This window comes from Saccostrea cucullata, unplaced genomic scaffold (genome assembly GCF_032062105.1).
Source record: "Saccostrea cucullata isolate Sc308-1 unplaced genomic scaffold, CSIRO_AGI_Scuc_v1 ctg156, whole genome shotgun sequence".
Taxonomy (NCBI): domain Eukaryota; kingdom Metazoa; phylum Mollusca; class Bivalvia; order Ostreida; family Ostreidae; genus Saccostrea; species Saccostrea cuccullata.
This window is the reverse complement of record NW_026930700.1, coordinates 82-121977: the sequence shown is the minus strand read 5'-3', so window position 1 is coordinate 121977 and position 121896 is coordinate 82. Positions and strand designations below refer to the sequence as shown.

General features: G+C 34.1%; 3 protein-coding genes across 3 annotated transcripts; 1 reads left to right on the top strand and 2 right to left on the bottom strand.

The window, feature by feature from the left end:
• Positions 1–218: 218 nt before the first annotated feature.
• On the bottom strand, positions 219–7718 carry LOC134229668 (activating signal cointegrator 1 complex subunit 1-like). The gene is made up of 7 exons (XM_062711436.1): positions 7538–7718; positions 2711–2926; positions 2058–2236; positions 1729–1865; positions 1222–1341; positions 651–855; positions 219–508 (listed from the first exon to the last, which is right to left on the bottom strand). Exons 1-7 carry the CDS (start codon positions 7638–7640, stop codon positions 392–394), a joined length of 1077 nt encoding a protein of 358 aa, XP_062567420.1. The 5' UTR covers positions 7641–7718; the 3' UTR covers positions 219–391.
• Positions 7719–10591: 2873 nt separating this feature from the next.
• Positions 10592–101707, bottom strand: LOC134229666 (uncharacterized). The gene is made up of 151 exons (XM_062711432.1): positions 101601–101707; positions 91714–91827; positions 89692–89912; positions 88873–89020; positions 85630–85859; positions 85043–85135; positions 84562–84739; positions 83909–84120; positions 83499–83639; positions 82914–83117; positions 82612–82714; positions 82208–82319; positions 81898–82061; positions 81549–81664; positions 81186–81347; positions 80797–80956; positions 80300–80490; positions 79910–80149; positions 79550–79664; positions 79091–79363; positions 78691–78963; positions 78282–78505; positions 77850–77939; positions 76678–76899; positions 76191–76388; positions 75953–76029; positions 75431–75707; positions 75109–75220; positions 74812–74920; positions 74501–74658; positions 74155–74279; positions 73852–74010; positions 73268–73454; positions 72763–72953; positions 72035–72265; positions 70014–70128; positions 69619–69888; positions 69121–69387; positions 68357–68592; positions 68079–68171; positions 67663–67877; positions 67324–67507; positions 67082–67158; positions 66910–66973; positions 66550–66759; positions 66141–66240; positions 65798–65906; positions 65438–65589; positions 65184–65281; positions 64652–64801; positions 64365–64545; positions 63934–64124; positions 63493–63705; positions 63196–63310; positions 62462–62697; positions 62159–62251; positions 61503–61868; positions 61133–61209; positions 60944–61007; positions 60631–60837; positions 60323–60434; positions 60013–60127; positions 59689–59834; positions 59418–59524; positions 59111–59275; positions 58660–58840; positions 58029–58228; positions 57596–57775; positions 57125–57239; positions 56296–56937; positions 55761–55990; positions 55447–55539; positions 55085–55287; positions 54681–54876; positions 54425–54501; positions 54237–54300; positions 53759–53974; positions 53381–53492; positions 53083–53197; positions 52737–52912; positions 52360–52469; positions 52063–52218; positions 51667–51847; positions 51138–51328; positions 50833–51018; positions 50554–50668; positions 49535–50173; positions 49105–49328; positions 48885–48977; positions 48332–48476; positions 47707–47960; positions 47409–47485; positions 47214–47277; positions 46804–47016; positions 46541–46652; positions 46191–46299; positions 45887–46062; positions 45508–45620; positions 45157–45312; positions 44590–44773; positions 44059–44249; positions 43467–43667; positions 43082–43196; positions 41941–42576; positions 41481–41695; positions 40947–41039; positions 40374–40831; positions 40137–40200; positions 39639–39854; positions 39287–39386; positions 38891–38993; positions 38478–38662; positions 38167–38270; positions 37698–37853; positions 37325–37505; positions 36942–37135; positions 36579–36749; positions 36151–36265; positions 35381–36022; positions 34864–35078; positions 34508–34600; positions 33873–34342; positions 33676–33739; positions 32960–33169; positions 32658–32766; positions 30494–30602; positions 29912–30212; positions 25666–25821; positions 25257–25437; positions 24811–24995; positions 24327–24539; positions 23984–24098; positions 22907–23674; positions 21038–21493; positions 20159–20227; positions 19474–19700; positions 17215–17307; positions 16679–17080; positions 16325–16407; positions 16142–16205; positions 15712–15918; positions 15519–15621; positions 14985–15239; positions 14600–14730; positions 14182–14340; positions 13683–13875; positions 12973–13163; positions 12410–12643; positions 12031–12145; positions 11765–11924; positions 10592–11527 (listed from the first exon to the last, which is right to left on the bottom strand). Exons 1-151 carry the CDS (start codon positions 101689–101691, stop codon positions 11326–11328), a joined length of 27600 nt encoding a protein of 9199 aa, XP_062567416.1. The 5' UTR covers positions 101692–101707; the 3' UTR covers positions 10592–11325.
• Positions 101708–116156: 14449 nt separating this feature from the next.
• On the top strand, positions 116157–118561 carry LOC134229660 (tigger transposable element-derived protein 4-like). The gene is made up of 2 exons (XM_062711425.1): positions 116157–117470; positions 118229–118561. The coding sequence occupies exons 1-2, from the start codon at positions 116778–116780 to the stop codon at positions 118373–118375; spliced, it is 840 nt and encodes a 279-aa protein (XP_062567409.1). The 5' UTR covers positions 116157–116777; the 3' UTR covers positions 118376–118561.
• The last annotated feature ends 3335 nt before the right edge of the window (positions 118562–121896 follow it).

Below are 121896 nucleotides of genomic sequence, written 5' to 3'. Positions count from 1 at the left end.
TGACAAAATATACCAAAGTACACATACAGTATTTAGCACCAATTCACATTATCCGTTAGTTTGAAGATTGAATGGAATTGCACCTCAATCAGATTCTGATGTGAACTCAAGCAACTTTTGAATGGTGTAAAATATTTTAAAATATTATTTGTTATTGTGCCTTTAATAAAATGTTTTTTCAAACTTTGTTTTTATAAATGATCAAAGGAACGTAACACTTCATTTATAATTTATTTATAGCTGAAGAACAAGGTGATTCATACAATAACAAATTGAGTCAACTAGGAAGATGCATGACTAATGGTCATGGTAACAAATCCATGGACAACTTAGGTTATGCTGATGAATCAAAGTCACATGGTTTAAGGTCATACTGTCACATGATTTAAGGTCATGGTAATGATATTGAGCCAGCACATCCGTAATAACCATCCTCTCCTAATCCATGTCGCTGAGACAGGTGTAGGCTGTTAATGGTGCAGTCTCCAAAGTCATAATGTCCAAACTTCTGCAAAGAGAGATTACAGTGACAGAGAAATGAACACTAGATTTCTCCTGTTTATGCTTACTCAATTCTAAATGTTTTTATTTAGTACTTGATGAACACTTTTAATAGACCCATGACCTTAAAATTGAAGGATAATTCTTACTTTCATCACATTTGTGGCATCAAATGATTCCCTTTCCTTATTGCCTCGTTTCCCCTCGGGGGGCCTCTCCCCTGCTATGGAGGTAGGATCTCGCCTCATTAGAGTGTTCATTACTGTGACATGAAGTTTAACACGACTGTATTCCTGCTGCATTAGGCCTGTAGTAGAAAATCTGTCAACCAATCGATCTGCCAAAATCTGGAGCCTGTAAATTTACAGAAAGATAACAAACTGACACTGTACAATTTCCCATTAACAGTATTTACAGTCAAGATTTTATCATAAAAATTTCTATAAATATTTTCTATAGTATTATTTTATGCTTCTAATGATCAGATCTTCTTTACCATTAATATGAAAAGGACTGACAATTACACATTCAAACTGGATACTGCAAGTTGTTTTTACTAGTAAAGGTATAAATATTATCCAAGGGATCTTAAGTGGTAGATTGGAGCAAAAATGGTTTCTAGAGTTTGGCAACTGCTAAAGCAGTTTTAGCCACAGCTAATTAAAAAGTAAAATATTTAAAAGTTGTAAGCCATAAGAACTTTTTGACATAGTCCCTAACCTTTCTGCCTGTTCCCCGGGTTGGATTTTAGCATAGAGGACATCTACAGAGGCAGGGTCATCATTCATATACTCCAACCCCTGTAACCTCACCGTCAGGGGCTCACCCCTCAGGATGGGCCTATAAATAGAAATTACTCTCATTATCTCAAAGTGGTTTTGCCCATTAGGATGGGTGAGCAACAGAAAATGATCAAGTTCTGAACTGAAAAACTGCTAATAGCTCTCAGAGAAAGTAATCTGGGTAAAAACCTATCAGAAGGGAATGGATTTTAAAACATTCAAAACTTTGAGTGTTATGTGGATGAAATGTGACAATAAAGAACAGTCATCATGCTCAAAATTGCATTTAAATACACAAATCAGGAGAAAAGCAAACACCGACCTCTAAAAACATAGGTGGGATCAGGTGCCATGGAGGAGTAAGCATCCCCTGATGACTGCTTACATTCTTTGGTAAACATTTTAAGTTAATCTTCATAATATTGGTATATAAAGCTGTACATACTCCACAAGACTTGATTTACATTCTTCAAGTGTCTCCAGGGCCTGTTCTATTTCCCGTTTATTCAGCAGTGCTAGTGTACCCACTGTTAAATGTAGCTTCTCAGGCTTCTGAAATATTGTTTTGTCTATTCCTCTATCCTAGTAAAGAAATAAAAGAAGTGAAACACTAAATTGTTTAAAATTTTAATGACTCAGTCATCTATACAGTAGCTTCAATGAGTTGTGCACTGAGGTATTTTCTGCCTTAATTTTTTTATTGAGAACCTTGGAGATTTCTAAAGGGACCTGCATTGGCATTCAAGTTATACATATTTAAATATACTTTCTTACACTATCACAGCTCCTCAAAATATCCTCCTGAAACTCTAAGAAACTTTCTCTGATTGGCTGTAAGTTCACTGGGAAGGACAAAAAGTGAGTGAAGGGTTCTTTTCGGCGTACGGAATCAACAATGACATCCAGTCTTGTCTTGGCTGAAATCACGCCCTTTCTCTCTGGTCCAAGGATTACTGAAGAAAATATAGTTACAACTGTAAGCTTAATATTTCAATTTTTAGTGTATGCAAATGAGAAAATTCAGATATTTTGCTTAAACAACTTAATAGAAAATGGCCTAGGGGGATGACCCTTTGATTTGGAAGGCCAAGTGGTAAATATTGTCCATTCAGATTACTGGTATTTATTGCCTTTGCAGGACAGAATATTTATTACCAAGACAATCTGACACACATTATTCCTTTTTCTTCACTGAAAAGCATTTGACAAAAACGTTTTTGTTTGAGAAGTAGGGGGGGAGGGGAGGTACCCACAGTCAAAGTTAGATAAATTTTTCCTCCTAGCTGAGGAAAAATTATTTAGTTTAAATTATTTCAAATGACAGATTATTTATCACCAAAATCTGCAACCCCTCCCCCTTCACAATCAAATAATACTCCTATATCTAGATGATGTGTATTAATAACTCTTCAATCTAATATACTGACTAATATCCCCCTCCACTCCCTCTCTAGGGATCCGGATCTGAGTTTTTGTCTCCGTTTCCAGTCGACGTTTGGTCTCCCCCTTCCTGCCTATGATGTGTTTGAAGAATGCACTGGGTAGGCTAACACTGGTCTGGAAGCCTTTCTCTGTCTCCTCAATGTCTGGCATCATATCACAGGTCTCGTCATTCCAGGTGTTACACTGCACAGTGGACTCCTCTACAATGAGGAATGTATTAGAACATTTTTAAAAAATAGAAAATTGTTAATTTGTTTTATAAATTCATGAAATGAAATAAAGCATGACTCCAAAAAGCTAGAATTTATATGACTGTGTAAGGACAAAATAAGGGTGTGGAGGATTGAAAAAAAGAGAATGTAATAAATAGTAGAATGTCAATCAATGTCATAAATAGTAGAATGTCAATCTGGGGACAATCAGGAAAAAAACATTGCTTTCCCTCTATATTATGTTATCAACTTGATAGGGCAGTATCTAATAAATTAAATTTGTATGCAGATATAGGTTTACAAGTTTTCTTTTATGCCCCATATTATATGGCAACACAAGAGCAGTACAAATATTCTAAAAGTGTTTGAAGGTTTAAATATTTTTAGGTAAAAAGTTACTGTATCAGCAGAATTTTTAGCGAGGATTTAATTTTGGCATTATTAGCGAGGGTGCCAAGAAGCTAAAATTGAATATCACTAAATATTAATTGCGCTTTATTTGTAATAACTTCTTTAGTGAGCTTTTTAAAATCGCTAAAATTACATCTCTCTAAAAAAAAATACCAGTTTCTAAAGTTAAATTGCAAAATTTGCATCTCGCTAAAATTTCCACTTATACGGTATATAGGATATGGTAAGAAAAAGCCTTCAAAGAGGAGAAGCATTTGAAAAAGAATGCAGGTGATTATACATTCTGATTACTTCTTCAACCCACATGGTTTTTAACAATAATCCTGATATTCGACCCAAGTGGTTTTGTTCCCAAGCAATTATATAACAATTTCAACAGTTTGTCTACAGTGTTTTTATGCATAAATTTAATTATTTGTGTAAATTATGATGTTTATCTTATTTTATCGTATGCATTTTAATTTAGATGTACATTATTTACATTGTACAATATTGATATCACGGTCATTATTTACACTGTACAGTATTGATATCATGGTATGTCATTTAAAGAAGTATTTCATGTATTTAATTAATTTTTGTTCAAATATACAATCATTATGAAATCAAATTTATCTACATCTCTTCTCCACTATAGTTAAAAACTATATAGGAAAACCATCTTTTCTATTGATTGCATAAAGGAAACAATTAACAACCTATTTACACATATATCTCTGAAGCCATGCAGCTACCGAATATTGATTTGTTTACATACTGCACAGCATGTACACCTTACTAAGGCCTAGAAAAAAAATATGTTTGTTTCTGCTTTCAGGCTGAAAAAATATAGGGTAGGTAGGAAGGCAAATTTTTTTTTTTTAAATTTTGTTGCTTCTTTAATCAAAACGTGTATAGAAGTAACATTAATTACAAAAGAAATGGTGTTTTCAAGCATTACTGTGACTTAACTTATAATAGAAAGGTGACCCAAACTTCTTTCTGTCTTGAAAAGCTTGCAAAGTTGGAGGCTATAATTCCCTGGTTGACATCATGGGACAAAAGCATTAAAAAAATATTTAGGGTCGGCACTATAAATTAGGGTCCGTCGGGAAAGCGGAAACAAACATATTTTTTTTCTAGGCCTAAGGTACTGACTCTACCTGTTGGGATATAAATATAAGCAGGTCGAAACCACCTGGGTTGTAACAACACAGGTCTATTAAACACAGAATCGGAATGTAACCACCTAACCACCCAATACCTTGAAAAAAAGTTTGTCGAGACAGACTGACAGACCATAGGTGCTTGGTTTCAGGATGGTATTTTTTTTATGTGTCTATTTTAATGTGTCAATACCCTCATTAAAATTAAAAAAAAATTCGCTGAAATTAGCATATTTTAAAAATGTCATATTTACTGTAAAAAAAAACACTCAAATCGAGTTCCTCGATGGCTCGTACCTCGCACATAACCTCATATGTCAAAGGTGTTCTACCATCTTGCTGATTTAGTTGATCTTATTTGAATTTCTTTCAAATGTCATAAATTTGAAATCTGAGTTATTTTGTTGCACTCTCAACATTTAGTTCTTGCTTTCAAAGCCTACTAACATTAGGTTGTAATCAAAACCTATTTACAGTGAAGAATTAGACAGATTAAGAAACCTTTTCGAAGAACTTTATGCAGTGCGAAATATGAAATGAGTGAAAAGGCAGTTTCCGGCAGAGAAATGTATCAATCTGAGGCGTATTTCTTCACCAATTACATTAAATCCAATGTTAAAACGTGACCCAAGGATTGTATTTATTAAAAATTTTAAAGGAATGCCACAAAAAATTGTTTGTACCATCTGTCCTTAAATCAATTTCTACATTTTTCCTACCGGTGTGGTGTGAGATATAGCTTCAAAATGATTGAATAATGCCCTTCAAATGTCTGCCGATTTGAACTTACCGATTAAAACATGCAGTAAACCCAAAACGTCCTCGATACCAAGTACAGAAATCGAAAGCAACAGTAGTGCTGATTTCTAATGATGAAAAATGTAGAGGCATCCCAGAATCACACGAAAAATCTAAAGAAAGCAAGTTTGGCACGGTTTCTGACCTCTCTAGATTTTCCATGTGAAATACACAAAATACGTAGTAAAGATGGATGCCCATGGTTAACAAAAGAACTTCGAAGCCTAGTTAAGAAGAGAGATGAAAGAAAGAAGAAGTCAAACGATCAAAGAGATATACAAAAATACAAGGAACTTAAACAACAAACACAGAAATGATTTTATATCGAAGGCATTGTAAGTCCACCAAAAGACGAAAGTTCACAAAATCAAGGAATGAAGCGATTCTGGACTTTCATAAAGCACAAAAGATCGGATGGCAATACAATACCACCATTGAAATCAGAAGGATTGTTACACTCCAACCCAATAGACAAAGCGGATATCTTAAATAGACAATTCCAAAAAGCCTTCTCACCAAAAACAAATTTTACAGAAGAACAATTTAAATCCAGATGTGAAATGAGAGGGAACCACCCAATAATGTAAATATAACTGTGAACGGAATAGAAAAGTTGTTGTTAAACCTCAACATACATAAAGCCGCAGGACCAGACGGGATAACACCTAGATTACTAAAAGAATTGGCAGCAGACATAGCACCTATACTCTGCGTTATATTTAGTTCATCATATGAAACAGGACAAGTACCAACAATATGGAAAACAGCAACAGTATGTCCAATATATAAAAAAGGGAAAAATTATGAAGCGATCAATTACCAACCTGTCTCCCTAACCTGTATAACATGCAAAATAATGGAACATCTAGTAACAAGCAACATCATGTCACATGCAGACAGACACAATATCCTTAATCCTTTACAACATGGATTCCGTCTCATGCGAGACCCAGCTTGTGGACTTTATTGATGACATCACAAGAAACATCGATGAAGGGAAACAAACGGATTGTTTAATCATGGACTTTAAAAAAGCATTCGATAAAGTGAGCCACAGCTTATTAGTCATGAAATTGATCACTATGGAATTCAGGGTAAAACAAACAAATGGATTGAAAACTTCTTAAACAACAGAAAACAAGCAGTAGTTATAGAGGGAAATCATCATAATATATAGATGTGGAATCAGGAGTACCCCAAGGCTCTGTCATAGGATTTATTCTTGAACATCAATGACATGCCGGACAACATAACATCAACTGTGCGTCTTTTTGCCAACGACACCATCATGTACTTGACTATAGAATCACAGTCAATAGCCAATGAATCATTTTAATTTTTATTTTAAATGTAATGTCTTATATCACAAAGAAGAGGAAACCCATTAAACATCAATATACCCTCCATGGACATATCTTAGAGCAAGTTACATCGGCTAAGTATCATTTTATATTTTTTATGTAAAAAAGCTAACAACACTCTCGGCTTCTTGAAAAGAAATCTAAACATCAGTAACCCTAGCTTAAAGGAAAAGGCATACAAAACGCTAGTCCGACCAACATTAGAATATGCATGCTCAGCCTGGGACCCATATCAACAAAACTACATCAACAAACTGGAGGGAGTTCAAAAAGAGCGGCTATATACGTAAGAAACAACTACAACTACAATAGTGCAACATCAGTGTCCAATATAGTGAAAGACCTAAACTGGGCATACTACAAGACAGTATATACACGACTATGCCTATTCTACAAGATCGTTAACAACAAAGTGAAAATAGACCCTAGTGATAAGCTAATACCAACAGGAAGAGCAAGTTCAACTCATTCAGGCAACAACAATCTCAACAAATATTAAAATTCCTTTACCCGAGGACAATCAGAGATGACGCTCCCCTCCAGTACAGTGTTTTGAATCCTTCAAACTCACCTGGCTGCCTAATTTATTCTGCTCTGTTTTTAAACTCACTACTTGTATAGTTGCACCTTTTTTAACGCGCACACCCTACACAGTGGCAGAATAATCAGCTTATTGATGGCGGCCGCTTTCCGGTAGAAGTAGAAGTAGAAATACGTATACCATCCTGAAATAAAGCGCCTATGTGACAGACGACAGAATTTTTTTCCCCCAATTTCGACCCAGTGGAGTAAATATTTACGAATTTTGGACTTCCTTAATCCAAAACAATAATTCATTAGTCTGAAGTCGGAATAATACAAACTGTGTTGTGTATGATGTTTACCGTATTGTTCCTCTTCCAGAGCATTGATATCTCGGTTCAGTGATGGGTTAACTCTGTAACAGCGGTCTCCTATCGTGATAATTTGTGGCCTTAAAACATCCATGTTCCCTTCAGAATAAAACAGTATATTATTTTTACCGTTCGAACGTCTAGACTGCAGTTGCAAATCGTAAAAATTATTAAATATCGCAGGATGTCTCCTGTGCACGCTAAACAGCGAGTCTCTAGGTAAATCCTATAAAATTCCGGATAGTATTTTTGAAATCGATGAGGCCCAGCAATTTTTGAATAAACTAAATCATAAAAATGAATCATTTTAATTTTTATTTTGATGATTTTATATAAACCCATGCACAAACTTTTCTGTCATTAACGTTACATTTTATATTTTTTTAAAGGTATTGTGATTATTTACCATAAAAACGCCATATGGTTATATATTACATATTAGGTATATCTGAGTATATACCATTTCCCTACTAAATATTAATTAAGTTCTTTGTAACTTCTCTTGAAAACCTTTCCATAATATAAATGACCTTCAGGTGTTTTGGAGAAACTTGTGATGCATGTACTATCTATCTTAAGATATCACAAATTGGACCTAATCCTCATCTTATTTTAGTTGTGTATTATATATTTCTTCCCCGTACACTTAAACTCATTGTCTCCTTTTCTTCAACTTCTTGTATTTTCACACTTGTGACTGTCGTACAAGCTTTGACATTAATGTGATATTGCCAATTAACCTGTTGCTTTGCTTATAATGGTCAGTCTTTTTGCAATTAAGTACGTATCATATTGTTAATTTTATCAAGATTTACACTTACAGCAATTCTAACAATTTTTAAAATGAGGCAAGCTATTGATAAACAGGTTAATGATACAAGGTTATCAATCGATCATAAATCATATTTTAAAAGTACATTGTTTGACACATATAATTGACATTCAATTATATTTCAAAATTTGTCTATGACAGATTATGTACATAAGTTTAGTGTGTTCTCATTCAAAAGTAACTTACATATATGAAAAGAAGGTAAAACTTACAGGTAAAAAATCATAGCACACTCAGAAAGGCTAGTTACATGTAATTCACATGTAAAATGTGTGTCTCTTGCAGTAAACTAAGAATAGTAGATAAAAGCAGTGTGTTTTCTGTTCAATGAAGGCCTGACTGTTCAACCAGAAAATTGCCTAGACTTCATCTCCCTCCAGACTGATCTCATAGTTCAACAAGATTTTTAAGCAATTATGTGAATATTTCATACCATGTTATGATATATTTTTTTTTTTCAAATTGCTAATTTGTATATCAGAAAGAACTAGTAAATTGATCCATATAAATGCTTGCCTTCTACAATTGCAAGTCAGCAGAAAGTATTCTTTGGTCACAGGTTTTAATTGTAAAAGCGAGGGGATATTAAATCTCATTCGTCCGTCCGTCTCTCCGTCAGTCTGTCTAGCTATCCGTCCGTCATAAAAACTTTAACCTTGCCCATAACTTTTGATTTAGTAGAGCTATGACTTTCATATTTCGCACGTGTATTTCCTTGTGACAAGACATATCTTTGGGTACCACCAAATTTGACCTTTTGATCTTGACCTTGGAGTTTGACCTATTTTTACAAAAAATTCCGAACTTTTACTTTGGCCATAACTTTTGAATGATAGATAATAGGACTTGCATATTTCACATATATATTCTTTGTAGCAAGACCTTTCATAGGATACGAACAACTTTGACCTTTTGACCTTGGAGATTTCCTTACTTATGAAAAAACTTTAACCTTGACCATAACTTTCAAACAATAAGAGCTTGGGCTTTCATACTTCGTATATGTAATTTTTGTGAGAAAACCATTCATTGGATACCAAGAACTTTGACCATTTGACCTTGGAGTCTTAACTACTTTTTAAAAACTTTAACCTTGGTCACAACTTTTGAACGGTAGATACTAGGACTTTCATATTTCACAAATGTATTTTTTGTGGCAAGACCTTTCATTGGATACCAAGAACTTTGACCTTGACCTTAAAGATTTCTGTACTTATGAAAAAACTTTAACATTGACCATAACTTTTGAATGGTAAGGGCTAGGGCATTTGTACTTCACATATGTAATCCTTGTAAAAAGACCTTTCACTGGAAACCAAGAACTTTGACCTTGACCTTGGAGTTTGACTTTCTTTTCAAAAACTTCCACCTTGTCCACAACTTTTGAACGGTAGATACTAGGACTTTCATATTTCACATATGTATTCTTTGTAGCAAGAATATTCATTGGATACCAACAAGTTTGACCTTGATCATAACTTTTGAATGGTAAGGCTAGGACTTCTATACTTCACAAATGTAATCCTTGTGAGAAGACCTTTCATTGGATACCAAGGATCTTTAAACCTTTGACCTTGACTTTGGAGTTTGACCTACTTTTAAAAAACTTTTACATTGGCCATAACTTTTGAACAGTTAGGGTTAGGGTTTTCATCCTTCACATATGTATTACTTGTGAAAAGACCTTTCTTAAGAAACCCACAACTCAGACCCTTTCACCTTGGGGCATGACCTATCTTTAAAAATTTATCCTCGACCATAACTTTTGAACAGGTGGTGCTTGGGATTTTGTATTCCATACGAGAAAAACCCTACTTTGGGTAATAATATATTTAATTTGCATTTAAGAAAAGTTTAATCTTCGTAATGTTGCCATGCAGGGTCATCAGTGTTTCACAAACACATCTTGTTCCTTATATTGAGAAGAGATAGGGCTTTCATATTCGACATGTGCAATACCTGTGACCCGAGCATGCTATGATTTCTTACCCCTTGACCTTGACCTTCATGACTGACCTTATTTAAAAAAAAAAATCAACTTCCATGATAATTTCTAAATAAATGACATATGATAGGGTGTTCATATTTGACACAATATGTCATAAAAAATAACATCTCTGCACCCACAAAGACATCAAAAGCAGGGGACCACAATTCTTTGAATTTGCTTGTTTAATCCATGTTTCAAATGTCAATAAAACAAAAACAAAACAAACTGTTTGACATTTTATTGTAATCAGACATATTTCATACATATAACAGGGTAAACATAAAAAACTGGCACATACATTGTGTAGTTATTAAAAAAAATTGAAAATCATCAGGGATTTCAATGCTCTATACGAACTTCCAGTTGTAGATACATAGTCAATGCAAAGAATAAGCTTCATATTGCTATCATTTTAGTAGAACTAGACACAACAATAAACTAAAAGAAATGGACTTGGCACATAGTATCTGATTAATGAAGCACATAAATATGAAACATAAAAAATTGAAATTTATTATGCACTTGAATGCACACAACATATAATAGAAAATGTAGATAAAAGCACCAATTAAAAATTTTTACCCTATATCAAACTTTGGAAATAAATAGAACTCTGACATTTAAAATAACTTGCCTTGCTATCATCAGACAATATATACAATGGTTTATTTAAAAAATTAAAAATTTAATATATACATGTACGTGAAATAGTCAGCATATCTTTGATAATTACAACATATGCATCAGAATTAAAAATATTCACACATACTCAATTCTTTAATTTATGCTTTTATATTTTATCACATTTCAAACCGGTATTTTAAAAAAGAGGCACATTTCTTCACTTTCTCTTTCATATCTTTTAAAAAGTCATTTTAAAAAAACATATTCCAAAACTTCTCTCAAGAAATATCTTGAAGATATGTGCTATAGTTGTGAGACCAATTTTTGTTCTTTTCACTCAAAATAATCGTCCAGTGCCATTCGTGTGTCGTAGAAAGCTACATTACCCCCAGTGTGGGAGTTATACACGGAAGCACCTGTAGGGTCACTATAGGCTGGTCGCCATTCTTTCTTTTCGTAAGCTCCGTTGCTAAATACACTGGGTTCTGGATCATACTGCTTCATAAATCGCTCCTTCTTTTTCTGTGCTCTGTATCTGTTCAATATAAATAAAAATAATATACATGTACCTATAATGATTAGATTTTACTGTTAGTAAACATTTAGATGCATACATGACTAGATGCATACAGTATATATATAAAAGAAATCTCCAGTTACATAGCATTTTATTGCAAAAAATCTGTTATTATCTGCTCATCATATTGCTATTGTTGAGAATTTTAGAGTTAAAATTTTTTGAAAATATACAGATTCCCCCTAAACACCTTACCTAACAATGAACACTACAGCCAGCACAATAGTGATGACCAGGAAGATGGTGGCGGCCAGTGAGGCTACAATGACCACCGTCTGAGAGTTCATGTTGACTGCCGTCTTGTTGGGAGGCACTGCTGCGGTGGTGCTGCTCGGTGATGTTGGACAGCCTGCAGCTGTGTATAAATAGCACAAAAAATTATCTCTCATTTCTTACACAACCATTTCAATATGATGTGGAACTAATGGCTACTTTTGTATTTTACGTTATCAGATCCTTACCCGTAGAGGCAGTCCAAGTGAACTGAGATGTGATGGGAGTACACAGCTGACAGGAGTTGATTGGATTACTGCTTCCTCCTGCATAGCACACGCCACCAATCAGGCAGGATGAGGTCTGAAATGGAAAGGAGTTTAGATCAAGATCTCATCAGAAACATTCATGACCATCAGTATTTCATGAATTCATTCCACGAAGGCAAAAAATTATCACTTTCATTCAATTAAGACACAATGAATATACAGCTTTGCAGAAATAATACTAAAACATGTCAAGAAAAAGATGTTAAGTTTCATCACATTAGGGATCTGATGGTAGCTTTACAAGCAAACTTGAATGGATGAAAAGAAAAAAAAATGTCTGATTTTAATAAACACTCACCAACATGGAGCAGTTTCCATGGGTTCTATCAGCTGCTACATCACAGGTGTAACAGTCTGACTGGTAGAGGATGAACACAGACTCGGCCACACTGCGATGTGTGCCATCATTACTGATCCTGATGGCATAGCTCTTCTTGGCTGGCAGGGTACAGTGAACTGCTGAGATACTCTTAAAGATGGCAGTGTCTGTTATGGTGGTAAGGGATCGACTAGAAATACCTGCTCCATTGATCTACCAAAAACAAGAGCAGTACATTATTTTTTCTATTTGATTTTATCTCTTATGATCATCCTGTGAAAATTGAACTATTAAGATTTTTTTTTTAGCAATTCATGTGCATGTCTTGTCTTCATATTGATAACCATAGCAGTTATGAAAATGCCAGGCAAATACATAAACATGCATAAAAATCAAAGAATTACCTAATTCTTAAATATAGTTAAAACTTCCTTCAAAATATACTTATTCTATTCATTTCAATAGAAAGACACAACTTTTTTGAAAATCAGAAATTTCATTTGAACAATGAAGATCGGGCATACACTGCCAAAAACAATAACCTCAATTTCTGTCATGTGACAAGTGATGGTTGAACTGTTTAGGAAGCGATCGCCCTTGATGACAGCCTGGGTACAGTTGTTATTGAGGGTATCGCAGGCCACATTGGAGTCCTCTAACAGAACGACTGGAGCTAAGCTGACAGAGATTGAACAATCTGCTCCACCATAGCCAGTTTTACACTCACAGACTCCTGGCAAATAGAAAACAACATGAATTCATGCAAAAAATTATGTATTAACAAACACACGTACAATCAGAATGGAAACCATAAACCATGCACTCTTTAAGACAAATGAATCAAGCTTTTTATTGTCCAGTTTACAAGACCAACTTTTTACCCTGTTATTTTAAAGCAGTAATATCCCTTGTGTAAGGATAGCCAAATTTGTCTTATGCCATTATACCGTATAAGTGGAAATTTTAGCGAGACACAAATTTAGCAATTTGTCCTTAAAAATTTGCAATTCATTTTAAGAGATGTTATTTCAGCGATTTTAAAATGCACATTAAAGAAGCTATTACAAATAAAACGCAATTAATTTTTAGCGATATTCAATTTTAGCGATCTCGGCATCCTTGCTAAAAATTCTACTTACATGGTATCTTGTTCATGAATCAACCACAGAATTTATTTTACATCCTGAACATTTAGCTACATTCTAGAGTTTACAAATTGCTTCTCTTCACCCATTATTGTATACATTCTCACCATCTACACAGGTTCCCTGATTTCCTTGACTATTACAGTCCAAAGGACAAATAGCATTAGTAATAGTGGTGGGTAAAGATGGAGCAGCATTGGCATTCTGTGTCCATTGAGTGGTATCCTTCAGAACTTCCTCATAACAATTCTGCTGAATTCCTCCCAAGTGATCCTCCCTCCAAATGGTCAGACCGGTCAGCTAGGAAGATAAACAAATAAGATGTAATTCAAGGATATCCCAATATTATAGGGGGAGACAGATGAAATTTGATGAGCTAGATAGTACTGGCTATTCAACTAAACCTGAGGTACAGGAAATAAAAAAAAAATGTGCAAAGAATTGCTTTCAAAATGTGTCAGAATAGAATGTTTAAACATGCATGGATATTTCATTTAACAATGCAAAGACTTGAATCAATGCATATCTTTCGATTACTAAACTGTATGACCAATGTAAATTTGTAAAATAATATCTTAGTAGCTTATCAGAAAGCTAGTAAGTTACCTTGTAGTCTTGCACACAATTCTCTATGTCCTGGGAATAGTTTCCAGACAAAAGATTCTGACAGTTAATTCCGGCCTTGGAATTGACGAGGTAGTTACCACAACTCTGTCTAGCTTCCTCTTCTGTCATGTTCAGATTGGAAGGCCAGGCAGAAGTAGGCTACAATACAAATATGACAAAGTTCTGAGCTAAGATAATTTATCTATGATAGATTCAAATAAAATCTATTTAAAAAAAAGGACAAGTGAGAAAACACAAAAAATATTAAATCAATTGTAATACAGTGGACCCTCATTTATCCGTGATATGTGAAAACACACCAGTTAAAAATAGCATTTAAAAATCAAAAAATTGTAATATATCATATACCACTGTATATCGTATACAGGAAATGAAATTTAATAAAAAGTTTACTAACAGCTGGAGCATTGTAGTTGAGGTCATAGGTCACTGTGTCATCAACAGCCTGTCTCTTCTTACGCCTGCCAACAGCACTGGGGGTTAATAGGCCAGGATTTGGGGTCAGGAGGTCAGGTTTCAAATCCACACCTGTTTTTCAAATTAAACACAATAAAATTTACACATACAAAACTGAGAAAAGAATTTCAGAGAAATATCATTATCAAACTTAGTGCTTAATGGTCAGAAAACAAAAATTTTATAAAATTTATTTTCATTCTTTTCAATCCCATTTAACTCTAAATTATCAATGCAGAAGACCATAAACACAACAAGCCTTGAAGGACACAAGAATGCATTTTACTATATGCCGCTGTGGTATTTTGACAATACCATCAACCTACCTTTGTTTGTGACTCCACATGTACTGACATCACCAAAGAAATCACATGTTGATCCACTATTGTAGCAGGAGCAGTATACTGGTATCTCCATGGAAACTGTTGACCTATAACCCCTAAACAGTGAGTTGGACTCAGAGGTTCTCCATGTAAGACTGTATGCATCTGGTCGTTCATTGGGGCCAGGAACTTTTGTGATGACCCCATTGGGATCTGAGAGGTCATTGTCTTGATTACCATCATATGTACCACATAAACCTGAAATGCAAAAGACCACTTATACTAAAATCTTTAAATACAGTTAACACATGTAAATAAGCAGGTTATTTAGTTCAAAATTTTGCATTTGATGCTTGAAATAGTATAAAAATATTCAAGTTTGATAGATTCAAATTCATCTTGCCTTTTACAAAGACTTTAGAAACTTTTTGCCTAGTATTTCTAAAACACTAATGTTTTATTTCAAACAAAGTTTCTTTAAACATAACCTTACACAGATAGATGTAGAGTGATAAGTTGGATTTAAAAGATCTTTACCTTCAGTTTTGTTAAAGTCTGCAGCTGATGGGTAGATGAATATGTTAATAAAGGCCTGGTATGAGTCTTTCACTGTCACTTTGGTTCCTGTGGGTAACATGATCTGTCAAAAGAAAGCAAATTTAGTTCACATATCATCCATCAAACTGACTTGCCAAACAATATGTACAACACTCAGACATTTCTCTCTGACCTGGAACTGTTTGCCGTCCTTCTCCTGGAAGATCTCTGTCCTTGGAGTCAGTTCTCCGTTGGTGAAGAGCTCCTCGTTGATTGGATAAGCAGTAGAGGTTTTGTTGACCCACTTACATTTGTCTATCCTGATGACATCATCACCAGAACGCACCATCACTCCACAGTTACATGTTCCACTGGAACAGCGCACCATTGCAGCACGTACCTAATGGAAAGTGTACAGAACATTAAATCAATAAAGCTTAGATTAATATCAAAATGAAATCTTAATATCCATACACAAAACACTTTTTAGACATATGTGGATTTTTTCTAGCATTTTTTAACAATGCACTGCTATATGTACAAAAAAAGTTCTGAAGTGACTTCATTTGAAAAGTAGTTGGAGGAAATTAACCCAAACAATCCTGATTAGATTATGTTCATACCTCTACTTCAGTGTCTTTGTTTCTATAAAGTATGTATTCTCCTGGCTGGAAGTTGTCAAAGTAGCTGCAAAAATTTAAAATAAAACAACAATTAGTTTTACATTACATTGTAATTTCATACAAAATTGAATTTAAAAATATAGTATAATATATCATGTTTAAACTGCATTGATCAATACATACGCTCCATCAAAAGTTCTGATGTGAGGATCATTAATGGACTGACAGTGTCGCAGGTCTAAAGAGTCCATCTCAACAACTTCAACCTGAAGAAAAGCAAAAAATTAATCTCTAACATATTATATCATTGTTTAATAGGGTCATAAAACGTAGGTCTAAGAGTATATATCTAACAACTTCAACCTGAGGAAAAACAAAAAGATTAATCTGGAAAAATCATGTTACTGTTGAAGGGATCAACCAAAGCTACTTAGCAATTGACAATCATTGATATGGAATGACAAATTTCATATAATTTAATAGTGCATCATAATTTTTGTGTCAGAACTGTACTAGGTAAAGTATCTGAACTCTGACCTCTATTTTCTTCAGAAGGACCCCAGCCTTGACCTCTTGACCCACTTTATCTTCCTGTTCAATGTTCAGTGTACTGTTTTTGTTTCCGAATTTCATCCTGTCAATCATTGCCTTGATGTAAATCTGGGCGGACCGTACATTTTCTTTCATCACAGGACCACAGGTAGACTCAGCTGGTGAAGCAGCATTAGTGAGGGAGGACTTGACCACAATATTGGGGATTTCCCCTCCGTCGGGACATCTCTTGGGATTCTGTGATTTTATGACCTCTCCATTGAATCTTATGTCACAGTTAGCCTTGTACTTCATGGAGCAGTAATAATTGGCAGTTGTGGAAAGATCGATTTGTATTGGGTGTGCTGGTGCACCTTCTACAATCTTGATGTATGAGGCCTCATTGATCTGAAAGTAATTAGTAACACCTCTGTGAGATTCAGGCCACTTTCGTCATCATTTAAAAAAATCTTCCTCAATTTATTTTCATTCATTACAGAATTAGAAGCCATTGACCATAATAAGTAATATCATGTACTTACTGTGACTTGGTACTTGAGAATACTACTCCTTGTTACTGAGCTAGTCACCTGTCCACAGGTACTGGGCTTTGACACAACTACTCCACAGCTTACCTGGTAACAAAAAGCAATATCTTTTACTAATTCAAGAAACACCATTTTAATCTTCTAACCACCACAGATTATGAGTGTGTTCATTTGAGAAGTGACCTTCATATTCCAAGATCCAATATAGCAGGGTTTGACATTAAGCTTTTGGAATACTAGACCAATCAGGCTACTCTAGCAAATTTTTACTAGCCGTGACCCTTTAACCACTAGCCCTGACCAAACTTAAGAAAACTTAAGAAAAAATATTTAAAGCAGGAAATAGTGATGATTTATGAATAACCCTTTTAAAGTTTTTATAATCTGTTTGATTGTATTGGTTTATTTTAATAACGAAATTTTCCCGCACATGCCAACATCGAAACTATAGATCATATACATGCTGCTTGTTGTGTTTAGTCCTAACTTATAACTAAACTTAATCAACTTGTAAATATTAATACCATACCATAACAAGAGGCCCAGGGACCACATCGCCCACCTGAGCAAATCAGAATCAGATTAGATCAGAACTGAAAAGTTTACTGAAGGGGGGGGGGGGGTTGAATTTAATACTACTTTAGAATGCCTTCATATTAATACAGCATATGACTTTGCTGTTCTTGATAAAAGGATTTTTTAAAAACATTTTCTTCCTATACTATCACTAATCATTGCTTTGAAGTACTTGAGAAGACAATTTTCCTATAAATTCCTATGTAAAACTTTGATCAGCCATTGTGGCCCCACCCTACCCCCGGGGGGTCATGATTTGTACAAACTTGAATTTACACTACCTGAGCATGCTTCTACATGAGTTTCATCTTTCCTGGCCCAGTGGTTCTTGAGAAGAAGATTTTGAAAGATTTTCCCTATATACATCACAGGACCATTGTAGCCCCGTACCCCCGCCTCAGCAGGTTGAATCTACACTACCTGAGCATGCTTCCATATAAATATGATGAATTACGGCTTTGACATTCTTGAGAAGAAGATTTTTAAAGAATTTTCCTATATATTTCTATGTAAAACTTTGGTCGGCCACATCTCTTACCCCCGGGGGTCATGATTTGTGAAATTTGAATCTGCACTACCTCATGCTTCCATATAAATATGATGTCACAGCTTTGTCATTCTTGTTTTTAAAGAATTTTCCTATATATTTCTATGTAAAACTTTGGCACCCCCGGGGGGTCATGATTTGTACAAACTTGAATCTACACTACCTGAGGATGTTTCTCCATAAGTTTAATCTTTCCTGGCACAGTGGTTCTGGAGAAAAAGATTTTTAAAATATGCCACCAAATTTTCATTTATTCCCAATTATCTCCCCTTGAATGAGGGCATGGCCCTTCATTTGAACAAACTTGAATCCCCTTCACCCAAGGATACTTTGTGGCAAGTTTGGTGAAAGTAATCAAAATGTGAAAACTTTACACACAGACGGACAGACAGCTAGACAGACAGACGGACGCCGGACAAAATGTGATCAGAAAAGCTCACTTGAGCTTTCAGCTCAGGTGAGCTAAAAATTGTTCAGAGAATTTACGTATCATAAAAAATATGTTATATAATTTTTTTGCCATTTACACAGTTTACCAATGTCGTAAAGCATGTGAATCTTTTGACAATGACAATTGTAACTTCTCAGCAATTTCCGTAGCTTATTGTTTCTCTTTAAGAAAATGGCCGAGTAGTTACGAATGCTGACAATGACTGCTGTTAATAATATTTATCACTTCGGTCATGCCGTCTGTTACGTATGTAGTTTTCTTTCTACTATGTGGTTAGAAACATTTTGATTTTTTTTTTTCATTGATAATAAATTTGTTTAAAAGTATATATAAAATTCCTTTATTTTTCTTGACACCACCACTCCACAGCTTACCTGAGTAACAAAAAGCAATTTACTAATTCAAGACACACTATTTTAATCTTCTAACCACCACAGGTTATGAGTGTGTTCATATGAGAAGTGACCTTGTTATTCCAAGATCCCAATATAGCTTGCATGAATTGAACATATTTTTCTTTCCTTTTCAAATTGATCACTCTTCTTTGGTGTTTGTCATTTTTAAAAGAATGATTCAGACAGTCCCTAGTACACTGTATGCATTAATACATTAAACTTAAATTAAAATCACTAAATAAATTCATAATTCTTTTCTAATACTATAAAAAAAATCCTCTCACCCCAAGTGTAAGGGCTTCAGCTGTGTTGGTGATCTCAGTTGACTCCATTCTGTTTACATTAGTTCCTGAAGTGAGGGTCTGTTTTTTGATGATTGTCTCCCCTACATACCACCAGATGGCGTACTGTGTACCACTTCCTGCTGCTGATGTGACTGAGCAATCAAAAGACACCTTCTGATAGTCAGCAGAGACAGAGTAGTCCAGAGTGGGTGCTGTGGAAACAGGACCTATAACAGAAAATTTCACTGTAGATTGCAGCAGAATAGTGATTTTAAAGTAAAATGATAAATCACTGTATACAGGGAAATTTTCGTACCCGTTTCATTTTCACCCTTTTTGTCCTACTCGCATATGGGCAAATTCAAAATGGGGAAAATTCTAAAAAAGTATAATTTCTTAAACTGAACTAAGAATGGGCGAAATTTAAATGGGGCAAAATTTTTTGCAAGTGTGAAAGTGTGAAAATAACATGGGGGGGGGGGGGGGGAATAACCCTGTATACAATATTTTTTCCATGAAAAGTTCCGTAACAGATTTGTTTTACAATAATTCCTTGTAAAAGTTACCAGTAATACATTTTTAATGAATTTGAAGATATGTAAATATAATTTGCAAGGTATCTTGTAGAAGGGAAAATTGATTTTGACAATTAAATGAAAAAGGAGAGCTCAATCAATACACTTACTGATGACACAAGGTGTTGTTGTGCCTGGAGCTTCTGTGGTGGTGGTTATTCCAACAGTTGTAGTTGTTTCTATTTATTGAAATAAAATTAATAAATTGCAAAATTTTACACATTTCTCTCTGGCATGCAAGTTAGCAGACATTTATAGCCATTAGTCATAGAAAAGCAGATGAACAAAAGCCCAAAGCAAGAATCCCACAGAAACAAAACATGCAATTACTATTAAAGTTAAAAACAAAATTTTCAAACAAGTTATTATTTCAATGGAAATCTACCATTATCCACATAAAAACAGTGCTGTGCAGACTAGCATAAAGTTTAGGTAAGGTTGAAGTGGTAAAGATAAGGAAATAGACATAAGTGACTGGAAGGAAAACAGTGCAGTGCTAACTGGAGTGAAAATGTGTGTGGTCTTTTGGCGGTTGGTGATTTAATAGTTCATATGATGTTGTTGGTACTGATGTTGAGTGAGAGGCGTGTTGTGACTGCTAGGACAGGAGGGGGTTACAGACTACACACCTAAAGAGATCCTAGTTGTCGGTTGTTGGGTCGTTGTCACCTTAGCTCCCTCTGTGGTGGATGTTGTTTCTGGTCCAGCTGTTGTCATGTGTGTTGTGCTTGTCTCTTGTTTGGATGTTGTTTGTTGTGATGTTGTTTGTTGTGGTGTTGTTTGCTGTTCTGTTGTAGTTGTAACCTTTTCTGGAGTGCTTGTTGTTTGTATTGGTGTAGATGTATCTTGTTCTGTGGTTGTTTGTTGTTGTGATGTTGTGTATGGTTTTAATGATATAGAAGTCAATGATTCTACTGAAGTTGTCTGTTCTGATGTTACAGCTTGTGTTATTTCAGATGTAACAGTTTCTAATGTGGAAGTGGTTATACCTTGTTCAGTTGTTGATATGATGGTGGTTGTCATTGGTTCCATGCTAGTTGTCAATGGTTCAGTGCTAGTTGTCAATGGTTCAGTGCTAGTTGTCACTGACTCAACTGTGGTTGTAACTGGTTCAGTGCTGGTTGTAACTGGTTCAATACTTGTTGTTTCTGGTTCAGTACTAGTTGTATCTGGTTCAGTACTAGTTGTCATTGGCTCAGTACTAGTTGCAGGCAGTTCAGAGCTAGTGGTTGTCATTTCTAACAAAGTCGTAGTTGTATCAGGTTCTGAAGGTGTCAGTTCTTCTGTTGTGCTTGTTGTTGAAACACTGGACACATCCATGGTTGTTGTCATATCTTCAGTTGTTGTTGGTACTTCAGAAGTTGTCATCTCACTAGTTACAGACTCAGAAGTTGTCTCTCGAGCTGTGGTTGTCTGTTCACTTATTGTCACTTCAGTAGAGGTTTCTGTAAATTATGAGGGACAACATTCTTTGTGTGTATTGTGATAAACCTTGTGTATACATGCACCCATGACTTTAGTAACAAAGAAAGCTACCACAAGAGCCCACAACACTTTTAGCTTACAAGCAGCATGCACATTCTCTAATAAGTACTTTTAGTAGATTCTCTATCACACTCTTATAAAAGTTTGTATAAATCTGACTATACGGTTAGCTGGCATCTAAATTGACTTTCTCAATCCTATTTGCTACGAAAGAATCCTACAACTGATTATTAATACATGCATAACTTTTAAATTAGCTTTTTTTTAAACAAATAATGTAATATAATTCAAAGAATTTCACAACTAAAAAGAAATAATAATTCTTATTCTTAGATGGAAAAAATGACTTTTACATTATTTATATAGATTACTCAATGTAAAGTTATATGCAGTATAGAAAAAATTACATTAAATCTGTGCATTTCAAATTTCATAATGGTTACTCCTAATTTTCTAAAAATAAGTTAGTGTGCAATTTCCTTAAACAAAAAATTGTGAAGAATTTTTTTTTTTTGGTTTAAGTTCAGTGATGAACCACAAAAAATACAAAAATCATGTGATGTCATTTATAGTATGATATTCCAGATATTATACACTTTATATCATTATTTTTTATTGGCATTTACAATGATTATGAACAAAAAAGTGAGTGGTATTTCTTTTTTATGTACAGCATTTATTTTAAAACATTAAAAATTTTGTGGAATCATTCAAGTTAACAAGAGTCATTTTGCAGATTGCTAAAATTCTACAAATTTTTATTTTTAAACAACATGATTCACATAAAGTCAAAATAAATAACCAAAGCATGTTGATGTATCATGATTCCACAATGCAAAATTAAATGCTTGAAAATGTTTAGAATGTGTTTGGCTACATTCACAAGTCCTACATATACTTAATATTTCAAAATCTGCTTTCAAGTGGTAAATTTTAATGATAATTTTACTCTTAAACAGACAAAGATTAAGATTAAATTTCCCCCCCAATTTTTATTCAAATTTATGAAAAATTTTATTTTTATCAAGTTGTTATGTCATTTTTGTAAGCAAATTATTCCACTTCAAACCATAACTTATATATGTTTTTATATTTACTGAATACATATACATTCCTTTGAAAAATCATAAGAGTTAAAGAAATATTTTATATCAGTAAGCAGAGGGTTTATGAACCTTGTTTCATTTTTTCCCCCCAATTTCTATTCAAATTTATGAAATAACATTTATTTAAAGCTTGATTACTCTAACATTAAGGCTGTAAGTTTTTTTCACCCATTAGGTTTGAGATAATGAAGTTTGACTGTATATGTATATAGAGTTGAATAAATAATTACTTGTCATATGACCTGTATGACCTACATGAATAATTACCTGTCTCTGTTGTGGATTCCATTGTTGACATTTCTGTCGTTGACATTTCCGTTGATGATTCATCCGTTGTTGACATTTCCGTTGAAGACATTTCAGTCGTTGACATTTCTGTTGTTGTATCAGCCTCTGTAGTGGTCTCCATGGTAACTTCATCTCGTATCTGTTTGGTAGCTTCTGTCACTGTCCATCCATCAATAACAATGTTAGCGTAAATATTTGTCTTGATAGACAAACCAATGTAGAATTTGGTTGTAACAGACACTGTTACAATCTTGGTGATATAGACTCTCGTAGATGCCACTTCCTTATCATCTAGGTACAAAACAAGACCATTTTGTTCACTCCACGAGAAATCAATCTTGTAGAATACACTGATTTTGATCAAGGTTGTTTCCACAGTCCATTCCTTGGTCTCCGTACTGACGGTCAGGAACAACCTGTTTCTACGGTAATACATGGCCACCCCGAATCCATCTGGCTCATCTCCACCGTTAGAGAAGATGTACATGTTCTCTGTCAAGGTCACAAACTTCAGGTTAAAGGTTACAGACAAGCCAAACTCACAGCGACTAGGATTACTTAGACAACCATTGTCACTTGAGGTCAGATCTATGTACTGTCTGGCACCGTCTAGCTGGAGGGCGTTTTGTCCAGTGGGGCCAGTCACTAGTGAGGGGTTTCCTATCACAGTGTAGTTGGTGGACTGGGTAATGAGAACATTACTTATAATGGTGATGAAGGTGTATGATATTTGTATCACCATGTCACCTAGAAATGAATAAAAATACACTTAATTACAAATTAGACTTATTGATTTGTAAAAACATCTTAGAAAAATGTCGATTGTTATAACTTACATGTAATATACTATAATATATATTATATAGTAATTTACATAATTGATAATTGTTGTAACTCACATGTGGATGTTTAACTAATGTTTAGCTGAAAGTTTATCATTTGGCTGTAAACCTTGTCAGTCCCCAGTGTCCCATATGGTATGTAATAGCAATGTTCTTAAACTGTATTTTATTTGTTATATATTGATTAAGTGTTTGTGTGGCTACTGTAACTTACGTGTGACTGTTGTCCAGCTGGTAGTGGTCCTGTTAGGAGAACAAACCTCCAGTGGATTTCCAGCATTCATAAATCCTCGTCCATAACAGGTTCCTCCAATCAAACATATGTCAGTCTGTCAAATAAAATGTCAATGGTGTTATTATTTTGAAATGAACAGGTATTTCAAATACATTTATTTCAAAATGTTAATAAAGTCCTTCTTTTCTGACACGAAAAAAATTAACCTCAAAATTTTTTTCTAATCATGATAGTTTAACAAGCAAACATTAACACAGCTTTGCCAAAACCATCCTTTTTGTTCCAAGGAATGGAAGAACTTTCCTTTGATTGTACTACTCACCCTTTGAGAACATCCAGACAAGTCACATGTGTAGCAGGAGGAGTCATAACCAATGAAGGTCAACTCCGCTCCGAAGTTACTTCCGTCATTGCTGACACTGACATTGTAGATTCCAGAGTCCGGCATTTTACAACTGACCTGTTCCCGACTAACAAAACTGGCATTGACAGTCACAGAACTGCCATCTACTATAAAGTCAACTCCCTGTCGCTTCTGTAAAAAGAATGTCACAGTTGAAATTATAAAACGGCTCAAAACTGTTCTGTTCTCATGAGATATCTGTTTGACTCTAAGTATCATACCATTGTAGTTCTAGTACATAAACACTAAATTTTGAACTTTGCTCCAACTTCTTAAAAGCAAAAAAGTACAATATTCTTTCTTTTTTTAAATATGACCAGAAATATTCTTCTCTGTAAGAAAATTAAATAGTGTGATGTTAGGACTAGCTTTGGTGACAAGGATTCCTTGGAATCAAACATACCATCTTCTGGACCTTGCAGACAAGGGTATCAACCTGGATGAATCCATCACCATTTATAACAACACTTCTACAGTCCGACTTCAACAGGTCACAGAGGTAGTCTGGGATATCATCAACTGCTGGTGGTGTTGTCAAGACAACAGAGCAATCATCTCCATAGTAACCAGCATTACAGGTACATTCACCTGTTTAATTAATAATGATCAATGTTAATTTATCTAGTACATATAAATACTTTACCACACTTTTAGGAAATTTACATGACTGTGCAAGTATTTTATTTCCAGATTTTACTCCACTATTTTTCAATCCATATGTATATTTATAAACCAGTTCACAGAATTTTTTTTTTACCGAATCTCAGTCACAAAAGATTTTATCTCTTTAATATTACAACAATCACCAACATTAAGAAACTGGACTCTGTCTGGCTCTACAAAACTTACTATCTTTACATGTTCCCTGTTTACTACACTCATTAGGACACAGATTGTCGATGATGGCAGGACTGGGGACAATTTCTCCTGACACATTCACCCAGAGTTCTACATTGACCTCCAGCTGAGTCTGACAGAGCTGTAGTACCGCTGCTAATGCTCCCTCAGCCCAGGTAAAATCATCCATTATCTGTAATTTCAATTATTTTTTAAACATCCTTTATCATGATTTTGATTCAATCTTTGGATATATCTGTTTTTTCCTACTAATTCATTTCCTTCTCATAAAGTCTTAAAAATAAGAAAATAATAATAATAAAAAATAATTTTCATTACTTCTTTTCATCCTAAAACTTGATCAGGGATAAAAATCTACATACATGTCATTATTTTCTACTGAATATCATATGGTTGATACCTGAATGTCGATGACACAGGAGTCAAGGGAGATGGAGAATCCAATGTCTGGGACATTCTTACAGCCCTGGAATCCCACACTGGCCTCCACTGTTGTCTTACATTTCTGGAACGCCTGTCTCTCTGTGATGTTACTGGCTGTTGGCCAGGTGTAATCCTAATAAATTACATTTAACTTATCATGTAAAGCTTTTATCATGTCATTCATGAGTCTTCTACTCTAAATAGCTTTGTTCTATTTTTTAAAATGAAAATGAGTTTGATCGTTTGGTACTTTTCTAGAAGGTTCAAAATCATAATTCCTACATTTAACAAAACATTTATGTTCAATTTTTCTCTTCATTAATCAAGTCTATGCAATTTAACATTATGCAAATGTTCAAGCATTTTCTATGGCACGCCGATTGGTTCAAAATTATTTTCTGCACGACCTTAAACAAAAATTACACGAGTAAGTAAAAACTTACACAAAGTGAGGAAAGTATACAAAAAGTTATTGAAATTTACACAAACTACAGAAAAACTACACAATCAACAAAATATTTACACGATATAGTGAGAAAATTACACAAACATAAAAACGAAAACTGCACGAGTGAGAATACAACATCGACATATTATATACGACGCATCCTCATTGCGCACATTTCATTAATATTCATTAGAGAACAGCTCAGGGTGGCTTGGATGCTTGAAACATAAACCTATAAATTTATCCTAAAGGATGAGTAACGTGTTAGTAATATTTATTTAATCTTTTTAAAAAGGATTCAGTCTTTTAGAATTCCACTAGGCTCTCAAGAATATGTACAATGTGTTTTATGCATGTATAAATTTACACACAATCTTAAGGATAAATAACACAAACTTTTTTCAGAAATCAGCATTATTTTTCATAGATTTACATTTAAATTGACAACCTGAATAATGTTTACAAAGTAGAGCGGGAGGATTTTATAAGATTTTGTCATAAAGTTAAAAAATTGTGAAAAATTTTGTATGGAATTATATAGAAGGCAAAATAAAATCTCAAATCTAAGCACCAAGGAAATCCTACGATTTCTTTATATTTCAGGGATTTATTATTTATATCAATACAAATCAAAATCAGTCAAAAAATATATATCAACCCGCGCATCCATTTTTTGTTTGTGGTAAGTACCCTTAAGTATGGAATATGAACACCCCCGATTAAAAACATTCTACACATGTATAAATAACGTAAAAGGGATGCATATTACCAGATGTGTGTTTCATTGTTAGATTTTTAAATTGTGTCATTCCTCTATCATTGTCTATATAGCAATTTCTTTTGAAAGTGTAAAACATTGATATAGTAAAGGTCTTCATAAAATTAATAAAAACAGCATGTGATGTAATACAGGGCAGTTAACAACAAATCAAACTCTTCTCCTCCACCACCCACTGTGTGTACGTCGGTAATAATTAAGGATGTGGATGCGTGACCTTTTCATATGGAGAGAACCCTCCCTGCTGGTGAAGGAATGAAAGACACCTGTACGCTAATCGATTTATAGTTATTTGACACATCAATAATACCTTTTGATTAAGGATTACTAGCAATTCATACAGAGATTTTGAAGCATAAATTGTTGCGATCATCTGGGTTGTGGAATTTGACAGAAAACTTTTTGGAAATAAACAGTAAAAAAAAAAAATAAGGCAAATAATTGCGCAACTTTAAGTTTTATATTTAAACGATCGAATATAATTATTAATTTTTTTTTATATAATTATGTATGTGACAAAGTAGAACATGTAGTCTTTAATTTTGAACAATGTGTAGTGATTTCATAAATATCCATGTAAATGTAGAAAACTGTATGTAAATTGTAGTCGTTTTAGTTATGTGAATTTAAGCTTAACATATTACCGGTATGTTTTTTATCGAGTTTGCTTTGAATAGGTAAAATGCATATAAAGGAGTTAAAACAATTTAAAATTATGATATACAGACACATACATGTATAATATCGGTATAGCATCACTTTTAATAGTGGGGAGGGGGTTAGAATTTTTTTTTTTTGACAAATTACCTGAAAAGTCTAATTGCATGACAAGCGAAAAAAAAGGCGGGGGGGGGGGGGGGGGGGGAGTGTCCAAACTAGAAAATCCTATTTCGTTGAGGTAGTGAGGCACCTTCAATATTCCACCTTCTTTTCGAAACGCATAAGCATATATTACTTAGATTTAAACTACCAAACAAAAAAGGGGATGAGGCTTTTCAGTAGATATTTACGATAGAAAAAGGTTATGTTTGCAAAAGAAAAGAAAACGAAAAGGGGGAGGGACATGCCCCTCCTGATGCTAATAGCTGAAATATTTTTCTATGAATTTAAGCGTACATGAAGTAGTCGATCGAAATCAGGATTGCAATTCAACCTAAAACTATAACGATAAATATTGTAATTTACCGTCCATATCCTGGAATTTGCGCTCGACCTAACAACATTTAAAAATTGAAGGTTAGGGGGTCAACCAGGATGTAAGGAATATTTACTAGTACTGTTGAAAAGTCTATAATACTCAGAAAAAAGAAGGGAGGAGGGGGGACTTTTACAGGCCCGTTTGCCGATTAATTTCATTTTATGATTATACAGTCATGTTCTTGTTATAATGGCCATAGATTTGGGTTGAAAAGTGTTATTACAAAAAAACTTAAATTTAGTGTTTGGGAAATAATAAATTATTAACATTTTATGAATACGAATTCTAAATGTAAAGAGAATTTGTTTTCTTTGAAAATATTTGCAAAAATTGTGCTCTATTTGGAACATGATTTATTTGCATTTTTCAAGAATGATAAAACAAGATTTATATTCTTTTCATTTATTATCAAACTGCAGTATCCATTCCCATTTTATTTATGACATTGTATGTAGATGTATTTAGTAATTCACAATGTTTTAAAAGTCTTGGTGTGTCATTATGGTCCAACGATTTGAAACTTAAATAAATTTATGGGACTCCAATCGATCCATGAGCCAGGTCCGCCACTGATCATGTGTTTTTCCATAGCCAGGATTATTTGAGTAGAGTTTTGTTATTTCATTTGGACAAATTTAATTAACAAAAAACAAAAGCGCATGTACATAGAGTATATAAGTATATTCTCCGTTTATCTGGTCCTTTTTATTAAAAATGAAAACATTTATCAAGTAATCGCCATTGCGAATGAGGGCAACGCTTACAAGAAATATCTTGTTTTTATTTCGAAGTTTATAACTGGAAATATGAAATATCATGGAAAAAATCAGAACAAAAAGTAGGCTACAGATATCCAACCAAAATTGATATCGGATATTTTATAAGTTTGGATACATATGTAAATAGAAATAAAATATGTTTATGTTTGACATTAAAAATACGTTGTGTACATCTAAGGTAATCCTCACTTTTTAAATTTAAAAATGTACACATTTGTATATATCCAGCCAACTGAATATTTAATTTCCTATTCCGAAATGGGGAAAAAATCTCCTCAAATGATTTTTTAAAATCAAGATCCTTGTCAGCCGTACTGTAGTTCATCGTTAGGTACTTTTAGTTCGGAGTCGAGTGCATCATACTCAATGGTACTTTTTTAAACCCCGCATTGTAGCACAAACGTACCGATTCATTCTTGTTACAATTTTTGTCCGGCATCATATAATACATCCTTGATCTCGGTCAATATAAGAAATTCATAGTATTTTCAAAAAGCTTTTAAATACTCTCGCATAGATCAGATGGAAACACTTCATTCGAAATCGGATTGTAAAAAAGCAACTTCCATTCTCGATAACATTCAGCTTAGCATACATGAAGAGATAAAGAGTACAGAAAACAAAGAACACTATGAATATTCTATGTGCATAGTAATGATATGCGCAGTAAAATTGTTTGTGTAATTTTTAGTTTCCTCTGCTCGTGCAATTTTCGATTTTTGTTTGTGCATATTAAACCCTTTAATCGAGTAAAAAAATTCGGATTCGTGCATTTTTCGTTATGTTTGTGTAAAAATCTTTTAAACTATGTGCAATTTTTACCGATACGTGCATTTTTATTTTACTCGTGTATATTTTTCTTCTAGCTCGTGTATAAAATCGTGATCGTTGTGCAGAAAATAATTTTGAACCAATCGGCGTGCCATAATTTTCCAATAAAATTTCAATAAAGAAAAGAATCTTTAAAAATCGAATAAATGATTGATACATAATATCCAGTAAACAAATCATCAAGTATACCGGTGCAATGTAGGTAACATTGTACTCAAACAAGATAAGAGCTGATCGAGAGAGACACATAGGTGGTGGGGAGACAGCCTGCTGAATCACGAGGTCTGTAATCTCCTCCCCTACTAGTCCCTTCTTCTTTCCCTTTCTCTTCTTGTCGGGCTTGACACAAGAGGATATGTCAAGGTCAGTTCCACAAACTGGGGTGGATCCAAGATTACAGTCACAAAACACAGGGACGGGAGGAATGACCTCGTTTACTGTATCTGTACAGACACCAGAGTATAGAGTCTCAAGTCCCATCTCCTTAATCCTGTAGTGAGAAAAATAGTAAATCAAATTAGATAATAAAACCAGTCCAATTTTTTTCTAGCACATATTAATCTAAGTACTACAGCTTAAATGATTAAGGACAAAGAATTTATGCTATACTGAAGGCAGGGATAAAAAAAACTAGTAAAAAAGATCATATTCAAACTTGCATTTGTCTTTTTTTGTTGAAACAAAATTCTAAGCACAAAGATTTCAACTTATATGAAAATTAACTTTCGACTAATTATAACCTCCAATGTATCTGTATAAGTAATGACTTACCTCCAGCTCTTGGAGAACTCCTTTGGTCTCCTTTCTTTTCCAGAGTACAGTCGGCCATTAGGCATCAGCAGATCATTGCTGGAGTCTCCATCATAGTGACCACATAATCCTGTAATACAGTTAATACAGTACTGTAGCTTTGTTTTCCTCTACTGGCTTATTTTCTTAATATCCTATCTTAATGCATCTTGGTATTATGAGTAAAGTGCATTTTCATTTAGTAATAATCAAATTACTAGGGTAGTTAACTTAACCATCATAACATGATCTTAGCCTCTCATTATTAAACTAATATTCTTCTCCTAAGAAAAGTTCTGCACTGAACTACGGCTACATTATATAAATTTCTTTTCGGTTACATTAATAATGCTTTGGGGTAAAAGTGATGTTCCTGGGGGTCGAACCTGGTGGCTTTGGTGTGCGGGGGAGGCGTATGTGTTGATTTGGTTATGCAGTTAGTACGTATTATGTTGGTAATATCTATTTATCTCACTTATGTGCTTTACTAACTTAGATCTCTTTTGGGGTCTATTTTGCGGCATGCGGTGATTCGGTCTAAGGGTATTTAAACTCGTGTTTTATGTTCTTTTGTCATTCGACAAAAGTTAGCCACGACTTATCAGTTTTCCAATTTTCTTTTACTTTTATTTAATGAAACAGAATTCTTTTGTAGATTGATGCTTAGTTTCTTTGAAGTAGATCTGATTCCTAGTCTGGAGTTGCATAGCACTTTGGTTGAACCAATACTGGGCTTACCTATGTGGAATACAACTGCTAAAATCGCTTTAGAGATTTTTTTTTCTTTATATTCATAAATAAAAAACTGTTTTGTAGTGGTTCATAGCTACATAGCTACATTAGCGGAAAGGTATTTTGATGTAGTGTAAACAGATATTGCTTGTACATATTTATTTTGCACAGCTTTACTTAAAGAAGTCAATTTATTGTACATTATAAGTAACAACATTTTGCGTTAAGTTTGTGAGAATGAGTCCGCCATTCATTTCGTTTACCTCGCATTTGCTGCGGATTTACAGGTTTCCATAGTTTTTTCAACATCAATGTTGGTTTTTTTCTATGGTTTTTCCTGGGCGGCGAGGGAAGCATAATATTGGGTTCATACATTCATTTATGGAGGTCAAAACAAGCACATATATATATGTTCTGTGATATTTGATTAATTATTTTTATTTTTGATACATTGTAGAAGGAAGGCAAAGAGTTGGTACCATCGACGACTGTGTTTGTAAATTTATATGTGTAATAAATGCGGCAAGCAAGCGTTTCTATGTGTGGACGCACCTATGGACGCTTTAATATTTGTACCAATCAGTTTGATTAAATCTGGCTATATGTTCTGTGATATTTGATTAATTATTTTTATTTTTGATACATTGTAGAAGGAAGGCAAAGAGTTGGTACCATCGACGACTGTGTTTGTAAATTTATACGTGTAATAAATGCGGCAAGCAAGAGTTTCTATGTGTGGATGCACCTATGGACGCTTTAATATTTGTACCAATCAGTTTGATTAAATCTGGCTAACATTGTCGCCTCCTCTATAATTGTGTTTGAGTTGTTTTTGTATATGTAAAGAGAATATGATATAATTTATGTTCGTCTGAGCGAAGCGAAAGAGAACATAACTATTGAACATTTAAAATTGCACTGTCTTGTATCTAAAACATTAAGTTGAGGTAGCTGTATTTTTTTGCTTATAAATCTTATTGTTACACCTGACCTCATAATATCTTGTCCTCAGAATCGATTATCATACCTTATTTTACCCGCTGGGTTGAGTCTAGTTATTACCCTCTGGGTTTAGGCTTGTGAGTTGAGTCTACTATCTTACCCTCTGAGTTGAGTCTAGTACCTCTGAATTGAGTCCGTTATCTTACCCTCTGAGTTGAGTCTGTTATCTTACCCTCTGGGTTGAGTCTAGCTATTACCCTCTGGGTAAAGGGTTGTGAGTTGAGTCTGATATCTTACCCTCTGAGTTGAGTCTGTTATCTTACCCCCTGAGTTGAGTCTAATTATTACCCTCTGAGTTAAGACTTGTGAGTTGAGTCTGTTATCTTACCCTGTGAGATAAGTCTAGTATCTTACCCTGTGAGTTGAGTCTGCTATCTTACCACCTGAGTGAGTTAAAGCTATAGAATCTTACCCTCTGAGTTGAGGTAGTCATCAGCTGAAGCCTTGTACCAGAGTTGTAAGAATTCCTTCCTGTTTCTGTTGACCTGCACAATCAGCTCTCCTCCACTGGGGAACACAATCTATAACATCCACATATAAAGTTATACTGGAAGGATGATGTGGCATGAAGCAGATTGACAATTTTTGGTTCCCTTGTGAAAGCATTATTTATCCCCTTTTTTTTGACCATGCTTGTATTGAATTATGCATCCATCATGTACATAATGTAACCTTAACATAAGCAACACCCTATCTTACTTAATATTTATTTACCTTGTATTTTCGTCCATTGTTGAATCTGCTGATGGATGTACCTGGAGTCAACTCTCCATTCAGATAGAGTTTGGGAACCAGGGGCTGTTTCTTGGCTTTCTTTCTGTTGGCACCACATCTATCCAGAACAATGACGTCATCACCGATTCTCGCTGCTACAGCGCAGTTACATGCAGCACGCCTGAGACAGGAACGGTGGAAGGCTCGAATCTGTAAACATTAAGATGCTGATTAATGAATACATGTTATTACTTTGCAAAAACACAATCAACCTGATGATTAAATGCTTAACTTTTTAACATAATCTTTATAAATAAAACCAAAATACAAAAGGAATGGAAGATGTTTAAATAGTTACAGCAAAACTTGTTTAGTACGAACACGGATATTGTGAATTTACAGATATAGCGAAGTCATCTTGGATCCCCAGCTATATAATTTTAATGAATTTCTTATACAGTTATAGCGAATTACGGATATGGCGAAGTAATTTCATAGGTCCCAGCGACTTTGTTACAACCGAGTTTTGCTGTAATACTATTTTTATAAAGTCAAAGAAATAAAAAGTTGTTGAATAGCTCAAAAGCTTTCTTATTTTCTTTTTCAAGTTTTTCATACCATGCATTCCCTAGGCTATGTTTACCATACACCTTTTTAACAAACTGCCACAGAATGTTCATTTTGTCATTCATCAAAAGTAAGTATGGTTAATTTACCTCATATGGGAGTGTTTTGTGTCGGTACAAGATGAATTCTCCTTCTTGGAAGACATCAAATGTCCTATAGAAAAAAAAACAAAAGTGCAAAACAGACAAGAAATGTAAATTTATGGTTCTAATCAAATAAAATTTTTAAAAGCCATCTGATAAATTTTTACATGGGACAAGAACCTTTTCTACATCATAAGACTTACCTTTTATCAAAAGTGGTAATGTGAGGATCTCCAAGCGACCGACACACAGACAACCTGTCTTTATCGACCACCTCAACCCTCACTGTGTAGCTGACCAGCTTAGGGGACATCACTGTTCCAGTAGCAATGGACACATCAAGCTGGACATTCAAATTCTTATTCTTATCCTTCAGTCCCTCTGGCACTCCATAAATATTGACACAGGTCTGCTTCGTCCAGTGTTGGTCAGTGATGGTCACTCCGCAGCCTGGGGTTTTGACCTCGTCGCTCTGTTTGAAGACAGCCTGGGGTATGTAGCGACCAGTGGCACACTTGGTCTGTCTGTGGGATTGGAAGCCATAGGAAACTTGGATGCCACAAGCAGTGGTGTTGTCAGTAGAGTTACAGAAAAGTCGGGGTGGGAACGGAGTCTCCAGCTTCACACACTCTGTATCTCCTCCCTCAAAAACAGTCACCTTACTGGACACCAACTGTAACAGACAATGTTAATGTTTAATATAAAAACTTTGTCCATCATTTTCGTATTAATTTCTTCTCTATGCACATTTATTAGGTCTACAGTCTACAAATGGCATTAGAATAAAATTTTTTTTATTGGTCTCCTTATATTAATTATACTAGAACTTTGAGGTTACCTTGATGGCTGTGCTGATTTTGTCACTGCGTTTCTCAGGACCTCTGGTGTTATCACAGTTGTCACTCAGACAGGCTGATACTCCACAGTACAGCTGTTGTGCAAAACACATTACATGTAATAGTACATATAAACAAACAAAAAAATGTCTCCTCAACAACAAAGAGATTTAAAATTTTGAATGACTTATTTAAATATTTTTTACTGTAAATACATGTACATGATTTACTATCAAGATATCAAATACAGCTTTTTATTTTGAACAAAAAAAGGTTTAATTAAAGACACAGTTATTGCATAAGAGCAGTCAAATCATAATTCACTTATACATATCACAAGAAAAATTAGCCTACGAACCTCGGCTCCAAATGTCAACATTCCCATGTCTTGTTCAGTGAGTGTAGGTCTTGTCTCATTTCCAATGTCTACTGTCTTCAGAAGTCTGTCATCTTCATACCAGGAGACAGAGTAGGAATGGGTGGGGGACAAAGACTCAAATGAACACATGAGGGACACCTCATTATTGTTCACATGACGGGTCAAAGCAGGGGACTTCTCAAAAGAGGGTAACTCTGCAGAAGCAAAAACCATATTAAGTGAATAATAAACATTCGAACTTGTCTGAGTCACTCTTACCAGAAGTTACCTTAATTCTGATTCCAATTATTTGCAAACATTTTGCTTTTATTCTGTATATTTCATGGTACATTGTATTTGATTAGGTTTGAAATTATTCTCTGAAAAATTATACATGTACTATAAATCATAAAAATATATTGGGGGAAAAACACACACACAGATCAACACAGATCCATAAAATGCCCTTTTCTTCGAGTTTGAGATCCTCCTCTAAGAAATTTTAGGTGTCAGTTACCTGTTTTGATTCCAGCTCCAGTGATGATTTCAGTAGAGGCAAACACGATAGTGAAGGAATCAATGGCCATTCCACAGTTCTTATCTTTCTTGGAGGATCCTCCAATTACAAAGTCTTTGATTGCAGAGTATGTACTGGCTGGTCGGCTGACATATCTCTTGCTGGATGCTTTAACTGTCTTGTCAATACTTAGCTGTAATCCACTCTGGAGACTCCAAGACATCTCCACTTGCATGAATGTCTCCACTTTGATGGATGAAGTAGAGATGGTCCACTCGGACTTTTTGTTGCTGGTTCGAGTGTAGAGTTTGTTATTCTCAAACCACATAGCATAGCCATAACTTGAGGCTTCCTCTCCACCATTACTGAACACGTAACATTTTGAGCTGTGTTTTTTCAGCTTTAAGTTGAATCGTATGGTGACCCCCTTTGTACATTTCTCTATATCACCAAAACAAGTTGTTGTCTGATCCCCATAGGTTAGATACTGCTTTCCATCCAAATCGACTGCATTTCCTCCAGCAAAACCAGGAATTAGTTTGGGGATGCCTGTTCCACCAATGGTGATGTTGAAAGTCTTGGTGATCAACAACTGATTAAATATTCCTATAAAGATGTAGTTCTTGATAATGATGTTACGGACTGAAAAAAAAAACAACAACATAAAACCAATGCATTGTGACATGAAGAATATAAAGATTTCCTATAAATAAAGTTTTACAACCTGTGAATACATATTTCTATAAAAATTAATATTATTGAGATCCTACCATTGAGGGTTCCCCACTGTGTTTTCGATGTGTTGATATCACAGATCTTTGTGGCATCGAAAGGATTGACAAATCCATCAGCATAACACTTCCCATTGATCTGACAAATGTCAGTCTGCAAAGCAAAGGGTCAATCAGTCAAGTTATAATCTATAATGGTACTTATCATATTCCATACCAATCTCTATGGCTTATGACCATTAATGGGGTATTTGTTTTGTAACTGGATTTTCTCACATCAAATTTAATTCACAGATGTATGCAGTTGCTTCCATTACAATATACTAGACACCAAGTACTTCTAACAGACTGTCAAATATTTACACTGTATACTACTAAAAATGCAACTTCACCATTTTTCATGTAAATATATGAAAGAGTAAACACATTTTTTAAAGTAAAATATAATGAAAATACAACAAACTTACCCTGAGTGAACAGGAATTATCATCACAGATCTCACACACGGAATCATAAACTACGACACGTACTGACACACTGATCAGAAGTCCGTCATTACTGATAGAGAGATTTCCTCTGTAGGCAGGACATCTCACCTCCTCCTCACTTCGGAATATAGCCGACATGTTTACCATGGACTATAAAATATTAAATTATTATTTACTAGTGAATTATTGCAATATCTTTGCATGTGTAATTTATTCAAATTCATATTTGTGAATGCTAAAATAATTCTATCCTTAAATCTTATGTAATCAATTGCCAGAAGTAACCATATTTTGGATTTACATTTTTTGTTATTGTATAATACACTCTCTTCATTCTCTTACATTGTTTTCAGCTAATGTATAGTGACAGGTGAGTGAAGGTTGATCCAAGAAGCCGAAGCCTTGAATGAAGAAGAAGAGACAGGGTCCTTGACTGAGGTCACAGATGGCATCCACCACGCCTACCACATCTGGGGGATCACTGGTCGACAATGAGCAATCCTCCCCATCAAAACCAGCATTACATACACAGGAACCTGCAAATAAGATATGTAAATTTTCTTTAAAATGTGATTCAGTCTTATTCAATGATGTTACAACATCATTGACATTTAATTTTTCACAGAATAACACCATTTAAACATACCAAACATAGTTTTAAGGTATTTTTAAATAATTATCCATATAAAAAAGAATTCCCAATAACAAGGACAAATTTTCCTCACCATTGACACATGCCCCCTGTTTGTTACAGTCGTCAGGACAGATGGCCTCAATGACAGCAGGAAGTTCTGGTACCCCTCCCCCATCAGTTATCCACAAGGTCACGTCAGTCTCTATGGCAGTCACACACTGTTCTTGTAAGTTTTCTAGAGCTGTTATCAGCCAATCTAAGCTATCCATTATCTAGAGAACAAAACACACATTTATTGCACAAATACAAAACAAAACCGCAAGCTGAAATGGGATGTTATGACAAATTGATGCACTTCCATCTGTTTTCAGTAAAACATATTTTAAACTTGTCAAATTTTTAAAATGACATGCTTTTTAGTACTTGGTGTTAAAGAGCTGTCATATTGTACTAGAATGACTAACCATGATGTCGTCAATGCAGTTTTCTAGGTTTCCTATCTTATCAACATTGGCAATAGCACCACAGGCATCACCAGCTGAGGACTGAGCGATGAACTGGGTACAGTTGTTAACAGCCATCTCTCTTGTGATTCCATTGGGTGTGGGGAAAGTAGCACCCTGTATTAAGAACATATCATTTAACTATCAACATATTCTGAAAGAATGAATCAGTGGATTAATGTTATGATTATAGTTTGACATAGGAATATGTGATTAAGAGAAATTTCAAGTGAGACATTTCCAGATACATGTATTGTTTTTCTAACCTCTCATTTTTTCTGTCCCCAAAATATACAAAATTTTACAGTACAAACTACTAAAAGTATATTTTAAACCTTAACCACTTTCTATTAACATCAGCATAATACAATAATGGATGATAAATGAATGAAAAGATAGCTAAGTTAAAGGAGCTGTTACTACAACTTACAATGAAGACATAGGTGATGTTGAATTCGAATATGATCCTGGTGACTGTGGACTGACAGAAGAACTGTTGTGACTCATCAATCAAGTCCTGTGTAATGTCTACAACTAATCAAACAGATTTTCATTCAGTATTGTCTACAAATCCATCATCAAATAATCATTTTGTATTCTCTCAAACACCTGGTTAATATTAAAATTTACTTTGTAATCTCCATGTATGTTTTTTTTTTTTTTAAATTAAAACTCAATATCTGTACACCATTGTCTGTATCCAGGAGTGTTTCTTTCTATATAATTCATCAAATTCCTTACATTTCTTGCTTTTGCCTTTTTTCTTGCTATTGGCCTTGGAGAAGCTGCCACAATCACTGACCGGGCTGGCCCTACACTGGGGGATCATTCCCGCCTCACACTCACAATACTCGGGCTCAGAGGGGGAGGAGTCGGTAGTGACCACACCACAGTATCCCGAGTACAGAGACTCACCATCAGGGACTCTGGTAATGAAATAACAAAGTGAATTCATTCTGCACAGGCTTACAAGACAGTATTTTGTATGGTTAAGTCAGATTAGTCCAAAAATTACAAAATGTTCCCCCCATCTATTTAGCTATGTGTTTATTTTTTAATTAAATGACATAATGAAAAAGGCAAAAAATATATTACTGAGAACATTGATAATTTGCTGAGGTTGGTCATTCAAGAGCATACACAATTCTTAATACCTCCATTCCACTGAGAATTCATCAGGCTGCTTTTTATTGACAACTTTCCCAGCCTTTGTTACCAAATCATTGTCCTTATCACCATCATAATTTCCACACAGACCTGAACAAATACAAAATAAAATAAATTTTTCACTTTTAATTTATATTCCTTCCTGCATATCTACATCTTTTACAATGCATGTAAAGTAATGTAAACTTGGAAAAATTTACATGAAGGAAATTTTTGCTTATTCTGTGATGACTTCACTTTGGAAAAAAATTACCACCAATTATGTTGAAGTTCAAAAGTGGTTTTACATATAACTTTTTATAACACATTTTATGATATTTTTTGCTTCTACAAAAATATGTTCTTATCTAATGGAGAAATCACAAAGTTATGAGATGAGTTACCTTCCACACTTTCATAATCTAAGGGTGATCCTTTCATCCAGACATTGATAAAGTCTCTCGCAGGTTTAACAATCACCTGACCTCCAGTGGGCAGATTGATCTATAAAGAAGGCAGTCTTCTTAATTGCTCATTTTCATTTAAGAGGATATGGAAATGATTTCATATGCATCTCTGAAGTTACCATTTTTAAAAAATAGATATGGTTATCATGATGTTGTAATCTGTGTATTTGCTGCAAGCTAGTTTATTTACTGCAAGCTCTGAAATTTGGTAATAATATAAACCAATTCATCAAAAAACTTTAAAATCTAACTGACCAATAAAAAAACAATTATAAAATTTGGCACTTACCTCATATTTCTTTCCCTTACGGTGTTGATAGACTGATGTTCCGGGGGTCAGCTGCCCATTCAGATAGAGCTTCTTAGTGAGTGGGCGTCGCTTCTTTTTGCCTGTACGTCTAGTTTTGCCACAAACATCTAATACAATGACATCATCACCTGATCTCACCGCTACAGCACAATTACACGAAGCTTTTTTGTTACAAGATCTGTAGAATGTGTGTACCTGTAATAAAATTAAATTTTTTTTTTATATGTCAGACTAATGTTCTTCTACTTGACTGTACACTTACAAAAAAATTCTGAAAACATTTTAAATTTAGCTAGGAAACACTTTGACAAGTAAAATAAGTTTTCAAGCAAACTTGGGATAAACTTTTTCATATCTTGAATCTTACATCTTCAAATGTCTATTTTTCAAAAGAAAGTTCCATTTAGAATTGTATTAGCACAGAAAAAATCCTCATCCAATAGTACTACAACAGGGAGTATGACAGAACAAACTTACAGCATAGGGTAATGTCTTATGACGATACAGCACAAATTCTCCTTCAAAAAAGTTGTCATATTTCCTACAAATTAAGTTAATTTGGTGAAGCAGTTGTTAAAATCTGACAATCCTCTTTTATGATTTACTTCTGCAACTTTTATGAAATTGCATTTAATATGTTTTTTATTACATTAAATTTATTAATCAGAATGCAGTAAAAAAATATCCCCTTGCATCTAAAAAATTTTAACTCACTTCTGATCGAAAGTAGTCATGTGAGGGTCATTGATGGACCTGCATGTCACCACAGATTTAGAGTCCCGGATTTCAACAGGGATCCTGGCCACATCAAAGAGAGTCCTCATACTTCCTACTACGACTAAAAGCTGGATCTGAATGGTACGAGATTTCTTCCCATCCTTTATCTGATCAACAGTTGCCTCAATTTCAATCTCTATATCTTGGCCCCATGTGATGGGATATGAACACATAGAGTTATTGGTTATTGGAGATCGGAAGACAAGCTGTTGCATTGTGCTGCCATCTAGACACTTTGTCTCTCTGGAGTTTGTCTTCAGTGAAGAGACGACATATAATTTACAGTTAGCTCGGCTGGCAGCTGGACAGAACAGTCTTGGAGGAATCAGATTTCGCCCGCGCAGGGGTTTATCTGGTTTCTTTCCTTCATAAATGACCATCTTCTCCTCCTCAAACTGCCAAGAAAAATCATCTTGTCAATTTCAAAATTGTGTGAAACCTCAGGTAAAACAAATTCAGTGTTCTTTACAGCAATTTCGTTGTGAATCTTATGTCTTAGCTGAATCTTACCTCCATAACCATCCTAACAATGCTGCTGCGCTTAGCTTGTCCTCGAGATGCACTGCATCGATCCCTGTAGCATGCACTAACCTCACAATACATCTGTATAGAAAACGTAATGTTGAACTACATCCTACTCTGTTTTATTTTTAAATTAACTTCTTTCTCTCATTTTTGTCATATCTGCATGATAGGAATTTTAGAATTTGTACAATCAAAAAATTTGTCTACTTCTCATTATGGTAAACAACTGCATTCAATTGTATTTGATAAAAGAGATTGACATCTCTTACAATAAAAAAATTGAAGATAACCAAATGGGATTAATCTTATAAATCTGGTCAACAATATCAAACATGAAAAGAGCAACAAAAAAAAAACAGATCTCTGGAAACACTAGATATAAGGTTGGGTGGAAAGAAGGAATAAGCACCCATTGTAGTTTCTCGTTTTCCAGGTTACTAAATCATTTATTTAAAATATGGAACTCTGACTTCTCCAGACATCTTCAAAAAGATTTAAAATCACAAAGAAGGCACTTACTGAGCTTCCATATGTGAGATCACCAGCATCTTCTTCACTAATCATAACTGGGCTAGTGTTGTTGGTTGCATTAGCAACCATTCTATTGTTGACAAAGAATTCCACTATGTAATCCACATCAGCAGCCAGTTGAGTAAACTCACAGCGAAACTGAACATTTTCATCTGGATTAGCCACAACACGGAGGGAAGGTGATTTTGTGAGTTCCGGAAACCCTTAATTCAATACAAAATTCTTCTATTGTACATGTATATACCAAAGTTTCTTACACTCTTTGACCATCTTATCAGATATTTTCTTTCTTTATCTTAACATCTATTTATAGTTGATAATTTATTGCTAAAGCTCAAGGGCATATATAATATTGCTTGCGAAAATTTTCTTTTGTACCAACCACATCCAATTCTACATATGTAGTACAGTATTTAAATTATACTGTACATGACATTGTATAACTCACCAATGACGTAACCCAGCTGAATCAGAATGTCTCTAGAAGCCAGCAGAATGTGGAAGTACTCAAGCTCCATGTTGGTAAAAGATGATTGGTCTTGGTTTGTTCCTATATAGATTGGACACTTTTCTGGTAGAGATACATCCCTAGTGGTATACTTAGTGGTCCGTGAGACCTCCACTCCCTCAATGTAAAACACCAGACCATACTGTACACTCCAGGAGAATTGATAGGCATAGAACACGTCAGTCTTAACATCGTTAAACTCAACACTCCACTCTCGGCTGCGGGTGCTAACGGTGAATATAAAACGCTTATTGACATAACGGAGGTCATATCCTACACTTTTCGGGTTGGAGCCACAGCTAGAGTAAATGTACATGTCATCTTTTAGGCTGATGAAGCGAATGGTAAAAGAAAAGGTAACCCCAAGGTTACAGAAATCAGGGTCAGAAAGACATAATCCTTCATGATGGGGCAAAGCTAAGTACTGGTTGACACCATTAAATGTCAAGGACTGTTTTCCATTTCTGTTTGGAAGCAACTGCATGTTACCACGCTGAAGAATACTTCCTGCCTCAGTCACAAGATAATTCCCAACAATATTCAGAAAGTATAGCCTATACTCATATATAATATCCACTGAAAAAAAGGGGAAAAATAACAATTAAAATGGTGGAATACATATATCTCATCTACACTAAGAAGTGCAAAAACAAATATCAATTTCTCCATTCAATAATTCATTGATAGAACTACAGAATAAAATTGCAGTCATGACTGTTATCTAGAATTCAGAATCATACCATAGTCCATATACTGTGGAACCATTTTAAATTGATGTGGTCAATAATTGTGGGCAAGCAAAATTTTTATTTGTTTGTAGGAATGTTATTTTGTTATAAGATTCACGGAATCAACAAATATGTTTTTGAAATATTGTTCCTTAATTGGGATGTAAATTCATGGTTAAGGGTGACCACCAAAATTCATGAACACTGGTTCTCCATAAACAACAATGATTCTGCAGTACCCAGGTTTAGCAACTTACATGTACAGTACACAAGTTATTATGACATCATGTAAATGCATCTATATATATTGTTCAATACCCACTCTTCCTTAATATTGAAGTAATTTGAGTTACCTCTTATTGCTGTCCAGGAGTCTGTGCTGTAATCAGGAAGACAGGCCAGATTCTTCTGATCAGGTTTAACAAAACCATTCTCATAGCACATCCCAGCAATCACACAAATATCAGTCTGTCACAGAAAAACAAGGACAACAGTCTAACAACTTCCTCAACTTATTTAATCAAGATTCATAGATTTATGCTTTGTATTCCACCATTAATGCTCTAATTTGTAAATACAAATTGATCAACAGCTGAAATTACCCATAAAACAGCCCTCTTATTTAATACATATTGGATTAACAAAATAAACCTTTTATTATTTTTTTATTTAAATATGTATAACTATTTCTAAACCTTTAGTTGCTACAAACTCAGTAATATCTGTTGATAGGCTTACCCTCTTGGCACATCCTGCCTGGGTACATCGATCACAGTAGCTGTTGTAGATGATGTAGACTTTGTATTCACTAGTGATCTCTCCATTGTTACTGACCGCTACTTCGTACAGGCCTTCTCCAGGGAACGTACATACGACCGTCTCGGAATTCACGTACTCAGCTTTACTGGTTTTTACACTAGATATTGCCGTCAGGTTTGGCTAAGATAAATTAAAAACACAGTGTTGTGAATATTTAAAACCATCAGCCATTTCTAAACAGGCAAATTTTAGCTGAACTCAAATATCACAGGGAAGTCAAACTAGAACTGAGTTGACAGAGAAGAGAAATCAGGAAAAATTTGAAGTTGTAAAAATCGGAGCAATATCTGGAAGAGTTGTCATTATTTCTCTTGCAAAATTAACTAAAATTCCTATTTAAACATAATACATAATGCATACATGATAAAATTTGCAGCAAAAAAAGTTAGTTTATAGAGGATATAAATATTCAACAACTTTTAGTATAATTTACTTTAAATATGACATTTTTTTTTTCATATAAAGGAATATATTTCAGGGATTCTCTGGTAAAGTTCATGGGAATTCTTACAGCTAAATTTCTGTAATGACATGTGAGATTCTCCACTTCAGCAAAGTCATCTCCAAATAAGTTCACAGAATTGCAATCATAACGATTCAGATCACATGGCTTTCCTTCCCCAACAACGTCCAGCTCTGGTGGTTTATTGATGTTAACTGAACAATCACCTCCGATCCATGGATGATCACACTGGCAGACACCTTTAAAACATTACATTTGATTGAATAGAGTTGCAAAAGATTTCATTGGAAAGCAATAAATACATTTGTACTGAATACAGTTTCTTGTGTGGGTGTAAAATGCTCAACAGTATGCCCCCCCCCCTTCCCAATGATTTTGTTGGGAGTATTTTTGGATAATAGTGTTCAATAAAGTTGAAAGCCAATAACATAATTTGATACTACAGATACCAAAAGTAAGGTCTGTAAATGATGACTGATTTTTGTTGCATACTAAGTTGCAGAAAATGACTGTCACTTCTTATGACAGAACTTTGAGCAGAAAGATAACGAGATCCAAGAATTTTTAAAAATCTCTCACCATCTACACAGTTTCCATTGTCATTACAGCTGTTGGGACAAATGGCCCCGGTTATTGTAGGGGGTGGGGCCACTACACCTCCCTCTATGGTGACCCAGAGAGTAATGTCTACTTCTATGATGACCAGACACTGCTCCTGTAGATTGTCTAAACTCTCGTTGGCCCAGCTCAGGTCATCTGTCAGCTGTTAATGGAGAAGAATTCACAACTGTGTCAGTGACAGGACTAGTCATTTTACTAAACAGACTCAAAATACCCCCATTACTTTGTAACAAAGGCAAATGAATCTGTCCTCTGATTTGAAAAAAGTGTATTAAAATCTTCTTATAAACTACATGTGAGTACATTTACATGTATATGGTTCCTGTAAAAACAATTTTTCACAAAAATCAGAATCACATTGATGTTGCTGTCACAAAAATCTCCAAGGTTAAATTACTTCGGATCCAAGTTTTCTGAGTACATTGTGATGATATGCACAGTTGCATACACAAATATAATGAGCTTTTTCATGTGAACCTGACATAAGAAATATTAAAACTTTTTACAATAGTTCTCTTATTTTACCTGAATATCTTCCAGACAGCCCTCAAGAATCGGTTCAAAGTCCATCCCCGGTACACCCAGACACTTTCTGCCTGACTCTTTGGACTCAATAAAGCCTTGACAAATCGATATAGCCCTGTCTTTTGTGATACCATTTGGTGTTGGCCAGGTCAATTCCTGTTAATAAAATGACCCATTTTGAAAATTTGTAAACCTAAACTTCAGTGATGTGAAATGCTTTCAAACCAATTTGCAACTGAGATTAGTTTTTTTAACTCTGAAATGACCATTCTCTGAAAATTTATTGCACTGATTGCAATATAACTGCTGAAATTTCAACTGAAAAAGATAAAATTTGGTTACATTATTTACCTTCTGTATATACTTTGGATCATATTCAAACACCTCTGGTGGCTGTGTGGACACACATCGAGTAGGAGGGGACTGTGCTTCTCTTATGAGCTTTTGGGTCAAATTCTTCACGCCTGTATCAATGTAAAATAAGATTTAATATTGGAGTATGCTTAATTCTCTCTTCAACATCACAATTTTTTTTATGCAAGATATTTCTAAAGATGAACTGGCTTTACTGTCTTCAGTGTGAAGATTCCTTGTGTAAATAAACAAAAGGAAGTTTTGGTTTCTATAAGCTCTCTTTAAATGCTCAATAAACAAAGCATTGTGACCAATGTGACTCCAGACTCAAGAAGTCCACATCCTTAACTGCTCAAACACATGCTCTGGTCCATACCTTTTTTGTTCTTGTATTTGTTTTTCCGTTTCTCTATTTCTTCACACGCCATGATGTCCAGCCCTGCCTGACAGACAGGGTCTTGGCCCTCCATACAGTCACAGTACGTGTCCTCCACTATCCTCGTGTCACCCCTAGGACAGTAACCCCGGTACAGACTCTCCTCCCTCGACACTCTGCAGACAGACATCAAAAACTCAAAGTACAAGTTAGAGCCTTTTTTTCATATAATTTAATAATATGGGAATAAACAATTCTATTTTTGATGACTTTAAAGAGGATCATTTCTAACTAAATTTCTGACCTCCATGTCTTTGAGAATTCTGTGGGTTGTTTGCTTCTTCCACCATACAAAGTTCCATCTCTCTTTGTCAAATCATTGGTCTTGTCACCATCAAAGATACCACACAGACCTGTCACGAACAACATTATACCATGTCTGGCTTGATATAAAACTGTCTCCAAATTAAGTCATCTTGGGTACTCATAACATTAGTTAAGGCTTGAATGAACCAGCACTGAATTTTGTCTTCAAAATGCTGAATAAGATTTATTTACCCGGTACTCTATTGACTCTTCATATTACCACCATATAAAATCACCTTGTAAATAAAACATTGAATATACAGAATCACAATTTATCATTAGTCCTACCTTCTGTGTTGCCATAGTCAGCCGAGGATGCCTTCAGTTTCACATTGATAAACTGACTGGTCCTCTTTCTACCATTCATCACAACAACTGTAGCTCCAGTGGGTAAGACAATCTATAAAATTCATTTACATTAAAAAAAATAATGATTCCAAAATATCTCATAATTAGATTGTGCACGACCCAATCATTTTCCCCTTTTTTTGTCCCAATTTTTTTCCTTCAAATTAATTTTAAAGTACTACTAGTATTAATGATACACTTACCCAGTATTTCTTTCCCCCTGACTTTCTGAGGACTTCAGTGCCCTCGGTCAGGTCTCCATTGAGGTACATCTTGAGTTTCATCCTCCTTTTCTTGGAGAACTTGCCAAGAGATGGTCCACATCGGTCAATGACAATGACATCGTCCCCAGAACGAACGGCCACGGCACAGTTACAAGAGGCCTTACCGTTACAGCTACGATAGAATACCCGCACCTAACAAAAACAACAAAAAATTATAGCACGCTTACTTATCACTGATTCAAACTTTTGAGTTAGAGAAGATAGGGTGTTCATTTGGCCTGATAAGACATATGATATGCATATTAGTATGTTATATTTCTTATATACCACAGCTTTAATACACATGTAGATGATTTTGTATAATTATTTTTATAAAGTATTTAAATTACCTCATATGGCAAAGTTTTGTGTTTGTATAGTATGAACTCTCCTTCTAAGAAATTGTTGTAATACCTGATAATAAAAAAATAAACAAAATAAATCAGCAGAATCTACATTTGCAGATATCCTAAAATCAGTTAACTTTTTTTTTCTTAATTTTCATTACAATAGAAAATGTGGCTTCATTTTATTTTCCCCCTCACCTTCCATCAAATGTGGTCATGTGTGGGTCATTGATGGAGGAACAGGTTGACGTCTTGTCTCTGTCTTTAACTGTTACCTGTGTGGAGGGAAGAGAATAAACTTTTAAAAAGACATTTCTTCCAATATTTTTAAATTAGAAATTTTGGTGTGTTTTATTTAACTGCACTTTAAAGCTATAACTAAACCTAATTTCCAATGATGTCAATAAGCAAGAAGTTTTTGATTTAATTTTCAAGATTTTTAAAAATAAATTTAGTCAGTTGCTGGTTTATTTTGCTAATTTTTAAAATACATTACCTCTACAGTGCTTATCTGCTGATTGAAGAACTCAACAGATTGTACTGCCATTGTGACATACACTCGGACATCTCTTTTCTTGTCTTTGTCCTTGAGACTGTCTATCGTGGCCTTGACTGGAAGCAGTAATCCAGTGTACCAGGTATCCATGGTGATCAGATGTGAGCAAGCTTTTGTGTAGGTGTTGGATTTGTACACGCCAAATACGACCTGTGTGATCTCCTCTCCTGAACTCGGACATTTGGTTTCTTTCTCTGTAGAATAAGTTCATAAAGTTGAGAAGCTTGATTTTAAAATGAAATTAATATACCTTTTAATTTATATATTTACATTATATATATACAGTGTATATTTCAAAAGCAGGTGGTTACCTGTCTCAAAATTAGTCTTCAAAGGATAAGTAATAAATAACCTCTATTAGAAATCCATGTATTTATCAATTAAATCAAAAACCATTTACTGATTTCAGACATATGTTATCCAAATAAGCAATTGAACTTCTACAAATGTATCAAAGATGCCTGTTTTACAAATTTGACCTCCATGACCATCAATTCATTTGGCATCTGTACATGCTGGTGACTTCATGGTAAATTTTTTAGAGAAGAAAGACGAGTGAACCTACCTTTAACAAGGTCAGTGGAGACACCTATTTCACAGTATTTCTCCCTGTCATCTTTCTCACAGAACAGCCTGGGAGGTACAGTGAGGGTAACTTTGATGTTTGTGGGAGAAGCTCCTTCATATGTTGTTATCTTTGTATCACTCAACTGTATAAAATATGATTTCAAATTAACCACAAAAAATTCTCTTGTATATCTATTTTGTTTTATGATACTAAACAGTTGCAACTTTCATTTAAAACTTAAAAATATATGCACACGTATTTTCATAGAGGTAATTTGCAGGAAATTTTTTCCAAATATTTACATTGTATTTTAACTGTAATTTCTTTAGAATAAATGAAAACCATTTTAATCTTATAAAACAACTGTTTTGGTAAGATTTTTACATGCATAAATATGTTCGTCTGATGATTTATTTTCAAAATATAACTTTCAATCCAAAAATTCTCTTGTCAAGAAAACTTCCCAGGCATGCAATGAATCTGTCCTTTTTTTTTTTGAAAAGTCAATTACTGTATATTTATAAATTTCCAAGTTTTTGTTCTTTATTACCTTGACTTGGGCTGTCAGTATGGCACTGTCTCTCCATGGGCCTCTTGTGTTATCACAGTTCCCTTGTTCACAGGCAGACACACTACATTTTATCTGAAAGAAAATGTCAAACCTCTCTAAATATCAATATATTGCAGGAATATTTTAAAAAAGTAAAATGAACACTAGTTGGCAAAAATCATAAATTAGACTTGGCATGACTCTTGTGTGTAATATTTACCTTGTCTCCATACACCAGCTGTGTGATGTAACTTTCATTCATGGTGCTTTCCGTGCTGTTATCCAGCACCTCCTCCATCAGCTGTCTGTCATTGAGGTACCACTGTACTGTATATTGGAGGTTGGGAAGCTCTAGTGGTTTAAACCTACACAGGAATTCTGTTTCTTGAGTAGTTCTATTGACAGATATAGCCAGAGACGGTGCTTCTTTGAATTCTGGAGGTTCTGCAAATAGTTATGAAAAACATATTTAAATATTTTCACAATGAAAACCATTTTATTTTTGAATCTTTTATCTGATATTATGAAAATTACTGAAGTATGTCTGAGCATGCATGCATGTATAAAATGTTAACTGCCTTTTAGGACTTTTCAACATTTTAGTAATGGAATTGATAATATTTAAACTTTGCCTGTATTTAGTTTCTTACCAATCTTGATGTCTAACTCCTTAACCACATCCCCGACAGCTTCAGCAATATCCCAGCCCTCAATCACAATGTTGGAGAAGTATTTCTTCTTTATGGAACATCCAACATAAAACTTCTTATTCAGATTCTTCACGCTCCTCTTGTAATATTTCTCCTTTCTGCTGACCAGTACACCATCCAAGTATAGCCTTATTCCTAGCTGTACGCTCCAGGAGAACTGAATAGCCATGAATCTGTTGAGTGTGGTGAATTTTGTACTGACCGTCCAGATCTTAGAGGAAGTACTTATGGATAGGTACAGCCTCTTTCTCTCATACCACATGGCCATTCCAGAGTAACCTGGCTCATCTCCACCATTGGAAAAGATGTACATTTTCTTGGAGAACTTAATTACCTTTAGGTTGAATTTCACAGTAAGTCCCAATTTACAGGTGTCCAGGTTTCCTATACACTGAGTGGTCTGGTCACCCATGTCCACAAACTGGTCATTGCCATTCAATAGGAGGGCCTTGGCACCAGTAGGACCGGTGACAAAACCAGGAGAACCAAAGAGGGTGAAGCGGATGTTGACTGTTAGAGTATACAGGATGTTACCGACAAGTCTCAGGAAACCATACCTCCTTACTGTTACTTCTGTCTCTGAAAAGTAAAATCCATACACTGTTAATTGAATTAATTGAAACTCATACAAAAATGCATTGTTTTCATATGAAAGATTTGTGTTCGTCTAGTCTCTGTTTCTTGACTTTTTATCAGTTTACTAAAAGAATGGCAGTCACTGTGTAATAATCTGTTCTGTTAGTGTAAAAATTTGTTTGCACTGAAAGTTGAGATTATGTATCCTTGATATGACAGGACTGCCAAAGGACAAGTATTCAGTATAAAAGATAAAGCTGATATTCAAATCAAAAATAAAGTCAGGACAGCTGACTCTCCTTGCCATATGCTTTGCATTTCAAATATTAATACTGAAGCTCAAAATTATTGTACGTATGCTTACAATAAAAAGTTTCACTTACTGGTAAGAACACTCCATGTGGTTGTATTCTTCTGAGTGTAGCACACCTGCTTGATATCTTTAGGATTGACATAACCATCTTGGTAGCAAATTCCATTGATGACACAGACATCTTGCTGTTAGTAAAAAAAAAAATCAACATATTACAAATGGATCATTACATATAACTGTAGTAACGAATTCTGATGCTTTACTGAAATACTATGGATATTGGTCTTCTATGAACAGAAATTATTCCACAGTATTTTCAAAACTGAGCTTAGTTTTTCAGCAGACTTACCCTGGGGCTGCACTTCGCCAGGGTGCAGGTCTCACACAGGGAGTTGTACACCACCAGTTGTAAGCGTCCACTGACCTTGACCCCATTGTTACTGACCCTTAGTTCATACGGACCACTGACTCCAGCCCAAGGACACAGGATATTGTCCTTATTTACATACACTGCCAGAAGCTTCATTTCTGTTCCCTGTCAAATTCAAAGGACATTCATTGTATTGTATTTTTTAGTATATACGACTCTCAACTTTAATCTAAATCTGAGTTTTTTTTAAATTAAAAACATTTTTCCTTCTTTTAATAGCTTACATTAGGCAAGAAGTAGTGACATGTGAGTTTGTCTCCGTCTACAAAGTCTGCCCCATACACTACAAGATGTTTGACCACGCCCACACTGATGTCAATCAAAGTACCGCCCTGAATGGACTCCAGTTCCGGGGGGTCAGTCTCAGCAATGGAGCAGTCATCTCCAACAAAACCAGTGTTACACTCACACACTCCTAGAACAAAATAAGGTATTCTGTAATTTTTCATTGTCATCAGTGACTAAAGAATTGAATAAAGCTAATTCAAAGAGAATTGCTTATACTGCTTTGTGCTGAAGAAGAGAAATTACCTGTACATAATGATGCATGTTAACATGTATTTGATAATTTTACAACTAACATTGTTTTTTTTTCGCTTGGAATTTAACTGAGGTTAATGAACTGTATGACTAGAGCTCAGTAAATTTTGTAAATAAATTCATTTCCTGCAAATTCTTTTTTCAAGTAGTTAACAATCAATCCAGAGATCAAAGGCAAAGTATGAGTGGGACATATTTCAATTCATAGTTTACCTTCATTGCATTTTCCATTTCCGCTACAGTCAGCTGGACATATAGCTCCAAACACGTCCTGTGGGGGTAGTAATTCTCCTCCTACGGTGACCCAGATAGTGATGTTAAACACAATCTCTATCTGACACTGCTGGTTTACGTTCTGTAGGGTCTCAATAGCCCAGTCTCGCTCATCAGTCAGCTGAAAGAAGATCACCAAAATAAAATATAGCAGTCCAAGCCAAGTGTTTAGAAAACTAAAATAAATAATAAAACTCTAAAGGAGAAATTTTATTTTAAATCATCCACAAAAACATTTTTATGTGATTTTAATTTGACAAAATCAAACCTTTAAATCTGATATTCTTTCACAGAACTGTAAAATGAAATTGACTGCACTTTGTACATTGATTGTACCTGAATGTCCTCTATGCAGTTGTCCAGAGCCACATCCAGCTCTACATTGTTGACCTTCTGACAGAGATTACCAGAGGCAGACAGGGTCACATAATTTCTACAGTATGAGGTGGCTTGTTCCAGGGTGATTCCATTGGGGGTTGGCCAGCCCAATTCCTGCGATAAAATAAAGGAAGTTAATGACAATTGCCTTTAATTCTAGCTACATATGTAATATTTTAGATGACATACACGAAAAGTCAGATAGAATTGAATATAACTGTGCATTGTACATGTATGTATCCTACAAATACTTACCGGCCCAATGTGAGTGGCATTATACTGGAACAACACCTGGGGCTCCTGAAGGAAACACTTGGTGGTCTCCACAACATTGTTAGATATCAGCTCAGCTGTGATATCTTTCCCTACACACAAAAAATAACAAATTTGAATTGATGCAAAGGCTAATTTTTCTTCAAATCAATTCTTTTAATCAGTTATTAAAATAATCTTCTATCCTTTTCAAAAAATATGAAAGGAGTATATAAATGAACTCCTATAAGTTAAAAAAAAGTGCACTCCCCAACCACCAATAGACCAAAAGCATGTCTTTATAAAGAATTGAATAAGATGTTTCACAAGTTTTATTCCCACCAAAACAGCAAACAAGTGATACAGAGATGAAAACCTACCTCTTTTTTTGCCTTTCTTTGTTTTCAGTGCTGGAGCACAGTTCTGTATGATAGCTTGGTCAGAACATTCATTTTGTGTGTTTGTGTTACAGGTGCAGTAGTTAAACTGGGCCTCTGCCTCCAAGTCTTCAGGACAGAATCCTGTGTACAGGGAGTCCTCAACCGCCTCGTCAATCCTAAGACAGAACCAAGGGAGTTTAATATAGAGGTCCAAAGGTTTCTTCCCTTTGTTTATCAAAGAGTTATTCTTTGAGTTCTTAATAACCAGTCATCAAAATCATATAATGTGCAGCCAAAATTTTCAATGAAAACACTTGAGCAATTTATACTATTTAAAGGCAGTTACCTCCAGCTTTTAGAGTATTCTGTGGCTTGTTTTGATTTTTTCTTTGGACTGTACATAGTTCCATCTCTCATAAGTTTATCATTATTCTTGTCATCATCCCAAACACCACAAAGTCCTGCATAGTAAAGACAACTGTGTTAAAAATTTGGATGCATAACTCACAAAGCAGTTTTTATCAAAATGTATCCTCCCCTCAATTCTCACCAAGGTTTGAAATAATATATAACTCCCTCTTCACTTTCATGCTACATGTAATTTTACCAAAACAGTAAGAATAAATTAAGGTTAATCTGTGTACCTTCTGTCTGTTGATAATCAGCAGGAGAAGCCTTGAGCCAGACATTGATGAACTGAGGTCTCTTTCCTTTACCATTGGCAACCACCACAATGGCACCGTGTGGAAGGTGGACCTACAAAAAACAAAATCATACATAATAAGCCTATCAATGATAATATTTTCTCTGCTCAATAGATTGACCTCCACAAGATTGTCTTACTATTCACTTATTTTAGTCTTAAGTCCATATCCTGAACTGCAGTAATATAGGAGATATAAAATCTCTAATTGCTGAATTAATAGCAAAACATTTGTAGAAATACTCTCATTTCATAATACACCAATTTTAAAAATTTAAAAATCTTAGCCTTAGGTATCTGATGTGAACACACTGCTTACTTCATATTTCTTTCCTCCTCCGTAGGACAAGACTTTGGTCCCCTTTGTCAGCTGACCATTTAGATACAGTGTTATCTTTATGGGTTTGTATTTCCCTGTGGTGGTCACAGTAGGACCACATCTGTCAATCACTATGACATCATCTCCTGATCTGACAGCCACCGCACAATTACAGGTGGCACGGCCCCGATTACATTTACGATAGAAGGTACGAACCTGAAATACAAATTTCCCTCAACAATAAACTTAGGAAGTAGAATAATGCAGTATACTACTATTTGTTTTGTCTTGTAATAACTTTACACATTTTTTAAAAAACATTATCAAATATACAGAGATTAGTTTGTCTAAATACAACTATAACTGTAATGGTAGGTACACAGCACCAAATGAAGATTAGGACTATTTTAGAGAAGTAAACTTTTCTACTTTTTCATGACTTATTTCAAATCAGTAACCATGCCATAAAAGGACTTACTTCATATGGAAGGGTTTTGTGTCTGTACAGAATGAACTCTCCTTCCAAGAAATTATTGTAATGCCTGAAATGACAATTCAATTATGAATTTACAAGTACCAAACATTCATGGGCATCAGTGATAAATGCTCAAGATATATTTATCAAATGAAGTTGCATAAGGGTTATTTTTAGGTGAGTAAATTTACCATTTATCAAAAGAGGTCATGTGAGGATCATTGATAGATTTACACACAGCACTCTTATCTCCATCCTTCACCTTCACCTAAGCAGAGAAATCCAAACATTTATTTTCAAACAAGGCAAAATATGGAAATAAGCTGAAGAGTGTGATATTTTTCTCTTCCAAAATTTGAATTCTTCTGTAATACATATTCTGCAGTTAAAATAGAGAATGAATTTATTAAGATTCTTTCCTTTACTATATTAAATGCTTCTCCTTACTGTGACGAGGCTGGTATTCGTGGTGTGATTGACACTGCCCTGGCAGAAGACATCGGACACGATAGATAGACTCCTGGTTTTGTCTTTGTCATAGAGAAGGTCAATGGAAGCAAACACTGGGATAATGGTCATCCTCTCCCAGTTCCTCATTGTGATCATGTTACCACAGAATGGAGTGGCCATTTCATTGGAGACACTGAAAACAACCATTGTCAGTAATGATATAGACAAAGTAAAATATATTAAATCATTGTCAATAAGAAAAAGAAAAGAGTAAATTAATCTAAAATTGACATAAAGAAATATACATTACTGCTTTTATCTAAAAACGTATCTTTATTAAAAGGTTCCATTATGAGATAAGATGATCATTTGTAATCATAACAATGTATTTGTAATCCTACCTGTACCCAATCACAGCCTGATTTAGTCTGTTGGAGTTTGGACAGAGTTGTTCTACCTCTGAGAACTGAGAGTTAATTCTGACATAACAGGAGTTATTGGCCCTGTCTGCAGGTCGACACAGTAACCTAGGTGGCACAGTCAGTCGAATATTGACATCACCTGGCAAACCTCCTTCTACTACCATTATATCCTTTGTGATAACCTGCAATAAAGAAAGCAACTTAGAAATTTAACAATTTGGGGAGTTAAAAGTTACCTGTCCAGAATTCTTCAAGCCATTCAATCAAACAAGAATTACAATCACATGTAGATATTTTGCTTTTATTAAAAATAGAAACCCGATGTAATAATCAAGGATTACCTGGACTTCAGCAGTGATGATGTTACTTTTACGTGAAGGTCCCTCTGTAGTTGCACAACTGTATACATAACAAGGTGTCACCATGCAATATGACTGAAACAAAAATACATACAAGTTTTATGATATTAATTCTACAATTACTTAAATTTCTTAAATAAATATCTGCTGATACTTAAGTCCTTTAGTAAATTTTTCTCAAATAAGAGAGATTATACTTTCAAATGCAACTTGAGAGAAATCCTAATTTATTTCATCACTACATCTGGATTTCATTTCACTTTGTAGATATGACCATTTGTATTGAACTTATGTACCTTAACTCCATAGCCCCCTTCACCATACTCAGATTCTGACATGATGTACTCCTCAGCCTTCCCATCTACCAGACCTACATCCTTAACCTGCTGGTTATCCACGAAGAACTGAACTTTGTATGCAACATCTGCTCGGGGCAAGCGTTCAAACTTGCAGTGAAATTCGGCTTCTGTGTTATTCTCACTGAAGGATGCAGAAAGCTCTGGAGCCTTGGTCAGCTCAGGAATGTCTAAAATATCAGGTCTCAGATAAGTACAATTCAAATTCTAAAATTGAAGAACATTACAATTTTTTTTCTATCTGAATTTATTATGTCCTCAGCTTGAGGATATTTGAAACTTGCCTTTTTATTAAAACAATTCAACCACATCACAACTTCTTCAAATATTTTGGGTATAAAATGATCAGAGCTTGAAAAACTGCACTCAGAATGCTTAATTTTGTTGGTTTCTTTTTTTTCTCCTACTCATGTACAACATTTATAATTCTGCATTTCTCTATGTAAAATAAATATTATTTTTTTCAGTGCCTTACCAATGACAAATCCAATAGCTGTAATGATTCTGGTCTCCGCCTTCACTAAGGTAGTGCCTCCCACTTCACATTTAGCTGACACTCGTTTTCCTCCAGGCACTGGCCCGCCAAGTCTGAATCCATGTAATTTGGCTCCCTTAATTGTCCTCTTGACTGGTGCCCTTGTCCTTCCTACACTTACTCCATCCATAAAGCATTCCAAACCATAGCTGAGTCCCCATGAAAACTCAAAATCGAAATATGCATTGATTTTTCTAAAAACTGTCACTACAGTCCATTCAAAATTCTCCGTACTAAGGGTTAGGTACATGCGACCTTTCCTTAAGTACAAAGAAACCCCTCTGTAGCCTGGCAAATCTCCACCAGAGGAGAAGATGTAGGAATTGTCTATCACAGCAGACACTTTTAGAGAGAATTTGTATGAAAATCCAAACCGCAGACAGAGCTCTGGGTTCCTGAGACAACTGTTCTGGTCATTATCTTCTATGTAAGACTGTCCATCAAACCTTAACGCTAACCCTCCTTTCCATCCATCAATCAGTGATGGTACAATTCCTCCAACAGTAAAGTTACCAAGGGAGGTAAGTAACACATTGTTGATAATCGAGATGTAGGTAATTCTCAAAGCAGTGATAGCAGTGGCTGAAAATACAGAGCAACAGATATACTTATGAAAGTCCTAGTATATTTATCTATGAACTTTTAGTGCAGGGAAATCTTTAAAATTAAGAAATAACTTAACTCCAAAATGAAACCTTGACCATTGTAATTCATTAGCATAGTAAGACATTCTCAAATCCAATATGAGAAAAACTATAAGGTAGCTTACTTTCTATCCTTGTCCACGTGGTTCTGTTTACGTCTGGCATACAGGAATATCTATTGTCTTGATCAAACACTGTCCCTGCAGAGTAACACTGGCCACCAATATTACAGGTGTCATTCTACAATAGAAAAATTTTGCAGGTTTCATTCTTCAAATATCTTACAGCAGTCACTGTGGTAAAATTCTAATTAGAAAATCTTAGAGGTACCGTTCCCAAAAAAAAAAACACATTCTTTACAGATAATAAGCATCTTCTTCAAATAAATATACAAGTATTTCACAAAATGGAATTTTTTAAGTATCATTTTATATTATACAAAGTTAGATTATTATTCTACAATAGACAAATACAATATGACTACTGACCAGAACTCTCTGACAATGTATAAATGGAATGTTGCACATTGAAAAGGGGAGATAACTTTTGAAATGTGGCTTTGACTTAAAACTTGCGTGCTTATAGCTAACTCTTACCCTCTCAACACAGACCAGGGTGTCCTCATCACACTGTGTACAGAAGGAGTCATACACAATGTATCTGATGGGTTTACTCTGTCTCTCTCCACCATAGCTCACTGTGATGTTAGCCGTCCTGGGGGTCAACATCTCACAAACAACTGACTCCGAGCTCAGGTATGTAGCTGGTCTCCCAGTCTAAGCAATTTTGAAAAAGATAATATAAAGTAAATACACCTACACATTGGATTCTTTTTCCTCCAAATCATTGGCACAGTCAGAACAAGAGGTAAAAAAAAAAAATCTAACAGTAGTTTTGAATCCATGAAATTGATATGCATGGATTTTTTCTCTAAGTCATTCTAACGTGTAGCAGCATAAACTACACATTTCAATAAAGTTGTAAAAACAACAGTCTTAAAAAAACATAATAAAACAATGCACAGCTTACCCCGTCAAAATAGTGGCAGACAAGAGAGTCATTATTCTGGAAATTTTCTCCAATCAGGAAGATCCTCTTACACCTGTCTCCGTCCTGGCTCTCCCTGATGTCACACAACTGACCATTCAGAATGTCCGTTACATTGGGTGGTATGGTGATGTCCACAGAGCAGTCAATATCACCAAAGCCAGGGTCACACTGACACTGACCTACAGACAATATCAGACATTTAATGAAATTCTCTTATCAAATATGAACAATTAATATATACTATTTAGAAGAATAAACTGAAAATGTATACAAATTTAAACACACAAAAAAGAGCTATCATCTTATTTTCCTGGTTAGCACTATCATGAATCGCCATACCAAATTTTTAACAAAGAGTACATGCTTTCATCGGATATTAGCATGTACCGGTACGTAAATAAGCTGATAAGAAGCAGAATAAGGGGCTCTAATAAAATAAGTATATTTACAGTAAACATATTTGTATTTTAATTTATACACCCAGTAAAAGTACATTTATATCAGTTGAGATAATCTTTTCTAACTATAATTTCTAGTAGGAATCAGATTCTACTAGAGATGAACAAGGATATGACAATAATCATACTTTAATGTGTTTACAGTCATGTACCTTTAACACAAGTTCCTTGGCCACTGCACTCATTTATACAGTAATTATCCACTATAGCCTCCTCGGGGGCAGGCTGTCCACCGACCACCACCCACAGGTTTACATTGGTCACTATCTCAGTGATACACTTTATTTTGATGCTCTCCAATGCTTCAAATTCCCAAGACGTATCTCCAGTAAGCTGTTACAGAAAATCAATTCATGTGTTCAAAGTGCATATATGTATGATGATTTTGCATTTTGTGGTTAAGCATGAATTCATGGATCTCTGCATGCCTTCAAAGTGATTTCATAGTAGTGCAATGAATGGAGATAATGTAGGTATTAATAAGTGCTATCACTCAGGTTTTACACCTTGCTTCCAAAGAAAAAATATATTACACTAGTCCAGTATTTTAAATCGTCTGATTTGCTGAAAGTTTGAATTAAGAATTACTAAGGAAAAACTCACCCCTATATCCTCCATGCAGGATTCTATAGAAAGGTCCAGGCCTATAGCTGCAGATAGGCCTGTCTTATTGTTACAGGAAAATCCAATCTTGGAGCTCAAAACAAAATTTAAACAGTGCTGGTAAGCCATGGATGCATTCATACCACTGCTGGGCCACGAAATTTCCTAAAATAATTTGTTTTAATTTTTGGTTTAACATTACAACAACAACAAAAATATAAAAGTCTGAAACGAATTCAAGCTTCCTTTACAGAGAACAATTTTGCAGCAACAGTGCTAATGTTGAAATTGATCTGTAATTTCTTACTGGTGTAGTGTAGTTAACATCATATTCAAACACAATCTGAGGCTGCAGGGTGATGCACTTTGCAGGAGCCACAGCAAATTTCAAGACTTCATCTGTGATGTCCTTGCCTTTAAAAATAATTAGGAAATCACAAATACAAATTTGTGATACAGAAAAATTGTCACCAAGCAAATCTTTTTCAGATTTTAATTCTTCATACGATTAAGTCCTGCACATGAGCTTGGTTTTTCGACACACACAAATTTAACCTTATTTTTCTATGACTCCTTACCTCTGAGTTTTGTCTGTTGACAGCTGAAGTCTGTAGACAATTTAGAACAGATGAAGTTATTGACAGGGTCACAATAAAACTTTTCAGGTTTTCTAATGTCAGAGGCCACATCAGGACAGAACCCATTAAACAGGGTGTCTTCAGGTCTAAAAATAGTAATACAAATCTCTGTAGTTCATAATACTATTTTCACTAATTCATGACCATAGAATATCCAGTATAATACAAAATTATATTCTTTGTTAAAATGGGCACCAGAAATTTGTAAATTTAATGGGGTTATTGTGTGAAAATAACATGAAATGATTGATGAACTGTTCTTACTCGACTCGCCAGCTTTTAGAAAAGGCATTGGGACGTTTCTGGTTGGTGTTTACCACAGTACCATCAGGTTTCATTAGGTCATTGTCCTGCCTATTGTCCAAGGTTCCACACAGTCCTAAATATCAAATCAAAAGGAATACACATAACTGACGTATACGAACAAATGACAAGCATTTAACATCAAAATCTAGAGATACAAAATTAATGAGATTTTTATATTACCAGTTTTATTGCCTATTGTTTTGCATATTCAAAACAAGATTTTTTTTTATTTTAGATCTATTAGATGTAATTCTATCATCAGTCACACCTTCTGTGTGGTTGAAGTCCATCGGAGAGGCGTGGAGCCAAACATTCAGAAACTGACTTGTTCTTCTCTTGCCATTTTTAACAACTACATAGGTTCCAGAGGGCATATAAATCTAAATGCAAACAAAACAACAGGATTATTGCCAAATTCACACATATAAAAAGTCAAGTCAGGAGTAAATCAGATCTAGCATTTCACCTTTTGGGCATAGAACACACATTTTTTTGATGATATGAGATTACTTTAAATAATGCAGAACTTTATAATAATTGGTTCCCTATGATATGAACACAATCTCAGTTTCTCACCCTGTATTCCTGTCCTGTCTGGTAAACTCGGAATCCTGGAGTTAGCTCCCCATTAACATAAGTCCTGATTTGAATAGGTTTGGCAGTGACCTTTTTACTTTTGACCTGGCTACACCTGTCAATCACAATGACGTCATCATCCACCTTGACAGCAACAGCACAGTTGCAGGACGCCTTGCCATTACAATTTTTGTAGAAAGTTCGGACCTATAAAAACAAGAACAGAAGCATTGATGCATGAAAGAGGATTTCAAACATCATTTGTTTACTATGTTTCAAAGTTAACTTCCTGAGATGTGTTTGCTTAAATTACCTCATATGGACTTGTAGTGTGTCTGTACAGCACAAATTCACCTTCATAAAAGTTGTTATATTTTCTGTAAAATAAAATTACTTCATCTTGTTACACTTGTACAAGTTTTTCTGTTTGCTAAAAGGACATCAGATTTCATTTTTCACTTCAAATGACAGACGGTGAAAGAAACTTCGTGAAAGAATATACCTTCCATCTAGAGTTCTCATGTGTGGATCATTGATAGAACTGCACAGGTGTGATTCATGTCTGTCCATAACTTTTACCTAAATGAGAATCACATTTGTTACAGTAATCTTTAATGTCTCTACACTGGAAGCAGCTGGCACAAGAAATTCAAATAAAGAGACTCAAGTTCTAAATATCTCAAAGAAAGGCATATTTTAGCAATATATTATTGTCTTCAAACCTTGATCTCTCTTAAATTCAACTCTTAAATTACAATTTCATTTTATTAATCTGAATATCTTTAATCTAATAAATGTTTTATGCAACCAAATTGCATAAGTCATGTGGATTTTTTTGGGATTTTTTTTCTCTAAGATCCAGTAACCATTACCTTCTTGTTTCTGGTCATATTGTTTCTACTTGTCATATTGCCGTCCCTGACAAAGGAGACCACAGTGATCTCCCTTTCCTGGTCCCCGTCCTTCAGCATGTCCATGTTAGCCAGTACGGGGATCACTAGCCTGCTCCTCCAGTTACCCCTGGTTATCCTCAGTCCCTCCTTGTCGGAGTCCCTCACGATTAAGACCTGGGTCACAGCTTTCTCCTCACATTTCAGCTCCTTGTCTTCTCTGATTTCTGGTCTCACCACGATCTCACAGTCATCGGAGGAACAAAAGATAAAGGGAGGAAACTCCATCTCAATCTCGATGTTAGAAGATTCACCTCCCTCAATGACTTCAAGATCTCTGTCAACAACCTTGAAACATCAAACAATTAATTTTTTAACTGTTGTTTTAAAAATACAGTCATACTGTAACAAAACCACTGATCGTATTTGATAAAATTTTCAGTCTTAACTTATTTGTAAACACGAAGTTTCTCAGACAGATTCAGGTTACAGTACACATAAAATAGCTTTGAAACAAATAATAACTTTTCTTCCCCCTAAATCTATACTCATTTAAGTTTATTGTAACTTTATATATACAATACACCAGAGAAGTCCCTATATATGTTTGTTAATCATTGTTCGATCTCTCTCCTTACTTTGACAGCCAATGTTATAGGTTTGCTGTTCAGGATAGGACTGGTTGTGTTCTTACAGTCATCAATAAAACAGGCCTTTACTCCACACTCCACCTACAAATCCATACTAAAATTAGTAAGTTTTAATGCTACTATTAAAAATTGTATAAAATATTTTCTTACTATCATATAAATGGCAATTTGATTTTTTCACATTATACATTTTAAATATGAATGAAAATGAACATAGTGTTATCAGAATTGCATTATCTTTCTGTAAAACAACAGAATAAAATCACAGCATTTTCAAAACTGAGAGCCTACCTTGGAACCGTAAGTGAAATTAGCCAAGTCTTGGTAAGACATTTCTGATTTAAACTTCCTGTCATTTGACCTGTTGACCTCTGTCATCATCATCTCCTTTCCATCCACACTCCAGACAACAAAGGACCGGGTAGCATTCTCCATACTGACCATTCCCTCACATTCAAACAAGAACTGACCACTGGTCTCATTGTAAGAGGTGGACAGCTCAGGTTGGTCTCGGACAAGAGGATAATCTGCACATAAAGTATTCAAAGATTTTCATGTAGATATTTCAGCCCAACTTTATTTTAAACCGATATATAGAGTAGATTGTATTTTCTAGTAAATCATCTTAGATTGATACATTTATATCCAAGAAAACAGAACTTGAGCATGTTTAACGTCTAAATACAGCTGACAGTGAACTGTATGGGCAAATCCACATAATGAAAAAAATACATCCACAAAATGTTTCATTTTGAATAAAAATTTTTTCCACTTATTACACTTAAATATAAGTTTTCAAACTTAAGACCGCAGAACATTAACTGGCAAGATTGGGAATATGCAGCTTACGTCATTTCCATCTATTACAGACAAAACAATTATGATAGACAATGAAATGGGCGGGTACAATTCGATGCGGACAGCCGAGAAAACATTGGATTGAAATTCTAATTTGAAATGCATTTTCAATCCACCTCAGCTACTCTAGAAGGCACTGTTTTATTGTTTCACGGTCTTATATTTACCTCTTTTGACACTCCAAATGTCATAGTTTTCATAAGGATTACAAATCAGAGAGGAGTTGGTGGGGTTAGACTCGCCAATGTTGTAGCATACATTATCAATAAAGCATTTTTGTTCCTATAAAAAATCATCTAGAGGATTATATCTCATTAAACTACCCAAAGAAGAATGAAACGAAATCCAAATGAACACATATGTAACATTCATATTAACAATATAATCTAATAAATTGAATTTATTTTATTCTTTAAATGAGTGCAAGTCAAAAATATCTATATCTACGCAAAATTCCGACTGACCCTGAATCGGCACATTCCAGATCTTGTACACTCATGACATCTGCTGTCAAACACAGTCAGAAGACTGGCTGAGCTCCAGGTACTGTTGTCATTAGATACTGCTATAAAGTAACTACTCCTGGATGGCAGAGGACAGAGGATTTCATTATAGGTCACCAGGATAGCAGGAATATATATCTCCTCTTGTGTTCTGTTGTAACCTCCATCCAACAGCTATACACAAAAAGAAAGTTCTTAATAATTAAACAGTTCAAATTACACTCATTATTAGGATTTTGTGAGTTTTAAATACATGTAGTTGAAAAAGGTTTAGGGTTCAGATAATTATATAAGCTATCTTGCTGAACACAGACAATTTTTTTCTAGTTCCAGAATAATATCATAAAATTTATTTTTTCAAGTGGGAAAACAAAAAAAATGTTGTAGTAAATCCTCTGTTACCTTGACTGGTTCCAGTCTACACATGAGTTTGTTTGACATGATAAATGTTGCTCCGTAGACTGCAACTTCACTGCACTGTCTCTCACTGAGATCATAAAGTCCATTATTTCTGAGGAACCACAAATCTGGTACCACTGTCATGTTGACAGAGCAGTCAGCACCACCCAAATCTGGGTCACATTCACAGGTCCCTATATAAAGAACATATAAAATCATATTCAAAAAACTATCTTACATATTGTACATTTATACTATATTAATAATTAAACTGAAACAGAGTCCATCATTGTAGATTTGCTTTACTTTAGAGGAGTAAAGGGTACTAACTATGAGTCAGAATTACATTTTTTCTTAAGATCTACAGTCAGTGTACTTTCAGGTGTTAATCAAGTAGACACTAAATGACATTGCTTTTGTGTTTCTGTACTGACCATTCACACACTGTCCTCTTTGAGTACAGTTGTTGAGACAGAGTTCCCCAAGAACTGAGCTGTCTGGAGCCAGTATTCCACTGTCATTTGTCCATAGACTCACATTACGAGTCAGCTCTACCCTACAGGTCTCCATTAAATGTTCTAGTACAGTCCAGGTCAATTTAAACGAGTCCTCTATCTACAAAGATGTGAACAAAAACAAATATGTCACTGTACCTGCAAAATGACTGCAAAAAATGTTAAAAACTGTAAATATTATGGATGTGCCTTCTGAGGCATCTTACCTTGATCTCTGCCACACAGAGGTCCATGATTTCTGAGGTGTCTGTGACACTGGAACAGAGGGAGGCCCTCAAGCTGTTCTCTAGAAGACTCAGGCAGTGATTCCTGGCCATCTCGTAAGTAATGTTAGACATGGTGGGCCAGTTAAAATCCTACACAAAGAGAGCTTTTTTAATACTGCATATCACTTAATTTTCGCAACACCTTATTTTCGCGAGATAGTCATTGAATCTTTATTAGCGAGACAAAATTTTCAAGAATTGTGGTCATTGCTCAATATACTCTTAAGGAATACTATTTAATGCAAGAATGAAATTTTCGCGAGCATACTGTCTTGCATAATTACGCGAAAATAAAGTTCTCGCGAAAAAATAGTGATTTACATTACCTGTTTTTCATAGCTCATCAATATTTAAGATCAGATATCCAAAGAGTGTTTTTAAAGTATTAGTAACTATATAATTCTTGAAAAATCATATAAATTTACAATTTACAATGTAATTCAGTTTGTATTCTCAACAACACTGGACATACCTTTGCTTTGTATTCTTCATCATATTCATACACTGTTTCATTACAGCCAACAGATCCCATACAAATAGATCTGCCTACCAGTATTTGTGTCAGGTCATCTAATTAAGAAAAAATTTTTTAGTCAAATTACTTTGATTTTGAAATACATATAATATCAAACTATTTGAGTCTTTGAAAATATGCCAAATAGAATATTCCAAAATCATTGAAATGATATATGGGCCCATTTTAGAGTACATGTAATTTTCAAATACCTCTCTGTTGTCTTCTGTTCAGGGGACATAACTGGTAGCAAGCACCCGAGTGACAGGAAGAAGAATCTCCTAATGGACAGTCACATAACTCTGGGTCAATAACAGTCATCTGGTCACATGATCCTGTTAGCATACTCTCATTTTTCATCACTCTAAAAAAGGACGGTATATTATATACTCTGATGTGTTTGAGATAAAATTTCTTTCTTCCTAAAACATCCCAAAAATCATCTCAGAAAAAATCTTGACAATTGGTAAAACTTTCTAATAGCAAACATTGGTTTCCCCACACATATACAGTTCCCTGAACTTTAAATTTTGAATAAAATGAACAGAATTCTTAGATAAATTCCTCCACACCTCCAGGAGAGAGAGAATGGGTCAGGACGGAGACCTGGAACATCAAACATGGAGCCGTCTGGGAGAGTCCAATCATTCTGCTTTCTGCCATCAAAATTACCACAGAGACCTGACGTGTGTAAAGTCAAATAAATCAAAATACAGACAGAAAAAGAAACCAATCCAAAGTATCCAATATATTTTATAAAGAGGTAATCTGATATGCAAAACTTAATGTGCCTCGTCAATTTATCCTTTACTTATAAACTTATTAACATGAACAAGTAATTAGTGTCCACTAAAGACATCACTTCTATTGTTATCAGAAAAAGTGAAACTGATAATGATAAATATTTTGACCTACCAATTGTACTGTTGAAATCCACACTAGATCCCTGTAGCCAGACATCCAGACCTGTAGGGGACACTTTGATGGTTACTGAGGTTCCTTTGGGAAGCATAACCTGTGGACAGACAACAACACAATCTGATGCATGTTCACAATGACAACTTAACAAAACAAAATGAGGTACGATTTTTTTCAATTGTTTTAAATGTATAAAACTCAATTTTTCTAAGGATCTTTTTTACATATACAGTAAAATTTGTGTAATCCAAATGCTTGTATTACTAATCCAAAATCTTGTCTTTTATGACAAATTCTAGTCCCTTTGGCTAAATTCAATTGCTTGAGTTTGTCTAATCTGGAATTTAGAGTATTGTATTGAGTTTCAGAGTTTTTGATATTTTAATCCATAAAATGTTATAGACACCTTAAATGCTCTTCCTTCAGCGTGTCTGTAGACTTTAGTACCAGGACTTAGTTCCCCATTCTTATAGAGGTACACTCTGACCGGTTGTCTGCCTTGCCGAGTCATTTCTTTGCCACACTTGTCAATCACAATCACATCATCCCCTGATCTAATGCCCACTGCACAGGTACAAATAGCCCGGTCATTACAGCGACGATTGAAATTACGCACCTTTAAGTAGAAACACATTATACAAATTTACACATTGTTTTGATTGCCAAAAAAAAAACTGTCCTCTTCCATCTATTTCAGCAAGTTTTAAATAGTTAACTAGGTTTAAAAATTTCACCTATGAGCATTAAATGTAAAAAATCCACCAACCTCATACAGCATATTATTGTGTCTGTACATGACAAATTCTCCTTCATTGAAATTGTTGTAGTACCTGAAAATATTTTTTATGATTTTACAGAAAGTTAAATATAATATAAGAAAAGGATACAAGAAACATGCAATTTGCTCGTAAGAATGCTCAAACTTTTACATTACGTACCTTCCATCAAAAGTGGTGACATGTGGTCCATTCACAGATCTACATATGGATGGCCGATCCATATCTTCAACTGTAGCCTAAAAAAGAACATAACATATGCAACATGCATTCACATACTAATTTGTAATTAATTGAGGTAAATATTGCACATTGTGACAGATTTTAAAGTTGTTTGATAGAAAAGAAAACTGCTGTGCAAATCATGGACAGAGCAAACATCTAGAACCCCCTTTTTTGCTTACACTGAGGGTATGAAGGTCTGAACTTCTGGAAGCGTTTCCGCTGATGACCACCTTCCCCAGTAATTTGACGTCCTGCATAACATCCCCGTCATACAGCCCATCAATCTTAGCCTTCAGCATTATTTGAAAAGAGTTCCTCCAGTTTGTATTAGTTATCATAAATCCACAGGAATCATTTACAGATCTGCAAGAAATATTGAAGCTTATCTCATGTTGATTGTAAATTGATGATTTTGAATACTGGCAATTAAGTTGTATGAAATATTATACTAGATTTGAAGTTTTGTTCAATAGTGACTGATAAAATAACCATTCCCCGTCCATTGTGTTTTAACTAACCTTGCCACAGACTTGATGACAACCTGCTGCATGTCAGATCTGTCTCTGCAGGACAGTGTCTTCTCGTTCCTGACAGCTCTACTGGACACCAGGACAGAACACTCCTCATGAGGGGTGTCAAGGGGACACAGGAAGGAGGGGGGAACGGTCATCTGGACTGACACTGGCTTACCAACCTCACCCTCAATCAGGGTCAGGGACTTGTCTGGGGTCACCTTCACAGCAATAAAGAATACATTTAGGCATACACTATCACTTCTTATAAAGAACATTATTCATTAAGCTACAAAATATATCTTTAAAACTCTATTCAAAATCTAAGTACTCTTTCCTCTTTACATAAACCAAAATGTTTTCTTCAATTTTCAATCTTACAAACTTTGTTGTAACAAGATCTATATTGTGTAAACTAGTACCTCCAGTTTAATCTCGAGTTGTTCACTTTCTCTAAAGGCCCCAGTTGTTGTGTTACAGTTACTGGTCAGACAAGTGGAAACACCACAGGAAAACTTAAAAAAGGAGAAGAAATAGTTCAATTCTAAAATCCAAAAGACCAGATTGTCATTTTCCTACATTAAAAAAGCAATAAAACAAAATCTGTTATTCAAAATAAAATTATGAAGTCAGCTAACTTAACTGCAAAATCATAGTTGACATGTTAAAAATATCCTGTTTTTAAATTAGTGAGCAATACCTTTGTGCCAAACATATGACTGTGTAGATACGTCTTGTTCATGTAGAGTGCCACATTTTCTGTTTGGTTGTTCAGCATTGTTTCTTCCACTATGCGACCATTAATGATCCAACGAACAGAGTAGGTGAAATCCTCTGTTTTATTTACAGTAGGAAACTTGCAGACAAGAGTTGTGTTCTCTCCATGACGAGCCAATGTTACTTCAGGATTTGCAGGCAGAATTGGATAATCATTTCCTGTAATATATTATGACATTTTTTATAAAGACACCCTCTGAAGTGATAGTAATCAGTATAGCCTATTAAACATCAAACTTTTAGACTTTGACCATGATATTTGAATATTATCACGTATAAATACTGTAAATCACTTTTTATTCGCGAGAACTTTATTTTAGCGTAAATACGCGAGATAATGGGTTCGCGAAAATTTAATTCTCGCATATAAAAGTATTCCTTACGATTATATAGAGGAATAACAACTATTCCTGAAAATTATGTCTCGTTTACAAAGTGTCAATGACTATCTCGCGAAAATAAGGTGTCGCGAAAATTTAGTGATCTACAGTATTAAAATAAAATTCAGAAAAACTCATTAGATTTTCCTAAGGTCTTTAATTTTCTATGTGTTATATTCAATATCAATTTATTGTTATCTTTCTAATATTAAAGGATCGGTAATAAGGAAAAAATTTCTAGCTGTTTAAACTCAATTTAAGTTTTGACATTCAGTTTATTTCTTATTGTAGCACCAACTTATCTCACCTGATTTACATGACCACTCATGATACACATAACCGGGCCACCTGACGAAATTAGACGGAGCCACATCTTGACGTTGTGACCTGGACAAAACACATTTTCCCATCCCTGCCAAATACTCCACAGATTTACACAAGAAAGACTTCTCCATCAAGCAGAGCTGTTTACATCCTGTGGCTGTCAGGACATTGTTAATTGTTTTATCATCATACTTGTCAATAGCATAGCCAGGTTCTTTGCTCCAGGCAATGCCTCTTTTTCCACATGGATCTGAAATAAAAATGGAAACATTATATTAAAAAAAAAACTTTTTGACCTACTGTACATTCCTGAAATTTTTCTTAAGAACAAAACATTTGCAAATTCTAATAAGTAAATTAAAACGAGAAGAAGACCATCCCCTACCCCAAAGTATTGATTCCAGGAAAAAAGCTACAAATAAAATTAAATAATTTCTCTTGCACACTAATTTAACAATTATAAATATCAAGTATTCTCTACCATTATGACATTGCCATTCTCTGTGCAGGTTATCAGCTGACTCTTCTAGTGGTGAAGCTTTAGAGATATAATCAGCAGTCCTTAGTGTACAGTTGTTAGTGGAGCTGTCTAAATCATAGCTGTGACAGACAGGATTGGTGTAGTAATCCAGACAAGCTCGGTCACAACGGCTCAGGTTTCCACCCAAATCCACACTCTCTATCTCAGAGCCTGCACCCAGCTTCTTCATATTGTATACTATCCATTCCAGGTCAAGGAGTTCACAAGAATCTGAAACCAAATATAATTTTTACTCTTCAATAAGGCCATCAAAATTTGGTCCCTGGTTAAAAGCTTTAAATGAGTGCTATTTCACATCTTCATTTTGGATTCTGCGATATATAATGATATATTACCCTTGGCTTCCTGCCATTCTGTGTGGTTGACTTTGGGATCACAGAACTGCCTATGATTTTGTGGGTTGTACTCCCCTGGTTCATAGCAGTTTCCGTCAATCAGGCAAGCAGTGGTCTGTTCAAAACAGCATTAAACAAGTTTTTTTTTTTTTTTTTTTTTTTTAGAATTTCCCAACAATTTTACACAAATAAATATTTTTTTTTCTTTTCCTTGTTGCATTCTTACAATAGTTAGGTTACAAAAAAATGCACACTTGTACAAAATAAACTGATATACCGTAATTTTCGGAATATAGGTCGATACTTTTTTTCTCAGAACCGTTGGGGTCGACCAATATTCAGAATTCGACCTATTTAAGGCTCAAGTTTACGAAAAATGCCCCCAAATCAGTAAAATTTACGTCAATTTCAAAGCAAATCTGTGCCCCTTTCGTAACTTTTTTTATTATTTTTCGCAAAAAAAATTAATGCCCCGGTAAACAATAACATATTTATTCTAAAACTTTCTTACAAAATAAATTCCATTAATTATCCATTGATGAGAAAGGAAAACAACATTGCTTCACCTATTAAATAATTCCTCAACGTATTATGCATAAACATCATGCGGTATCCATCTTGTGAAGCTAGGAAGTCGCGATCGTGTACTAAAAGTAAAACCGCAACCATATCAAAATTTAAAATACGGAAAATTTTCACGATCACAACTATAGTGTTTCTACCATTTATTAGTAGCGATAAATTGAAATAGTATATTAAATATTTTTTATTGTCTTATGTTTATTTAAATGTAAAATGAGTGAAATAATTTGTTGCCATTATTAAAAGCTTTGTACACAAGAAATACATTGAACTACCGGTATACAAAGATTGGCTTCTAACAGAATTTTAATTGTCTGACAGATAAAGGGATTTACACTGTGTACGCAAAGGTGTTAAACAACACCTGTGTAATTTAATTAATTGCCTGCGGGGCATGATTAAGAAACCCACGTGCCATTATAGGGTATTAGTGTTACACTTCATTGAACAAACAAAGCCGTGAAATTCATGTTGACAGTCAAATTGTGAATGTACTCTCAATTAAACTTATAAATTAAATAAACTAATAGAGTGTTGATATGATTTCAATTCTTTACTGTTGGTTGATATATACTTTCAATGGTCATTTGCGTCATTTAGCCAATCCCTGGAGTAGAAAAATAACAATGGCGGACATCGAAGTAATTGTCGTCCACCGGTAAATACTGTCTGAATAAAATTTATTAGGAATGTGTCCAAGTTATTCTGAAATCGGAATTGCTATTCTTTGGTCTCGGGTATTTCCCGAATTATAGCTGTAAAAAAATAACGTATTTACTTGTTATTTATGCCTTTGATATAACAACAGTGTAAACTACGGAGGCATTGATTGATTGAACACGCAAGTTGGAGAAAAATAAGTAGGAACACAATTCAAAGAAGTTTTAACTACATTTATTAAAAAACTTTATTTAAATGCTGTACTCATAAAGATACCTGTTTATTTTCTTGATACGTTCATGTCACGGAATAACCCCGGTAATTTTAGGGGTTTACCTGTTCTGATACGTTGTATCCGCGTAAGAATCTTTAGAAAACGGGAAAGAAAGCCTCGTCCTATATAGTAAGTTCGCCCTATCTTAGGATTTTTAAAAAATTAAGGCTGAAAATGAGCCTTTCGACCTATATACCCCATCGACCTGTAATCCAAAAATTACGGTACTGTGAAATTTTACTTCTAAAATTTTTTTATTACCGTATATACTCTCCTATAAGTCAGTTGTATTTTTGAAGCTTATATCAGAGGGATTCACTTTCTAAAATACCAGTCTTTTTATAACTCACCTAAAAGTCGGACATAGAGTTTTGGACCAAAGTTTAACTCCCAAAAATCCGACTTACTGGCAAGTGCATACGGTATTTAATAAATAGAAACATCTAATGTCATTTAGTGACTAAATTAAATTCTCTTCCTTTGCAATTACCCAGAAAAAGCTTACCTTTTGTTCACATGTGAGGGTGTTTATGTTGCAATCATAACACAGTGAGTCGTAGACCAAAAAGTAGGCAGGGCCACTGCTGCCACTGGATTCATTAGCTCCGTTGTTACCTATTTTGACTTCATAACTTCCAACAGTGGGTGGTTTACAGGTCAGTTCATTAAATGTCACATAGTTTGCACTCACTGATTTCACGTTTGTAGGATCTAAGACGAAGCCAGTCTCATTTTGCTGAAAACAATGTATAGATAATTGGCATATACAGTAATGCAATTACAAGTATAATACATATCAGTATCTTTTTATTTCATTGATGCTTATGATTATATATAAATTAAAAAATTCAAAATTTTTTTTTTTTAGCAATTACTGATACAGTGTTTATTGTCCAATTCCTAAGTTTATACATATATGAGGATTATGAACCTTCAAATGACATGTTTTTGGGGCTAAATATGCTGTCTGCAACCTACATCAACAGATTTTAAGATCTGATTTATTTCATTGCAAAAGTGTCAATGTACAACAAATTCGGAAGATTATTTAACAACTGGATTTAATCTGCACAGTAGCTATTCACATTCTTGCTAATTGATACCACAAGAAAAAGCGGTCAAAATACATGTACATGGAAGTACATGTATTCATAAAAGCTACAAAATAAATATTCCTATATTATTCCTGTAATATTAAGAAATATTCTGACTTAAGACTGGCATGAAGAATACCTCTAGTTTTGTGAACTGACAGTTCAGCATTGGGCTGTTTTCAGTGTTGTTATTGTAGATGGTAATAAGATCACAGGGACTTGTCCTCAGGTCACACAGGCCATTGTCACCAAGATAAAACAAGTTAGGAGCTGTAAATCTCTCCACAAAGCAGTCCAAGCCAGCTCTGTCAGCCTGACATTTACAGGTTCCTGCAAATTAAAAATGTGTCTTTATTAAAGTCTCTTTAAAATACTCTTGTGTTATACCATGACTTGACAAAAAAATATTTTTCTGGTTGTTTTCAAGGAGAGAAAATCCATAAACTTTTCAGAGAATTATTTGTCTTTATTACTGCTTGACAATTTGTTTCTTCAAATACTTGATAAATTTCTGTGAATTACTTTACAATTTTAATTTCGCATTTGTAATTTTGTTTATAACAAAGAAGCCACCACAAATCAACTAATTGCTACTTGTATCATATGCTAATTACATGCACCCAAATTTCAGGGAGATAACTCACTGTTTTCACAGGTTCCTGCTCCTCCACATTCTGCTAGACACAGCTGTGACATTACATTGTTAGGTGGGGCAGGATTTACCTCCCCTGCAGGAGTGGTCCAGAGACTGACATTGTATGTCAAGTGTACCTCACACATCTCCTTTATGTTCTCTATAGCTGTAAAACCCCAACGACTGTCATCCGTAATCTACAATTAACAATTGATTAAAAGTTATTTCATGTAACTTAATTGACTTAAAATTTATCAAACAAATATCTTCTATATAGTTTATACATGTATGTCACTCAATTAAAGCAGGAATCTGAAAAAAAAGTAGATTACGCTCTTCACAAACAATGAATGAAACCTTGTTACCACACAACTGATAGATATGACAAAGAAAAACATATTTTGATAAACTTAAGAAATTTTTTTAACTAATTCTAGTCACAACCACAGATGTTTTAAACAAAAATATTGGAGACATTACTTTAAAATTCAAAATGCTTAAAGATTCAAAACGTGAGAAGAAAACATTCTACATCATTTATATTTTATTAATGTAAATATTATACTTGCAGTGGGTTTTTTTAAGCCATATTACCTGAATATCCTCCACACAGTTTTCAGTGGCTGCTTCATCATCCACACCTGGAATGTCTTTACAGGCCAAGGCTGCATCTGAATCTTGAATATAGATGACCTCGCATAATCCTCGGGCTTGACTCTCTTTAAGTCCACTCTTTGTAGGCCAAGTCAACACCTTCAAGCATAATCAGGTAGTTTCCATAAAATTCTATATAATTATGTTTGATACTGTTTGAATTTATTTTACATATATCTCTCAAACTCTCTATTTCTCCCTCTAAAAACTAAAAACAAAGCATCAATAGATGGAATTACTAACCAAAGGTACATCATTGGCTGTGTACTCGAAATCTGGGTATTGATAAGTTGACTGGGCAATCTCTCTGTTACATTTGGTAGGGAACAGAGACCGTAACATCAGAGAACTAGTGATATCTTCAGAATCTATAAAAAATGAGAGTTTATCATTTCAAACATTTCCCAGAATACCATGCTCCAATCTCATTTTAGCCAATTTCTTAAGCAAAAAAGTTGTTGAATATATGTATGAATGCCCAACAGAGTAAATATGTTTCAGTAGAATTCTTATTCTAAGCTTAGTTATTAAAAGATACAAACCTCATTTTATCATATATTAACATCTAATGTTTGGAAAAAGCACAAACCTTCAAATTCAAATGGACAGGAAGTGACATCATTTCCTGGAGCACAGTTATTGGACTGGTCACAGAAACAGTAAGATTCCTGGGTGGTTTGCACCTCCTGACTAGCAGTTCTCACTGTGGGACATACTCCCGTATAAATAGTTTTCTTAGGATCCACCCTACAATTGCCATTAACATGAGTTTAAATGGAACAAAGACACACAGAAATCATAACCATTAGCCTTTCTAGCAACAACTTGCAAGTATCAAAAACCCTGGTTAGAAAGAAAAAGACAGACGTTTTTTGCAAGAATATTAGATTTTCTTTTTACCTCCAACTTAAAGCAAATCCATGTGCTTGTTTAGAAGTTTCCATGGAAATTGTTCCATTTGGCATGGTTAAATCATCATCTTTGTTGTCATTAAATGTGCCACAAAGTCCTAAAATCAGAAAAGTTTTTAATCAGCAAAAAAAATGCATTCTAGTCAAACAAGATAATAAGCATTCAGCCATGAAAAATGGCATTTTAAATCCACAATATCAAGATTTTCTAGATCTTTCAAATAAAATGACTTTTTTTTCAGAGCTTGAGAAGAGTAAATTAGAAATATGATAGGACAGTCCCTACCCTCTGTTTTGTTGTAATCAGCAGCAGAAGCTTTGAGCCACACATTGAGGAAGTTCTGTCCCCTGATCACACTGCGTTTGATGTTCACTGTAGTGCCAGTGGGCAGGATTGCCTATAATAATGTAAGTATTGTTAGTCTTTGTATTAATAGATTCGATAGTTCTCTTCATGAAGTCCAAGACTGCAAAAGACCTAAACTCAAGAACTCAATTTTCACACCAATATTGTGCATAATATCCCCATCTTCAATACTGCATTAACTTTCATAAAAGATGTTTTTTTGTAATTTATTTTTGCTGTCAAATGGCAAACTCTGATATACCTTTATTTTACGTCCTTCATTATAACTGTAGATCTTGAAACCAGGTGTTAGTATCCCATTTCTGAAAAGCTTGATTGTGATTGGATAAAATCCTCCAGTACTAGACTCTGTTGGGCCACATTTATCGACCAACAAGACGTCATCATCTGCCTTCACTGCCACAGCACAGTTACAGGAAGCGCGGCCATTACAACTCCTATAGAATGTGTGGACGGAATATGGAAGAGTCTTGTGTCGATACAAGACAAATTCTCCCTCAAAGAAGTTGTTGACATATCTGAAATTAGTGGAATGATGCAGATTATATCCTGGAAACTAAATGCTTTATTACATTATATTGTTGAGTCTAAATGAACATGTGTAGGCAAAATATTCATCTAAAAAGATTTCCTTTCTATTTGCTCTATCATGTTTTACATATTTTATGTACCACTGCTCTTTTTGTAAGACTACAATACAATACAAGCTTCGAACTTTAATTTATGAATTGAAGTCTATTCTTTTTTATAAAAAACACAATACCTTATATCAAAAGTGGTGATGTGAGGATCATTTACAGATATACACAGGGCCCTCCTGTCTCTATCCACTACATTGACCTACAATCATAAGACAATTTTACAAGAAAACAAATAGAAAATGGACACAAATCTATTAACATAATTATCCCTTCAAATTTTTTTCTCTCAAATCATTTGTTAATATTTTTGTCCTACCCTAAGCATCAATGTATTTATACATATGTAAGCTATCAACAAACCCTGACATCCTTTTTAGTGACGTTTTCCTTCTCTGTTACATCGTTGACCAGATAATCAGCCATCAGTGTCATCTGCCTGACATGATCTCCATCATACTTGTTATCTGTTGTCGCCTTTAGTTGTACACTATAACGGGCCTGCCTCCAGTTGTCATTGGTAATCTCCATGGAACAAACTGGAGTCCTCTGCTCCACAGACTGAAGAATACAAATATGATAAGGCTTAGCATGCAGTATACTTGTAAATATATAAGACCGAGTTACAAATAGAGTTACCATAACAAGAAGTCTTCCTATCAAAAGCTATAAATTTTCGTCACATTTGGAGCATGTCTGCATAATACTACTAAAAGCTTAAAGTTTTTCAAACTTTTCATCGTGTTTGATATTCTCCACAGTTGGCTTAATAGTAATGTTCTAGTTTAATAAAAGAGTCCAATGCTAATCTAGAAAACCCTAAGTAAGGTGACTATTTTTCCTACTCTACCTTTAGATACATGCTGACAGCCATCTGTTTGATTGTTTTTCCTCCTGGACACTTCAGTTCATTGTTATCAAGTGGAGTCTTGGTGCTCAGTTTTATACTACAGTTGTCAGGGGCACTCAGGGATTGGTTTCTACACAGGACATACGGGGGAGCTGTGGGGGTGATCTCATACATTTCAGGGTCAGCTCCCTCGGGCAGGTCAATGTTGTCTCTGCCTTCAATCTACCATAAAATAAAACTCAAATGTATTCAAACTGATGTGAAGGAGAATTTAATCATTCTTTAAACTTCCACAAGGTTTAGTAACATGCAATAAGCATAAAAAACAAAAAAAAAAACAACAGACAAATTTTACAAAGTATTTTAATTTGACATAAATATATGCAGATTTCAAAGGCATTTTTAAAAAGAAATATCTGATAGAGAGAAGTAGATAGGGAAAAAAGACAGGAATTAATATCTTCTCTTTTTATTGAGAGGGGAACAAAATTCAGTAATAGCAGCTCAGAACCTTTACAGTTTTTTATTACACACTTAGTAATAAATACAGGTTTTTTGCATATGCGATATGGCTGACGTCAAAACCTCTCTATACATGCCCTGCAGGGCTGATATGGATTTTTTTTTTGATAACCTATATCAGTCCTGCAATCAATAAGACCTGCAGGGCTAATAAAATATTGTGACGTCAGTATCACACCCTTAGTAAATTAAACCACAAAAACAGTACTTGTGATCATACACGATTTTTGGTGGGTTCATATTCTCTTAATTTTACCTTTTTAAAATAAGGTTAATCTTAATTTACAAATACATGAAATAAATTATTTTCAAATTACGGATCAAGTGTATTGAAATAGAAGTAGAAACAAACCCAAATCGTATGAGACATTAGACCATGTACATGTATGTAAGAAGTCCATGCATCATGATTATTTATTTATTTTCTTCTCAACTTAATGTGTTCTGTATTTTATTACTAAGTATGTAATAAATATAATAAAACATACCCTTTTCCACATCACATCTGTAGATCGACAAAATCAGAATTCGGGCCTTCTCTTCTGGCTGATATTGGGAACAATAATCAGTAATAACATGTGATATGGAAAAGGGTATGTATTATTCTCTATATAATATTTTAATGTGCTTTAAATCACAAAAAAACTTACTTGTAGTGTAGCCACATATTCTTTGGAGGTGAAAAGTTTGCCTCTGGAGTCACATGAACCATTGTAACAAGCACTCACTGAGCACAAGATCTGACGAGCATACAAAGAAAAGCTTTAATGTAATTCCTTGTGTACAAACATATCCAATTTCTCTAGATTTTGCATGTCTTTACTTTTCCAAGACAATCACCATTCAAAAAATATATTTTTCTCATTTTCCTTCACATGATAAATAAAGATGACCACTTTCAAAACATTTCATGAATACTTTATCACATATCTGCATAATCTTGAGAAATAATACATCAAGAAAAGTTCTCATAACTAAAAAATGGATTTAGAGTAAAATAATTGTCAAAAATAACTAGCTTATATTTACATATGAATGAATGTAAACTGCACAATATCTTTAAGACACTAAATTTGACTCACCTTTGTCCCATCTTTAATGCTGTTTGCCAGCTGTGAGGGAAGCTTTTGGTTAGTGACATTAGTATCTTCATACAAGTATTTCCCATCCACCCTCCAAAGGACATAATAATTAACTTCTCTGGTATCGTTTAGTTTATCAAAATCACACATGACCTCATCTTGACCTGGGCCTGAGAATATGGGTTTTACTTCAGCATCCATGACAGTTGGACCCGTTTCTTTTTCTGAAATATAAAATTAAGATAAGGATAATGTTTAATAAACAGCATTAAATTTGTGATAATTTTGTACAATTCTTTTGTTTATAATCAAATCAAAATATCTTTCCTGTGAGAAATATGAATTAACCTCTAAAAAAAAAATTTGAGCAATTTGCTTTCAACAAACTCAGTATTTTATGACCTCTTACCTTCTTCACATGTAAATGAGTGATACTGCCATCCAGGGTAGCTCTGATAAGTTCCTGTAGTTTTATCTGTTCTTTGTGCTCCATCAGAGAGAATACATATCCCCCTCTCCATGGAGAATTTAATGGCTCTACACATTGGTTCACGTTCACATAGTCCACGGCAGTCCTCGAACCTCCATACATCATACAGAATATCAAGATCCTTATCAGCAGTGAAATAACCTTCATATTTAGACTCAAGTTTCCATTCAATCTTCTTGGATGGGCATGGATCTGAAAACATTGCAAAATATTGCTATTCCAGTTTGGCACAAATTTTCATTAAGTATGAAATTCAATGCAATATTAACTTTTATTTGATGCAATCTTATAAAAATTTTGATTTTTCTGTCCTTCCTACCTTTTGTACAATACCAGTGACTATAAGTCCATCCCTCGCTGAAATCCCCCTGCAGTAAATAGCTCTGAGCTTCGCGGACCTGAATACGAGACAACTGGCACTCTTTTGTGTCAGCATTATACTCCACAGACTGACATCTGAACTCCTTCTCAGCCACACACTCACTGCGACAGTCCTCTAGACTAGCAATGTTTGAGAGGGTTTTATCATTGTGAAAAACCAGAGTTGTTGAATTCATCTCTGTCCACTGCATCATAGAGAAGGGACAAAGGCCTGCAAATAAAATGGAATAAACCATAAAGGTCACAACAGTATTCAAAACATTAAAAAGAACAAGTTCTGAAATATTTAGGATCAAAAAAGCATGCTCTGAACTAAAGTAAAACATCTAGATCTGTAAAATTAATATTCTAAATTTTGAAATCAAAACAACAAAATGAATAAGCTGAATGGCCTTACTTGTCCTGTTGGACCACTCTGTTTGACTTTTTTGAGGGTCACACACTTGGGATGGGTCCATAGCATTTTCTGACATGTTCAGGTAGCACATTCCATCAATCACACACACATCATCCTACAAGGGAAATTCATGAATTTCTCATCAGTAAAAAAATGTCAATACAGTTCTCAACACATACTAATCTTCATTGATTAATTCATTATCAAAGTCTCTAATTATCAAAAACTCCAATTACATGTATTGTGTGTTTTCAAAGTTAAAAAAAAAGATATTCCAGTATTAAAACTCCACACTTATTACTCCTTGAAGTTTATCTCATGCATATAGATAAAAAAAAATATTTAGGAAAAGTCCCTAACCTTCATAAAGCAATATTCAGATTTGGCAGTACAGTTGTAGCAGGCTGGGTTGTAAGGCACCCACAACAAAGGGTTGGATTTAATGGTGGAGGTGTTGACATTGCTGACATATAAAAGGTGAGGTTCTGAAGACGGCAGAAAACAGGCCAACTGGGTGGCACCAGTAAATCTGGAAGTAATAGGGACTTCTACCAAAGCACCAGTTCTGTTGTAACCTCCTTGGTTAGGTGAGGAAAATAACTGAAAGATGGGCAAATATTACAATTTTTTTAATTTCTGATAATTTTACTTGTATTCACATTTCACTTTAATTCATTGACTCAATCAAAAGCAGTAAAAAACTGTTACTGGTGTAAAAAAAAAAAAACAATGAATAAAACATTTACTTACTGTGACTGGTTCAGCATAGCAGGTAAGTTGTGGACTGTTAACAAATGTGTCCCCATACACAAACATCTGTCTACAACCAGATATTAGGGTGTTACACATCCCCTCATTGGGGAGTGAGGTCAGAGTGGGAGGGGCTGTCTTGTTGACCTTACAGTTATAGCCAATGAAATCCTCATTACACTGACATTTTCCTGAAAAGTGAAAAGAATTCAAATTTTAGCACAAGTTCATCTGAAATAAATTAACAAACAGTCTTAAATTATTTTTTCATAAACTTTTCTCTTAATCAACTCAATCAATTTCTTTCATATAATAAGTTCCCCTTTATATCTGCTTCATGAGCTTTTGTGTTATCAAATTTACACAACTATTTACACCCTTCAGGCAAGTGTAGGCTTATGATATGAGGTATAGAACAAATTCATCGAAATAAAATAGGAAAAAAACTGTAGGACTTAGAGTACCCATATTTCATAAATATAGAATTGAATCAATACCATCAACACACTGTCCATTGTTATAACAGTTATCTGGACAGAGGCCTGCCTTCACGTCAGACACCACCACCCCCACACTGTAGTTTCTGTCTAACTGATAAAGACAGTCCTCCTCCATCACAGAATCTATAGAGCTAATCCAGGACGAGTCATTGGAAATCTATCAAAATAAAGCCAAAAATACAATGATTAAATAATAAGTAAACTTATCTTACAAGAGTTCGAACTGTAACTTTATGTATTGGTAAATATTAACATGACTACACTCTTTGAAACAACTCAAATTTAGGATGGATGAGAATATTTGGAATTCTGAGAAAGTCTTATACTTGGAAAATGGTAATTATATGCAACTTATATTGAAAACTTTTATTTCACTTTGAACATACCCTGATATTCTCCACACAGATATCCACATAGTACTGACTGTCAACATTGATCACATTCTGACATTCTCTGTAGACAGCAGATTTCTGTATGTGCTGAACACAACTTTCATTGGCTGTCTGAAAAGTCCATCCTGTAGAAAAAGATGCCTCATCTTGTACAAACTGTAAAATGAAGTACAGGTAATTACATGTATGTTAAAACTGCAATATGAATAACATTATATGTACACAGTGGCATGTTAACTAAAGGAATTCATATTATCTGAACAAATCTGAAATACATGTAAATGTTTAATTAGTAAAGTTATGTAACTTTCTTAAGCTACTAATTATATATATAGTTTGAAAACTTTTTTTACAAACCTGGTAGTTCTGTTTTGAAGCATAGTCAATCTGCATGAATCTTGGTATGGTGACATTGGGACGACAGTTCTTAGCATAAATACCACTTCTAAACATTTGATCTGTGTAGTCCATTCCTTTATAAACAAAATTAACACCAAAATAACATTTTGCGATTGAAAAATAAAGTCTTTTACAAATACATGTACCTTCAACAGTGAGCATGTTTTGTTATTTCAGATACAAATATGATCCTCTAAATCATTTCATAGAATAGTTTCCTTTTCGGGACAATATAATTTTGTCTCCTTTCCTATTTTTAATTTTTGTTTTGGGTACTCCTCTGTTGGTTTTTACCCCCTTTAGGTACCTGTTTTGTATTTTCTATAAGCCTGGCAGTCTCGGTTGAGATTCCATACATCACAGCTGAACACATCAGAACCAGAACAGTCACACAGTTTGTTCTCTGGAAGTCCCCGTGAGACATTCAGTCCAGGACAGATACCTGTGTACAAACTCTCCTCACCAGCAAAACTGAAAACACAATTACAGATGATATGTTGAAATGGACTGTTATATTTAGTAAAACTGATCTATCTAAATTTAAACATGACCAATTTATTTGAATTTTAACATGAAGAATTCATTAGTATGAGAAACCATTTGAATTGCATGCTTACCTCCAATCTGAGGCAAAGTCTTGGAGATACTTATTGCCAGACTGTGTATAGACAGAACCATTTCTAAGGATAAGGTCTTCACTCATTGATCCATCATAGTTACCACACAGACCTGTGAAAATAAAACCAGGAAATCTTGTATTTTTTAAAAAATATCGACTTATTATCAGCAGTCATGTTACAAATAAGTTGGTTTCACTGATAGTTTGGTCTTTTGTTAAGTTGTTGAAAACAATAAAATGATGTAGGCCTTATACTTATACATCATGGAAAACATTGTAATGCACCAAGAAAACTTTAAAAAATAAACTTCTCAGATGCTAACACGTGGAAACCTTCTACATGTATAAGGTCTTATAAGAAACATATAAATTTGTGGAAGAAAAAAAAGAAACAACATTTACCTTCTGTCATATTGAAATCTTGTAAAGATGGATACAGCCAAATGCCGAGTGAATTTTCATTGGCTAATTTAACTTTCAGAAATGCTCCACTTGGTAGAACAATCTACAATAAACAAAGAACAATTTTTAAAAACTGCAACTGATTTCTTAAAAATCCCTTTACAATTATTTTAATCCAAAAACAAATAGCACTGACTGGTACATTAAGGAGCCTTATATGCCAGCCGGAACAAAGAGGATAGGTGAGGTGAGATACAATACGGTGTTAAACAATGAGAAAAAGCATAAAACCTAGCCCTTACTGTGACTGAATCTCCAGAATTAGAGGTGACAACTCTGAATTCATCATTTACAGGTACTCCATAGAACAGTTGTTTGATTAGAGGTTTTCTGTTTTGTGGATTTCCTTCACAGTTACTAACACGAATCACATCATCACCGACCCTGACTGACACTCCACATACACACACAAAGGTAGGGCCACAGCTGTTGACAAATACATTTACCTGAAATTGTATAAAAGTTCAAATTTCAATTAAAAGTAAGTTTTTTAATGTTTTGGTTTTCAGGATCTGTAGACATTTACACAGATGAGGTCTTAACTTGAGATTCAATTTAGCAATATTACTTACTAATACTTTGTAAATAAATAATAAAGCACTAGTTGTATAATTAACTAACAACCACAATCAATGCAATCCAGAACTTTAAAATTGGTACAGGTTATGTCTATGAAAAATATCAAATATTTATGCATGCATGCATATTGGGTAAGCATTATATAATTATCCACTAGCTTTGAGTAGAATTATAGCTCGATCTGTGTGTTCAAGCCTGGTGATGGAGTTCTCCTTTGAAGACTTATGAAGGATACATTTCTTTATTACCTGTATGGGATACTTGGTATGTCTGTAGAGGACATATTCTCCAGGCTGATGAGTGTTATACATAGTGTTATCAAATGTGTTGACTTGTCCTAAACTGAGCATTGAACACCTGGCTCCTTCATCTGAGTTTTCTGCTGCCACCTGGTTTAAGGCATACCATAAGGTAATTACTATACTCTTTTGAACATTAGAAAATATATTCAAAATGAACCTATATTTCACTATTCTTTTTGGCTATATACATGTATTTTATTGCAAGTGATACTCAAGATATCCACAAAAAATTGGATGTTAAATTCTAAATACAATGATTCCACAGTAAATAGTTATATGAAGTAATTAGTACAGTAAGTATAGAAACTGCTCTGAAATTTATACAGAATTAGATTTTGTATAATGCTGACACTTACCTCTACTGTTTTGACTGTGTTGATGTCCGTGACGGTGTCAATTCTGTTGGTCAGGGACACCTGAACTCTCTGGTTTCCATCTACAACACCGTCCTGAGCTGCCTGTACTGGGATACTTATCACGTTCCTCCAGTTAGACTCAGTCACTTTCACATTACAGGACTCTGTGGAGCCTTCTCTCTCAGGAAATACAATCTGTGCTGGCTCCACATCTGATAACATATTAAATTGTAAGTACATTTGACATCATGTTTATATGTGCGTTACATTGCTGTTTATCAAATTTTCTATCAAAAAGTCTATGGACTTCAAATCAAATGCCAGTTTCAGAGATTTTCCCACATATTATTTTAAAATCAAATTTTTCTAGTGTGAGGAAAAAAAATATTGGTCATTGTATATATGGGGATTATATTTCATGGTTGGAGAAGTGGTGATTAGCTATATTTAGAAATTTTAAATTTTGTAGTGGACTTCAATTTATGGGTCTCTGCACACCTAAGAAAAACAATGAACCCCGATTGAACCCCCCTGAAAACTTGTGTTTTCTCAGCATAAAAAATAGCTTTGGTGTCTTTGTGAAAACCATACCAATGCAATTTTGTTCAATGTATTATAGTATGATGTAGACCCCACTCAGACTTCTATCATACCTTGTGAACATGTTGGAGGACTTCTTTCCAGTGATTCTGTAGTGGCCTTAACAGCAACTGTACAATCACTGTCTTTTCCTGCAGCCAGGCAAAATAAGGAGGGTGGAACAGTGGCTTGAACTCTGATTTCCTCTGCTGGACCCCCCTCTTTTACTGTCAGAGATTTACTGCTTCTAACCTGCATGGTACAAATAATTAGAATACAGTTAATTTTTCTTTTAAGTTACATTTGATTTTAAAAAAAATCTTACTTATTTTTATTTCTTCAAATATTTTTTTAATATATACTGTAGAGGATGTAGTTGAATCAGATTTTTTTTTTTTTTTTAAATTAGTGTTTTTATTATTCTGCATAGAAATATAATCTATGAGTAAAATTAATATGTACAGAAAATGTTCACTATTTTAAAAATATGGATATTTCAATAAATGATGGATAAACACTGAAAATAAATCAACAATAGAGGAATTAAAGACTTACAATGACTTCAGGTCTGAATGGGTGACTGTTTACTTTGGAGCTGGTGATATTGACACAGTCTGAACTATAACAGGCTTCCACTGAACACTCAATCTGTAATGGAGGGGTTATATATTGATTGATGAAATAATATGGACTCGTACAAAATCACAAATGTCTAGTTTCTAATTACACATTTAACTACTCTATATATATCATATACACAGTCTATTCTAAATGAGAGGAATATACAATAAACTATGCTTAATATATTGAATGCTAATTATAAATTAACGTAACATTTACAGTCAGGTGATTTTCATTCCCCTTGACATTATAATATATTGCAATTAAATTGAATGGATAATGATGAAAAAAAAAAACCTGCCATCCCTGGCATGCACTTTGTTATAAGTGTGTTTAACTGTACAATAGAAACCGATCTTGTAATTTCGTATGAACATAGACAGTACATTAATTTATAACTTTTGCTAGAAAATGAAGGTAATTTTTTTTTTTTAATCTGCAGTTTCTTCAACCTTTAATCTTGGAAGCATTTTCATTTTTCTTCCTATTTTTCTCCCAAGGTGCATGTAAATTACAAATACCTTGGAAACTAAGGAATTGAAATCTAGAGTTGATAACTGAAGTGTAGAACTGTAAATACTAGGTCCCATCAAGTCACACCTCCTCTGCTGACCATTAACACTCCAAGTAATCCAATACTGTATGCCATAGACTCTCTTATCCTGTGCCTGACATACCATTGACATATCAGACAAACTGTTATAGTTAAACTGAAGTTTGGGTTGCTCAATTTCAACAGGGACCACATTTTCTGAAAAAATCATAAAGTCTTGATGTAAACTAAAAATAAATAAGTTATAGATCTAAATAATACATTTAGACCAAAATATCTTATGTTTTTCAGGCTTTTTCATGAATTTTGATATTTGATGTGCCAGGAAAATGTCAAAACTGGTAGCATTATACAATTACAAAGTGGAAATTTTGCTACCCCCATCTGAACTTGATTTTTAATACTTGCAAATCAAATTAAAAATCAAACTCTTAACATATCAATAGCAAAATACCCCATAGTAGTTTTAAAGTTACATGCAAAAATATAGTTTTACTCTCAACCGCTTTTCCAGATAACGGGTACAAACGTTAAATAAAGCAACAGAAATGAAACGTAGTTTTATCTATATAAAATAAACATTAGTTATTAATGACTTATGAAAACTTCATAAGTCAAAGAACATAGTTCATTAAAGGATTTTTGATAATCAGTGTTACCATAAATCTCTACACATTTGATATAAGCCAAATTCAGTTTTGTGTTTGTTTTATTTATATGCCATGATATGAATAGGGTACAGTTTTTCTTACAAAAATATTACCGTGGTATTGTGTTTGAAAAACTCACTGTCAGTGTCTTACCATTTATATTGATAGTTTTAAAATAATTTTTTTCATCAGAATATAAACGTGATTCATGTAACAAATCCATTCTACTCTGTAAATGAGCCCGGCTCTCTGTACTTCTGAGTACTTTGATTGATACTTGCAAATCAAATTAAAAATCAAAATCTTAACATATCAATAGCAAAATACTGGTAGTTCTCAATAATATTGCTTAAAAGAAAATATCTCTCCACATTTTGATACACTACTCCGGTAAAACAATTTCAAGAGAATGATCTTTAAATGTAAATTTTAACATGACCAATCTATTGATACCACCCAATATCCATTTCAATATTCATGGAGGCCTTTGACAGTTACGATCTTAATTGCCCTTTTATTTTCGTCAAAATGTCATCAAAAATTGTGTCCATTGCACCGTACATCTTTGAAAAATATAATTTAAAATGTGCAAAATTTTAAAAACTTCAGTCACTTGGCACATATCTGCTTACTGCATACATTTATTTAATTGAAACCAAAGTCTAAAATATTTTTTCTTACGTAACCTATCTCAAGCGTTTTGGTGCTACTGTGCACATTCTTTGTATTTGTATTTTGTATTATGTCAGCAGAAGTCAGGTATCCAAAATGAAATTTTATGCTTGCATTATATAAATTAATTTCCAAACTTTGGCAAAGGGCAAAAACACAACATGTGTTTCAAAATTTTTATTTAAAATGTTACTTTGAACGAGATGTAAACAATCAATAAAGGAATAACTTTCTAACTTTACAGTTCATTCCAAAGAAAAATTTATATAATTTAGACATGACTTATGAAATGAAACAGTTTTGTTGAGTTTATTGCCAAAACGGTTATCAATTATTTTTCAATCTTTGGTGATTTAGCATAACGTTAATATTATATATTACAACCCGTGATTCTTCAGCTCTTGATTCACATAAATGTGTTTGGGCAGCAAAGATATATAACCAATTCATTTATTTTAAGCTTTATCAATATCTTCTCCAGGTCCAGGAAAATCACAACATTTAGCTATATAGCTTAATTTACCTATATAGCTTTATTTACCTATATAATATAGCTTTATTTAGCTATTTTGGAATAAGTTTCTGTTTTATGAAAAGCAATTAAAAGCCATCAATTAAACTAATCAAAAAAAGGTTTGTGAAAAACAACCTAGGGCAATTAAATTAAAAAATGTGTCAATATACATTTAAAAAAAATAAAAATTCTGTTTGGATACGTATTTACTATGAAAAATGTATTTAAGTTTGATTGCCTTGCATTGTGCTCAATTATTACCAATCAATTATCTTGTTGACCAAAATTGCTTTTCTTTGTTAAAGTAGCTGCTTACTCACAGATTAACTGTTATACATAGCCCCAAAACTTTTAAATCATTGATTGCAATTGCACAAAAGGAAAACATTTTTAAAAGTGGGTTTTTGGTGAATTAATTATTTTGAGTATTTTCAAGTTGAAAGTTGTGCTTCATTAGGTATTTTTCCAAGTGTTTTCACAAAACAGAAATTTACTCTGAAATAGCTAAATAAAGCTATATTATATAGGTTAATAAAGCTATATAGTAGATTTAGCATATAGCTAAATATATGATTTTCCTGGACCTCCAAGGATACAACTAAGTTCAAAATGAATGCTTAGCATAACTTTATATTACATAGTATCCATCATCTGATCACTGAGAATATGTGTTTGCAAAGCAAAGATATATAACTAATTCATTTACTTTAGCTTTATCTTCTCTACAAACAAGTTCAAAATAATCTTAAAATAACTAGTATCCATCATCTGATCACTGAGAATATACGGAGCTGCACCCATGTGTGAAATGAATACATCTGCATTTTCCAATTGGCAGCCTTGAACAGAGAAAAGATATATTTGTTTAAGCCAGAATATAACAATTAAAATAGACCTTTTGCTTCACAATTCCCTTTCGAAAAGTGACATGAAACCCGCCGTCTGCAATAACCGGAATATACATTGAGATGAATAAAATCTAGACCCGTACGGATATAATTCTGGATTCAAGGACAGAGTTTCTGACCGTGAAATACCGCATTTTATTTTTTAAAAGTCTTCTTGAAAAAATTGTCTCATTCGTCTTAATAAATTAGAATTTAATAACAGGCACTTAATTCGAAAATAAATATTTTACCCAATTTATTTCCGAAACAAGTGCCGGATTTAACACAGGCCCATTTTGGACTCAAAGACCTCCCTCCCACAATTATTTTGCATATAATATTATGCAAGAAACATGAACTATAAAATAAAGCTAATTTATAGTTACTGTTCAGTAAAAACGTTTGATACTTTCTTTTTTTTTGCATGTCAACGAGGAATTTATACCCCCCCCCCCTTTTCCATGATATACACCCACAAGGAACTGTACCTGAAATAGCATCGATTGGACACCCGATGACATCGAATCTGAAGCAGGGAGCTGTTGTGTAGTTTTTGACCACAATTCTAATCCTTCGAACCACTTCTCCCGGCCAACTAAATTCTGTTTCGTTGTCTGTATTGCTTGTTTGAAAAACCTACAAATATTTTTCGAAGAGATTTTTTTAAATCCAACTACATGTAATTAAATTATTTCATTATGAAAGTCCTATTTATGTGGACAATTATTTTCAAAGTAAAAATAATACACTGCATGTATATTTGGGAATTTCATTTTGCTTTAAAATGTATGCTTTCATGATAATGCTCACGTAACTAAAATCTATATTATTTGCAAAAATTAAAAATCAAATTCTATCATAAACCAGATTTCTTTACTAAATCTATAAATGTAACATTATGTAAGATTTTTTTTATTCTGTGCATAGGACGACAGTATTGGCATTATGCTTTATTTATAGTTTCTTACATTTTCTTTCATTGAAGTAATAACTACATGTAACCATTTTACAACAAAAATTTTCTAAACATAATTTTGCAGCTTTCATTGCTTAAAGGGAGAATAAAATAAATTAATTTCGTTCTTATTTTTTTTGCTGATAACCGTAGGTAATGTACAAAAACTTCATAACATCAACTAGGGGTCTTGAAGAAAAGAATTTTGTAAAATTGCCAGTCTGTGTAAGTATATAAAAAAAACTACAGTTCAAATGTGTTTAATGAAAAAAAATCGGTACAAATAGCTATGCTTATAAATAAAGGCAAAATATTCTCGAAAATATACATTAAAGAAAAACAGAAATCTTACAGAAATATTTCCAGAAAGTTGAAGCATTTCCAGGCTCCCCAGCTTTGCGGAGGCATATTCAAGGAAGACGTAGAATTCTGTGAGGTAGGGGTCATGTGTGGAGACGTTGTTGACGGGCACCTGCACTCGGAGGCCGGTAACATTATGGGGCCCACTGAAGGATACCTCGTACCAATTCTCCGCCGTTACATTAGACGGACACCAAGCAGCAAATGATTGTTCTGAATAAATTTACAGAATAGAAATGTTCATAGTACTTTTAGCGTTCATCTTTTTCTTTAATTTTCATTGTTTAATCAATTCTATAGGCTTCAAGGAGAGAGAGAGAGAGAGAGAGAGAGAGAGAGAGAGAGAGAGAGAGAGAGAGAGAGAGAGAGAGAGAGAGAGAGAGAGAGAGATTCTCTCGTTTAACAATAAGGAGAGAATTATTCACACTTTCGAAAAATCTCAAAAAACCCAAAAATTCAAACTTAAAAGGGAGACCTTATACTTTTCCTTTTGTTGCAAATATAAACATGTATATAACTCTAGTTGTTGTCTTCAATATACCAGTGAGGTATATGATTTCAAAAAATTAAGCTTGTTATACATAAAATAAATGTCAGCCCTGGTGTATTTTCATGCTCAATATATCCTCATAAAAGTTTTAACCAAAACTTGGAACAAAATTGAAGCCACATCATATCCATAGTAATAAATTTATCATCAATTTCAACTTTTACTCCATGGTTACTTTAGACCTACATTTTGAACTGACATTTTGTGGTGTCACTGTCATCCGTGGTCTACCCGACAGTATAAAGATTAGATTTTGTTTTGTTTGTTTGAATGTCAGAAACGTAAGTAACTGCTTTTCTGACTTTACCAAGACTATATGCATAATGCACATATTTTTTTGTCAAGTCTTTTCTTCAGCTTTTGTCACGACTTTTTTTTTTTACAACGTAAAAAGGGATAGTTGTAGATTTGACTATGTCAATTCCTCATCAGATTAAATCCGCTTAACCCCCTAGCATCAGGTTATGTATTATATTTAATAACTACATCAGATATGATATATGTTTCCCGACCTGGGCCTACGCACAAGGTAGAAGAATTTAACTTAACTCAAAATAAATTACCATAATATATCATTAATAAGACACTAATAGAAAGATAGGGCGGCTGATTCGAGCATCATTTAACTGTGAAATAGATAGGTAAATTTTTACCTCACTGTATGAAACTGCTTATTCGAATTAAATTTCTATAATCTATTGAAAACATATTTTTAATAGTATGAATACCCTGGATTAATTATAATTCAGGATGATAGGATCCCTATCTTAATGTATGTATCAATGCCAACATGGACCGAAAATATCATTCATGCAAACGAGAAAGCGAAAGACATACTAGTTTTATGTGTTTGTACTGGGAGTTTCAAATTTACCCGGACATCTTAGTCGAATAGTCTTTAGTCGAACGATAGTCAAGTACTCGTTGAAATCAAAAATAAATTGTCATTTTCCCTATTAACCTTTAAAGATTGCTAGGATTTATAATATATTTGAGCTACGCTATCAGCATCTATACATGCATCGAATGATTGAAACAAAATTTACACGTACGTAGTAATAAATCTCTATGCGTGTATCCATGAATGTGTTTGATTTCAAATATGATATTGACTACACTTATTCATCGTGACTGGTAAAAAATTAAAGCGTACCTTCTTATTAAAACAAAGAGAGCTTGCCGTAAATTTCAATAACGAAATATTTGCAAATAATTAATTAGTTTGTAAATGATTGATATTAATATTGGAAAGAAACACTTTACAGTTACAAGTACCATGAGTTTAAAATCTTAGTCGATAGTCGGTATGTCAGGCCGAATGATATTCGAGTACTCGAGTATTTGTTGACATCCCTTATTTGTACCATTGTTTTAATATAGTTTGTTGTGATTTTCTTCTTTTTTTTGGTGGGGGGTGGGGTGTATTCTTGAGGGTGTTTGAGTGAGTGTGTGTATAAAACCTACCTGAACAACAGTTATAACGCCCGTATTCTATATCTAGATCCGCCCGTGTAATGGAGGATTTTAGCTGCTCCCTTTTTACGTCCCCTGATTCCAGACCAAGTGCCTGATCACATACTGAAAAAAGACACTTATTTGTTACAGGCGAGCTTTTACAATATACAAAACAAGGAGTCTTTACAAATTAACATGAAACATTTATATCAGAAGAAATAATATTGCTTAGATTGAGTATCTAATCATCTCTATACCGGGTACTCTATCGTATTTTAATGAAATAAACTTCACAAAAAGGATGTCCCAACGATAAAACACTTATTGTCAAGGAATGCTGTAAGAAATTTCTCCCAGTCAAAAGGTACAAATATGTATGATCAGTGCATTTTTCAAGGGGTTTAATTTTGTTCAAATCCAATTTTCAAAACAGAAAAAGGGTTAACCTAGAGGTATTTTAAACCGGTTTCTCAAATATTTAAATTCAATTGGACGCTCAGTTATTACACAGAAGATGCCCAGAATGGAATGCACTTTTCATAAATTTAAAAACAGACATAGCAACAGATGATATTTATGTTTGTTTTCTAAATGTTGTCATTGCTACATTTCACTTATTTAAGAAATAAACAAATAATTAATTTTCATTTTAGACAGCTGTTTTTCTATCACATTGATGGGTGTGGTCTTTCTAAATGCCTATTGATAATCATAGCTAAAGTGACCGTTTAAACTATTTAGCCCTTCTTCAAATCTTGTCATTTCTTATGATTTTTTCTCACTCTCTCTAGATCAAGAACTTGTGTCGATGACTTTGAAACTCCTCGCTCTTTTTGTGTTCACATAAGCCTGCACTATACATAATAGATAGATATAGGTCAGATCCTTATTAGGGGCTAATTACTGTTTGCCTTCGGTTTCCAGTAACATATTTGCCCACCTACTTGATACCACCGTATAAACCCGTAACTTCACACTGAATTTGATTTCATGAAATTTTTAAAGCGTAACAAACTCTTCTTGTCTCTTTATAAACAGTGCACTTTTTGTGTATCTATGTAATCATGTAGGTGCGAGGTATCAACAATACGAGATACTTGTACAAGTACATTGTGTGGGTAAACCAGGGCGAGCTCGTAGGTTTGGGTGGGAGGCATTTCTAGGCCTCGCCCCATAACAAACGCAGGAGACACATTTTATGAGTCTTTAGGAGTTCAGAAAGTTTAAATATTGTTAATTTGAATGTTTTGGTAAAATAATGTCATTTTGAAAAGACGTAACATACGGCACAGTTGAAGGGTCACATAAAGTTATATAATATACACAAAACGTATAATATCGTCCAGCATTCCAGTAAAGCACGCTTACAGCACGAAAACGCTTATAATGAATTGACGCTTATTAATATTGGAAAGTGAGTTTCATTCCCTGACTTTTTAAAAAAAATGTATTGACCACTAAATGGATAAAACAAATTACTATTAGAATTATCCGTCCCTTGTACTTCTTTATAAGCTTGTTTGTAAATATTTGATGGGACAAATTGGTTTCTCCTTCAAAATGAGATAGATTGATTTGTTTGAAGAAATGAATTTTTTAGGTCCCCTCCCCTCTCGATCTCTTATAGGTTTAAAAAAAATATGAGGATGAGCATGGACTAAACTTTGTTCTGAACCTGGCATTTTCGTTATTCTTGTCCCTTGATATATTATAAATTATATAATTAAATTTGATAAATTTTTACTTTAAATAGGACCAAAAAACAAATATACCTTTTAATGTCCATCTAGTCAACCAGTTACAAAAGCAAATCATTGTTATTATATAAAGACAGTATATTATCAATTATATATAATTAAACGCAAATTCTCTCTCTCTCTCTCTCTCTCTCTCTCTCTCTCTCTCTCTGATTTTTCTTAATTACGATAATTTTGATTATGACGTATACATGTATGATCAAGACAATATTTTGTTCAAATTTTACATTTAGCATTACGAATACAATGTTAAAATGTTAAAACTATATATTGTCTCTGTGATTTTGTGACTATTTAAGGTTGAAATTTTTAAAGAAATTAAAGATATATAGGATTAAATTATACATTGTGTGTATTCTATTTTAAAACATTTTTTCAGATTAAGATCTGCAAACTTTTAAAAGTCAAAATCAAAAGTTCACATAAAACATTAGACATTAAGTCTTTAAAGCTATGTCTGCCTACGGTTTTTAACTAAAGTATCGTGCGTTTCTCGTTCTCAATTTAAAGTCAATTGGTAATAATCCTTAGCTTTCGAACCGCAAATAAAATTGCTTATATAATGTTTTCATTTTTTTGTCCTATTATGATCGGGTGTGAGAATTAAGTTGCTTCACTGAATCGAGAAATGCCAAGCACGATATGTTTTATAGCTAATAGACATCTTCACAGTTATTACAAATCTGTTACGCTATAACCTCAAAGATAAAACACATTTAGTAAAGTAAGTTTATTACTGGGCGTGAATGCCCATGTACACATTTGGGTAAAAATCAGGTCCTGTACTTTAGAAGATTTTCTTTTTAATTAAAATTTTACACACGGATTTCCTGACAAGTTTCATAGGATCAAATGAGTACAAATGATCTTGGACAATTTTTTTAACACCCCATACATCTAAACATTTGTATTCCCACTTAAAAAATAATTCTTATGAATTATTTTATTTATATATTCTAGAGTTTCTGGGTTTATTTTCCTTCAAAAGCATTTTTTAAATTTTCCATTTCACTGTAAGGAGAGAGAGAGAGAGAGAGAGAGAGAGAGAGAGAGAGCATTTCAGAAGAAAGGTCTTATAACGAAGTACATATATGTCGTTGGGGGGTTGGGGATGGAGGTCAGTCTTACGCAAGTAAGAGACTTAAAACTTCAGATATAGTTTTAGAATTCACATGACGATCTTTTTCTCAGGTAACTATACTGTCAAAAATAAAGCTAAGTTGAAAATCTCAAATAATTTGAATTTTTCTTCTCATATTCAGTTTAAGTCTACGAACGTGGGAGTTTTGAAAAAAAAATTATCAAACCAATTTCAATGGACCAAAAGACTTGAATGACGTAAAAGACACTGGTAGTGTGCATAATTATTGCACGCCCAGTTCAATAGTTTCCTTGCCGGCTATGCATTTGTCAAAAGATATTATCCATTCTATCAGAATTGAATATCTGTTTCAGCAAATAAGAAAGAGTACATTGTACTCAGTTCAGATTATTGAAATCGTCGACAAGTAGGTGGTTTAGGGTTTAAGGTTAGAATTTCTGTCAATCATCATACCCTAGTTTAGCAAGTCACGGCGACAGCATGGCAGATCAAGGCCATCTTCGTTATTATTGGACATAAAAGAGAGAGTGCTATTACCACAACGAAGAAAATAAGCATGAATGATTTGATCACAAAAGTGAATGCCACGACAAACTTGCATGGTTCTTTATAATCCTTGTGTCCATATACACGTGACCTTGTGTATGATATGTAGTCGCATGCTATACTCTTATTGCACATATAGTGCACAGTCTTATCAAGGGCAGTATGTGTCGAGACAAACCTCCACCCACCACCACCCCCTTCCCGTGCAGAATGGTTGACAAAGTGTACGGGTACCATAAACACTATCGTTGGCGACAGACATACCGGTATATGCTTTACAGATTTCGTCGCAGAAACGTCTAAACATCGTTCTCTATCAATTTGATGTATCCCCCTCCTAGTGAACCCGCCCCAAGAATATGGTGTTTTTTGTCGCCATAGTACATACGGCACGTATACGACAAGAGAATGTATGATGGGTTTCAAAACTACAAAAATGATATTTAAAACACTTGCGATGGATGAAATTTAATTTTAAAAAAAAGTAAATCAAAGCAGACAAGACTTGAATTTAAAATTTCAAAATTTAAAATTGCCAAACTCAACCAAAAATTGTTTCTGCTTACCCCGCTTCCAACTCCAATTTTGTATATCAAAATTTGTAAAAATTGCTTTTTTTGTTGATGTTTGTATGTATGTTTGTTTTGGAAAGGGGGAGGGGGTATTGAAATACGTTTAAGTGTTTAATATTTTTTAACTTAAACTCTTTTGCGAATTCATTAAGATTGTGAAGATTTGCTATCTTTCATAGCCCATTATTCCCTCGTAATTAGTGTATATACTAGTATTTTGAATTTATTGAATTAATACAGAACATACAACGTGGTGCAACCGTTGGTTGGTAGGTAGGACCGTACTTTCAAAAATTGCTGTCAAACTAATAATTTTCGTATTTAAATCCATTAAATAGCTCATAAACTAACTAAATCACCCATAAAAGACATATCTTTGCAGATAAATTTTTATACACATGTTTTTTTAACATGAATATATATATATAAATATTTTTTATGTACCAAATCACATCAAATTAATGTTAAAACTTGTGGAAATCAAAAATAATTTATTTCCCAGGAGAATATTTGAAAAATTTATAAGAAAACATTTAAAAATTGATGTTGAATCTGTCCAAGTCTATCTGAAAAAAATCTCAAAATATCTTTATTTTTAAAAATTCTCTCAAAATCTAAATTGTTTATATGTCATTTTTTCTTTCAAACTATTAAGGAATCATATCTAAGGCTAACAAAAGCACGCATTTTATTATTGTTGACCAGAAAAAATTAACAAAACAGCCTTCTGAACACGTATACCCCCCTATTTCGGAATATCAAGTTTTTCAATCATTCTTTGAAAAAAATTTAAAAAAGTAAAATTTAAAAAGGTGATACATGTATATGATTAAAATCAATAAAGATAGATTTCTATTTAATTTGTTTTAAAAAAAAAATAAAAAGCTTAAGGTCCATAAAGCTAATTAAGAATTATGTGTCTTTTTTGGTACTTAATGACATATAAATCTATGGATAGAGTACAAAGTGTTAATTTCCATTACAAATGTATATCAAATGCTTTGTATGCACAATAACACTATAATAAACAAATATATACACTTTGCTATATTATTATCAACCATCAAAAAAGATTTTTTTTTCTATAGACAAGTGTTAATCAAAATTTTGTATTGGTGTGTAAAATTAAAACCGGATCCGTAAAAGTATGGACTTTCCTTAATTTTCTTAATACTGAAATCTTTTTAAAAATTTTATGGAATCCTTCAAAACAATAAACAAAGTCTCTACAGTTTTGCTTTGAATAAAATCAATCCATCTTCTGAGGTTTCTAAACTTCAATTACTAAAGCAGTTCGCCACTAAAGGACAACGTTTTGCAGCCAGACTTTTCTTATATATCATTCACTTCTATCGTGCATCAAACATTTAATTTACCTCTATTTAACTTTTGTATACATGTACTGTCAGTTATCTGTTTATCTAAGTAGACATCGCTAGCAACACTTCAAGCTACGAAATGTGCTCAAAAAATATAATAAAATAAAAGACTGGTCCCTGTTGATATACTCCCCAGTTATGTAGATAAATAATTACATAAAGAACTTTAATAAAACTACAATTCTCGCAAGGGTCTGCAAACCGGTTATGTTGACAGAATTCATTTAATCCAAATGGAATTAGATTTTCTTTTCTGTAGAGTACCATGTTGGTTCTTGGCGTGGTCATTTTCGGACTGAATAGAGTGCCAGTGCTGAAGTATTTGCTTAGGTTTATAGACATATTTATCGAGCGATCAATTACTAAATGCTTTCATTTTGACCCCTGACATGGTATACATAATACAGATCAATCAATGAGGTTTCTGAGATTTGTACTTTTTAAATATGAACTTAAAAAAAAAATTCTCCATGCTAATCCCTTGGTACCTTTTTGGGGTGGATTTGTTTGTGTGTTTTGACAGCGACGGTAAATCGTTTTATTTATTAAAGGCGTCGAATCCTTACCCAAGGACATTGACCCAACTGAAAATATAACTTAGTACCAAAAAAATATTTTTACTCAAAAATAAAAATTTTGCTGAACTTATCTCTGTTCGCTAGCTAAATCATAGGGGAAAAGAAAAAAAATATATAATTTTCATTTATACTAGATCAGCCCCCCCCTCCTTCCCAAAATTATTGAGTCAACTTTGGCTTTTTTTTCAACTGTTTTTCCAACTGTTTTTTTTTTTAGTTGAGAAAGGGGGGGGGGGTCATGAATTAATGCTATTAATCAATTGGATATAATTTTCATATGAAAAAAGTAATTTTAATATTTTTTTCAAGAAAAAAACATAAATTGTTGTTCTATTTCTGTTTATTTATAAGCGAAAAACTATTCCTCTTGAAATTTTCGATTTATACGTGTATTTTACTAAACGTAACAATCAAAGCGAAACGGAGAGGTATTTTCTGTCCTGTTTCGTGACAATTTATGTCGCCAATAATAAATATTTAAACTGATAAATTGGTATATTGGAAAAAAAATACCAGTAAAGAAGTGGCTAAAAATATTATCAAGGTATAAGATATTTTATTGACCAATCATGGGCCCCGAAACTTAAAGGCGCAATTTAAACATATTTTACATTTTCCATAAACAGTTAATAAATGACCAAGTTACATCGTATTCAGTGTCAGTGATCCAGAAGCATGTCAATGACCACAACACAATACAAAATTGTTATGCTAAACATATTAGATAAATGGCCTTTTAAACAATACTATTTTACAATATAATCACTTGACAATAGTCAACACCTATCTCTTATTATTCGGAAATGATTCCTTGTCTGTTGATGTAAATATACGTGATATTTCACTGTGTCCAAAGGTTCATTCGTGATTCGGGTAGATTTTGATCTCCTTTTCCTTTTTCTGTTTCTCTGTGTCATTTAATCATAGATGTATAGCTTTGATTCTTTATAATGTGGGAATTTTATTTGTGATTATGTTTATATATGTGTAATCATATTATTATTTTTGTCGTAATCATTTGCATACATCGTTATTGTTTACACATTGTATTAACTCTGAATCTTTAATAAGTGTCTTTGTAAGTTTAGTATTTTTTATATATAACATGTATATGTATAACTTTACATTTTCACTACAATTGTAAATAATTCGTTCCACAATCACTATAATTACAATCATTGTATATATTACAGGGAAAGGTGTTTCTAAGTTGCAAGAACTTGTTACCAATCCCTTTGTATGAATTATCAATAAATTATGTTCAAAACAACATCAGTTAATTAAAATACAGGTAAAGAACCAATTACACTAGTTATACAATTCATTCAATACGTGAAGAAAAAAAAATACCAAGGGATTTGGAAGGCGTTTTAAACAACAAATGACGAATGTAGATTAATTTTATTACACTTGCCCAAAACTGAAAAAATGTGTTTCGTTGGGTCGTTTATGTGTTAGAGGTTGGATGGAAAGGGTAGAGCAGGACAAGATACTTTCCCAAGTCATTTTTTTTTATGACTCTCCCTGCCTTATTTCTAAGGATTCGTCTCTCCTAGAGGGTCCAAGATCATTTTTGGTCACTTTTCATAGATTTATAATAACTTTAAAATTACCCCTACCCTGGGTGGTTCTGAGCCCCTCCCAATCCATTCTAGATCTGCGCATGCAATTACAGATTTTCTGTACAAAGCAGTAGATTTTACTTTGCTTTTACAACCCCATTTTCGCGTCGACTACGAAACAAGACAACATTCTGAATCACTCTCCTTGAAAGCGATGAGGTAGGGGGTTTATATTGTTCTCATAGTGACCTTGAACTACGGTTACTGATCATGTGACCTTGAACTACGTTTACGATCATGTGACCTTTGTTCTACGTTTTTTAAAAAAAGTCCCAAATACTTTTTTTTAAAAATTATCATGTGCACTTTACGCTAAAAAATAAATTTAACCCCCCCCCTAAAAAAATAAAATAAAACAAAACACACATACAGAGAATTATTCTGGATCACTCCACTACACTAGTAACTTCGACCTACATTATGAATTATCGGATTTGAAATATCAAATATATTTTTGACTTTTGAGGGTCATGGCTCTGATTACTAGCATATTTATTGTTTGTGACCCCAAAACACAGTCCAACAGAATTAAGAGTTTGAGAATTTATGTAAACGAATTGATCAGTTTAACACTTTGTTATTTCTAATAATTAACCTTTAAGGACACAAGCCATGCATGAGCAAAAAATTGAATACGTTGATTAGTATTTATTCCAAACTTTCTTTTGGTTGTAATTGATGCATATATCGAATTTCTAAAATGTTAAAAACATTATTTTCAACATTCATTTTTGATATTTTTAATTTCATTTTCATTATTGTAGAAAAAAGGGTTGATTGTAGCATTTGTTCTTAATCATTCATATTAGCTCTCAGTGTTTATAAATCACGGATATGTATTTCTTTACACACAGGAGTAACTAAGAACTATAATATGGTAATAACATGTAAATGCAGATAAATAAGTGATACAATAATTTTAGGCTCTCAGAGTTTATGAATCATTTTTTTGCAAATATATACACACATATATGCATTGAAAATTGGAATTTCCCTATAATTTGGTAATAACACTTTAAATGCAGACTTTCAATTTGCTTCCGAAGCCTATGACATGTATATAAAACACTAGTATAAAGATTACAAACATTAATCTAGTGTAAAGGTCCATTGGAACAATACAAATTGTAAGGAAAGTAAACATCAGAAGTAGGATCAGATGTAATGAAGGAGTAAGCATCCCTACATGTAGCTGTCGACCGAGCACAACCGCTGTGTACTCATTTTCTAATATCTTAAACGGTGTGACACATACAATCCTGGGAAATCTAGAACATTTTTAATAAATAAAGTCTGCAAATCAATTCCAATTTTTTTCTCCTAGATTATCTACCGTATTATCTATGCCCCAGACATAAGAGTGTAATATTTACATGACAATACGAAGTCAAGTTTCTACACTTTTCCTGGTCATGGTAAGATAACCTGTATAAAATTGGAATTTACAGAGATTTAATAAATCGGGTGGATTCTTAAAGGAGTCTTTGCTCTCATTCTGTTCATCATTTTAATGGTCTGTACCTTAAGGTATTTCGCAGACGGCTGTTTTTTATATTCGCGTATTCAAGCCCTGAATGCGCTTTTAAGACGTATAATGATTGTTTGTAAAACTGATTTAAGAACCCTAGTGCGCAGCATTTAGTTATTAAAATCTAGACTTGTAAAACAAGTAGACTTCAATGAAAATCATGTCCCTCTTCGGACTAGGGCTTTAAACATGTTAAGTGTGACCGAAATCTTCAGGAAGGTCAGTCCATGCAGCTTTAACAATTATGGGCCTATCTACAATATCAGATATCAACCCCATCTGCTGATGAAAGATAAAGCATGTCTTTTTAAAAAGAGATCAACCACTTTTCTCCTCTTAATACTTTCACGCTTGTTCTCACTACATCATACCTATTTTTTCCCATTGAGTTATGAATTCCTTTAATTGATCATTCTTGCATTTTAAGATCAAAATGTAAACCTAAATTTTGTTTCACAAGCGATTGGGCTATTTTTTTTCTGTATTTGTCAAAAAGTTCTGAAAATTCATATCCTAAAAAAAAAAAACAACATTTTTTTAATTTGAAGATGTTTCTGAGTGAATTTTTTTAGTTTCCGTAGATACACTCTATGCCGAAGCATTGCCCAAACTTTTTTTAATATTACATGGTAAAGATTCAAATGACACTTTTTCACTTTTTTCAATACACTGGACGGTCCGAACATACTCTTACTATGCATACATACGAGTATCGATCAATCAACAACGTGTACCCCGGCCAATCTCCCTTTTCCACTGGAAAATTTTTAATTCCACAAATTCCAAACATCTCTAAAGAAAAATATCCTTACCTTTTTGGCTTAAAGAAAGCTGGGTGCCCACAAGAAGGAGGGCTATAACCCAGCCCGGGAGCCTCCACGGAACACCCGAATGTCCCGTCATGATAGCTCAGTCTGCAGTGATACACATCGATATCCTCTTCTCTTTTAATACCCGAGTGGTCCGACCGGTTCCGCTACCTTAGACTCCTCAAGTCCGATCGCTCAATGTCTCTTTAAATTTTCTTCATTCATCACTTGAAAATTGAAAGGAATTGAATTTCAGTGTGGTGATTTAATTTTTTGATAGCTATTTTTAATATTTACCACGTGTAGAAGTGATGTTTTGTTGACATGTCAACCCTGATGTTGGTGTTGGAGAGCGAACAGCTGATATACATTGCACCCGAATTGTCAATTTGTCTAACAATTGTTTGTACCAGGTTTTAACAAGTGTCATGGTTTGTCAATTTGTCTATAAAAATATTAAAGCATCCAGGTTAAAAAAAATGTTGTTGAGTCACTGTAAATCGACTTAAAAAAAGATGTAGATTGATATTAGGAACGTTTCCAAATAAAATATGATCTCTATCAGTTCCTCGGAATTTAAAGGCTTTAAGGATCATATACGTACACTTAGAGAATTTGAAAAAAAAAATGTAGAAAGGTGTAAACATTGAGTTTAATTTTATAAGTTTATTTTTTTTGATATAAAGAAATAATACAGGCATTGATTAAAAGTAAAACCACAAACATCTATTTGAAATGAAATATGAGGACCCCACCCCCCCCCCCCAAAAAAAAAAAAACGCGAGATACTTGTAAATTATCTTAGTTTTTTGAATGGGGAAATAAATGCAAACACAAGTTTATAGTGTTCAATAAATTTACCATGGCTTAATGAAATGTAAATAATGATTGAATTGATTACAAATTGATTTATATACTGTAGATTGCAACTCAACTTTAATATTTTATGTATTCTATGAACATAAGGTAAAGAAAGGGGCATAATTCTTATAACTTGAATATAATAAAAAAAAAAACACTTGCCATCTAGAAAAAAAGATAATATAAGACCTGCATACTATTCATTATTTTTAAATTGAAATTTTCTGGGATAGTTACCCATTGTATTATTAATGAGTGAACATATTACCCATTATATGATTGGTAAGAGTATTGAGTGCCCATTGTATGATTGGTAAGAGTACTGAGTGCCCATTGTATGATTGGTAAGAGTACTTAGTAACCATTGCATGAGAAGTAAGAGTGCTTAGTACCCATCGTATGATTGGTAAGAGTACTTAGTACCCATGGTATGGTTAGTAAGAGTACTGAGTACCATTGTGTGATTGGTAAGAGTACCGAGTACCATTGTGTGATTGGTAAGAGTACTGAGTGCCCATTGTATGATTGGTAAGAGTATTTACATGTAGTATCCATTGTATGATTGGTAAGAGAACATAGTACCCATTGTATGATTGGTTACAGTACTAAGTACCCATTGTATGATTGATAAGAGTACTGGGTACCCATTGTATGATTGGTAAGAGTACTTAGTACCCATTGTATGATTGGTTACAGTACTTAGTACCCATTGTATGATTGATAAGAGTACCGAGTACCATTGTATGATTAGTAAGAGTACTGAGTACCATTGTATGATTGGTAAGAGTACTGAGTACCATTGTATGATTGGTAAGAGTACTTAGTACCCATTGTATGATTGGTAAGAGTACTGAGTGCACATTGTATGATTGGTAAGAGTACTTAGTACCCATTGATTGGTAAGAGTAATGAGTACCATTGATTGGTAAGAGTACTTAGTACCCATTGTATAATTGGTAAGAGTACTTAGTACCCATTGTATGAATGGTAAGAGTACTGAGTACCATTGATTGGTAAGAGTACTTAGTACCCATTGTATAATTGGTAAGAGTACTTAGTACCCATTGTATGAATGGTAAGAGTACTGAGTACCATTGTATGATTGGTAAGAGTTTTTAGTACCCATTGTATGACTGGTAAGAGTACTGAGTGCCCATTGTCTGATTGGTAAGAGTACTTAGTACCCATTGTATGATTGGTAAGAATACTTAGTACCCATTGTATGATTTATAAGAGTACTGGGTATCAATTGTATGAAAAGTAAGAGTGCTTAGTACCCATCGTATGATTGGTAATATTACTTAGTACCCATTGTATGATTGGTAAGAGTACTGAGTACCATTGTATGATTGATTAGAGAACTGAGTGTCATTGTATGATTGATAAGAGTACTGAGTACCATTGTATGATTGGTAAGAGTACTGAGTACCCATTGTATGATTGGTAAGAGTACTTAGCACCCATTACATGATTAGTAAGAGTACTTATTACCCATTATATGATTAGTAAGAGTACTGAGTACCCATTGTATGATTGATAAGAGTACTTAGTACCCATTTTATGATTGGTAAGAATACTTTCTACCAATTATATGATTGTTAAGCATATTTAGTATCAAATGTATGATTGGTAAGTGTGTATGGTTGATTGAATACTTTGTGTATGATTTGGAAAGTAAGATTACTATTATTAATTACAAAGTTAGGATTTGAAAGTGTACCGATTACTCAGTAGATACAACTATAAACATATTCAGTGCATGATTTTGATTAAGACATTGATGGAAGGGTTAACTATATACTCGGTGAATGATGAGAACAGTTTTAAATATCAGTGTGATTACTAATGAGTACTAATTACTTTTAAAAGTATTTTATTTTGGAGAGTTAAGTAATCACTATACATATAAATAAAAATCACACTAACTAGTACTTTCAGCTTGATTAAAATGTTTAAAAAAAAATCATTATTTTGTAGAAAGCAAAATTACAAAGTTAAGTATGAAATTCATTGCTTCAACCAAACAAAAGTTATGGGCAGGGTTAAAAGTTTTTACAGACAGACAGACGGACAGGGCAAAACTATATATACCCCGAATCTTCTACTTCGGAGGCGTTAACATTTCAAAACAATACAAATCTGTGAAGAAGGCATAAAACATAGACCCCTGGAAATTCCAGAGGTGGAATCAGGTGCCTAGGAGGGAGAATTCCCTGTTGACCGTGACACCACGTGATCCGTAAATATTAATCAGGTAAACGGAACATTCCGTATAGTCAAATCACCTTAAACAATGGACATTAAACAAGTAAGTATTTATTCGACCCACTGATACGCTATATTTACTAACAATGGCATTATAATGACTATAGGACTTACTAAATGGTGACTTTTTTAAACAAAGTTGTTGAAATCCCTGTAAAATCAACTTATTTGCTAGGATTGGTTTTAAAATTGATCGTACTAGAAGCAAAAAGTGATATCTTAAGTATCGAATAAAATGGAAGATATATTGACCACAGAAATAAGGAGAGTTGACAAGCTGACGATGGGAAAAACTTTTTAAAAATACATGTTATTTTTCTTGGACATTTCTATTTTGTCAGTTTCTTAGGTTAGTGGTTAAACTTTCTTTTTTTTTTCACTTTGGTGCGCCCACTTTAAGGTACTCCGATCCTCAGGTTCTGAAAATCAAGCACTGACTAATTGAAAATGCTCACACAGTTGTCTCTGGATTCTTAAAGTAACGTGTTTTTACCCACAATAAGTCTTAAAACTTCATCTTTCAAATTAAACATATTATATAGAGAAAATTAGTAAGTTTCAAATATATTTTCTTTGCGATCACCTGCAACTCCTCTTTGATACCACATTTTAAAAATGAAATTTGATGAAACTTTCATACAGAATCTTTATTACATATTGCCATGTTTAAAGTGCACCTCCTATTTTACTTTTTGATCCCACACATATTTTGGTTTTCACGGCCACAGCAAAACATGGACTTTGTCATTATAACTATATGGAGGCGGGAGAGGTATATAATGAAAATTATTGCATGGAAAGCTCATTTTCGCTTCATTTTGTACCTTTTAAATTAAATTTTCTTTCACTTTGGTGCGCCCACTTTGAAAAAGAAACATGTACTTTGAGAAAAACTGAGAGGATAACACACTATATGCTGTACAGATCATGGCAAATAACGGCATTGAAATCATGATTTTGAAATGACCTTGAAATAAAAGGACTGCACGTATATACATGTAAAAAGGCATGGTTTTTGTATTATAAAGTGTATTTTAAGGTATAATGGGTCTTAATGTACCTATATAGCAATATGTTACGCTAGATGTAATATTTTTAGTGTTTTTTTAATTTATATAATTAATTTTAATTTCTCTTATTTGTCGCATAATAAGCGGTTTGCTGTCCTTATTTGCCCATCTTCTTTCCACATAACCAATAGCTCAGTGATATATTGAAATAATTATATTCATAATTCCATTTTTCTGAATGTATGACATGCATTGAACTTGCGCTTCAAATTGGTTTGTCCCGAAGACAATGTCCTATACCATCTAGTTCATGAAATCTTCAGACCAGGGCATATGGATCTAGGATTTTTCAAGGAAGGAGGTGGGAGGGCATCACATCTATATTAATAAATGTCAGAAATATTCGTACACAACCTCTCTAATATAAATTATCATTTCTTTACAAAGCAGTTTAATAACTGGAATTTAAGGGGATGGGGGCAAAGGTGGATTCAGGGCCAGCGCACCGGGCGTGCCCCCCCCCCTATTTTTATTTTTTTTGCATGTAAAACTTATATGTCCATTATCCTAAAATCAATGAAAAACATCTCTTATTTGTGAGAACTTGTGAGAACTTGTGAGAACTTGTTGAACCTCCCAAAAGAACCTTGTCTTAGACCCACTAGGGGCTTCAGTACAGCCATCAGACCCCCCTCCCCGCATTCCTTCCTACGAAATTCCTGGATCCGCCACTGGGGGGGGGGGGGGATAGGATTCCCCTTTTGACCACTGCATGCAGAAAGTAAACTTTGAATAGATATACATAAAGTCTTTTCTTTCGAATTGCATATATAAGAATTTGCTTTCCTTTTTTATATTTCGTTCTTTTTTGTGCTCCATTGACCACCGAAGGTCACGTGGTCTTGGCCTAATTTCGTCAGACTGAGATTGAGACTTGTCTTGATAGCAGTTACTTGCATTTTGCTTCTGCAAAAAGCCATTCCTAGCGCTCATTCAAAGCTTTCATACACTTCAACGGATACAGAAGAAGACTACTTTCAACTGAGGTAAGTTTACGAAACTTGTAATAATCAATTTATGACTATAAAACAACTTTTTTGAAGAAAACGTAATACGGCGGTAACTCGAACATTCCCGCCGCCATTTCAGATCACTTCAAAGCAGAGGATTGGTTTATGAATTATTTTTTTTTTACATAATTATGAGCACTTCTGTATTTTTGCTATCATCATCTGATTATTTTTAAAAATTATACTTTTCAAATACATTAGTCTAACCATGCAATAAAATCCAAACGTCATTTCATGTATTTCTTTTGCTAACAATTAATATCAAATTACATGAAAATAATTTTATTGCAAGTCAAACAGTATTTTTTTAAACAAATTTAATATGTATCTAGATCATTTTTCTCTGTATATCTTAGTCTATGGTATACATGGTATAACAAACTCTTCATACCTGTTGGTTAAACACTACTCACCAATCTTACCTGGGTGACCATTAAATACCCTCAAGGGATGCACAACCAAGCGCCTAACTGCTTTAATATATAGGCCTAACCTAATAGTTATTTATAACAGTGACCATCTAATTTTGATATTGTTGGGATCACAGACACCTGAAGTATGGATAATACCCCCCCCTTTTTTATGAAAAAAAATGTAAGAGTGTATAATATCTCAAAAATATAAAATTTCCCCGTCAAACACATCTATATGTCGTTATATGCAAGCAGATTGTACTTTTTCTCACGTTTTGGCCTTATTCGGTATAATAAAAATACACAAGGTAAGAAACAAAAGTTGTAAACAAAAGGGGAACCCCTACTTCGAGACAGATTACCAAAGTAATAATTAATGTTACCTATCATAATTTTGCAATCACTCTGTCTGGGAGATGTTCTTTGATTAGTCTCTTTAACCTTAACCCCGCTATTAGCGTTTGATATGCCGTAATCAGACGATTTATTAATCGGATACATAAAATTTTCTCCATTGGCAGCGTTGAAGGAGGTTTTGGAGCTGCTTTTCTGTTTCGCCTTATCTGATTGGTTAGATATTTAAACTGTATTATAATTAGCCAATCAGATATAATTCTTTAAACGTGAGAAAAAGTACAATCTGCTTGCATATAACGACATATTGATGTGTTTAACGGGAAAATTTTATATTTTTGAGGTATTATACACTCTTACATTTGTTTTCATAAAAAAGGGGGGGGGGTATTATCCATACTTCAGGTGCCTGTGGTTGGGATAGCCTTACAGGTCTTGGTAATGCTAAACATAAAGGTTGTTTGCATGTATACTCAGGGATTTATGTAGCTATTTTGTTTTACTACCGTTTTATATGTAAAGGGGAAAAATGAGAGCCGCAGGCTCGATGTGAGCGCCGGAGGCGCGAGTATTCTAGGGGGGTCCGGGGGCATGCCCCCCGGAAAATTTTTAAATAAATGGAGCAAAATCCTGCATTCTTAGAGCTTCTGAGGGTCATTTGTAGACCTTTACAAAGGCCACAAAAACTTCACTTTTTAGGGAAAATACTAAATAACACACACAAAAAAATTTAACCAGGTCAGGACTTTATTTAATTTTTTCTCTAAATATCTATCACAAATCAATTCTGTTTTTCATGTTTCACTACTAACATTGTTTTTGTTGTTACTCCATTCTTCCGATTCATAGTGATTTAAGCTCCAACTTACTCATCTACACTTTTCTTTTTAACTCTGCAATTGCACGCGTATCTTTCGACATTATGGACTTGGCACATGTTTACCGATCAATATCAAATAAAAGCTTGAATAATATATTCTTTCTTTTAAAAGCGTTTGAATGACTAGGATGGTAAATTAGCTGTAAAACTTCAATCGGACAAAAACGGAAAATTTCAGAACGATGTTTTAAATATTCTCCGTTTAATCGGAGAATTTTCTATCTGAAAAAGGGGAATTTTTGCACCTTTTTCAAGAGGGGAAAGGTACCGTTTACCGGTAGTAAAAACAGCCTTGATAAATCTCTGATACTATAGTACAGGTTAAGGACATGAGCAACCTTACCTACAGATAATTTTTCAAGATATATTTCAATTTCAGATTTTAGTGGCATCAGATATTTTGTTTATTCAAACTTGTTTTAGTAGACATGTACAACAACATATCTATATATATACATTAAAATGTAGCACACACTGTCACAGTTCCTTTAAGTAATGAAACCCAACTGTAGGAAGAAGATGATGAAGTTTATCTACTTAGTTCATGTCCTTATGACCACTGGTATCAGTGGTCAGTTCCATTGAGAGCACTTCTCACTTACTGTCTCTATAAATTCCGCTTTCACAAACAGAGGGGCATTAAATCTTATTTATCTGGAAGTCTGTCAGTCAGTAATGATTTTGAGAGAGGGTGTTATACATGTAAGTTATCAGTACTTGCGCCCAATTTTAATTTTCTATTACAATAAAATATGTTAAATTTAAATCAAGGATGTGAGTTTGACAGTCTGTCCATCTGTCACAAAAACTTTAACCTTGGTCATAACTTTTGAATGAGATGAAATAGGACATTCATATTTCATGTGTGCATAATTACCTGTGACGAGACCTTTTCAAATATATCGTGATTTTTTTTACCCTGTAACCTTGAAGTTTGACCTACTTTTCAAAAAATTTTCACATTACATGAAATTGTCCATAACTTTTGAAAAAGAAAAGGTAGGGCTTTCATATTACACATGTATATTACTTGAGACAAGATCTTTCTAAATATACAATGATTTTTTACCCAATGACCTTGAATTTTGACCTAATTAGCTCACCTATGCCGAAGGCTCAAATGAGCTTTTCTGATCAAAATTTGTCCGTTGTCTGTCATTGTTGGCGTTGTTGTTGTCGTTGTTGTCATTAACTTTTCACATTTTCATCTTCTCAAGAACCACTGGGCCAATTTTAACCAACTTGCCACAAAGTATCCTTGGGTAAAGGGGATTCAAGTTTGTTCAAATGAAGGGCCACACCCTTTTCCAAGGGGAAATAATTATGAATTAGTGAAAAATTATTGGCATCTTTAAAAAATTTTCTTCTTAAGAACCACTGGGCCAGGAAAGATGAAACTTGTGTGGAATCATCCTAAGGTAGTGTAAATTCAAGTTTGTTCAAATCATGACCCCCAGGGTTAGGGTGGGGCCACAATGGGGTATCCAAGTTTAATATAGGAATACATAGGAAAAATCTTTAAAAATCTTCTTCTCAAGATCACTGGGCCAGGAAAAATGAAACTCATTCAGAAACATCTATTGAAAGGGAAGATTTGATTTTGTTCAATTCATGACCCCCGGGGGTAGGGTGGGGCCGCAGTGGGGTATCCAAGTTTAACATAGGAATACATAGGAAACATCTTTAAAAGTCTTCTTCTTCAGAACCACTGGGCATGGAAAGATGAAACTTGTATAGAAGCATCCATTTGTAGCAAAGATTCAAGTTTGTTCAAATCATGACCCCCGGGTGTAGGGTGGAGCCACAGTGGGGTATCCAAGTTTAACATAGGAATACATGAAAAAATCTTCTCTAGATTCACTGGGCCAGGAAAGCTGAAACTTGTATAGAAGCATTGTTTGCTAAAAGGGAAAATTAAATTTTGTTCAAATCATGACCCCCCAGGGTAGGGTGGGGCCACAATGGGGTATCAAAGTTTAACATAGGAATACATAGGAAAAATCTTTATAAATCTTCTTCTCAAGATTCACTGGGCCAGTAAAGATGAATCTTGTGTAGAAGCATCCTTTGATAGTGATGATTCAAGTTGTTCAAATTATGACCCCCGGGGGTAGGGTGGGGCCACAGAGTGGTTTCAAAGTTTAACATAGGAATACATAGGAAAAATCTTTTAAAATCTTCTTCTCCAGAACTACTGGGTCAGGAAAGATTGAACTCATGCAGAAACATCCTCTAAAAGGAAAGATTTAATTTAATTTTGTTCAAATAATGACCGACGGGGTAGGGTGGAGTGGAGCCACAGTGGGGGTATCAAAGTTAAACATAGGAATACCTAGGAAAAATTTTTAAAATTCTTCACAAAGCCATCATTGATGATTGATCGATCATCAATTGAAAAGAATAAAAAAAGGTAATGTAGATTTGGAATTCAGGAGAATAGAGGAGCCATAAAGTGGATAATAACAAAGGTCAATACAAAGGCTTTATGATCAATAAAAAATTTCAGCTTATAAACAACAAAACCATAATGTGTCGCATTAATTCAAAAGCATTCTAAGGAAGTGTGGACTTTTTTAGTTTGTTTATATACCCCCCCCCCTTCCCCGGAACTCACTTTTATACTTAAATTTTTCAATACTGAACTAAATTTTGCTTTTACCTAGCCAGTTGGTCAGGTAAGCGATGTGGCCCCTGGGCCTCTTGTTTTCAAAAATTTAAATTGATCTTTCATCATAACTTTTGAATGAGAAGAGATAGCACTTTCATGTTACACTTGTGTATTACCTGTGACAAGATCTTTCTAAATATACTATGATTTTTTACCCTGTGACCTTGAAGTTTGACCAATTTTTAGCTCACCTCAACGAAGTTAGGGGAAAATATAAAGACCCTTGTATCGGCGAAACGTCCGGGTTATTTAGTTTTTTGGAGCATTTTAACTTTTTGAAACTTCTATGTCCTATTTGATTAATACATTTGGAAGATGTTTCTAGTGTGTTTCATTGTACCAGTTTTTTAACTTTCAAATGCTGCAATTTCACAAAGAATGACATAGGTTAATGTTTTTGGAGCAGGTTAACATTTTTGGTGCAGTTTTTGGTGTAGGTCTCATTTCCGAGTAATTATAAGCTTATGTTGACCAAACTTGCATGGATGGTACATTTAAGGGTGCATTCTACTAGGCTGGCTTCGGATGCTGATTCTGACCTACATTTTCTGGATTAGTGAAAAGGTTAGTTTTTTTTTTTTTATAAAGGTTTCATTTCCAAGTAACTTTGAGCTCTATGTTGAGCAAACTTGCATGGATGACACATCTTAGGATGCACACTAATGGACTTGCTTCAGATGCTGAAGTTGGACATACATTTTCCAGATAATGGACCCCCCCCTCCCCGTAAAAGTTATGGGTGCATGTCTTTTACCAAGAAACTATTAGGTTTATATAAACCAAACTTGCACAAATGATGCATCAAGGGATGAAAACTCTTAAAATTGCTTCAGATGCTGGATTGTAATTACGTTTTCATGAAAAGAACTAGTTTGAAGTTTTTATATAGGTCTATTCCAAAATATCAAATGAAAATTGCATAAAGTTTGCATTTTTGGATGTACACTTTTTGTTGGTTAATTGTGTGACTTTGCCTTACTTTAAAGACAACATTCGTTGCGGTGAGCTCTGTAATCTCTGATTACCTATGTTTAGAAAAGAGATTGGGCATAGAGATAGAGATATTTCATATTTGACAAGCGCATTGTATGTAACAAGATGTTTCCGAGCATGCTATAATTTTTAACCCCTTGACCTTCATGTTTAACCTAATTTTCAAAAATTTTAACTTTGATAATTACTTTAAAATTTTAAATGACATATGATAGGGTGTACATATTTGACACGGTGTGCCATGGGTAATGGCATCCCATCCACTAAGAAACCGAAAGCAGGGGACCATAACTCTTTAAATTTGCTTGTTTACTTATTATGCTGAATCAATAGTATTAAGGAGCTATTCAATTGAATAAATTTTTGACTCCACTGTTCAAAGACTAGAAGACCTTTATGTGCTAGTAAGGTGTCCATTGTCCTTCTGTCTGTAAACAATTTTTCAAAATGCTACTCATCCTAAAGTTTTGGTCTGATTTCAGTATGACTAAATGTTACTCAAGTGGACTTAGATACATAAATCTGTTTATCAGATTTTTCAGATTTCAATGGAGGGGGGGGGGAGTGGGGTAGGGTCACATAAGCTAGGGGTCCAAGGTTACATTGAATTAAAAGAAAAATCTTTAAAAATGTCCTACTTAAGAACCACCGTGGGTCAGAAAAGCTGAAACTTATTTTGAAGCATCCTGTGGTAGAGGGAATTCTAAATTGTTCAAATCATGATCAAATCATAGGGAATCCAAGTTTTACTTCTCAATGTTTAAGAAAAAATAAAGCTCAAAAATCTATATATTAAGTTTAATCTTCTCAAGAACAACTGGGCCAGAAAAGCTGAATCTTAAGTGGATCGAAGCATCCTCTGGTAGTGTACTAGATTCAAGTTTATTTCAATCATTATACCCTTGAGGGTAGGTTAAATTAATTGTGGCCACAGCTGCATTTCATTTCCGGAATTTTGAGTAATTATCAACTTTTCATTTCCGACATTTTTTTGTTTTCATTTCCGACATTTTCAGATAGAACCTTTAGTTACAGTTTTGAAGACTTTACCTATGAAAAATCTAAAGGAAAACATATAGTTATTTGTAAATTTATCAATGAAACAACTGTAGCAAAATGAACACAACTACCTTAATTAAAGTTTGAGAGATTGACTCAATGTTTACTAAATTACTCTGCGCAGATGTAAAGCAGAAAAAATAAAGTTCTGTGTAATAAGTGCATTATCAACCGGAGTAAAAACTGGATAAGAGTACATCAAGTGTCTTGGACAAAAGTTTGGTGCTGTCACTGACATTTACTTAAGTGCACATTAGCCTAAATGAGGGGAAGAAGTTGTATGTTCATTGAATTCTTTAACCTAGACTTATACGAGGGTTGTCCGTAAAGTTCGTGGACAAGCTGAGAATTGAATAAAAGTTGCGTCAATGATATTTATTATTAGCATATTTTTAATCCTTTACTAAATGTGAACTGAGGTATGTAAAATCTGATTCAATTTCAAATGTTTAAATACAATTATGACTTCATAATTAGACTAGGAATGGAGACCCGGAGCACCGCAAAATTTTAATTAAAAAGTTATTTATCACTTTATAAATTTCATTTGTATTTTATAAAATAAAGTAGAAATTTGGATGACATTTACATTATGAGGTTGACAAAAGTTATCACTTCAAAAGTGCAAAATTTGAACATTCAAAGTTGTAAAATGGCTGAGCAATCAAAGTTAGAACATGTTAAGACGCATCGGAATTGTTCAAAAAAGGGACGTTTTCGGAATAGGTGGAGCAGTGAGGAGTGATAAAATTCTGCATAGACATCGGATAAATACATACAGAGACCAATACATTTTGTAAACAACCGGGAAAAACTTAGTAAAAGGAGCCGTACATTAGTATTTAAGTGATATGTAATATTTTCGGACGGAAGGAACTGTTTACAGGATGACATGCGAGAAGGAAAACGATCATTCCGATATTGCAGTGTTGTAAAAAATGAACTTCGTAACGTGACTTTATCTTATTTCCATTAATAAAATCGTTTTTACGCGGAGAGAGATTAGAGGATTGCAGGATATGAGACAGGCATTATTAAATATTACTTTACGTATGAAACCTGAACATTTTGTGCGCATATTTATGACTGGTTAAAGCGACATATTTTAGAAATGTATTGAATGAAACGGTGACTATATTGAGAAAAGTTACATGTACTCGTATTATGCTTTTGACATCAGGTAACGTCAAGAATTTTCAGTTTAGTGCTCCGGGTATGAGTGTGTGCCTTTCTTAATCTGATAAAAATATAACTATTTGTGCTTAGATTTTGTTGAAAACTTGCATGTTAATAAAATGAAACATGAATTTAATGAAAATAATAGTTTCATATATTTTATCAATGTTTGTCAGTAATTATCAATGTTGTCCACGAATTTTACGGACAACCCTCGTATATTGCTACTTGTATGCATATATGTATATAATAAATAGATTTTTTAAAAATATATTTTAAATAAATATTTTGCAATAAATACATTTAAGATTTCATTTTCGCTAACTAGGAAAACATTAAATTGCTGCACAGGTAAATTCCGGAAATGAAAACGAAATTATGTCGGAAATGAAAACAAAAAAATGTCGGAAATGAAATAAAAAATTGTCGGAAATGCTATGCAGATTTCCGGAAATGAAATGCAGTGGTGGCCACAATAGGGAATCCAAGTTTTACATTGGAATAATTAAAACATTTTCTTAAAAAAAAAAATGGGCGCACTTAACAGGGCTCATGACATACCATAAATCTGGAAATTTTTGCTGTAGATAAATTTTTAGCAAATAAGCTAGTTCATTGCATTTGCAAAAAAATTTTTCTAAAAAAAAAAATTACCAATAAGAAAATGTAAACAAAGCAGTGGTCATTCGCAAAATTTTGAAACGTAAAAATTAATCAACAGCATTTTGACTAGAATTCGCAAAATAAAATCAACGTAAAAATTTCCAGATTTACGGTAATTAACACTGAAATTTTCAGCAAATGTTAATCATATTTAAGTGCATCTTAATTTTTTTTTTGTGGTAAAATATATTCATAAAAGATTTTATTATACCCTATGCAACAAGCTTTGGGAGGTATAATATGTTTTTGACTTATCCATCAGTGTGTCAGTCAGTCAAACCTGTTTTTTTTTTGTCAGCGCATTTCCTTATAAACCGCTTTTCAGAATTTTGTCAAACTTCGCAAATATTTATAGGACACAATGTGTAGATGTGCATATTACCATATGAAGATTTGAATTTGGTCTTAAGTAGTAAGTCATCAAAAACGGGCCCCTGATTCCTTTATTTTTCCAGGAATTTTGGAACGTACTTTGAGTTTTTGGGGAGCATGGGATATGTGAGCTTTTTATGCGCCGGAATTGATACGGGGCGTATATTGTTTTTGTCCTGTCTGTGTGTTTGTCTGTTTGTCAGTCTGTTGTCAACTTTAACCTTAGCCGTAGCTTTTGAATAGTGAGAGATAGAGACTTCATATTTGGTATACCTACTCCACTAATTAAGCTTTTTAAAATGACTCAAGGTTAATGACCTTGTGACCTTGAATGTGACCTATATGCTAAAAATAGCTTTTTCAATCTTTTTTAAACTTTTTTGCCGGGCATATAGTTTTCACAAACACATCTTGTTCTTTCATTATTCTTGAATGTTCATATTTAAGTGCATGCGCATCTTGATTTTTAAAAAAAATATGTTCAAAAATAAAGATTTTATTATTCTTGAACACAGGGTAGAGACTCCTACAGTGTATAATCAAGAATGCAGGGTAAAAAGATTTTACTGGACAACCCTCATACAAGCAATAATGTTATTTTGCAGTATGAGTGGTCTGCCACACTTAAATATTGACAATTCATTATGTATTTATAACATTTTTGTATGTAATGGTCTTGAAGACATATTGTCTATACATTTACTAATTTAGTATATAGGTGCAGAATGTGTATATTTCAAAATCAAGAAACATATAACTTAATGTTATGTACAGGTAAACTTCGGTATCTCGACATCGGATATGTCGACAACCTGGGATATGTCGACGTATGTCCGCGGTCCCGGCCGTATTTCCTATATAAATGATTAAAAAAAACTCTGATATGTCGACTTCGGTAATCTCGACAACCCCGCTTATCTCGACGTATATTTCAAGTCCCAGTAGCAAAATTTACCTGGTTTATGTCGATGTCAGGGCAATTTTCCGCTTCAGTGAACATAACAGTGCCCAGAATGGTCGCTCGTCGCGCACGGATAACCCCGTGAATCTTGACGCTGTCAGATTTTCACACCTTCTACATGTAAGCCATTTATTTTTTAATTAGACTCTTGTCCATGTTTATTCAAAATCAATTAATCCCAAGCGTATTCAGACATCGATGACACGATAATTGACCCTAACAGCTTGGGTACTTAATGAAAATGCATACATGATTATATTAATGTAAACACACAAACCTTATCATAAACCATAATGCACATAATGATGCACGCTAAGAAATTTACAAGGTGATTTAGATAACATCAAAGTGAAAATAGATTCAAGAAATTAAACAATTAAAATTTTGACTTTACTTATAAAAAGGAAATCATGGTTTAGGCCATCAGTATGCACCATGTCTCAACACAAGCCAGATAAGCAATCCAATGAAGGACCCGGTCTGAAACCCGGGGGGATAGTTGGATTATCTGGTGGTGTTAAACGAAAACTTAAAGTCCATTCTATTGAAACAAAGTTTCAAGCTATAACTGAAGTCGAAAGAAGTCAGCTGTCAAAAGCCGAGATTGCCAAGAAGTACGAAGTCCCCCACAACACCCTGTCTACGTGGCTAAAAAATGCCGAAAAAATTAAACTGGCCTATGAAGAAAGCAGTTTTGGACCTCAGCGCAAGAAAATGCGAAAAGCAACGTATGAAAATACGGAACAGGCAGTCCTACAATGGTTTAAGGCCGCCAGAGATAAGAACATTCCCGTATCCGGTCCCCTTCTAATGGCAAAGTCTGAGGAATTTGCTACCCAGCTCGGCGACACAGAGTTTAAATACTCCATGGGTTGGCTGGATAGATTCAAAGAACGTCATGCTATAACGTTCAAACGTGTGTGTGGGGAGTCAAACTCCGTAAATGAAAAGAGTACCGCTATGACAGAGTGGTCTTCAAATTTGAAAACCCTTCTTGACAAATACAATCCCTCTGACATATACAATGCTGACGAAACAGGCTTGTTCTTTCGTCTACTACCTGATAAAACTTTAGAGTTTAAAGGTGTAGACTGCCACGGGGGCAAAAGCAGCAAAGATCGGCTAACTGTGCTCGCTTGTGCAAACATGTCTGGTTCAGACAAGTTGCCTTTGCTGGTCATAGGCAAGGCAAAAAACGCTAGATGCTTCAAAAACGTGAAAAGTTTACCAACATCATACGAAGCGAACAGTAAAGCTTGGATAACTTCATTTTGACAATATATTGTAAGTTAATGATTCCACTATCAAGGGAGAAACGTTGCCTTGGTAGTTGACAACTTTCCAGCGCATCCCAAAGTCACGGGATTCAATTGTCTCTATTCATCCCCCTAACACAACCAGAAAACTCAGCCAATGGACCAGGGCATTATTCAAAACCTGAAAGTCCATTACAGGAAACTGGTCATTCTGAGGCAGCTGAAAGCAATTGAAAATCAGACAGAGCTCACTATTAGTGTCCTTGACGCTATGCGTATGCTTAATCAAGCCTGGGCAAAAGTCTCGGAAAAAACAATTCAAAATTGTTTCCGACATGCCAACTTCACCAGTGCACCCGAAGAAGAGGCTGTGTTCGAAGATGAAGACCCTGACGATGACATCCCCTTGGCTGCCCTCCGCTTGAGAATTCCCCTTGATGAGTATGCTGGAGTTGATGACAACGTAGAGACATCCGAGGCCACCATTACCGCTGCGATTTTTAGAAAATATCCTTTGGCTATGTCACGAGGACGCCGGTGAAGATGATAGACGCACAGGCACTACCAGTCAAAAAGCCACCTATGAAAGCAGTTTCAAGTGCCGTTGAACTCATCTGGACCTGGGCAGAGATGACAGAAAACACAAGTGACCTACTTCCCGCACTGCAGAAAATTCAGCAGCGTATTACCGCCGAAGAATTGAAATCAGCCGATCGTCGCCAGAGCTGCATAACAAACTTTTTCCAGGACTGTGTTGCTGAACGTGATATTCATTGAGAAAGTGATATTCTAAAAGACTTTGTGATATTGTGCTGACTAGTGCATTGATTCTGTGTTTTAAACTTGTGATTTGTTCTAAAAGACTTTGATATAGTGCTGACTAGTGCATTGATTCTGTTTTTAAACATAAATTAAAGTTTTTCTTATGTTTTTAATGTGTAAACGTAACATTTTAAATGTTGATTTAAACAGTTGTGCTTTGCTATTGAAAATGTACTATCTTGTCTTGTTTATCTCGTAAAATAAATTAAAAAAAAAAAAAATTTTTTCACTTGTTAAATGTAATTTTTTTGCATTTATACTGCACTAAGAATATCCTGTTATGAATAATTGAGAGTTGGCACAGGAAATATAAATTATGCTAAAGAATGCCATGTGCTTATTTTCAAGTACCTTTATCAATATAAATATTTAATAATATTTTGAATGATTATATATACAAAGTCAACAAAATGTAATAATAATAGAAATTGTCGAATACTTTGATGTTTCAACGATTGATCATGCACGTGAAAAAAACTTGTCTACCTTCCTACACAGTGGAAATACATTTACTAATCTAGTATATTGCAGAATGTGTATATTTCAAAATCAAGAAACATATAACTTAATGTTATGTATTTATAATTCAGCTTTTATTATTTTAGAATCATGGAACTTCGACGATCACAGAGGATTAGACGTCCCCCCCACTGGTTCTCCGACTACGTAGTGGAGTTTCCTGTAAGTAATAAAACGGAAAAATTCATTTTAGAAGATTTCAATTTTTTGGAAGGGGGTCAAGTAGGGATAATTATGATCATACATGTTGACCCGTTGGGTGCAAGTCTAACGCTTAATACTCGGAAAAAGCCTGTACAATCTACTCCTGTTTCATCCGTAGGGGATTAAATAGTATGCTGCAAAAGGCAGTAGCCTTTAACATAGGAAGCTGCACACTGTTGATGTAATTATGTCCATCAGCAATTTTGTCTGTCAGTCCATCCGTCTGTTCATTAATACTTTTACTATGATATATATTTTTATGTGCCCAGAATCGATAGAACCGGGGTGTATATTGTTTTTGTCCTGTCTGTCTGTTTGTCTGCAAACTTGAACCTTTGCCATAACTTTTGATCCATGAAAGATAAAGACTTCATATTTAGTATGCATACTCCACTAATGAAGCTCTTTCAAATGACACTAAGGTCAATGACCTTGTGACCTTGACTGGGTCCTACATGCTATAAATAGCTTTTTTAATGCAAACTTTAACCTTCACCATAACTTTTGAACCATGAAAGATAAAGACTTCATATTTGGTATGCTTACTATATTAATTAAGCTCTTTCAAATGACATCAAGTTTAATGACCTTATGACCATGTTAAACTTTGTTGCAGCTGGGCGCATGGTGTTTCACAAACATATCTTGTTTGTTACTGACAAACAGTTTTCAATGAAATTTTGAACAATAGTAGAATAATACCATAAGAACAAAACACCAATAGAACTTATTTCACTATGCATATCTTTCTATAGGTATTTTAAAAATGTTATCCACGAACATGATGCTTTTGTTGTGAGGAGTTAACTGAGATAATGTATAGTTTTCAAAGTTACTTTTTCAGACTGTACACAGGACTTTGCTAAAGAGAAAGGTTTTTAGCTCACCTGAGCTGAAATCAAGCTCAAGTCAGCTTTTCTGATCACCTGTTGTCCATCTGTCTGTCTGTCCTTCTGTCTGTTGGTATAAACTTTTCACATTTCAACTTCTCAAGAACCATTGGAGCAATTTTAACCAAAATGGATACAAAACTTCGTTGCATGAAGGGAAGTTTGTATTGTACAAATAAAAGGCTAAGCCCTCATACAATGGGAGATAATCAAGAAAAGACAAAAATAGGACGGGGCTGTCATTGGCCATTTAAAAATCTTCTTTACAAGAACCACTAGCTGGCTCAGAAAAGCTAAGACCGAAGAGAATGTGGAAGCATCCTGGGGTAGTGTAGATTATATAAATGCATGGTGCCTGTTTTGGAGGGTAACAGTTGAAATTGACACCCCATGGAAAACCATAGTTGACAATGGTTTTCCAATGGATGTCAATTTCATCTGTAACCTCGCAAAACAGGCACCATTTAATTTATTATTAAATACTGAATGTCTTATTGATTTAGGATGTCAGAAAAAAAATTGATCATTTTTATGTTCACATTTAGAAAGGTTTCAAACTACCCGCTTCTATTTTATTCATAAGAAAGCTTAAATTCGAAGAAGATTTACCGACCTATTATTTGTTAAGGTCTTCCGTCTTAACGGAAGACCTTATAGTTATTGCACTTTTTCTTTTTCTTATCATTACTTTTATGACACGATTTCTCGACAACTACTGGATAGAATTACATGAAATTTTCAGGAAAGATGTGTTGTGAGATACTCTTGAAAGTTCCGAGACAGTTTTTGGAAATTCCTCTCTGGTGCTAAGTTTTGGACCATTTTCCTGATTTTAAAACGACATTTTGTCCACGATTAAACTCAAAAACGGTAAATGATATCAATGTGAAACTTTCAGAGTTTATAGATGATGATCAATACTTTCCAGGATGCAACTTTTCGTTCATCGTCAGTACTTCCTGTCGCTACCGGAAGCCAATTCAAAAAGTCCAAATTTTCAACTTTCTTTGTTTTTCATTATTTTTCATTTATTTTTTGAAAATTAATAGAGACACTTCTATTGATGCTTACTATATAAGTTGTTTTAATATTGGTTAATCTGAACTCTAGATATTAATATTTGAAAATCTGAAGCGGGCCCAAGATGGCGGCTGTCTCTGTCAACTCCGACATTTAGCGAGTAGGGGCTTATGGAGGCAGCTGAGCGTTTGATTAAACCATTCTGACATAAGGATACATGAAATGCAAAAAACTACTTAGACTCTCACGTAGTAGTACGTTGCAATTCAGTGTCAATCTTAAAAAACTTAATTTCCGTTTCACTGCTTTAGTGTTACTGGGCTAGATACAATATGTAATGTATACATTGTGTTCAATATACTTTACTAACGCTGAAATAAAATAAAGGTGATAAGAATGTTTTATTTAATTAATTTCATTGAAGCTATTGCACTTCTTTAACAGATCAGTACAAAGAAAAGGTGCGAATATTTACGCGTGGCGTTTGACACGAAATTATGAATATATAGTGGCCCGACTTTTATGATTCTTAGACAGGTGAATTGTTGCAAAAGTATACACAAGTTAGTATATTTAAAGCAGTATTCCCAATAGCTAAATGGTTCGCGCGTTGGGGAGAAAAGAGAAAAAAAGGCGAATTCACATTGGCGACCTGGATTCAATCCTTGTGATCAAAATTTTGAATCACTTTTCAGCTCGAGTTTTTTTTCCTGAATCGGACGGAAGACCTCTCGTTGCTCGCAACGAGTTCGTATCTAGTTTGTTAGCTGATTCTCAGAAAATCCTAAATTTTCATTATTTCTGCACTCGCAAGCATGTTTTGTGTGTCGTTGGTCGTTTTCA

Bases quoted from the DNA above. Each gene is read 5' to 3' on its own strand.
- LOC134229668 (XM_062711436.1), bottom strand. From the start codon at position 7,640: ATGGATGTTTTAAGGCCACAAATTATCACGATAGGAGACCGCTGTTAC. The intron at 1,866-2,057 runs GTAAGAAAGTAT...TTTCTTTACTAG, and splicing joins TTTTGAGGAGCTGTGATAGT to GATAGAGGAATAGACAAAAC. The intron at 1,342-1,728 runs GTATGTACAGCT...TTCTATTTATAG, and splicing joins TGTAAATCAAGTCTTGTGGA to GCCCATCCTGAGGGGTGAGC.
- LOC134229666 (XM_062711432.1), bottom strand. From the start codon at position 101,691: ATGACGGGACATTCGGGTGTTCCGTGGAGGCTCCCGGGCTGGGTTATA. The intron at 76,030-76,190 runs GTTTGTTGATAG...TTATGATTGTAG, and splicing joins TCACTAAAAAGGATGTCAGG to GTCAATGTAGTGGATAGAGA. The intron at 41,040-41,480 runs GTAAGTGCCTTC...TTTTCTATACAG, and splicing joins ATCTCACATATGGAAGCTCA to ATGTATTGTGAGGTTAGTGC.
- LOC134229660 (XM_062711425.1), top strand. From the start codon at position 116,778: ATGTCTCAACACAAGCCAGATAAGCAATCCAATGAAGGACCCGGTCTG. The intron at 117,471-118,228 runs GTGCTCGCTTGT...ACCTGGGCAGAG, and splicing joins GCAGCAAAGATCGGCTAACT to ATGACAGAAAACACAAGTGA.